General features: G+C 37.9%; 4 protein-coding genes across 13 annotated transcripts; 2 read left to right on the forward strand and 2 right to left on the reverse strand.

Annotated features, from left to right (window-relative positions):
• Positions 1-16514: 16514 nt before the first annotated feature.
• On the forward strand, positions 16515-35148 carry RPF1 (ribosome production factor 1 homolog). Its single transcript, XM_063624220.1, has 9 exons — positions 16515-17007; positions 18500-18556; positions 20464-20544; positions 27151-27246; positions 27837-27990; positions 32860-32942; positions 33365-33546; positions 33718-33844; positions 34900-35148. The coding sequence occupies exons 1-9, from the start codon at positions 16780-16782 to the stop codon at positions 34939-34941; spliced, it is 1050 nt and encodes a 349-aa protein (XP_063480290.1). The 5' UTR covers positions 16515-16779; the 3' UTR covers positions 34942-35148.
• A 643-nt stretch (positions 35149-35791) lies between these two features.
• GNG5 (G protein subunit gamma 5) lies at positions 35792-42672 on the reverse strand. 2 transcript variants are annotated; one of them, XM_063624222.1, is made up of 3 exons: positions 42043-42174; positions 37829-37973; positions 35792-36015 (listed from the first exon to the last, which is right to left on the reverse strand). In XM_063624222.1, the coding sequence occupies exons 1-2, from the start codon at positions 42121-42123 to the stop codon at positions 37848-37850; spliced, it is 207 nt and encodes a 68-aa protein (XP_063480292.1). In that variant the 5' UTR covers positions 42124-42174; the 3' UTR covers positions 35792-36015; positions 37829-37847. The 2 variants fall into 2 exon arrangements, with proteins under 2 accessions (XP_063480292.1, XP_063480291.1); XM_063624221.1 differs by having other exon boundaries at positions 35792-37973; positions 42043-42672.
• Positions 42315-111962, forward strand: SPATA1 (spermatogenesis associated 1). Of its 5 annotated transcripts, none has more exons than XR_010117323.1 (15): positions 42315-42450; positions 54314-54462; positions 59448-59554; positions 61268-61385; positions 64620-64673; positions 64769-65000; positions 71838-71949; positions 72691-72748; positions 83173-83275; positions 84589-84711; positions 87729-87907; positions 89393-89491; positions 91972-92060; positions 94872-94941; positions 110117-111962. XR_010117323.1 is itself a non-coding variant. In XM_063624203.1 (14 exons), exons 2-13 carry the CDS (start codon positions 54385-54387, stop codon positions 92035-92037), a joined length of 1329 nt encoding a protein of 442 aa, XP_063480273.1. In that variant the 5' UTR covers positions 42315-42450; positions 54314-54384; the 3' UTR covers positions 92038-92060; positions 104450-107552. The 5 variants fall into 5 exon arrangements, 2 of the variants coding, with proteins under 2 accessions (XP_063480273.1, XP_063480272.1); XR_010117322.1 differs by lacking the exon at positions 110117-111962 and adding an exon at positions 104450-107552; XR_010117324.1 differs by lacking the exons at positions 84589-84711; positions 110117-111962 and adding an exon at positions 104450-107552.
• CTBS (chitobiase) lies at positions 93511-113066 on the reverse strand. Of its 5 annotated transcripts, none has more exons than XR_010117326.1 (8): positions 112815-113039; positions 109154-109292; positions 108509-108717; positions 104430-104601; positions 102330-102427; positions 101855-102016; positions 98971-99061; positions 94051-94171 (listed from the first exon to the last, which is right to left on the reverse strand). XR_010117326.1 is itself a non-coding variant. In XM_063624218.1 (7 exons), the coding sequence occupies exons 1-7, from the start codon at positions 112980-112982 to the stop codon at positions 93971-93973; spliced, it is 1149 nt and encodes a 382-aa protein (XP_063480288.1). In that variant the 5' UTR covers positions 112983-113066; the 3' UTR covers positions 93511-93970. The 5 variants fall into 5 exon arrangements, 2 of the variants coding, with proteins under 2 accessions (XP_063480288.1, XP_063480287.1); XR_010117327.1 differs by lacking the exon at positions 94051-94171 and adding an exon at positions 99742-99882 and having other exon boundaries at positions 98970-99061; XR_010117325.1 differs by lacking the exon at positions 94051-94171 and adding an exon at positions 99742-99882 and having other exon boundaries at positions 98970-99061; positions 101843-102016.
• Between the last annotated feature and the right edge of the window lie 31113 nt (positions 113067-144179).

Below are 144179 nucleotides of genomic sequence, written 5' to 3' on the forward strand. Positions count from 1 at the left end.
CTAACTTCCATTTCCACTTGCCTGAACTGACTGTCACTAAGATGGCCACATGGTCTCCAGGTTGTTAAATCTGATGGATATTTAGTCCTCAGCTTACCTGACCTTTCAGCACCTTCCTTGTTTACCTTCTACCATTCTTTCTTAGTTTCTTTTGCCAACTTTTCCTCTTCTCTTCAGCCTTTAATTGTTGGAATTCCTTAATACTAGACCTACTGTTCTTCTTACTCTATGCCCTCCTTAGGGAGTTATATGCCTATTGATGCCCTTGATTATTATCTATACACCAGTAACTCCTACAGTTATACCTCTAGCTCAGACTTCTTGGAGCTCCAGGCTACATGGCCAAGTGCCTATTTATAATTTTAGTTATATGTTCAAAAGGTACCTCACACTTGAAATGTACAAAATCAAATTCAGGGCTTGCCTTCTATCCTAACAACTTCATCCTCTTGACTTTTCCCTATCTCACCATCCTTCCATCTTCTCGGTCAGAAATGGGAAATCATCATTGACTCTCTTCTCCCACATTTAATAATTCAGTATAGTAAACTGTTCTCTTCCCATGTTTTCAGAATTGCCATCAATGCTCCAAAGCTGAAGACAATATACATCAAGGAACCCCCATCATTTAAAGAGAACCAGTGGGCTACTGAGAGGCAACAGAACTGGCATTCCTCCTCCAAGCATCAGTCTCCCATCCTTTCCTCCTTCCTACTGCGTTATCTACATATTATGTGTTGCACGTAGACTAGAGGAACATATGGGAGTCACTGGTGACAAGTAATGTGGCTCTTCCTTTCCCTCAAAGCCAAGTTAAAGAACCCAGTAAAATTACTTGTAAGGACTAGATATACCCATAAGAAGGAGACAAAAGCATCTTATTGTTGGGTTGAACATCTGTGTAGGCAGTGGAGTTGCTAATCGGCTCTCAGCACTAACTCAAACAGGAGAAAAACAAGTATTGGAGAACACTTGGATTGGAGCAAGATGCTTGGATTTTCTAGAAGACACTGAAGAAGAAAGCCAAGCTTGAAGTTAATTGCTGGTACCTGCCCAAGGGGGCTGTGCACCAAGTGATGGGACCCCAACACCAAGAGGCTAGGGAGCACATTGCTAAGGAAGGTACCAGAAGAGGTGGCCTGTCCCGCATAAGGGAACTGTGCAGAGGCCCTTGTACGGCTTCCTGAAGAATGCCTCATCAGAGGCAGCATGGGGATGCCTACCAAACCAAGTATATCAACAGCAGCTCACATTAAGTGGGAGACATTTGTGACTTGTCCCCAGTCCTCCACTCAGCTCCACAGGCCAGGGAACAAAGCAAAACCTATTTATAATAGAGAAAAGTAAAAGCACAGACCATCTGCCAACTCCACTTCCAAGGATGTCCCTCAGTCCTTGACACATGATTGGACTGGAAGGACACTGAGAGAAGGGAAAGGTTTAAATTGGACATATAAGATTGGACTAGGTCAGACTGGACTTTTAATAACAGAAAGTAATATGGAAGCTACGATAATCTGCTGAAGATTTTAAGGAATTTGAAGGGAAATATTATCAGCACATTTGAAGATTGTGGTCAGCAACAAAAGCTGTTTAAACTCCACTGAGTTCAGTCCCTTCAATCACTTGGTTACACAGTCAATCACAGAAACACCTCTCTAATAGTACTATTGGTCCTCCCCATACTACAGCTAGAGTGCTCTTTCAGACACAGATCTGACCATGTCATGCCCCTACTTAAACTCTTTAAATGGTATACCATTTACGTACCTAGGATAAAGATCTCAATCCTTCCACTACCCCAAAGCTCTGCTTACAGACTCGTGGATCTGCCTCCACTCTCTCTGTACTCCATCCACATTGATTTCTCAGGGCCTCAGGCATACCAAATTGAGCCTTCATATATGCTGTTCCACCTGCCAAAACATCCTTGCCTATCCTCCCATCCTATCCAGTCCATTCGATTTCAGCTCACATATCACTTTCTCAGGAAAGTCTTCCCTGAACTAAGCAGGTGCTTCCTTATAATAGACTCTGAAGACACAGCATTCTCCTTCATAATACCAATTATAATAATGATACATCTTTATATAATCATTTTTCAGATGTCTGTCTTTTCCAGTAGTCTGAAGTAAGACTCCAAGTGTTTTTACTTACCTTTGTATTCCTGGTAAATAGCACATGAGCCATCAATGAGAATGCACACAGTAAATATTTGATGAATAAATATATAAATGAAATTACATGCATTTACTCAAAGTTATGAGTAGGTCTCCAACTGAGGCATCACTGATCTTCTCTTATCCTGAGTATCAGCAACAAATGAGGTAGGGCTTGCCCTACACTAAATACATTGGAGGTATTTAGTGAGAGCATATGAGTGCTAGATAGATTATGCTAAGAGCGTTTCTGTGCATTGTTGATCTCCTCTATTCATCACAACGACCCCATAGGCTAGGTGATTTCATTATCTACATTTTTACAGAAGAAAGAAACAGGGGCCTAGAGAAGTTAAGGGATTTGCCCAAGATCACACAGCTACTGAGGATGATCTGGGACTGGAACCCAGATCTGGCTGACTCTAAAACCTATGTTCTTAACCATTATAAAACACAGCTTCCAAAACACAGGGGGATCTCTCTTTACTTAAGATCACAGCACTTACTCAGCATTTACTGGTAGAGACAATTTTCTGACTCCCACAGCACTGTTCTTTTCCAATGCCATTCAATGCCTGGACTGAGATTGAAGATTTAATGTTTGTATATTTTGGTTCTTCATTAGATGTTAAGTTCTTTGCAGAAAGGGGTCTTTACTGTGCTGTGCATCTTTGGTTTCCTTATAAGGTCCATTTCTGGTTTGAGTGCTCAGAAATATTTGTAGTATGAATCAATATATGAGTACCAGAACAATCTCACTTAATAGTTTATATGGATGAAATATGCTATATTCATTAAACACAATTCCAGGTTTAGGGAGATTTCCATTTTTAATGAAGATGCCTGTGGATCAATACCGTGACTCCTATTTTAATATGAAATATAATAATACAATGTGCCCCTGGAAATGATTACACACTATATCTCCTTATCTAGAACAACAAACCTTATGACCTCTTTATGTTAAATGTTGATTTCACAACAAATGCAGAAATGTTCACGTTAGATTTGAGACAGAATATAAAATAGATGGTATATTTTATCAGATATGTAAAGTATGTTAGGTTACATCTTCACTTTGTAGAACGCTAGAAGGCACAGTTTTCTGGCAGTTCAATGTAACTCAAATGGTAACCTCCTTTTATCAGCTCAAATATTAAACCTTCCTGTGAGTGATTTGAATGTATAATCTTACTCAAGTATTTGAAAACTATTTTATTCCTGAGAAGGAAACCTGGAAGAAAAATCAATAATTTTTCTGGCCTCTGACCAAAAATATTGTAATTGTGTCAACCAAATAATTTCTAATTTATTAATTCCCCAGAGGAAATCAAAGATAATTTTCCCACTTTTTATAATTGGAAACCCCTGAGGTAAATCTCCCTAGTTTAATTACAGAAATAGGAAATGATAGATCAAATATATAATCTTTTTCTTAAATTCATTTTGCCAAAACTATATCAAGCTCTACTGTCTCTACAATAAAAAATCAAAATCATTAAATGAAAAACAAATATTGCTCTTATGTTCACTGCTCCAAACTTCATGCACCTGTCTCTTTTAAAGGATCCATATGGCACAGAGCTCAGCTTTCTTCCTTAACAGAGTTAAGAAAATGAGTTATATGCACATGTATGGGGTTGTATTCATTTAATAATTTAAGTAATACGGATCTAAAGACATGCCACATCATTAGTTTAAAAAGTAATGAGTAAAAATTACAATTTGTAGTTTAATATGGGTACTATTTTTAATCTCTTTGAATTTCCATTTTCCCACTGGAAAATGATGATAATTCCTGCCTTGCATCTATTTTATAGGAATTTTAGAACGATTGAGATGATATATTAGAAACACTTTGAGAATCTGTAATGTTAGATGTATCAAATTCTTGGTATCTTTTCTATTTTTATTTTTCTGTTTTACACAGAACTCAGTCCCAATTCTGGATATCTTTATAGAGCTTTGGCTTTAGTTCACATAATACTACAGAGGAAGATAAGAGAGATACATGGTCCTTTCTATTACAGCTCTTTGCAGAATTTCTCAAGACAGGGCAACAACCACAGCAAGATATATTTATGATTCTTGATTATCATAAAAAACAAAATGAAATAAAATAAAAAGCATGAAAGAAGTAAGACTGGTGACTTTGTGTTTAGCCCAAAATTTATTCTAGAAATGTTAACTTCACCACGAACTATTCACCTTCAGTCTTGAGTGTATTTCACAAGCATGATTTAAATTTTTTATATTCTGGTTTCCACTGACAAACTCTGCATTTTGACAAGTTTTGATGAAGCCTATTCATTCTAGACAATTTATGCACACCTAACTTGAATAGTTGATTTTGACTTTATCCCCTTGAGTTCCTAGACCTGCCCTGATTAAATTTTAAAATATAATTACAGGTAGCACATTGAGTCAGTCAGTTAGTCAGAGAGATCTGAGCTCTGTGAATACCTACTTCCTGCAGCACACTGCATTAAGTGCTCTGGAGGAGGACGGGGGTGGATGGGAACAGTCACCCATAAAATGATTTAAGGATTATTATTAAAACAACATATCACCAAGAACAAAGTATTTCAGTAGAAACTCTATACATGAAAGTACAAGGAATGAAGGGTAAAGAAAGCACCAACCCTGCTTTAATTGCCAGCCCTATATATTTAGCAAATGTGTTTTGTGATTGTTAATAGGTTGGCAAGCACTCCAACAAAACAAATTAAACAACTGTTGGTCTACCTACAAATAGGCAGCCTGAGTTGATGTAAGGCAGTTCTTTAACTTCTTTTACCTGGTAATGTGTCAAGGGCTTTGTTAAGCGAAGAATCAGGAAGAGACTTTTTTAAATAATTTCTTTATTTTGGAATAATTTTACATTTACAGAAAAGTTGCAAAAATAATACAAAGAGTTCCTATACACTCTCACTCATTTCCCTCTAATGCCAACATCTTATATGGCCAAAGTACATTTTTCAACACCAAGAATCAACATTGGTACATTACTATTAGATAAACTTTGGACTTTATTCTGATTTCATCCATTTTCTACTACTGTTTTTTTTTTTTTTTTTTTTTTCTGTTCCAGGATTCAATCTAGGATACCACATTGCATTTGGGAGGAAAAGACTCTAATGTCTTTTTGCTAAGATTTAAAAATCAGCTATTTCTGGACAATGCAGCTAATCAGTGTTAGATATTAATATGAGCAGGAATAAATTTGAATAACAGTCCAAGAGCCACCTAGGCATACCATAGTGTCAGATTTTTAACTAACTTCAGGGAAAATTAACATGATTTTGTAATCAGTCATTAATGTCTACTTTATTTAGTTAAAGGTGCTGATTATATCAAGCTCTACCACCATTGTTAGAGTAGTGTGAACCAGTGTGAAACACCTAGATTTTCCTGCATAAATACATGAAAAGAGGCTGATTTGGTTCTGAAATCTGCCCATTAGGAAAGCTTACCACACACACTACAGAAACAAAGCCCTAAATGGTCAGCTTATGGATATCGGAAGATAATAATGGATCGAGACCATTAAGCATGCATCAAGATCACCTGGAGGCCTTACTAAAATCCAGATTTATAAGTCCCATCCCCAAAGCCTCTGATTCCATAGAGCCCAGGCATCTGCACTTCTAGCAAATTCCCAGGTGATGCGGATGCTGCTGATCCAAGGACTACACTTTGAGGATCACTATTCTAGAACTTCCCTAAGTTAACCTTCATGGACAATTGACTGAAAGAAAAATAAAGCCATTTTTCTTACAAGGTATAATCATAGGTCCATGAATTGAAATGTTGCCTACCAGTTAGATAAGGGATCTGTTAAATCTCATTCCAAATCTGTGCAAGGAGTAAATGAGAAAACAAAACAAATATATTAGCTTCTCACAATAGTTTTACCAGTCTGTCTTCCTTTTAGGTAATGCAATCATATTTAAAATAATAATATACCATTTTTAACAACAATAAAATAACTGTAGTTTAAAATCAATCACAAATGTTTGGACCAAAACAAGGCTTCTGATTGATAAACAGTAATTAGTGGGGACAAGGGATGTAAGACACATCTTCCTCAATAATGCTTCTCAAACTTTAATGTGTTTACGAACCACCTGGGGATCTTTCAGTTGGTCTGGGGGTGAGCCCCAAGATTTTGCATTTCTACTAAAATTCCAGATGATGCCATTACTGTTCCTCCACGGATCATACTTAAAACAGCTCTATACAGCTTTGGCAAGATTTTAGCAAGTGCAAGATCTTCTAGCACCTAGTGATGTCTGGAACTTTCTACCATGTCTCAGTTATGGGTATCATTTAATGCCTTTCACCAAGGCAGATTTTGGGATATGCTGGTCTCTATCTTGAACTCTAGGCTTTAGAATAAAAAAGGAATAATTTTAGGGAAACTAAATCAACAAAATCTTCCTGGAGTGTACTGGAATATAATAGAAACTTCTAGAACCTAATCACTTACTGAGAAGTCCTTTATATAATCCCTACTTCTTCACTCTAGTATCAGTCTAATAACAGTAACATAGGGAAAAAAATAGAGTCATCCAATTCTGTATTCTGACGGTATCACTACTGTTAATGCTGATCCCATAAACATCTTCAGTTCCTTAGACTGCTCTTCCTCTCCTTACCTTTCCCTTTGCCAAGGAAGCCCTCTTGGCTCTTGTGATGGGAATTCCAAGAAAGCTATTAAATTTCATTATTCCCCTTAAATGAAGCTTAACTTTTTTCCAAATTTTTTGTGGAGTCAAAGATCCACATTGTATAGGACCTTATCACTATTAGAGTATAAAGAGATAAGGGATGAGGAGCCTTTTTACTTTATTTCATCTGTTTGCCTTACAGGAAAAAAAAAACTTCAGAAAAAAATGAAAAAGTTTATTGATTGCCTCAAGGATAAGAGGACAGACCTTGAGAAAACACTCTTTTCTATAGTGGGTCAGGAAAAAAGAAAAACTTTGGCCAGAAGCAACAAACAGTATATAAACTTTGACTCTCCCAAGATGCTGCCCTAGGATCCATCATACAGTGAGATGGTGGCTTCCATCCTGCACAACTGAGTAGAGTGGAAGGACCGCCACAAAGCACTCCTCAGACTGCCTTCCTGAACAATCTCCCAGAATATATTAAGGTTTTATGTAAGGTTGCTCTTGTTAACTAATGGGTAGTAATGGAAAAGTAAGTATCCCAATTTTCAGGGATAGATAATTGAGAGATGGCCTAGCCTGAAAAATAGCCCTGGAAAGTTTACATCAACAAGAGGCCCTTACCACCCCAAACTCCTCAGTCCCTTAGATTCCTACCTCCACACCCTGCATTGCAGAGAACCACTATCAGTGACCTGGAGCCAAGAAAGCCCTTATTCAAGTGAAAATCTCTAAGCAACCTAGGAATTAAAGTAAGAAAAACTGTATCCATCACTGTGAGCTTGAAAATTTACCAGCACTTCCAGACTTCCCTGATAAAATTAGTAGTAATTTTTTAATGTGATTTCTTGAAACTATATAATGAATGTGCCAACTTTTAGAAGATATGTAAAACTCTGCGAACCAATATTTTCCAAATAACCAATGAATGCATATTTTTTTTTTTTTGAGACAGAGTCTCGCTGTCGCCCAGGCTGGAGTGCAGTGGCGCGATCTTGGCTCACTGCAGGCTCCGTCCCCCGGGGTTCAGGCCATTCTCCTGCCTCAGCCTCCCGAGTAGCTGGGACTACAGGCGCCCGCCACCACGCCCGGCTAATTTTTTTTGTATTTTTAGTAGAGACGGGGTTTCACCGTGTTAGCCAGGATGGTCTCGATCTCCTGACTTCGTGATCCGCCCGCCTTGGCCTCCCAAAGTGCTGGGATTACAGGCGTGAGCCACCACGCCCTGCCAAATGCATGTTGTTATAAAACTATACATGGGTAAAATGTCCATTCAAAATGCAAGATAGATCAACAGATTTTAATGTAATAGAACAGGAAAAGCTCATTGACATTATTTCATATTCCACATTACAACTCACATCTAAGAAACTTACCATTTCTCACATTTTGATGCAGTATCAAAGAAGAATATTCACAACTATCTGAAAAAGCTCTTAAATACTCCTCCTTTGTCCTACCACATACTTGTTTGACGTCAGAGTTTCTTCATATACTTCAACCAAAATGGTATATCACAACAGATTAAATGCTGACACAGATATAAATCCAGCTATCTTCTATTAATTATAAAAGAGACTTGAGATATTTTTAATGCTATTTTTCTCATTTTTTTACTTTGGAAAATATAGTCATTTTCACTGTTTACAGAGGGCAGAACAAATTGAAAAAGAAAATACAGTAATTTTCACAAAGTATATAAGTTTTATAATGGTTTTATTTGATTATATTTAAATAAATGCATATTTAATTTTTTCTCAGTTTTAAGTTCTACATGGCAAATATTAACAGATATAACCCACACAAACAAAAGCTCTTTGGGGGTCCTCAATAATTTTTAATAATGTGCAGAGGTTACAAGACAAAAATTTGAGGACTACTAGACTAAGCTAAGGACTATGCTTTATTACCTTGTGTTTTAAATATTTGTGTCTCTGGACTGGATGATCTAATCACTACACACAGGTGAATTTCTATGGAAAATATACAACTGAACTACCAAAAAGGAACTTACAAATATACCTACTCTGGCTCTTTGAAGAAGGCACTAGAAGGTTGTAATTCTAAATTTGTTCTTGATTATACAACAAGATGGCAGTTAAATAACCTCTTTTTTGCACTTGCTAGTGTACTGGAGTTCCTTGGGGGCAGGGAGTGGTGCCTTTTTGACCGCTATACCCAGAGAACAAGAATGACTGAAATATTTGTTTAATGAATAAGTCAACAAAATAAATACTTAGACACCAAAAAGCCATTCCAGGCTGATATTTAAATTATATTTATGGTTGGTCTATAGTCGTATAGTCAGAAACACCAGCCAGAGGCACCACATACATTCCAAAGATATAAATAGAAGCTCCTTTGATGGACTTATACAACCAGAAATTCTTTTAAGAGATGATATTTTAGTGAAACTGCAGTTTGATTGTTGCCCTGCTCTTTCTCTGCTCAGAAATTTGGATCACCTGAAAAGACTCATGTGGAACTATGCACTTTCTGGAAATACTAACAGGCATAAAAAATCCCATTTATCTAAATGGCTCACCTTATTGGTAGCAATCAAGCTACCTGGAAAATATTTGCAGGATTGTCCTTGCATCCTTTACCATCATGGCCAAGTTTAGGGTCTCCTGAAAAAAGTAAAACGCCTGAAGGAAATGATTGGAAAGTATACCAAAGACATAATCTGAAGACCTGTTGGTTTGCCAATATTATTTTGGTTTCTAAAAAGCCAGCACATGTATTATGTCTGTTTCATAGCATGGAGTATATAGAGATAACTGTATTCAGGATACAATTATTCCCCAGGTTTTCAGTATCTGAATAGCACTCCAATTCAGCTTTAGGTGGGAGGTTGTGTGGCTCCAATGCCTCCTCATAAAACTGTATTAATTCTACTATTGTTGACTTCACTTTTTTTGTTTGTTTGTTTTTTTGAGACAGAATCTCACTCTATCAGCCAGGCTGGAGTGCAAAGGCGCAATCTAGGCTCACTGCAACCTCTGCCTCCTGGGTTCAAGCGATTCTGGTGCCTCAGACTCCCGATTAGCTGGGATCACAGCCATGTGCCACCATGCCTGGCTAATTTTTGTATTTTTAGTAAAGATGGGGTTTCACCATGATGGCAAAGCATGAACCACCATGCCCAGCCAACTTTAACTTTTTAAATTGTATATATTGAAGGTTATATATACACCTTGATGATTTAATATACATATATAGTGAAATAACCATCATAATGAAGCTAATTAACATATCCATCACCTCACACAGCTACTTTTTTATCCCTCTACATTAAGAATGCTTCTACCTTCTTGGCCAGGCTGGTGACTCACACCTGTAATCCCAGCACTTAGGGAGGCCCAGGCAGGAGGATCATGTGGTCAGGAGTTCGAGACCAGCCTGGCCAATGTGATGAAACCCCATTTCTACTAAAAAAATACAAAAATGAGCTGGATATGGTGGCGTATGCCTGTAATCTCACCTACTAGGGAGGCTGAGGCAGGAGAATCACTTGAACCTGGGAGGTGGAGGTTGTGGTGAGCCAAGATTGAGCCACTGCACTCCAGCCTGGGTGACACAGCGAGACTCCATCTCAAAAAAAAAAAAAAAAAAAGGAATGCTTCTATCTTCTTAGCCAATTACAAGTTTACAGTACAGCATTTTTACCTATAGTCATCATGCTATAATTAGATCCCTGGAACTTACTCATCTCATAACGGAGAATCCATATCCTTGCTCAAAATATCCCTATTTTTCTCTCACCTCAACCTATGAGTTTGATTTTTTGAGTCCATACAGAAGTAAAATCATACAACATTTGTCTTTCTGTATCTGGCTTATTTTACTCAGCATAATGTGCTCCAGGTCCATCCGTGTTATCCCAAAGGGCAGGGTCTCCTTATTTTTAAGGCTGAATAATATTCCATTGAATGTATATACCACATTTTGTTTGTCAATTCATCCATTGATGAACATTTAGGTTGTTCCGAAATCTTGGCTATTGTGAATAATGCTGCAATAAACGAGAGTGTGGTTATCTCTTTAAGATCCAGATTTCAGTTCCTTTGGATAAATACCCAGAAGTAGAATTACTGGATAATATGGTAGTTTCATTTTTAATTTTTTGAAAAACCTCCATACTGTTTTCCATACTGGCTATACCAGTTTTCTTCCCACCAACAGTGTACCAGTGTTCCCTTTTCTCCACATCCTCGCCAATATTTGTTACCTTTTGTTTTAATAATAGCCATCCGTAACAGGTGTAAGGTGATATCTCATTGTGGTTTTGATTGCATTTCCTTAATGATTAGTGATGCTGAGCACCTTTTCATGTGCCTGGTGGCCATCTGTATGTCTGTTTTGGGAAAATATCTTTTCAGGTAGTTTTCCTGCTTTTTAGACAGATTATAACAATCCCCTCTTACCTGAGGGGGATACCTTCCAAGACTTCCACTTGATAGCTGAAACTGCAGATGGTATCCAACCCTATGTACACTATGCCAGTCCATTTAATAACCGAAATGGCTATTTCATCAGGCAGGGCAGGATGGCACGATATTTCATCATACTACTCAAAATGGTGCAAAATTTAAAACATAAATTGTTTATGGCTGGGCGCGGTGGCTCGTGCCTGTAATCCCAGCACTTTGGGAGGCCAAGGCGGGTGGATCACGAAGTCAGGAGTTCGAGACCAGCCTGGCCAACATGGTGAAACCCTATCTCTACTAAAAATACAAAAATTAGCCAGGTGTGGTGGCACACGCCTGTAATCCCAGCTACTTGGGAGGCTGAGGCAGGAGAATCGCTTGAACCTGCAAGGCAGAGCTTGCAGTGAGCTGAGATCAGGCCACTGCACTCCAGCCTGGGTGAAAGAGAGAGACTCTGTTTTAAAAAATAGTTTATTTCCAGAATTTTCCATTTAATATTTTCAACTGTAGTTGACTGAGGGCAACTTAAGGAAACCGTGGCTAACAGGGGACTACTGTATTTGGTTTTTGCTATTGAATTGTATGAGTTCCTTATATATTTTGGATATTTACCCCTTATCAGATAATATGATTTACAAATATTTTCTCCCATCCCATTGGTTGCTTTTTTTGTTGATAGTTTTCCTTCGCTGTGCAGAAGTTTTTGGTTTGAAATAGTCCCATTTAGTTATTTTTGCTTTTATTACCTGTGTTTTTGGCATCATATCCAGAAAACTATTGTCAAGATCAACGTCAAGGAGCTTTTTCTCTAGGTTTTCTTCTGGAACCTTTGTAGTTTCAGGTCTTATGTTTAATTCTGTAATCCATTTTGAGTTGGTTTTTGTGTATTGTGTAAGAAAAAGGTCCAATTTCATTCTTTTGCATGTGGATTTCAGTTTTCCCAACACGGTTTATTGAAGAGACTATCTTTTCTCCATTGCATATTCTTGGCACCCTTGTTGAAGATTAGTTGACCCTAGGGTTTCTTTCTAGGCTCTCTATTCTGTTTTATCAGTCTATGTGTCTATTTCAAAGGAGAGCTGACATTGTGAGAATCTAACTGACACTATGAATCCCTGTAATAACATTTCAACATACTTCCTGGGTCAGTAAACCCTGAGAAACAAACCTTGTTAGTCATTAAGATAACTTAAATAATACAATAAACAAAAAAAGAACTCTCAGAACTTCTTAGGGTAAGTGGTTTAAATGCCAACAACAGCTCTTGGGTACTAGTGAAGCATGCACAGATCAGAGGTTAGTTCTATAATAGTTCTGTTATTCCCGCCAGAAGAGTGTAGGGCATAATTCAATTCATCCATTGATGAACATTTAGGTTGTTCCGAAATCTTGGCTATTGTGAATAATGCTGCAATAAATAAGAGTGTGTTTATCTCTTTAAGATCCAGATTTCAGTTCCTTTGGATAAATACCCAAAGTAAAATACTTTAATTTACTTTATGTTTGTCAAAGGTGTATACAACATTGTAAATAAAAAATTTGCCAACCGCCAAACTGGTTATTCCTTATTCTGATGCAATGGATTCATATTTTGTGCCTTTGGAATGGTTTCCGTGATGTAAAAAGCTTAAGTCATACTGTAAAATAACAGGTCACATTTTCTGAAGAGAATCTTGATTTGGATCACTGAACTCACCTGGTGCCTAAGAGTTGTATTCCAGCGTGCCCCAAATGTCAGAATCAAAACAAATAGGCAAAAATTTTATTAAGTATTAAAAATAAGTGCTTTATTTTAAAATAACATATACTCTATTGGAAGTGGGCCTGGAAAATAATGGGCAATGAAAGAATTGGTGAGAGAAAGCAAATGGCTGAAATGAACCTTGTAAAGCACTCTACAGTGACCTCTATTCTTGTGTTTCATCTTCTTCTAAAATTGTACACTACTTAATGGCAAACACGATGCCTTTTTCTTCCACACTAGTTAGAACAGTCTCTGACACCAACAAATTGTAAAAATAGCTAGCTAGCATTTATTGAGTGTGTCTGGTTCTTTAATATACATTATCTTTACTCCTCTGTATACATCCTATGTGGCAGTATAATTAGCCCCAGTTTACAGATAAATTGAGACCCACAGACATTTTATGATTTAACAGATTTTATAGCATCTAAGTGATTGAGCCAAGATCCGAACACAACCCACCCTATTCATTTACAGAGTAGCATTTAATACATATTTGTTGAATTACTCAATGTTTTTGTGACTTAAGAATAAGGACTTATTCTGATTATAGAAATCCTTTCATTCAACTCATACAGTTGTTATTATAAATTGGCATGAAGAAAAAAAGGAAGTCTAAGTTAAGGAGTTAATGATCTCATTTGTATGGTGCTTCTAAATAAATTTAACACTTATCTAAATCTATTTCAGAATTATTTTGTATTCTTATGAGAAAAGGAAATATTATATGTAGGGAGATAAAATGTTACGGTTAGAAGAGACTTTCAAAATATTTTTTCAGTCTGTGTTTCCAGGATGGAGATTTACTTATTCCCTTCCTTCTTCTTCTCCCCCTCCTCTTGTTCTCTTATTTATTTATTTATTTTCAAGACAGGGTCCTTCTGTCGCCCAGGCTGGAGTGCCGTGATGCAATCACCGCTCACTGCGATCTTGAACTCCTAGGCTTAAGCTATACTCCCACCTTGGCCTATCAAAGTGTTGGGATTACAGCCATGAGACACAGCCCCAAGCCTCCTCTTCCTTTTTGACTTGATTATCCCCCTTTAAATAAACTGTATATGAAATTTTATGGTTTTTTTTTTGTTGTTGTTGTTGTTGTTTTGTTTTTGAGATGGAGTCTCACTCTGTCACCCAGGCTGGAGTGCAATGGCACCATCTCGGCTCACTACAACCTCCACCTTCTAGGTTCAAGCAATTCTCCTGTCTCAGCCTCCTGAGTAGTTGGGATTACAGGCAACCATCACCACACCCAGCTAATTTTTCTATTTTTAGTAGAGATGGGGTTTCACCATGTTGGCCAGGCTGGTCTCGAACTCCTGACCTCAAGTGATCTACCCACTTCAGCCTCCCAAAGTGCTGGGATTACAGGCGTGAGCCACCATGTCCAGCAAAATTTTATGATTTACTGCAGCCAAATCTATATGTCAGTGATTTTAAAACTCAACGCTATTTTTTTCTTTTTTTTGTATTATATAACTTAAATCCAATTTTGGATCTAAACATAATGATTTTAAGTTTTTTAACAACAATTTTCAATTTGTGGTCTAATAGCAGGTTTGGATGGGGCTTGTGTTCTGGAAGACATGGTTTTGATGCTTTTAATATCCTGCTACTGTTAAATAGAACTTGAATGGGTGAAAAATGAAATATGGACAAAAACATATTGGATTCTCAAAACACTAAATATAGACATTGGTACATAAAATTTGAAATTAAGGCAGATTCTGGAAAACTGACTCCTAACAGTAAATCAAAAGGGACTTTTTGTTGCTATTTGGAAAGCATTTTCATAAAATTAAAATGAAGAATACAGCAAATTTAACCACTAGGAAAACATTTTCTTCACTTGCCTTCCACAACATTCTACTCTCTTGATTTTCTCTTCTCCTTCTCCTTTGCTGGGTCCTCCTTTTCCTTCCATCTCTTCATGCAGGACTTCTCCAGGGTTCAGTCCTTGATCTTCTTTTTTCAATTTTCTATCTACACTCATTCTAATAGTTTGAAATACTATCTATATGCCAATTACTTCCAAAGTTTGATCTTTAGCCCACACCTCTCTGTCCTGCTGCAGAATCATACATCCCAACTGACTAGTTGACAACACCAATCAGATCACTAAAAAGTATCTCAAACTTAACATTTCCAAAACTGAAATCTTGATCTTACCCCTCAGATTTGTTCCATCTGAACTTTCCTGCATTTCACCTGATGGTAACTCCATCCTTTGAATCACTCAGGTCAAAAGTCTTGGAGTCATCCTTGACTCTTTCATGTCCTCCATTCAGTTCCATCAGTAACTTCACCTTCCAGAAGAATCACTTCTCAACCACCTACACAAGACTTACCCTGATTCAGGCCACTATCATTTCTTCCCTTCTTCCACACACCCCACCCCTGCATAGGCTCTTCTCAAAAGAAGATTCTGAATGATGCTTTTACTTTATTTTTATTTATTTTTTTGAGAGGGTCTCACCAGCATAACCATGGTCGTCTTTAGGATGCAACCAGTTAGGCAAAACAAAACACAACGGAAACCATCACATTTTGTACTTTAATTAATTTGAGGCTTTATGGAAAAAGATTAAGCTACTCATTGCAACCTAGCCTTCCAAGCTCAATGAATCCTACTGCCTCAGCCTCCTGAGTAGCTGGGACCACAGATGTACACCATTCCCAAATATATATTTATATATATATTTTTTTACTTTTTGTAGATATGGGGTCTCACAGTGTTGCCCAAGCTGGTCTTGAACTCCTGGGTTCAAGCAATCCTCCTGCCTTGGCCTCCCAAAGTGCTAAAGGAGGCCATTGCACCAGCCTGGTACTTTCAAGATGTTAAGATCATACCATTCTTTTCCTCAAAATTCTATAAGAGATCTGCATCTCATATAAAATAAAAGCCAAAGTCCTTACAAAACTCTACACCACCTGTCCAATCTCAACACTTCTTGCCTTTCCTGGCTTGCTACTGACTAGGAGCATTGGAGCTGGCTGTTTGCTTTGCCAGGAGAGCTTTTCTCCTTGATAACCAGCTTTTCTCAGATTAACAGCTCTTCCCTCAGATAACTAGTTTATCCCATTACCGCCTTCAAATCTTGGCTCAATGTAACGTTTTCAACAACGAAGCCTACTCTGAGAAACCTATTTAAAATTGCAACGTACTTTGGGAGTCCAGGGCAGACAGATCACCTGAAATGAAGAGTACAAGACCAGCCTGGCCAACATGGTGAAACTCCATCTCTGCAAAAATACAAAAATTAGCCGGGCATGGTGGCACGTGTTTGTAGTCCCAGCTACTCAGGAGGAGTTGTTTGCAGTGATCAGAGATCACACCACTGCACTCCAGCCTAGGCATTAAAGCAAGGCTCCGTCTCAAAAAGATGAATGTCTCTTCATCTTCTTTTATCCTGTTCTATTTTTTTTCCATACCATGTGTTACTCTGTAGCTCACCATAATTTATTTGTGTGCTCATTTTAGGTTTCCCTCAAGTAAAACGTAAACTAATCCAGGCACGGTTTTTGTTGTTGTTGTTCCATTATTTTGAGGTTAGGGCACAAGGAGTGCCCAAACTCATCATCTCACTTTTTATACAGCTGGGCAAACTGCCTAAAGTTTCCTCAAGCCTCAGCTTTACTATTTTCTTAAATGGCTAAAACTCACAAAAGACATCCAGTTTTAAAAACTTTGCGGCCCCGGAAGTAAAAGGTTAAGGAAGGGGGTTCACAGGAGAAGGCTATTTCCGTTTCCGTACGGAAGCAAAGGAGCCGACAGCATGGCGAAAGCCGGGGATAAGAGCAGCGGCAGCGCTAAAAAAAGTCTAAAACGGAAAGCCCCTGCCGAAGAACTTCAGGAGGCTGCAGGCGCTGGGGATGTGGCGACGGAAAGCGGGGTCCAACCCCCGAAAGCGGCTGCCTTTCCGCCAGGCTTTAGCATTTCGGAGATTAAAAACAAACAGCGGCGACACTTAATGTTCACGCGGTGGAAACAACAGCAGCGGAAGGTACGCGAGGGGCGGGGGCTGCCGGGCGCTTGCGCGGTGTTCCTGACGCGTAGGGCGGTCGCGGGGCGCACATCTGTGGTTGTCAGCTGGTCTAAAAGTGTTCTCTGTGGCTCAGTGGGAAGGGTGGCCCCGCGGCCCACGTGTTCTAGTCCCCTCGCCCTAGTTTGGAGACTCTAGGTTCAGCCTTTTGCCTGAGCGTCAAGGTGGAAGATTTTCTTGATAGGCTCTTTCTTAGGACGCTGGATTCACAAGGAAAGCTGGAAGGCTAGTTGGCTTAGTGAAAACTACGCCTTCCTGGCCCAGAAGGCAAAAGTCTCAGGCCTTTGGTTCCTCTAGGTAGCGTTGGTTAATTTGCAGAATCCGAAATGGAGGCAATACGTAATAAATCCAAAATACTGCTTCTCTGATTCCTGCAGCAGCTCCTTACCGAAATTAGTACTGTAAAGTTTCTGGTAATTGCATTTGTTCTTTACAGCCTTATCCTTATACGTTTCTGGTAGGCAAACAAACTGAAACTTAAAGAGGTTTAAACGACTTGCCAAGGTCGCAGTGTCCATTTCTGGTTAAATTGCAATTGGAAGAAAAGGTTTGCTTATTCTTGCACATCGCAGAAGTTCACACAATATTATTATTATGTGTCTGTCTCCTCTTACTGGCCATTCTGAGGCCTGGGAACTGGTTCTTACTCATGTTCAGTGTCAAGGTGCTCTTTGAGTACATACAAGGGGCGTTTAACTCATTCTGGTATGCACGTATTGGGGAGGGATGTCCTAGAAGACTTATCGGAGCTGTGATTTCTAATCTGAAACCTGGTGGATTGAGGATCAGTAGGTGCTGGGGAAAAAAGAATATTTTTTATTTTGTCAAGCATTCTATCTAGAAATCTCCAGAAGAATATATAGATCGACAGTACAAATACAGATAATCTTAATCCACCTTGCAAGCTCTTACTAAATTTTAAAAGTATATTTTTAATCCACCTTGCAAGCTCTTACTAAATTTTAAAAGTATATTTTGATTATAAAATATGTGAGTAACTGGTGATGGTTTTATGGAAAACAACCTGAAAACTCATCTCCCATTCCTATTGTCAGTGCTTTTCAAGAGAAGCAAGCAGCATAACCATGGTCGTCTTTAGGATGCAACCAGTTAGGCAAAACAAAACACAACGGAAACCATCACATTTTGTACTTTAATTAATTTGAGGCTTTATGGAAAAAGATTAAGCTACTCAAATTTTAAATGTTCAAACTTGCCAGTTTAGATTTTTTTAAAGGAGCAAGTCTTTGTTAAAGAAATCTTATTGATTGTCCAGCTCATTTGGCTTACAGTAATTTAGTTGGAAAAATCCATGTCCAGATGCTTATTTCAGTAGATTACAAAGATCGCCCAGTGCGAGTATTCATAGCATTAGTAATTTGTAGTTTCAGTACGTGTTTGTGATATAACTGGTTGTTTCTCAATATTGTTCTCTTTTTTCTTAACCCTTTAGGAAAAGTTGGCAGCTAAGAAAAAACTTAAAAAAGAGAGAGAGGCTCTTGGTGATAAGGTAAATACAATTTTTAGCTGTTTGCTTTCTATCTTATATTAGGGAATCCTTCCTAATATTTAAGTTGAATTACTTTCTTTTAAAACTTATTATTACATATTTCAGATGTATGAAGAAATACAAAAGTAATATAATAAACCTCTTTTGTATCATTTAACCACAGCTTAAGAAATAATGCATTAGCAAAGAATGTTGGAAGCCCCTTGTCTGCTTCTTCATAATTGCTTTTCCCTCCAAAGATAACCACTTGTGAAATTTTTGACTATTTTTTCCATGCACTTCTTGTATCTTTACTATGTATGTTTGTGTACCTATACAGTAACACAGTGGTGGTGTTTTGCATATAACTTTGTGTTTCAGAGGTCAACACCTCTCCCTGACTTTGGAAATGGGGAAGCTCCCCAGGTTAGGCCTGGAGCTTGGCTCTTGTGATGTGAAGCAAAGGTTTTTGGTCAGGCAAGGCTGGGGAAAGGCAGGACAGAGCCTCTTCTGGAGTAGGGTGATAAGAGTGTGTTAAGCTTTAGAGCTGGTACAGAGGATATGAACCTGTGAAAAGTGAGAATGGGGAGTGGGAGGAGGGTGAGGATTATGGCAAAGAAAAGAGCAGATAATGCATCAAGAAAGAATTTGGCTGTATTTGTGGTACTCATAAGAAGTGAAATCTTTATTGAAAAAAATTTTTTAACTATTAAATACTCGTACATTATTGCATAGCTAAGTTATTTTTATTTTCAGTGTATTTATAGTTACTCCTAGGTTATGATTTATTTTTGCAAAATTTTGAAAACATTCATATCTCCCCCTCCCATTTCTTAAGATATCAAGTAAGTTACCAAATAAGGGTGTTTGAGGAAGGGAAAAAAATGTAAAGACTGTATACAAACTAAACACTCTACTATTTCATGCATTCTTTGAATAGTATTAGGTTAAACCATAGAAAATTGTCAATAGTAGACTGTTTTGACCTGCAGTATCCTAGTATGTCAAGCATGTTAGTCTCTTTTTAACTCTTCGTAATCAGTCTATTACAGCAAATTAATGTTATGATCACCATTTGAAAATACACCATTCTTGTTTTTTGAGATGAAAGTTGACTTCTTAAAACTGCCTCCTTTAAAAAATGCTTAAAATGTAGTATTTGTTTCATAGAGTAATAAATGCTAGTTTCAGTTTATATTTTCTTCATAGCTCTGCTAGTGTACATATATTTTGAATTAGTTTTAATGTACTCTTAGAATTCTGTATTCTACTTCTTACCAATTCATTTACACCATTTCTTGGTCTAAGCTGAGTATGCATGATTGCTGATCCTAACAGTATCCCATAATGTTGATGTACCATAGTATGTTTAGTCATTACCTTGTTGAACATTTGCCCTGTTTGCTGTTTATTTTCATTATAAATAGGGATACTACGTATTTCTTTGTACACATTTCTCCCCCATTTACATTCCTGAACATAAATACCCCAAAGTAAAATTACTAGCTCAATGGATAACAACTAGACTTTTGTTAAATATTTCTGAGTAGCTTCCCGAAAGTATTGGAACAAAGTCATGTACAGATGTTGCTTTATTTTTTTCTTGTATTTTTCTCCTGTTTGGTATGTTTCCCCCGGTAGATAATTATCTTGATCCCCATTTCTTCTCCTTGTTACTTTTGCACAGTTTTAAGCCTTTTCATTCAGTGTTGACCATTCTTCTAGTGTGTCTCTGCCCAGATTGTTAAAAAAAAAAAAAAAAGCCTCTTATTCAATATTGTTATTAGGATTGATGTAGCAATAGAAGTGGATTGGTATGAGGAACAGATTGAGTTTGGAGTTATTTGTAGCTTTCTGTTATATTTCTCCAACCATAATATAATTGATGTAAAATCCTTCTAAAATATAATACCTTCTCTTTTACTTAGGCTCCACCAAAGCCTGTACCGAAGACCATTGACAACCAGCGAGTGTATGATGAAACCACAGTAGACCCTAATGATGAAGAGGTAATGTTAGAAGTCTTAAATTAGTTTGAATGATAGCATATAATTGATAAATTATATGTTTTTATGTTGATATGTAAAGTGCTGGCTGGCAAAGTTGTATAATGGACTGATTCAGCTAAAATGTTGGCATATTATCTTATTATTTGGTGTAGATTATTTCAAAATTGAATTTCCCAATAATGCTATAGAAAAATTCTATAATCTATTTTATGTCTAGGTAAACTTTTACATTTGTCATATAATCCCTGAATGGTATTTTGGAGGGGTTTTTTTGTTTTTGTTTTTGATTTTGTTGAGACAGAGTCTTGCTGTGTCACCCATGCTGGAGTGCAGTGGTGTGATTTTGGCCCAGTGCACCCTCTGCCTCCCAGGTTCAAGCAATTCTTCTGCCTCAGCCTCCTGAGTAGATGGGATTACAGGCACCTGCCACCACGCCTGGCTGATTTTTGTATTTTTCGTAGAGATGGGGTTTCACCATGTTGGCCAGGCTGGTCTCGAACTCCTGACCACAGGTGATCTGCCCGCCTTGGCCTCCAAAAGTGCTGGGATTACAGGCGTGAGCCACCATGCCTGGCCTGGTGGTTTTAAAAGAATTCCTCATACTATAGACTTTTGTAGTATTTGTTAGACATTTTGATACCTAAGAATAACTTTGATGGTATTTTTTGTATTCTCATAAATCTTAGTTTCAAGATAATCTTTCACTTTGCACATTCTCCTTAGATAGTTTGCAACAGTGCAGTAAAAGAAGCAAGATTTTAAAACTATATTTTTAAAAGTTTTATAAAGGAAACTTGGTTTTGAATGTCTGTTTGCTTTGAAACAGTGCTGCTGTCAACATTCTTTCATGTATCTCCTGGTATAGTCATTCACTGATTTCTGTCATTCTTTCAGCAGATGTTTATGGATTTGCCTGCACCATACTGGGATCCGTTTTAGGGATTTGAGATCCATCAGTACACAGAATACTCACACACACATACACACACACAACTTCTGCCCACCCAGAGCTTATTACATTCTAGGAAGGGAGACAAACAGTAAACATAATGAAATAAATAAATTAGACATTTAGCCAGTGATAGGTTACTAAGGGAAAATAGTAGGATAAAGGAGATTCGGGACTACCTGGAGTAGAGAGGGTTTGCAATTTTATGTAAGTAAGATGTGTGTGTGTGTATGCATTTTAATTTATTTTGACATTATTTCAGACTTAATAGAAAAGTAGGAATTTGTACATACCCTTCACCCAGACTTCCTAAATATTCCCTCTTAAATGAGAGTAAGTGGCAGACATGGTGCCCCTTTATTCCTATATATCTCATTTTGTTATGAGCACAGTTAGCAAAATCAGACATTGACATTGGTATTCAATGTTATCTATTCTATAGATCTTACCCAGATGTCACTAGCTGTTCCAATAATGTCCTTTTTAGCAAAAGAAAAGTCCCAGGTCATACATTCCATTGTAATTGCTCTTTAACTTCCTTAAATTTAGAACAATTCCTCAGTCATTTGCTTTTTGTGACATTGAGATTTTTTGAATAGTACAGACCAGATATTCTGTAGAATGTACCTTAATATGAGTTCGCCTGGGGTTTCCTCTGATTGTATTCAGTTTATGTACTTTCAACAGAAATACACGATGAATGTCCCTTGCCTGAAATGCTTGGGACCAGAAGTCTTTTTTGTTTTTTGTTTTTTTCTCTGAGATGGAGACTTGCTCTGTTACCCAGGCTGGAGTGCAGTGGCACGATCCGGCTCATTGCAACCTCTGCCTCCCAGGTTCAAGCGATTCTCCTGCCTCAGCCTCTCAAGTAGCTAGGATTACAGGCACCCAGCTAATTTTTGTATTTTAGTAGAGACAGGGTTTCACCATGTTAGCCAGGTTGGTCTCAAACTCCTGACCTCGTGATCCACCCGCCTCAGGCTCCCAAAGTGCTGGGATTACAGGTATGAGCCACCACACTCAGCCGGAGCAGAAGTGTTTTTGGATTTCAGATTTTGGAATATTTTTGATAGATAATGAGGTATCTTGATGATTGGACCCAAGTCTGAACACAGCATTTATTTATGTTTCATATACATCTTATACACATAGCCTAAAGGTAACTTTTTTATTTTTGGAGATGGAGTCTCGCTGTGTTGCCCAGGCTGGAGTGCAGTGGCACAATCTCTGCTCACTGCAACCTCCACTTCCCTGGTTCAAGCAATTCTGCCTCTGGAATAGCTGGGGCTACAGGCTCGCGCCGCCACACCCAGCTAATTTTTTGTATTTTAGTAGAGACGGGGTTTCACCATGTTGCCCAGGCTGGTCTTGAACCCCTGAGCTCAGGCAATCCTCCCACCTTGGCCTCCCAAACTGTTTGGATTACAGGCATGAGCCACCCCACCTGACCTAAAGATAACTTTTATACAATATTTTTAATGATTTTGTGCATGAAACAAACTTTTGACTGTGACCACATCACATCAGGTCAGATGTGGAATTCCCCACTTGTGGTGCCATGTTGTGCTTTATCAAAAAGTTTTGAATTTTGGAATATTTCAGGTTTTGGGTTTTTGGATTAGGGAGGCTAACCTGTGCCATGAATGATATGTTAAGTCCTTTTTCAGTACTTGTTATCAAGAGTCACCTGATGATTTTCTCATACTGGTTATGTTTACCTTGATCACTTGGTTAAAGTGGTGCCTGCCAGGTTTCTTGACTCTGAATTTACTGTTTTTCCCTTTGTATGATAATTAGTAAGTATTTGGGGAGGAGATACTTGAATGTTACTCCTCAACTTACACTCACTGTAAATCATTTTTTCCAGTTTGATAAGTGAGAAATTGTATATCACTGTAGTTTTAATTTGCAGTTCTCATTTCGAATGAGGTTGAACATCTTTTCATATTTTTTTCCCCTTGATCAATTGATTGTGTCTCTTGCCCATTTTTCTGCGGGTAGTGATTTTATATAGGAAAGTCAGGGTAGGCTTTATTGAGAAATTGACCATTTAGCAAAGACTTGAAGGATGTGAGGAAATTAGCCATCTTTGGGCAAAAAGAGCCCCAGAATGAGAGAACACCCAGTGTACAAGCTCCAAGGCAGGAGTGTATCGTATATGCTTTTTAAGAATAACAAGGAGGCCATTGTGACTGAAATCAAGCAAGGGAGAGGATTGTAGGAGAGTTCCTAGGAAAGTATGATGAAGAGGAAAGACCAGATCAGTGACTTTGTTGGCCAGTATGAGGACTTCGGTTTCATACTTAGTGAAATGAAGAGCCATTGGGTGGGTTAGAATAGAAGAATGATTTGCTGGGCACGGTGGCTCACGCCTGTAATCCCAGCACTTTGGGAGGCCAAGACGGGCGGATCACGAGGTCAGGAGATCAAGACCATCCTGGCTAACACGGTGAAATCCCGTCTCTACTAAAAATACAAAAAAATTAGCCAGGCGGGGTGGCGGGCACCTATAGTCCCAGCTACTCCAGAGGCTGAGGCAGGAAAATGGCATGAACCCAGGAGGCGGAGTTTGCAGTGAACCGAGATTGCGCCACTGCACTCCAGCCTGGGCGACAGAGCGAGACACCGTCTCAAAAAAAAAAAAAAAAAAAAAGAATAGAAGAATGTTGTGATCAGACTTGATTTTTAAAAGTACTTGGCTGCTTTACTGAGAATATAACTGCAGAGGTAAGTAGACAAAGGAAGCTACTAAACAAATCCAGGAAAGAAATGATGGGCTTTCATCATGACCTGAGCCAGGGTAGTTACAATGAAAGTGGTGAGAATTGATCTGATTCTAAATATTTTTTCCCCTGGGTATATTTTGAAATCAGAGCTGCTTCAATTTCCTGACAAATTGGATGTGGAATATGAGATAAATAGAGGATTCAGAGATGGTATTAAGGTTTTAGACTGAGCAAATTAGAAGGATGAAATGGTCATTGACTAGATGTGGAAGACTGAGTGAAGGAGATTTAAGGAGCAATCAAGAGTTCAGTTTTGCATATGTTATGTTTGAGATGATTCAAGAGTTTTTAGAAGAGATGTCAAGCAGGTAGTTGGGATGTGAGCTTGGAATTCAGGGAAGAGGTCTTGACTGGAGATAAATTTGGGGGTAACAGGCATATCGAGGGTATGTGTACATAAAGGTTTCCCTAGAATGTTTACCTACAGTAGGATAATTTTGAGTCATGGGATGTGTAAATGTTTAACTTTACATGATTGTACCAAAATATTTTTCAAAGTAGTGGTTGTATCATTTTGTACTTTTGTGGTACAAGAGTAGTGTTCCTGCTCATCCACATTCTAACCAACTCCTGGTATGTTCAGACTAATGATAAAAGGCTGTCTCATTGTGGTTCGAATTTGTATTTCCTTGTTTTCTAATGTTGAGCATCATTTAATATAAGTTGTTTTCTTTAGAGATGAGCCAGTTCATGTCTTTTGCCCAGTTTTCTATCATGTAGTATATTTTACGCATTTGTGGAACTTCTCTATATACTTTGGATACCAATCCTTCATACGTATTAAAGGAATCTTCCAATTCGTGGATTCTCTTTTTATTTTCTATGGTGTCTTTTGAGGACTAGGACCAGAAGTTCTTGATGTAGTTGAGTTTTTGAAAAATTAGCATTTAAAGCTTTTTATGTCATATTTAAGAAACTTTTCTCTTTGCTGTGATCATAAGTTCTTCTTTCTAAAATAATTAAAGAGTTCCCTCTCATTTATTTACTTAATTGTCAGGAATTGTTTTCTGTTTGGTGTGAGAACGAAAACCTGTTACTTTCCTTCCTGTCTCCCACTCCAACCTGTCCTTTTGCATATATGTATTTTGAATTAGGTTTAATGTACTCTTACAGTTCTGTGTTTTACTTCTTAACAGTTCATTTATATATAACCAGTTTATCCAGTACCATTTTTGGAGTAGTGCAGCCTTTCCCCACAATGAATTGTAATGCCATGATATATATCAAATATCTATATATGCTTGGTCTTTTTCTGGGCTGTTTGCTTGGTCAGTTTGTCACTGCATCATTACTTTCTTAATTATTTAGCTTCATAATAAGTCTTTATATCTATAAGGGCAAAATGCTTCTTTCACTCCTGCCGCTAAATCCCCTCTCTTCAGATGTGTTTTGGCTTTTCCTAGGCCTTTGCTCCTCCATATAAATTATAAATGGCACTAAATCAGATCAATTTGGGGATACGTATGTATGTATATAATATATATTTCTTTACTTAGGTCTCCTTTAAGTAGTGAAATGTATTTCATGTATTTTGTAATTCTCTTCATGCAAGTTGACACATAAATCTTGTTAGAGCTATTCCTGGCTATCTTACGGTTTTTGTTGGTGTAAACTGCATGTCTTTGAAAATTGTTTTGTTTGCCAATTTATAAAAATGCAATGGATTTTTGAATAGTGATGTTCTAACCAGTAGCCTACCTAAATTCATTCCTAATTTGTTGGGATTTGTTTTCATTTTTCTGTTTAGATAATCATTTCTGCAAATGACAGTTTTCTTATTTTGACCTATTTTTCTCCCACTTTTGTGCCTTCTAGAACTTCTAGCCTAATGTCAAATAAATAGAAAAATCAATAGTGCCATCTTTGCCATGTTCCTGATTTTCAAAAGAATACTTCCAATGAGTCATCATTAATATTTGTGTCACTAGAGATAGATTATTATGAGTTAAGGGTTAAGTAAATTTTACTTATTATGCTATTTTTTTGTTTTGTTTGTCGTGAATGAATGTAGAATGTTATTAGATGTTCTCTTTGAAAATGTTGAGGTGATTATGTGGCTTTTCTCTTACTGCATTAAACATCATAACCAAATTGGGTTTATTAATTCTTTGCTTAGAATTAATTATATCTGTGTTCATGAGTGAGACTACAGTGATGTCCACCTTTCATTCCTCATATTATTTTATTTTGGCTTTTTCTCTTTTTTAAATCAGTTTTTACCAAGGTATCTATTCTCTTAGTCTTTTCTGAGTACTTTCTTCTTTGATCCCATTGAATCTTTGTTTTCTAATTCATTTATATCTCCTTTTATCTTTATTATTTTCTTCTGCTTCCTTTGAGTTTATTCTGTATTTATTGATTTGCTCTATATATATATTTTCTAATATGAGCAGGTATAGCCATAAAACTCTTTCAGACTACCACTTTTGGTATATTCCACAAATTTTAAAAGATACTACTTTCATTAATGTTTAAATCTGAGTGTCTCTCAACGGAAGATTTGTCTTCTCGTAATTTCATTAGTTTTTTTTGCTTCTTTTTTTGTTTGTTTTGTTTTTTTGTTTTGTCGTTGTTTTTACTAACCAAGTTGATGAGGGAAATGAAAGTAGTTCAAGAGTAAACATATCTCAGTTTCTGCCCTGAAGTGATTTCTGACAATTTTATTCAGTTTTGTACTTGTATTTTACACAGGAGAAATCCACTCATCCATCCTCTTCATGTGTCCATTAATGTCAGCCCTTCCTAGTCTGTCTTTAAATCCCCTATCAGCTAGGTACTCAGTGTCCAACAGTCCTGCTGATGCTACTTTTAGAATTCTGGCCTGGTAGAGTATTTGTTTGATGTAAAATTATCCCTCTTCTCTGTTCTCAGGTTGCTTATGATGAAGCTACAGATGAATTTGCTTCTTACTTCAACAAACAGACTTCTCCCAAGATTCTCATCACAACATCAGATAGACCTCATGGGGTAAACACATTGATTAATTTAGTTCTTGAATTCTTATTTTTCTTATTACTTCTATTTAAAGTACTCTGTTCAGAAGAGTTAAACCATTAGTTAATTGCCTTAAAGAATGCCTGTGACTAAGTAAATAAAACGTAGCACTGGTAATATGATGTAGGTTTACTAAACATGATTCTTCAAGATAGGATTTCTCAGCCTCAACATTGTTGACATTTTAGCTGGAGAATTCTTTGTTATGGCGAGGTATCCTGTTCATTATAGGATGTTTAGAAGCTTCCCTGGCCTCTATGCTTTAGGTGCCAGTAGCAACCACACACCACTACCACTACCATCAGTCATAACCATCAAAAATGTCTCCAGACATTGCCAAATGTGTTCTCTGATGGAGCAGAATCGCGCCGAATTGAGAACCACTGCTTTAGGATGATCAGCCTTTGATAAAAGAGGACACACTGTTCGAGTTTCATGCTTTCTTCAATGTTGCTTTCTATTAATCATAATAATCATTATTTCTTTCCTTATGAATATGTACCACATAAGATTTTTATTCTTTTTTGAAAACTATTCAAAATTTGTGTTATTTTGTTCTGCAGAGAACAGTACGACTCTGTGAACAGCTCTCCACAGTTATACCAAACTCACATGTTTATTACAGAAGAGGACTGGCTCTGAAAAAAATTATTCCACAGTGCATCGCAAGAGATTTCACAGACCTCATTGTTATTAATGAAGATCGTAAAACCCCAAGTATCCTTTTTTTTTTTTTTAAGGAGGTTTTCCTGTCCTCTCCCTCATCCCGCTTAAAAATATATTTAAAAGAATAAGGAAATATTGCCTATAACTTTCAGAAAAGAATTTTTTTATCAGAAAATTATATCCTTTCCAAGAGTCTATAAACTGATTTTTCGTTTGCATTCACCATTTATCAGGCACATGCTACAGCCAAGAGATTGTTTTAACTCTTAGTAAAAGATGCAGAGATAAAACAAGCTTCAGGAAATTCATAAATGGAGTAAATGGATATGTAAACTGACAAAATATAGTGTGGATGGTACAACTAAATAGAGAAATGCAGAATATAGTGGGGACCCTGTGACTGGTAAAAAGTCTGCCCTGGGAGGAAGGACTTCCCATAGAAAGAGATGCTGAAGCTGGATCTAGATGGATGAGGGGAGGGGAATAAGGCAGAGAAAAGCGCTCAGTGCAGGGGGACTACCATTTGGAAAGAGAGGAAGGAAAGGGCTGACCTGGTTGGGGATCTGCATATGGTTTGTTATGGCTAGATTTTATATTGCCAGAGGTGGTATCACAGGATTAAGTTTTTGAGGTGGAGACTTGGGCCCATATTATATGTGTGTTCCAGTCTAAAACTTTGTCTGTGAGTCTCAGATCTGAGATGAATGTGTCACCTGAACCCAAGGTATTTCTTCCTGTTGAGATAAGAGATTTGATAAAGGATATCTAGGTTTGTTACTATTGTTGCTGTTGTTTTATTTATTTATTGAATGATGGCTGTGAGTTCAGTAACTTTAAAGATAACCAATTGAATGAGTCATCTTTATGATTTTTAATTTCATTAAAATAAAATTATAAAGAATTTACCAAAAAAATAGGGACAAGACTGTGCTGCCAGAATAACATTTTATTTCTAATATCAGTGAACACTCTTCTTTTTAAATTAGTGGTTTAAAAGGCTGTTTTTTAAAAATCTATAAACTTTTATGACTTTGTTTTCAATATAACTTACTGTATCCACTTGTACTAGTAGCTTTCCAGAAACTACTATAACAAGCTTTGTAATGTGTTTTGTTGGCCATATTATAATTTGGCTTAACTGGATTAATGTACCAAAATATCTAAAATCTCTTGAATACTTAACTACTCCAGAAAAAAATTATTTTTTAAGGTAGTTGCTGCCTCTTTTTCTTTTTTTAAACTGCCTCCACAAAGTGGCAAGGTCTGTTTTCCTCTTTTTATTTTTGGCAGTTAAAAAACAACTGTCATCACTTTGAGGCTGCTAGTAACTCTGCTAAGAAGCAGGCATTCATCAATTCAGTAAATGTTCTATCCTTATTTTATCCAGGGTGTTTTATATAGTCACACAAATTTCACTTACACCATCTATTGCCTTTAAAAAGTTTACATTTTCTGGCCGGGTGCAGTGGCTCACACCTGTAGTCCCAGCACTTTGGGAGGCCTAGGCCAGCAGATTGCTTGAGGTCAGGAGTTTGAGACCAGCCTGGCCAACATGGCAAAATCCCATCTCTACTAAAAATACAAAAATTGTTGGGCGTGGTGGTGCATGCCTGTAATCCCACCTACTTGGGAGGCTGAGGCACTAGAATTACTTGAACCTGGGAGGCCAAGGGTGCCACTGCACTCCAGCCTGGGTGACAGGGCAAGACTGTCAAAAAAAAAAAAAAAAAGTGGTGATTCCTAGAGACTTAGCGTGGGTTCAGGAATAAAAATCAGAACTCCTAATGATGACACATGGGGGAAAAGTTGAAAAAACAGGATTTAGCCTGTGGGAAAGTAGATTCTAGGAACATGGCATCTTTCTAAAGACATTGGAGGGGCTACTGTGTGGAAGAGTAGTGCTGAATGGTGAAACTTAAAGGGATATACTTTTTTGACTTATTCTAAAATAGAACTTCATCAGCTATCTATAAACTGTAGAAACCTAGTAGTGGCTTTGAGGCAGGGTAGCTGTGATATCAAATACAGATTCCATTATTTTCTAGTTCTGTGATTTTAGTCAAGTTTCTTAGCCACTCAGTTTCCTCATTTTTTAAATGTAGGAAATAATACCTATCTTTAGAGTTCCTACAAAGATCACATTAAATGTATTATGTTTATAAAGCCTAGTGTCTGGCACATGGTAGGCATTTTAGTAAACGTGGTATAGTGAGAAGCATGTAAACTTTATCTGTACAGACCTACACCCTCTATTCATTATTTCTAAATGGGGAACTACTGGCATTTGAGGTAGGGTAATTATTTGTGCTACACTCTTGGCAGCTTCTAAGATGGTTTGCATTCCTGGCCTTTGGATTCTAAATGCCAGTAACACCTCAGTCATACTGACAAACAAAATGCCTGTGTACATTTCCAAATGTGAGCAGCTGTCAGCCAAGGGCTTAAGCTAGGTGCATTCCCACCCTGGTTGAGATCCACAGTTGCCTTGGTCTGATTTACTTAGGCTAATTTACTTGACCCTCTTCAGCCTCTTTTCCTCATCACTGAAATAGGCATGATGACTCCTGTTTTATGTGAGTTGTGTTAGGGATTAGCAGTAATGTAAATAAAGCCTCTTGCACAATGCAGGTACATGGGAAAAGTTATTTAGAAACTGGTAAGTTTTGGTTTTGTACTTTGCTTTTGACACAGACCACAATTTAGTGGGAATGTTCTAGAAAGGATTTAAGCCTTGATTCGGGTGTTGGAAGAAATGACTTTTATATCTCCTAGACCCCTTAATAAATACTTTTGGCTGTATTTCATGAAGTTTAGCCTGTGGTGAATCTTTTAAAATGATAGAATTCAAACGTTTGCTGGTAATCTGATACATGGTAGGCACTACTATCAAAAAAAAAAAAAAAAAAAAAAAGATCTGCCTGCAGTCCCGGCACTTTGGGAGGCTAAGGCAGGTGGATTGCTTGAGACCAGCCTGGGCAACATGGCAAAACCCTGTCTCTACAAAAATTAGCTGGGCATGATGCCTGTAGTCCCATTTACTTGGGAGGTTGAGGTGGGAGGATTGCTTGAGCCTGAGAGGTTGAGGCTGCAGTGACCCATGGTCGTGCCATTGTGCTTCAGCCTGGGCTGCAGAGTGAGACCATCTCAAAGAAAAAAATTCCTATCCCTACGTAAGTGTTAACAGATTAGTTGGGAAGAAAGGTGTTTTCCTGATTGTAACTTAAATAAGTGATGAGTGCTGTGGTAACAGAACTGAGAAGATTTAGATCTTAATTCTGACTACATAAAAAGGTGACATTTAAAGTAGACCATAATAGATGAGTAAAACATTGCAGGTATTCAAAATAGCAAAAGCAAAAAATGCATGCTAGGATTCACATATATAGTACATAAGACTGTGAGTGCCTACCAGTTAGGAAACAGGCTTGGTATGGGCATAGGGTAAATAGGTTGAAAAGGTAATTTGTGGCCACATTATGAGTCTGATACTAATGTCTTTTTTCTGTAGATGAGTCTGTGATGAGAGTAGTGTGAAATTAGCTACAGCTGTCAAGACTGTGAAGGTATCTAGTTTGTTTTTCACTAAGCACGTGAGAAACTATGGTACAGATGTAATCAAACAGCTAAGTCCCATAGCTGGTTACTTACAGAACCAAGGCCTAAGTCCAGACTTGATTTTACAATCTGCATTAGCAGATGTATGTGAGATGGTGAGAAAAAGGTCAGACCAACCACAATACTACTTTAATAATCTAGGTGGAAAATCTCGAGGACCTCACTAAGACAGTAAGGGTAAAGAGGATGCTAAGTGATAATTATTGAAGGTAAAAGCAGTTAAGATTTGGTGGGAGAGGGAGAAGTTGAGGATACCATAGCTTCTAATCTGGAGGAATGAGTGTTGATGCCATTGTAAAAAGATGGCAACATCTGCTTTGAAAGATACATATTATATGCAGATAGACTTGAAACCATCTGATTCTGGCCTATTTATGTTGTTGAATCAGATGAAATGTGTTTGAAAATTTCTCCTAAACTAGAAAAGCATAATAGAAAGTGAAAGCCCTGTCCATTGCCATTAATATGCCTGCTTGTAATGCCATTAAGCAATAGCCAAGAATTACTCATGAAAAGTAAAGGTGTTTCAAGTGAAGGTCAGATTGTGCCACAAAAACTTGAAGAATATTATATAGGTAGCAACCTTAGTTTGCAGCACCCAGGACTTCTAGAGTCCTTGGGCTGCTATTCCTGCTGGTTGTAGGTAGGTGATCTTACATTTCATTTGTACTTTAGCGTGTCTAGCATAATTCTCAGTTCATGGGAAATGACAGTCAGTGAATGGCTATTAATTGGTTCGTTGATTATAATTTGTGGTACAGTAATCCTAAGTAAGGGGTGATCTCTTGCAAAATACTAATAACCTTAATTTCATAGAAGAAAGTTTAGGAGTCTGGTCTCATGGGATGTTATTCAAAGTTGACAGCATATCCTGACCATACAAATATATAAAAGTGACATTTTGGGGTTATACATATTCAGAACATGGAGGTAAACTCATACTCTATTTGCAGTATTACATGATTGTAGAATTCCATCCTATTTTACTCCTAAGAGTAGTGGTCAATTACATAGCCTTTTTTCACCTACTTTAGGGTACCTTAAGATACCCTATTGAGGGTGATGATTAACTATTATATTGTAAAAAGAGAAAAAAAGGACTACTCTAGGTTAGTCTATTTTCTTGAAAGATTTTGACTGATTTTGAGCTTTTGATATGGTAGGAAAATGTCACGTCAGAGGAATATGTACATCTGCCTATTCACTTGGGTACAGATTTTAGGGGCCTTTGGATGTAGAGGGCCAGTTAAACAATTAGATTTAGATTACAGAGTTCAATGTGTTTTTCTTAACTTTTATGAACAGATGGACTTATTTTGAGTCACTTGCCAAATGGCCCAACTGCTCATTTTAAAATGAGCAGTGTTCGTCTTCGTAAAGAAATTAAGGTAAGTTTTATACATTTCCTTGATTGGTATTGATCTCTTCACAGTATTTATTTGATTAATAGATGCTATATCTTATAGCTCTAATTTATTTTAATAATGGCATTTATTCTCCTGATTAGAGCAGTTTTTATCAGTTTTCTTGGGAGACTGTGGTTAAGTTACAGCTGGCAGGCAACAGTCTTCATTACTATGAAGCACGTTGATTTTCTAATAGGATTTTTTTTGTTGCATTCAGTGCATATTAAAATAATTTTAGATACATCTTATGTCATGGGTTTAATAAGCCATCTGTGGTAGTTTGTCACTAAAATATGATAAATTCTGCAAATTTGTCATGTAAATTTTGATACTTGAAATTGCATTGGGAGGTATTGCCAATTAGCTTAGCTCATTGTGATATTTATTTTTCATTATTTTTCTAGAGAAGAGGCAAGGACCCCACAGAACACATACCTGAAATAATTCTGAATAATTTTACAACACGGCTGGGTCATTCAATTGGACGTATGTTTGCATCTCTCTTTCCTCATAATCCTCAATTTATCGGAAGGCAGGTTGCCACATTCCACAATCAACGGGATTATATATTCTTCAGATTTCACAGGTAAGGAAGGTAAACTCGTTGAACTTTGATTTCAATGATGAAATATATTTTCAACATGAACTAATTGTCCAACATATTGTAGCAAGCATCATACAAGATAAAATGAATTATCTTTTGAAGCCTGTAAACAATAGCTCATTCAGACTAATTTAACTCTTTTTGTCTTTGAAGATACATATTCAGGAGTGAAAAGAAAGTGGGAATTCAGGAACTTGGACCACGTTTTACCTTAAAATTAAGGTCTCTTCAGAAAGGAACCTTTGATTCTAAATATGGAGAGTATGAATGGGTCCATAAGGTATGTGCTTATTTAAAAAAACTAATTTTTAAAGTATGGGATAAGAGGGTGGGAGGAGAGACAGCATCAGGAATAGCTAGCTAGTGGATGCTGGGCTTAATACCCAGGTGATGAAATGAACTGTGCAGCAAACCACTATAGCACATGTTTACCTATGTAACAAACCTGCACATCCTGCACATATACCCCTGAACTAAAAAAAAAAAAAAAAGATACAATATCTGGGTCTGGTGATTAACCTTGGTTCATCTGAAGTATAAACATCAGTGGTTCTCAAAGTGGGACCAGCACCGTTACCTAGGAACCTGTTAGGAATGAAAATTCTTTGGCCCACAGACCTACTCAATCAGCAACTTCGGAGATGGGACCCAGCAGCAATCTGCTTATAAGCCTGTGTTATATGTGACTCTACTACATGTTTCTTGAGAACTATTGATAGTTTTCTTAGAAGGTTGGAGATCATCTTAAATCATAAATGAAAACAATGAAAACTTTCAATGTTTTTTTGTTTTTTTTTGAGACGAGTCTCAGCTCTGTTGCCCAGGCTGGAGTGCAGGGACGCCATCTCGACCCACTGCAACCTCCACCTCCTGGGTTCAAGCTATTCTCCTGCTGCGGCCTCCCGAGTAGCTAGGATTACAAGTGTGCACCACCACACTGGCTAATGATCTTTTGTATTTTTAGTAGAGATGGGGTTTCCCCATGTTAGCCGGGATGGTCTTGATCTCCTGACCTCATGATCCGCCTGCCTTGGCCTCCCAAAGTGCTGGGATTACAGGTGTGAGCCACCGCGTGCAGCCTAAAACATCCTTTTCTGTCTAGTATAAGCAGTACTTCACTTAGTAACACTTTATCTTAAAATCACACACAGAGTAACTGCCAACATCTTTTATATTAGACTGAAGACTGACTATTCAGGGTCTCACACAAACCCAGTTTTTCAGCGCTAGTGTTACCTGTAAAGATCTAGGGATGTTGTTAACTTTTACTATCTTCCCTGAATTGTTAATTATATTTTTGTTTTCTTCCTCCACTCCCCTGCTTTCCACTTTCAGCCCCGGGAAATGGATACAAGTAGAAGAAAATTCCATTTATAAAGTACTGAGAGAATAATACTTGATTTTGCTGAACAGGCCTATCTTGAACTTTGGTAAATTATTTTTGACAATACTTTTCAAAATGGCATTTGCTGATTTCATAAACCTTTCACGTCTGGACGAATTACCAAATGCCATGAATTGCCACTGTGTGTTTATGTAGAAAATACAAATAAAAGTTATTTTGATGGCTTAGGTTTCCTTAAACTACGTTCTCTTGTTTTTGGGTAACTGTGAATAATTAAGTTGGAATTAAATAGGAAAGATTAACTTTCCTATTTGCATAGAACACATGAGAGGAATAAAATGGTTGGTAAATATTGGCTAACCCTTGATTTTTATACTAGATTAACCTTGGATTCCCAGTGTCTGGCACAGTTTTAATAGCTTAAATGGAGGCCAGGTTTCTGGATGTTTTAACATTCTCTTAAGCCTTCAGAAGGGTAAAAAATTTAAAGCAAAATTATCTACCAGGGTTTAAAGCAAAGTTGCAAATTACTGAAGCTAATCTTTGCTTCCTGATTTTGAGGTTTTCGGTTTTGTGTGGCTAGGTTGGGGGGAGCTCTTTTTTACCTCATTACATGGTGCTGTAGTACTCCATTCAGGCACTGAAACAGTTAACCCTGTAAGTAACTCATGGATGGAAACCTGTAGAACTTAACAGCCTCCTCCTGACCTTAAAAGAATAAAGGTTCACAGTTTACCTTTAATTGCCTAGCATTCTTGCCAGATGTATTGCATAAAGTCATGTGAGAAGAGTAGGTGGAACAAACTGTACAAACTTAACCCCTTCAGGTGTTCAGAACAGATTAATATACTATGTATTTAATACCAATAATAATGCAAAATAAAAGTTTCATACTAAGTTTTATTGTATGCTGCTGCCAGTGTATATAAAACAATTACCCTTGTGAAATAGAAATTCATGAAAATTCAGAGAGGTAGATGTTAAGGACTGACAAAAGTAGAAGTTTGTATATTATGGCACATGTGTTACAGGGATAAGCTTTTGTACAGGCTTCAAATGTAGCTCTCTTGAATATTCACTGGATCATAAGGAGTCATTTGGGAAACCTAAGATGAAAAAAAAAAAGGTGAGTTAGGGTAAAGTATCAAAGAACATAGTTTTTAAAAGCTATATTTATATACAGAAATCCAATGTAGATTCTTTACATTCATGCCACTCAGTGTAGGTCTAGTACTATCAGCGTCAGTTTAAGTGGGCAGTTGTAAGAAATGCAAGTTCTAGGGACTCGCCTCTGACCTTCTGAATTAGAATTTGCATTTTAACAAAGTGATTTGCATATATTCAAGCTTGAGAAGCAATGCTTTGATGCCCAATTATTCTTCTCCTAGCCCAAACTGCTTCAAATCTTAATATCCACAAAGCTGTTTTCTTATACTGCTGGGATTAATAGACATTATTTTACCTTCTGGGTTCTTACCCCAGCCGTATTTTTAAACTTGAGCAATTCATTTAAACACTTATCTGTAGATTCCTAGGAAGTAAAACTATTAACAGCTGCCCAGTATTTTATTCAAATGAAAATAAACCACTGTAAAGTGAATACAAGAACTGAGGTTAAAAAAAACATTAATAAACCATAAAAATATGAAACTTCCAAAAACTACCATGAAGAATTAAATGAATAGTGGCAGAAACAAAGGATATTATAATAAACTGTTAAATATGAAAATGAATTACTTCTTCATGTGCATTTTTGTGCACATGACACCTGTTTTCAAAGGGCTTTTTTTCCCCCTGGTATTTCAAAAAACTTAAACATCTTAACCAATCATTGTATTTACTGGAAACATGTACTTATACAGACTTCCTGAACACTCCCAGGTGTACAAAGCTTAATTAAGGAGGGCACAACTATGTAACAAGGTATTTTAGGAAGCAGCTTCCTGGACTTTAGAGAGTCAGAATGTTAGTAAGGGGTGTGTGCCATATACAACATCTTTTTTAAAAAAGTACTATTTGTTTAAGTTTGCTTCTCATAGGTCAATACTAATGAGTACATTCCCTAACTAAAGTACTAAGAATTTATAAAAGGCAGCACCCTTCAGTTACATTTTAAATGATCCAAAACGTTTTTGGTCACATCTCTTAGACTAACATACATTTTGTACACATAACATTTGATCTGGAAGGCACTAATGTACTGAAGCATGCTTTAATAAAGCCAACAGCGTCTTTAGTTTTTAATTCTCTGAAATTCAGTCCACTGTTTGCCACCAAGAACTTATATACTGCATTTCCTTCATGTTTTATCTTTAATCCAACAAACGAGAACAAAACATAAAGTCTGTTCTACCTCAGTCCAAACGCCTTTACCACACTGGCTTACTCAATTACATCTGACTTTCTCTTGCACTTCCAATTCCCAATCTTTGCTATACTGCTCTACAGCTGGGTTCAGTTAGAGCAATAACATCAAGAGTTAATCCAAATCAGTTGGTAGTACTTTAAGTTATCCCCATAAACATTGCAGATTTTTAAAAAACTGTCTAAATATTTGCCAGGTACACAAAACAAAACTAGTACTTGGGGACTCCCAAGATACATATGCCATTAGGCCAGTGCGCTAAAAAGTGACACATGGCTTGTTACAGCAGTGGGATTTTGTAGTAACTCTCCTATACCCTCTTTATGGTTATTAAATCCTCTACTTAACCTTTATGGTAAAATAGAAACGATTAGCCTTCATGGCTACTAAGTCAGCAAGTTTCATGAATCCTCACTTTCCTTGCAAAACAGAAAAATACTGGAAATGGAGGGCCAAAGGAAAGGGCATGGGATGATCTTTTAAGTGCTGCAAAGAAAGAGAAGACTTGTTATTCCTACAATGTGGGTTTTTGTTTTTAATTTAAGGAAACTTACCTTTGAAAGATTCATTTTTCTACAAAAAGGAACAGACTTTCTGGGGTCTGAAGGGATTTGTACTTGAAGATACTCCAGTCAGCAGAGGGTCATGTTGAGCATTTTGCAGACAGAATTGTTTCAAGTCTGCAGCTGCCTGGGAAACCTATACGTAACAAAGAGGAGGGGAAGTGCCAGATGGTGAGAACATTTTAATGAAGGTTTTCTCAATCTTTGGAAATATTGTACTTACAATAAAACTACTACTCTTGCTTCAAAAGAAAATATTATATAATAATTGAAGACTTAAGTCATATAGTGAGCTCTTTTTTTTTTTTTTTTTTTTTTGAGACTGAGTCTCACTCTGTTGCCACGCTGGAGTACAGTGGTGCGATCTCAGCTCACTGCAACCTCTGCCTCCTGGGTTCAAGCGATTCTCCTGCCTCAGCCTCCTGAGTAGCTAGGACTACAGGCGGGCATCACCACACCCAGCTAATTTTTGTATTTTTAGTACAGACGGGGTTTTCCCCATGTTGGCCAGGATGGTCTCGATCTCTTGACCTCGTGATCTGCCCGCCTCGGCCTCCCAAAGTGCTGAGATTACAGACGTGAGCCACCGTGCCCAGCCTAGTGAGCTCTTAATACTTAAAACCAATGCTTGTAAATAAGACTGATTTAAAGTATGTTTTCTTTTGCTTGGTTACTAGAAGCATCAGATGACTGAGTTCAAACAGTAGAATTATGTTTATTTTTGCAACGCATAGCACATCTTGCTTATTAATAACAGGCTGTTAAAAGTGCAAACCTGAGAGTACTTAACATCTTGTTTCTTATTAAAAACATTAAAGGTTAAACAAAAAGCAATAACATTCTAGCAAACTATTATTTTGTCTTGAAACGAGTATTACTGGAAAAATGCTACTGTGAATGAACATAATGTGGCATAACTAGCACATAATTTAGAAAAGCAAACACTGTAAGAATGCATTCAGTATACTGATCCTCAAATTTATCAGACCCTTATACTGTCTTGCATTTAAACTAAAAAGAGGCATGCATTCATTCACTTAGACATCTACTATTTCTATATATTCTGCTAAGGTGATGTAGGATATAAACAAAATAACCATAAAGCCATAGAAGTTCCTTAAGTCCTGTTTGGGTGGCTCTGTATATGTATATTAACACTTAAACCATATTTAAGGCAATAGTTTCTTAAAGGCAGGCTGCTCAGAAAAACTGTTAAATTGAAGTTTGCTATCAGCCTTTCAGTCACATGACACTGGGCAGAAATCTGTCACTGTCTAGTTTAATAACATTAAAATAGTTGATGGTACACGAATACCAAAACAATGAACTGAACCGTTCAGACGTGGAACATGAATGACTAAAACATGCCCCAAATGCATCTAATATCTGAAGTCTTGAACTGAGATTTAACTGGGAGAAATACTCATTTATTTTATTCTCAGTCTTTATCCGCAAGGAGGCTGGGAGCAGGTGTCCAGTCCATCCAGCTGGATATGTGGCCTTAGAGAATTAATAGCATCACAAATGCTCTCTATACCAAGAACCCCTGCAAATTACAGCTGTACCTCCAACCATAATTCATCATCCTAAGATGACTCTAAACGCTTATCGAATCGATTTGTGTGTGTGGCTTATACAACAGTCCAGGGTAATGAGTTCCATAAGTTTATTAGCTCCTATGTAAAAGAAGTATTTTTACAAATGACTACACCCCCTCATCCCCTGCCTTCCAAAAGAAGTGTAGCTAAAGTAGGGGAACAGTGGTGTCATTTTTCACCAAATATTGTAACAGTGTTTAGTGTTTTCATTCATATTAACCAGCAGGGAGCATAAAGAGTACCTGTTAATTTTCTATTTAAAGTGTAGGTGGGGTCCAGTGTAACTCCCTTTCACAATTTTCAAGCACCACTATGTGCCACATATACTTACAGGCACTAAGAATACGTAAGAACAGCCAGAGCCCTGTTGTTATGGAGCTGACAGTTCAGAGAAAATGACAGACAAGGTGCCCTGTAGTAAAATGAGTAATCTTTTAGATGGTGACTGGGTGCCCACCTAAGGGAAGGTGTCTGAGGTGACACTGAAGCTGAGATCTCAATGACAAGAGATCCAGCCAAATCACCATCAGTGAGAAACAGCATTCCAAACAATGAGGAAAGCTGAGACAAAGACTCTGAAACTGGAACAAGCTGCTAGCCCTCAAGGCACTGTAACAATCACCATCCAGGAGGTCAACTGAAACCCTGTAATCCTGGCCTAATTATTAGTGCCCCTTCTCACTCTCAAAAATGTCCTGACCTACCTATGACAGTTTGTCAAGCACTTATGGTAAGTTCTATCAATTGTACTCACATAAAGGTTAAAAGTAAGATTGTGCTAGTTTAAAAATCTCACAAAAAATCACCTAGCCCAGTCATTGATAAAACAGATACACAATGTTAAACCACATTTAGCAACATGTCTAAAGAAAAGCTCATTAAAAACTACCAAAAGGGATGCTCCCCTCCTTGCTACAGCCTTAACATCTGGCAGTAACTCCAAAACCAAATCATGTCTGGTGCCTTTAATGATCCCGACCAGAACCAGAAGTCATACTGAAGATTTAGGTAGGATCAGTTTGAGGGGGTTGGGGGAGCAGCAGTTAGGGTTTTCAAAGTAAAGCTCTTGGAGTATTTTAGTCTGAGGACCTCATGTCATTTTCTTTGAAGACTATGTACAATTTATTGCTTTCACTATCCCGCCCCCATTTTTTTCTTTCTTGGTCCATCCTAGCTATGATAAAGGCACACCTGAATGATATATAATGGTTAAGAAATAAATGATTTCGAATTTCAGAGCCAAATCCAGCCAAGACTGACTAGAAACCACTGTAATGAGGTAACAATTGGGAGAGTAGAGAAATGGATTCCAAACTGCAGTGAGGTCTACAGCACTTCAAGGACTGGATGTGAGGGGGATCCCACACCAAGACGAATGAGAATTTCCCTTCCCTTCTGAGTTGACCACAACTGAGCAAGCTAGGTCCCTGACATTTCTAGTTAACAAAGCTAAATGGGAGACTCTCTCTCAGGAGGATCCCACACCAAGACGCATGAGAATTTCCCTTCCCTTCTGAGGTGACCACAACTGAGTAAGCTAGGTCTCTGACACTTCTAGTTAAGAAAGCTTAGAGACCCTCTCTCTCAGTCCACAAAACATTTCGGGAAGTAATAAAGACTAGCCTGATGAGTATAAAATCAAATCATCTTAGGAACTGGCTGCTTTTAACAGGGCACATGATTTACATTCTTGTTTCTTTTTTTAACTGCAGAAGTGTTTCACATGTAGCCTGACCTATTGTACCAGAAAGAAGCCAATCCATTTAGGACTGTAAAAATCAGGAAATACTCAGAATAGCACTTGAATGTCAAGTTGTTCTATCAGCACAGACAAAAGGCTTTTTCTCCCAAAGTACCCCAAGACAAGGCCAATACTAACCAGACGCCAAAATGAGACCAATAATTACCCACAATAATCATTTTCTCCGGCATGCGGACCAGTCGATATCCCCAAGGTCAACTACGAGCAAATTGTGCCATAGGTATGAAATGTACGCTTTGTTCGAGGTTGTACGAGGCACTGACCGGAACTTTACATTCCAGGATCGTTTCGAAAAATGCTTATTTAATCCACAGTTATGCAATAATTCGCTTAAAAGTATGTGTTCAACGGACAAGTTGAAGGTAAGAATTTAATACTAAAGGAAGTAGGTTTGGGAAAGATAAAATGGAGGAGAAAAGTCTGCTCTGAATCAAAAGTCGGAAAATGCCCTGTCCGATGAGAAACAGGAGGCTGGCAAAGTGGGAAAGGAAGGGTGCGGACGGCGCGTGGAGGCGCAGCCGTTGGCGAGACCAGCCGAGAAGGCTGCCAAGGGAGGTAGAGACGGAGGAGGACCGGAATGCCGGCCACGGTCCAACCAAGGGGCCAGCCCGCCTCAGAAAGTCCTGGGGCGGAAGGGCGAACTAATCGTCCCCCTAAAACACAGCGTAGACCCACGCGGCGCCTTTTCTAAAGCTGGCCGCTCCCGGATCACCGCCGCCGAGCGCGCGTCCTCTACAGGGAAAGCGAGGGCCGGCGCGTGTCCCGCCCGCCCCCGCCAGCTGGGCCGCCGGATCCCACCCGCCCCCGCCGCCTTCCTCCCGCCTCGGCCGCCCGCCCCCGCTCACTTTTACGCGGTTGAGTCCGGCCTCCAGCCGGAGCTGCTGAACCACTTTCTTCATAGCGGCGACGCTGGAGGAGCCAGACATGGTGCAAGCGACTGCCGGGCCGATTCGTGGGTCGGTGGGTCGTGGGCCGTAGGTCGGCTGGGCCAGACAACTGAGCGGCGCGCGGCGGGGGCGGGGCTCCGAACTTTGTCTCTAAGTTTCCGGTTCTGTGCTCAGCGGCTCCACCCTCGGTGCGCATGCGCGCCTTGCCAGCCCTCTGTTCCAGCTCCACGCTAGGCCCGGAGCGCGAGCCTGGAGGAGGCGGAAGAGAAGGGGCGGAGCAGTCGGTGGACGCGGCGGCTGCGGGAGGCTAGCGCGACCCGACTGTTAAGTTCTCCTTTCCTCTCCAGAGGGGCCGATAAGGGAGAGGTAAGGAGAGAGCTTACCTTTAGCCGCGAAGAACTAAGAGGGGTTTTGAAGAGGACCAGTGAGGGAAGGCAGAGCTTGTGGGAGTTTCTAAAACGCCCGGCGGCGGGTGACCAGGAGGTCTCAGTTTTCCTCCCAGAGTTTGTGGGAAGGGTTGAGGGAAGTGAGGGGAGATACCCGCTGAAGCGTAGGAGCTACTGTGCACCCGGCGTGAGTCACCCGCACACCCCCCGCCCCGTACAGGCGTGTCTCTCTGTGACCCGAGTTTGGCCAACAGGCATTCTCAGTTCCACCCCCAACCCCCAGCCCCGCTGACCGGAGGCGGAGACAAGGCGCGGAGGTCGCTGTCGGCCTACCCAGCGGAGCCGGGCGGGCGGGGAGCAGGGGCGCTGATTCGCTGGAGAAAGAATGTTCTCGAGGTTTGACTTTACTGGCTTCTTAGCTCTTGAATCGGTTTTTCTGAAGGAGATTGTGAAGAAGCCAAGGTGCTGGCTGAAGATTACACCTGTCTACTATGTTACCCATTTACTCTGAAGAATTAATGCTTATTGTACTTATTTTTGTGTTTCCGGAAAGTTTGCTCTTTAGTATTTCCGTTGTAATTTATTACATCCTGCTTGAAATTGAGTACCAAAGGAGTTTTTAGGAGAGCGGGTAGGATCTAACCAAACAAAATAGGCTCAGCCAGTACGTCTTTCTTTCATCCATGGAAATATGTGTGTTTATGTCACAGCACTAAGGGCAGATGTTTCCTATTTCTTTTCAGGTAGTCAATCTCCGAATGCGCTGATGTTTTCCATTAATGTGAATAATTTTATCATTAATGGATTTCAAATTTTTTATTAGGGAACCATGTGTAATTGCACTGGTCAACAAAATCTAATTTATTTACTCAACAGTTTATATCAGTTCGCAAAAATGTATATCGTAAGTTTAGCATTTTACTTAATTCATACGGACGTAATGATTGGGGTTAAAACCAGGGTTTGAATTCTGGCTCTGCTACTTATCACGGTATTTTTGGGCAAGCCACTTAAATTACTGAGGCTTTATTTCCAAATAAGTTACATAGCTTCGTAAAGCTGTTTTTCAGAATGAAATGACATTATATGTAAAAAGAATGTGAAAGCTATCTCAATAAGTACTGTCTTTTCCCAAAAGGTATTGTAATTATTTCACCTTTGGTGCTTTGTTGACTGTATAATGCTAAAACGTCATTCATACTTTACAGATTTGTAAGATTAAACACAAGTATCTATTCAAAGAATGATCTATTTTACAGTAGTTGTAAAATATATCGCTGAACTCTTAGAACCGTGGAATGTTAATGCTGGAAGAGATTTTAGGGAATGTATGGTCCAATAATTACTTCTGTGAGGGAGACTGTTGAGGAATAAGCAGTGTTTTAGGACGAAACAGTTTCATAAAAAAAAAAATTGTTGCTTTTTTATTAATTGCTGCATTGGGAAACCACAGACTGGAGTGCTGTCTCAAACACCAGGCATTATTTTTTGTAGCGTGTGTTTAAAGATTCTATTTAGGATACAAAAGAAAAAAAAAAACATTGAGGCCGGGTATGGTGGCTCACACCTGTAATCCCAGCACTTTAGCAGGCTGAGGCGGGCAGATCACGAGGTCAAGAGATCGAGACCATCCTGCCCAACATGGTGAAACCTCGTCTCTACTAAAAAATACAAAAATTAGCTGGGCGTTGTGGTGCGCGCCACCCAGGAGGCTTGATGCAGGAGATTCGCTTGAACCTAGGAGGCGGAGGTTGCAGTGAGCCGAGATGGCGCCACTGCACTCCAGCCTGGCAACAGAGCGAGACTCCGTCTCAAAAAAAAAAAAAAAAAAAAACCATTGAGATAACTTTAAGTTCAGTTGCATGTGAAGTGATTACCGGTAAATATAGTTTATGAACTATCTGTATCTCTTAAACTTTTGTTTAGGAGATGTTCTTTGACCTTCCACAATGATCTAAAACATTTCAAACATGTTACCGACTGTACATAGATGCTCACCGTTCAGTTGGTTGAAGACTGGCCTGTCGTAAAAACAATTTGTCACCAAGAGGATTCTTTTAGCAATAAATGGCAAGAAAAGACCACCAAGTAATCTGTCACTTTATGTTTTGTCAGCAGAGCACTGTCAATTTAAATTTATCTGAGATCTTCACCTTATTCAATTAATTAGTACCCTAAGTTCTTTAGTTCACTAGGTCTAAATTCAGAATTTGAAAAAATAAGATTCACATGCCGTACTTTGTAGTTTAACTAAAAGCTGAATCTCTTCAAAGGGGGATTTCACAATTCTGACTTCTTTCTCAAAGAATGAGCTTATTCTGTTTTTATAATGGCTAAGGAAATTGAGGTTTGGAGCAAATAATACATACAATAGCTACAAATAAAATACTTAGGAATTAACCAAGGAAGTTAAAGATCTCTACAATGAAAACCATAAAACACTGATGCAAGAAATAGAAGAGGACACAAAAAAATGGGAAGATACTCCATGTTCATGTATTGGAAGATTCAATATAGTTAAAATGTCTCTAATACCCAAAGCAATCTACAGATTCAATGCAATCTCTATCAAAATACCAATGACATTCTTCACAGAAGTATTAAAAACAATCCTAAAACTTACACAGAACCATAAAAGACCCAGAGTCACCAAAGTTACCCTGAGCCAAAAGAATAAAAATGCAGCAATCATGTTACCTGACCTCAAATTATACAACAGAGCTATAGTAACCAAAACAGCATGCTACTGGCATAAAAACAGACACGTAGACCAGTACAACAGAATAGAGAACCCAGAAACAAATTCATTCACCTACAAGAACTCATTTTTTACAAAGGTGCCAAGAACATACATTGGAGAAAGGACAGTCCCTTCAATAAATGATGCTGGGAAAACTGAATATCCATATTAGAAGAATGAAACTAGATCTCTCTGTCTCCTATACCAAAATCAAATCAAAATGGGTTAAAGACTTAAATCTAAGACCTCAAACTATGAAACGTCTATAAGAAAATATTGGAGGTGGGGCATGGTGGCTCACACCTGTAATCCCAGCACTTTGGGAGGCCGAGGCAGGTGGATCACCTGAGATCAGGAGTTTCAGGCCAGCCTGGCCAACATATAGTGAAACCCTGTCTTTACTAAGAATACAAAAATTAGCTGGGCGTAGTGGCACATGCCTGTAGTTGCAGCTACTTGGGAAGCTGAGGCAGGAGAATCACTTGAATCCAGGAGGCAGTGATTGCAGTAAGCTGAGATCACGCCATTGCAATCCAGCCTGGGCGACAGAGTGAGACCCATCTCTCAAAAAAACAAAACATTGGAGAAACTTTCCAGGACATTGGATTGGGTAAAGATTTTTTGAATAATGCCCTACAAGCACAGGCAACCAAAGCAAAAATGAACAAATGGAATTACATCAAGTTAAAAACCTGCACAGGGCCAGGCATGGTGCTTACACTTGTAATCCCAGCACTTTGGGAGGCTGAAGCAGGTGGATTTCTTGAACCCAGGAGTTGTATAACAGCCTGGGCAATATGACAAAGCCAAAACCCCATCTTGACAAAAATACAAAAAGTAGCTAGGCATGGTGGCATGTACCTGTGGTCCCAGCTACTTGGGAACCTGCAGAGGTCAAGGCTGCAGTGAGCTGTGATCATGCCACTGCACTCCAGCGTGGGCAACAGAGACGCCCTGTCTCAAAAAATAAAAATAAAAACCTTCTGCATTACAAAGGAAATAATCAGCAAAGTGAAGAGACGACTCACAGAATGGGAAGAAATATTTGCAAGCTATCCATCTGATAAAGGATTGATAACCAGAATATATAAGGAGCTCAACTATATAGGAAAAAAATCTAATAATCCACTTTAAAAATGAGCAAAAAAGCTGAATAAACATTTTTCAAAAGAAGACTTGCAAATGGCAAACAGGTATATGAAAAGGTGTTCAACATCACTGATCATCAGGAGAAATGCAAATCAAAACTACGATGAGATATCATCTCTCCCCAATTAAAGTGGTTTTTATGCAAAAGATAGACAATAACAAATGCTGGTGAGGATGTGGAGAAAAGGGAACCCTTGTACACTGTTGGTGAGAATGTAAATTAGTACCACCACTAGGGAGACCAACTTGGAGGTTCCTCAAAAAAAACTAAAAATAGAGCTTCAGTATGTCCCAGGAATCCCACTGCTAGCTATAGACCCAAAAGAAACCAGTATATCAAGGTATCAGCACTCCCTTGTTTACTGCAGCACTATTCACCATAGCCAAGATTTAAAAGCAACCTAAGTGTCTATCAACAGATGAATGAATGAGTAAAGAAAATGTGGTACAAATAAACAATGGAGTACCATTCCGCCATAAAAAAGAATGAGACATCTCATTTGCAACAACATGGATAGAACTGGAGGTCATTATGTTAAGTGAAAAAGCCAGGCACAGAACCAGAAACTTCACATGTTCTCACTTATTTGGCAGTAAAAATTGAAACAAACTCATGGAGATAGTAGAATCATGGTTACCAGAGGCTGGGAAGGGTAGTGGGGTGGGGACTGGGGATGGTTAATGGGTACAGAAATATAAGTTAGATAAAGTGAATAAAACCTAGTATTTGATAGCACAAAAGGGTGATTATAGTCAACAATAATTTATTATACATTTTAAAATAAGAGTATAATTGGATTTTTTGTAACACAAAGAAATGATAAATGCTTGAGGTCATGGATACCCTATTTACCCTGATGTGACTTTCACATGTTGTATGCCTGTATCAAAGTATTTCATGTACCCATAAATATATACACCTACTACATGCCCACAAAAATTACAAAGTAAAAGAAGCCTAACTCTATAATTCCTTTTCCAACATAGATTCTAATTCTGTATCATTCTGTTACTCTCTGGGAGACCCTCCCCCTCCCTAAAATGTCCTTATATATCCTGAGAAGGTTTCAAATCAAGACAAGTATGCCATTTTGTCTACACTAGGACATGTCTAGAAAACAAACCTCATTCCTCAATTGGTTTTAGAATTCTAACTACTATAAATGCTTGTGGATTCTGGAGTGCCCTCAGGCATTTCAGGCTTTTTTTTTTTTTTTTTTTTTTGAGACAGAGTTTTGCTCTTGTTGCCCAGGCTAGAGTGCAATGGCGCGATCTCGGCTCACTGCAACCTCTGCCTCCTGGGTTCAAGCAAGTCTCCTGCCTCAGCCTCCCTAGTAGCTGGGATTATAGGCACGCGCCACCACGCCCGGCCAATTTTGTATTTTTACCAGAGATGGGGTTTCACCATAGTTGGGCAGGCTGGTCTCAAACTCCCGACCTCAGGTGATCCACCTGCCTTGGCCTCCCAAAGTGCTGGGATTATAGGTGTGAGCCAGCGCGCCCGGCCTCATTTCAGGCATTTTAATCTATTTACCTAAGACAGGCTACCCTTTAAATTGATTAGAATTTTATTTACAGCTTAACCAGGAACTAGATAAAGCAGAACTCCCAGGACATATATGTAACCTGAATTTATCCTGATCAGATAGACTTCATACCTTGGTGACTTAAGAATCAGGAATTATGTCAAAAAATACTCCCATCATCTGTCATAAAGTTAACTGTATTCTCATTTTTTTATTCCAGAGTTTAAGTTTCCCTTTCACTTGTTGCATTCCTTGAGCAATCAAGTAATCAAAACATTTTAGAGCTGCAAAGGATCTTGAAGAGTTCAAGTCACTTACCACTAAGAAACGCACACTCAGACCAATGAATGGTTTTATAGGTTATAAGGGACTAGAAATCTGCTTTTCTGGCTCCCAATCAATGTGATTACCTTGTGTGAGATTCTACTTTATTGGTATATTTAAACATAGCCCATGTCAGCATTTAGGATTTTCTTTTTTTTTTTTTTTTTTTTTTTTATTATACTTTAGGTTTTAGGGTACATGTGCACAATGTGCAGGTTTGTTACATATGTATCCATGTGCCATGTTGATTTCCTGCACCCATTAACTCGTCATTTAGCATTAGGTATATCTCCTAATGCTGTCCCTCCCCCCTCCCCCAACCCCACAACAGTCCCCGGAATGTGATGTTCCCCTTCCTGTGTCCATGAGTTCTCATTGTTCAATTCCCACCTATGAGTGAGAACATGTGGTGTTTGGTTTTTTGTCCTTGCTATAGTTTACTGAGAATGGTGTTTTCCAGTTTCATCCATGTCCCTACAAAGGACATGAACTCATCATTTTTTATGGCTGCATAGTGTTCCATGGTGTATATGTGCCACATTTTCTTAATCCAGTCTATCGTTGTTGGACATTTGGGTTGGTTCCAAGTCTTTGCTATTGTGAATAGTGCCACAATAAACATACGTGTGCATGTGTCTTTATAGCAGCATGATTTATAGTCCTTTGGGTATATACCCAGTAATGGGATGGCTGGGTCAAATGGTATTTCTAGTTCTAGATCCCTGAGGAATCACCACACTGACTTCCACAATGGTTGAACTAGTTTACAGTCCCACCAACAGTGTAAAAGTGTTCCTATTTCTCCACATTCTCTCCAGCACCTGTTGTTTCCTGATTTTTTAATGATGGCCATTCTAACTGGTGTGAGATGGTATCTCACTGTGGTTTTGATTTGCATTTCTGTGATGGCCAGTGATGATGAGCATTTCTTCATGTGTTTTTTGGCTGCATAAATGTCTTCTTTTGAGAAGTATCTGTTCATGTCCTTTGCCCACTTTTTGATGGGGTTGTTTGTTTTTTTCTTGTAAATTTGTTTGAGTTCATTGTAGATTCTGGATATTAGCCCTTTGTCAGATGAGTAGGTTGCAAAAATTTTCTCCCATTCTGTAGGTTGTCTGTTCACTCTGATGGTAGTTTCTTTTGCTGTGCAGAAGCTCTTTAGTTTAATTAGATCCCATATGTCAATTTTGGCTTTTGTTGCCATTGCTTTTGGTGTTTTAGACATGAAGTCCTTGCCCATGCCTATGTCCTGAATGGTATTGCCTAGGTTTTCTTGTAGGATTTTAATGGTTTTAGGTCTAACATTTAAGTCTTTAATCCATCTTGAATTAATTTTTGTATAAAGTGTAAGGAAGGGATCCAGTTTCAGCTTTCTACATACGGCTAGCCAGTTTTCCCAGCACCATTTATTAAATAGGGAATCCTTTCCCCATTTCTTGTTTTTGTCAGGTTTGTCAAAGATAAGATAGTTGTAGCTATGCGGCATCATTTCTGAGGGCTCTGTTCTGTTCCATTGATCTATGTCTCTGTTGTGGTACCAGTACCATGCTGTTTTGGTTACTGTAGCCTTGTAGTATAGTTTGAAGTCAGGTAGCGTGATGCCTCCAGCTTTGTTCTTTTGGCTTAGGATTGACTTGGCGATGCGGGCTCTTTTTTGGTTCCATATGAACTTTAAAGTAGTTTTTTCCAATTCTGTGAAGAAAGTCATTGGTAGCTTGATGGGGATGGCATTGAATCTATAAATTACCTTGGGCAGTATGGCCATTTTCACGATATTGATTCTTCCAACCCATGAGCATGGAATGTTCTTCCATTTGTTTGTATCCTCTTTTATTTCATTGAGCAGTGGTTTGTAGTTCTCCTTGAAGAGGTCCTTCACATCCCTTGTAAGTTGGATTCCTAGGTATTTTATTCTCTTTGAAGCAATTGTGAATGGGAGTTCACTCATGATTTGGCTCTCTGTTGTCTGTGATTGGTGTACAAGAATGCTTGTGATTTTTGTACATTGATTTTGTATCCTGAGACTTTGCTGAAGTTGCTAATCAGCTTAAGGAGATTTGGGGCTGAGACAATGGGGTTTTCTAGATATACAATCATGTCATCTGCAAACAGGGACAATTTGACTTCCTCTTTTCCTAATTGAATACCCTTTATTTCCTTCTCCTGCCTGATTGCTCTGGCCAGAACTTCCAGCACTATGTTGAATAGGAGTGGTGAGAGAGGGCATCCCTGTCTTGTGCCAGTTTTCAGAGGGAATGCTTCCAGTTTTTGCCCATTCAGTATGATATTGGCTGTGGGTTTGTTGTAGATAGCTCTTATTATTTTGAGATACGTCCCATCAGTACCTAATTTTGAGCAATCTTTGTATGCCATATCAAATCAGACAGGAAATAAAAATTACTAGAATCCTTATTTCTAGACACTGAATAAGTATCAGAATTTCTTAAGCTTGATTTTCAGCTCTGCTACTGACACTGAAAATCATTTTGGAAAAGTGCGGAGAAAACATGATGGGTAGCTATTTTGAAAGGAAAGACCAGATCAGAGATGGCAGATAGGTGATACATCTACCAACAGTTACTCCTTCTCAAACCCATAGTTGACTGTGATAATTCAGTTCTGTACTATTTCCTACTGAGATGTAGCCTTGGGACCCTACTTAGTAATTCACTTTTAGATAGTCAGTACCAGTTGATGGGAATTGGCATGCAAGATAAAATTGATTTTCCATTCCTGGCAGTAGAGTTGTGAAGCAAAATTATGCAGTAAATGAAAGATTAGACAGGAACTTCATAGTCACTTTATTTTTGGTTATTTAGATATCAGTCTCCTTTCATTTGAATTGTTGGCATCATTTTGTTCATTAGCTAATTAGTAATAGGTGAAAAATGTGAAAATCCCACATGTTATATGTTAGGATTTAGTATATGACTTGGTTAGGATCAACTATAAATTCTAAGCATGCCTAAAGTTTTTTTTGTTTTGTTTTGTTTTGTTTTGTTTTTTTGTTACAGAGTTCTGCTCTTGTTGCCCAGGTTAGAGTGCAATGGCACAATCTTGGCTCGGCGCAATCTCGGCTCTCTGTAACCTCCGTCTCTTGGGTTCAACCGATTCTTCTGCCTCAGTTTCCGGAGTAGCTGGGATTACAGGCATGTGCCACCACGCCCAGCTAATTTTATATTTTTAGTAGAGACGGGGTATCTCCATGTTGGTCAGGCTGGTCTCGAACTCCCAACCACAGGTGATCTGCCTGCCTCGGCCTCCCAAAGTGTTGGGATTACAGGCGTGAGCCACCGCACCAGCCAACCATGCCTAAAGTTTTAATTAGCCTCTCATGGTTTCAATAGCAAAGGCTTACTCAAGTTAGCACAAGCAATGAGGAGATTATTGTAAAGATCAACATAGAGCAGCAGTGGAGGCACATATCCCTTGTAAATCCCAAAACAGAAACTGTCACAATAATAGGCCAAACTGGAAGTAGATCCAAGGCTAGAGACTTCAGCCCCAAGAATTCTTGATTCCTCTGTAGTGCTTAGTTATAAACATGAATCAGCTATGTTACTTCCTCAGTTTGCTTCTCACTACCAGTTAACTTAGTCATTTTCTCCATTCTTTATCTTTTTCTATCTCTTTATAAATAAGTGTAGCTTTCCCATAACATGGGCTTGCCTCATGGCTATGATACTACCTCATGACTTCTCTTTTATATATATATATAAATTTTTTTTTTTTTTTGAGACGGAGTCTCAGTCTGTCGCCCAGGCTGGAGTACAATGGCACGATCTTGGCTCACCACAACCTCCACCTCCCTGGTTCAAGCAATTCCCCTGCCTCAGCCTCTCGAGTAGCTGGGATTACAGGTGCATGCCACCACACCTGGCTAATTTTTTTTGTATTTTTTTTAATAGAGACGGGGTTTCACCATGTTGGCCAGACTGGTCTCAAACTCCTGACCTCAGGCAATCTGCCCCTCTCGGCCTCCCAAAGTGCTGGGATTATAGGCATGAGCCACCGTGCCTAGCTCTCTTTTCTATATTCTTATTAGTAATGTCTACTAATGCTTGAATCTTGAGCTCTTTTCCCAGGTCTAATTCCCAAAGGCTCATCTTTTTACATTAGAACATTTTGTTTGTTTCTGGCCAGCCCAGGATTTGGTCTCCAGCATTGGTCGCATCAGAAATGATAAAGGGAGTTCTTAAAATCCCAAACATGGCTTCTTTGCCATTACTTTAGAAGGGATACTGTAGGTTAAGTATTCCTTATCCATAACGTTTGGGGTCAGAAATGTTTCAGATTTCAGATTTTTTCAAATTTTGGGATATTTGCATTATATCGGTTAAACAATCCTAATCCAAATCCAAAATGCTCCAATGAGCATTTCTTTGGAGCATCATGTCAGCATTCAAATAGTTTCAGATTTTTGAGCATTCCAGATTTCAGATTTTAAAATTATGGATACTCAACCTGTATAGTGGGGTCCTGTATAGGTTTACCTCAGGACAACAATAAAGCAGGTCTTGACTGATCTATTTTGAGTTTGTTTAATTAAAAATTTGTTCTGGGACGGGCACAGTGATGGCTCATACCTGTAATCCCAGCACTTTGGGAGGCCGAGACGGGCGAATCACTTGAGGTCAGGGGTTTGAGACCAGCCTGGCCAACGTGGTGGAAACCTGTCTGTATTAAAAATATAAAAATTAACTGGAAGTGGTGGCATACGCCTGTAATCTCAGCTACTTGGGAGGCTGAGGCAGGAGAATCGCTTGAACCTGAGAGGCAGAGGCTGCAGTGAGCCAAGACTGAGCCACTGCACTCCAGCCTGGGCGACACAGGGAGAATCTGTCTTAAAAAAAAAGAAAAAAAATTGTTCTGAATTAAAATATCAAATTTTAATATGTAACAAATTAAAACTTTCAGCCTACTAATTTGCCTACCAGTGAATCAATGAATGTCCATATGCTGTAATTATTATAGATTATTAACTAATTCTTATCTAATAGTGAAGTGACCATATATGTATCTGAGTCATCTTTCACTTAGGTTCATAATAGAGGCTAATATTAATACAATGGCATACAGAGTTTTTGGATAGATATATAAATACTTGAAATTCTAATGTGTACTTAAAATAGCATTTGACATGGTCAAAATGGCAAATCACATTCTAAGTTTTAATTATTGTAAGAAATATGGAAAGTAATATGTAAAACTAATTTAAGGAGATTGTATATTTCAGGAAATAATCTTTTAATTTTGATACTATTAAAACAATTAGTGGTACTTGTTAGGGTTTTGTAGAGCTATAATCAGTACCAGATCAGAGGAATTTTAAGTTTTGTTGGATTTAAATCCTTATTTTAACATAAATCAAGGAAGAGCAATGCTTTGAAATCTAGAAAAGCTTTAGCTCTTGTGTTGGTATGATTAGTATATCCTTAAGAATTATCCTGCTTTGATAATTCCTGTTAGAGTAATAATTCAGCTACCTTATTTTTTAGTTTTTCTTATATACATTGTATATTTTTAATTGTATCATACATTCTTGTAAACTACCATAAATCCTGAGGAAAAACACAGGACATAATACACAAATGAAGCCTGATATATTTAAAGACTGGCATTTTCACCTGGAATGATTGTTCACATTTTTTATTATTGAGGCATCAAAGCCCAGGAAGAAATGTATATGGTAAAACAGTTTTCATCATTCTATAGCCATTTTAACTAGCCAAAAGGCTAACTAAAACTTTAGGCATGCTTAGAGTTTGTAGTTGATACTAACCAAGTATCATAAATTCTGCCTTTCTACTTCCAAACGTGTATTTCTACTTCATGTAAAATGCTATATATTTAACCTTAATTTTCGACCAAGAAAAGATGAATTATTTAGAATAGTAAAATATGTCCTGGTCACAAGTCCATTATAATGTAATTTGTCACATTACTTAGTTGTATAGATTTATGCTCACTTCATTACACAGCCTTATTTACTAGTAATATGTCCTTTTGAGTTAGAATAATAAAGATTGTATATATGTCTAAGTTTTCATTTTTAGTTTATTTAATGCTTTTGTGTTTTTCTTTTTATTTCTTGAACAAATCAGAGACCAGAAATGAGTGGAATGCCACCTTAAGCCAAAAAAAACTATTATAATTTTTATTTAGTACTACTTAAATGAAGAAAGATAAAAAAAGAAACAAAATTCCAGCTGATAATATGTCACTCAATCCAAGTCGACCTTCCTCATCAGAGGTAAGAAAATCTTTTCATACTAAAATATAAGAAAGACCTGCTTATCACTGTTTTTGAAAAGTTTCATAAAAGCAAAAACATAAATTATGTAAAGTATTAGATATTGATTCCACCATGATCCCAACTTCGTGTATCCCATTGCCTAATAACACTTCTCGTGTCTCTAGCTCACTTCCTCTACCCCAACCATATTGGGATCCCCAATGCATTGATCCTATCACCTTTTTCACTATTTCTCAATCATATGATTGAAGGTGGTACCCTCCATATCTAGCTTAAGTTCCATAGAGCAGTCATGATCACTCCTTTGCACATACTTTTGACTCCTTGCCCCTCTCTCACTTCATTGTGCTGCTTGGCAAAACAACAAACATGGTTAATGCATTTCTCCACCTATTCTGTACCTACACCTGAGCAGCTGAACATGGCTAGAGAAAAAAATGTATACCATCATAAGTACCATTCTCACTTTAAATTCATGACCATGAATTTCAAGTGGAATCTTTTTCTGGTGGGCAATCTTACTATCTGCCACCCATTAATTCACTCTTTCACTCTTCTAAACAAGTATGTCATACCATCTCAGACCCCCGATACCTTCTATTTTCTCTTAAACCAACTGCAGTCAAGATTTCACCTCCATTATTCCACCAAAACTATTCTCATTAAATTCACCTTTTCATTACTAAATCTGTTGGTTGATTCTTATCCTAAACATTCTTGATCTATGTGTGCAAAACAGTTGACACCATTAATCACTTTCTCTTCCTTGATGTAGGCTTCACTAGGCTTCTAGCATACATATTATGTTTGTTTTCTTCTTACCTCCCTGGTTGTTCATTCTCAGTCATCTTTACTGGGCCTTCATCTTCCTCCTGACCTCTTAATTTTGGAATACATCAGGGTTCAGCTCTTTTATGTTTGTTTTCTTCTTACCTCCCTGGTTGTTCATTCTCAGTCATCTTTACTGGGCCTTCATCTTCCTCCTGACCTCTTAATTTTGGAATACATCAGGGTTCAGCTCTTTGTTCTCTTCTCTACCTGCGCTCATTCCTTGGTGATCTCATCTAGTCTAATAGATTTAAATACCAACTTTATGTCAAGGATTTCCAAATTTATAGCCCAAATTCCAGATTCACGTAGGCCTATATTCAACTGACTAACTGACATCGCCACTTGGATGGCCAATAGATATCTCATCTTAATATGTCTGAAACTGGATTTTTTTTCCCTTCCCTAAAACTTGCACCACCATGACTTTTGACATCTTAGGTGATGTCAAATCTATCCTTTCAGTATCTGAGGCCAAATGCCTTGGAGTTATACTTGATTCTTCTTGCATACTTGAGTCTTCTACTTGACTCTCTTTCAAACTCCACTTCCAATAGATTGACTCTGACTTTTCTACCTGACTCTTAAACTCCACTTCCAATGGATTGACTCTAACTTTTAAACATATACAAAATCTGACTACTTTTTAATAACCTTTACTGCTAGCACATGAGTCACCATTGTCTCAGACTGTAATTATTCTAGTAGCTTCATAACAAGTTCTCTTTTCTTGCCTCTTATAGTCTGTTCTAGCTATGATTCCCATCACTCAACTAATTAAGTAAAGCGTTATGTATATCCTGATATAATGAGATATAAAATACAGGACACCACTTATAAAATATTATTTCCCCAAGTAGTAACCTGCGTCACTTGAAGGCTGTATAGTTAACTGTTTACAGGAGATAAGAGAGGTTGGAGAAACAAGTTAAATGACACCTTAGAGATAATGAAGTACATTCAGAATGTAGAACATCTATAAGACAACTGGCTCAATATCTTTTAAAAAGTCAATGCCATGTTAAAAATAAAAAGCAAAAAAATAGGTTTGGGAACTCTTCAAGATGAAAGTTTTAAAAGACGTAACAACCAAATGCATTGTGTGATCCTTGTTTGAATTCCAGATTAAGAAAATATTTTGAGGACAATTGGGAAAATTTAAATATTAACTGGACATTAATTGACATTAGGGAATGTTAATTTTTTTAGATGTGAAAATGAAATTGTGATTATGTTACAGAGGTCTTTATTTTTAGAATATGGATGCCAAATAATTTAGGGATATAGTGTCATGGTGTCTGATTTACTTTGAATGTTTTATTCGGAGAGAGAGAATTACTGTATTTATATGTATGTTTAAAATTTTTCATATTAAATAAAAATATATGTCAGATCTTAATGTTTCTCTTAAAACCATGCATTAGCTTCCCGTTTTGTAGGTGAAAATGGCCCAGAAAGTGCTATATGTTTCCCCTCTACCTTCTTATTTTTCTGAACTTATCTTCTACTCTCTCCCCTACTCTCTCTGCTTCAATCGTACTGGCATGCTCTTACCTTAATACCTTTATTTTATCTCTTTCTGGAACTCCTTCCCTCTAGATCTTCACTTGGCTAATTCCTTCTTTTCCCTTAGGTCTTTACTCAGATCTCACCTTTTCCATGAGACCTACCCTGACTATTTAAAACTGAAAACTTCTCCGTCCCATATCTTCCCATTCTTCTTTACACTGCCCTACTTATTATTTTTTCCTAGTAATTACCACTTTATAACATACTATATTACCTATTAGTGTTTTATGTTTTTTTAATTTTTAAAAAATTTTAAAAATTTTACTTCTTAGAAGTCAGTATTTATTGTTTATTGGCAATATTTCTCACAGAGCCAGGACTAGTCTGAGGCAAATGAGGTACTTGCCATAGATGAAAAATTTAAGGGGTTACCAAAAAAATTTTTTACTAAAATTAATGCAAAAAAAATCCATGATGAACAAGGTATCAATATTTTAAATAGAGACAGGATCCAACAGTGCCATCTCTAATCATTTTGAAACCTGGGGCAAAAGAAAAAGTATGTGCCATACCTTGTAATGTATTTTTAAAATAGCTAATGGTTTTAATGAAAATGTTATTGATGAGTAGCTTCCATTAAAGTCAGGAAAGTAAGATTATAATAAATTAGGGTTTGAGTGTAAATAGAATATTTAACCTTAAAATAATATTGTCGGATTTAATATGTACTTTAAAATTTTTCAATATTTTTTCAACTACTTTGTTGTTCTGGAAAAAAAACCATTAAAATATCTTTTTTAAGAAGCTTGTATATAAATACTTAGTTCAAGAAATAGTTTCCTCCTTTAAAATATTAATAAATTTATATAAAGATAAGATCATATTTACTTCAAATTTCTTAAGGTTTTGCAAATATTTAATAGTATAGCTGGGGATAATCTTGTAAGTGCTCTAGTGTTCAAAATGCAACATATAGAAAACTTCACTATCAGATCTATACAAACATTTTAAATTGTTAGTTAATAATCATCATCGAAAGCATAGAAGTAATTTTCTTGATTTATAAAAACAACTTGAAGAAAACCTTATGCTTAAGAACCATTTTTATCTCCTATGAAATTACTAATATTAACAGTAAGTCATATTCAAATTTTTAAAGGTTTCTCAGATATTTAATATTACATTCGAGAATATTCATTTAAATGTTTTGACAATATGCAGGGAGTATCAGACTTAATTTGACTAAAATATAAGACTATATTTGCAATCATTGTTTCTGTTTTGGTTATATAAATATTCTTTTAAGTGGAAGGATTCTAATCAAGGTCATAACAAAACATCAATGGAAAATTGGATAGTTACGTAGAAGCACAGACACACTTACAGACATGCCCAATGTAAGAACAATCATTTCTTTCTCATTGGTCAGGAATAGGTTCTTCCTGGAATTCTGGGGAATAAGTACATTCCCCAAACCACATTATTAAACCTTTTGCAGGTGCTGAGGGCTAGCAATCATCAGAACTGTAATAGGGAGAAAATATACAAAGGATAAAGATTCCACAAGTTCACCCCAGTAGAACTGAGTAGGTGGGGAGTGAGGTGAGGTAAAGGTTGATGTTAAGAAAACTAGTCTTGGTGCCCTAGGATTCTTACTGCAAGCCACAGAAAAAACACCATATGCCAAAGATGTTAAGCTAATCTCATAGCCACATCTATAACATTGTTGCCAAGGGAAAATGTACTCCAAGTGCCAAGTGGCCAACTTAAGAACAAATTTTTAGTTCATTTTGTTGTTTGTTCAGAGGGATGTATGTATTCCATGTTTTTTTCTATTGTGTTTATTAATTTTTTTTTTTTTTTTTTGAGACGGAGTCTCGCTCTGTTGCCCAGGCTGGAGTGCAGTGGCGCAATCTCGGCTCACTGCAAGCTCCGCCTCCCGGGTTCACACCATTCTCCTGCCTCAGCCTCTCCGAGTAGCTGGGATTACAGGCGCCCTCCACCACGCCCAGCTAATTTTTTGTATTTTTAGTAGAGACGGGGTTTCACCGTGGTCTCGATCTCCTGACCTCGTGATCCGCCCGCCTCGGCCTCCCAAAGTGCTGGGACTACAAGCGTGAGCCACCGCGCCCGGCCGTGTTTATTAAACTTAATTCTATAGGACATCAACTGATTTTTTTTCACTTTAAAAATATTTTTCCAACAATGATAGACTGGATTAAGAAAATGTGGCACATATACACCATGGAATACTATGCAGCCATAAAAAATGATGAGTTCATGTCCTTTGTAGGGACATGGATGAAGCTGGAAACCATCATTCTCAGCAAACTATCGCAAGGACAAAAAAACAAACACTGCATGTTCTCACTCATAGGTAGGAATTAAACAATGAGAACACATGGACACAGGAAGGGGAACATCACACACTGGGGACTGTTGTGGAGTCGGGGGAGAGGGGAGGGATAGCATTAGGAGATATACCTAATGCTAAATGATGAGTTTATGGGTGCAGCACACCAACATGGCACACGTATACATATGTAACTAACCTGCACGTTGTGCACATGGACCCTAAAACTTAAAGTATAATAATAATAATAATAATAAAATATTTTAATCGATGTTCTTCTCGATTTATTCAGTTGGTGGAACTTCATGTTTTTTATGTCCCTGAAGGATCATGGAACTATAAGCTAAATACCATTTCAACAGAAGTTGTTAACAAATTCATTTCAGCTGGATTTCTAAGGCAAGTGTTGTGTAGTCATGTAACAATATGCCTGAAAGAAGAGTCTCTTTTCTTCAGAGAAAAATGCTTTTCGGAAATTTAAAAACTATAAGTGAAAAATATTTTGTCCATGTGATAGATCCATTTCCTAACTTAATGAATACTATCAATATGTAGTGCTATGTAACAATTAAATCAGTTCTGTAGGAATAGCTCACTTGGCCATAACACTACCACCCACAAAACAGTATATAACCTATGTATTATTATGGTCATACACAAAGTGAATTAAGAGAGAAGTTACCTAAAATTAAAAATCTGCTAAACTACTCAGGAGGCTAAGGTGGGAGGATTGCTTTGAGGCCCAGAAGTCAAGGCTGCAGTGAGCCATGATTGCAGCACTGCACTCCAGTCTGGGCAACAGAGTGAGACTCTGCCAAAAAAAAAAAAAAGAGAGAGAGAAAGAGGGAAAAAGAAAGAGGGAGAGAGAAAAAGGAAGGAAAGGAAGGAAGGAAAGGAAGGGAGGGAGGGAGGGAAAACTGCTGAAGATCTGAGAATAGTAGTTAAAGCAATATATCTACAATGCCTATTTCTCTGAACTGTTTAAAAATATAAACAAAGAACATGTGTTTATATGTACGTAGATGTGTATTTTCACATTCACAAAAAGACACATAACACTATGTGATCTGACTGCCTGTTGTTACCTCTTACGCACACCTCTCTTCCTAATCTTCATCATCACTTTCTTCAACCACATCAGCCTTCTTTCTTTTCTGGAACACATAGCCCTACCTCAGGACCCTTGTACTTTCTGTTCCTTTTGTCTAGAATGAGTTTTCTGCCCTAACCATATGCTCTCCCATCTCCTTCAGGTATTTACTCACATATTACCTTTTTGTGTGGATATTCTCTAATCACTGTATTTTAAATCATTCGTACAGTCCCTTTCTCCCTTCCCTGCCTTTTTTTTCTCTGTGATAGTGTCTTATGAATTACATTTTTTAAATTTATGAATTAGTAGTGTCTTATGAATTACATTTTTTTACTTATTTACTTCATTAATTTTTCTATCCCACCACTAGATTATAAAGTCCATGAGGGCAGAGATTTTTATTTTGTTGACTGCCATATTCCCATCCCTTGGAACAATGTCTGACACATAGTAGATGCTCAATAAATACGTGTTGATTGAATGAATTATCTAATATTTCTCATAAGGTCCTAGAAAAACAAGAACTCAGATGATAGCGTAAGTGATGGCTTTAAATTTTAGATATTCAGGAGCAAAGTATACCTAATAAGCAAAGATGTGGCCTCTGACAATGTTAGATTATTTAAAAAATTTTTTAAGCACTAGCTACTCCTGCCAAACTTCCAAAATAAATATCTGTGGCTAAATTATTCATTGATATATGTATAAAAGTACATCTGTTCTGCAGCAAATTTTAACAATAAAATTTGGAAGTAGATTAGCAAAGAGGCAGTTATTTTCCTTTTCAGTACAAAACATTTATAAACAGTGTTTATTTGCATAATTTTAAAGGCAGACTTTTAATTATTAAGAGATATTTATGGAAGACCTACAAAATGCCGGCAATGTAGAAACATAATCTGTTAAGCTATATCTGACACATTAAATCAACCTTTGTATTTGAGATAGCTGACTAAAGTTATTGAATCATTAGTATATCCAAAATCTATTTCATTTTATAAGGCAATTTTATATTTCAGAGTATCTCCTCAACTTACTTTACGAGCCCTGAGGGAGCATCTTGGTGAGTTCCTGGGTGAAGATGCTATTGCAGAAAAATTTTTATTTCTGAAATGCATTGGAAATAATTTAGCTGTGGTAAGTTTTCTTTTTTTTTCTTTCTGATTGAGAAAGACCATACCTTCTCAAATTATATTTCTTAAATGCTTATCAACTCAGCTCCTTAAGATATTATTAGATATGTAATCTCAATCAAAATGAAATGGAAATATCATTAAACATACAGATCAACAAAGATAGGTTGCATAGGCATGTTATTGGGCATGAAAATGATGGGGTTTGTGTGTGAATTTCCTTGCAAAGTAAAGAAATACCAATTTAAAATGTGATCATATAAGTTCTTAAATTTAAATGAAAGTTTTTAAATGTTTTAAACAAGTACTTGAATTCTGGGGAAAAAAATGGGGTTCTCATTGCTTGTGCCACAACTAGACTCATTTGATGTGAAAATGATATGGCTCCAACATATTTTTTTGGTGTCAACTTTTTTTTTTTCTTTTTTTTTTCAAGATGGAGTCTTGCTCTGTCGCCCTCACTAGAGTGCTGTGGTGTGATCTTGGCTCATTGCAACCTCCACCTCCCAGGTTCAAGCAATTCTCCTGCCTCCTGAGTAGCTGGGATTACAGGTGTGCAACACCACGCCTGGCTAAGTTTTGTATTTTTAGCAGAGACAGAGTTTCACCATGTTGGCCAGGCTGGTCTCAAACTCCTGACTTCAGGTGATCTCCCTGCCTCAGCCTCCCAAAGTGCGCTGGGATTACAAGCGTGAGCCACCATGCCTGACTGGTGTCAACTATCATTTACTGAACACTCCTATTTGTAGTTTCTATGACTTAGTGGGCAGGATACTCTAAGAAGAGAGTATTCCTAGCTTAAGTTTCAAATCTAACAAGCCATCAGATCTCAAAGTTTCTGGTCTCTCATATCTACATAAATTTTATTTCCTTAATCAAGATTTTCTATATTTAAACCCTTTAAAATGCAGCATATTCTTATTTCACTCTCATTAACAGATTGTATCATTATTATGTGTTTATGTGAATATTTGCTTAACATCTAACTCTACCATTAGATTATATTTCCTTGTGGGGAGGGACTTCATTTTATTCATCATTGTATTTATAACCAGTGCCTCACAAGGTGCTTTGCACTAGAGGTATTTAAATATTCACTGAACAAATTAGATCATGAATGATAATGGAAAAAATAGGCATTTTCTTCCAAAGTACTACTATAATTTGCTGTTAAGATTCTTGGGATCAGCAGCTAAATTTGAAGAGGTTTTGGTCATCAGAGTTCTATTTAGTATGACTTTTGGCATATTAAAATTAATTTACTGATCATTAAGTAGCTTTCCTCAAACGGAAGAAAATGAACAACTCTCATAATTTTTTGTTCTTTTTCATGATATGTAAATGTACAAAATGTCAATCATAGAATCCCAGCTTGGAAGGGACTTTCTAAGTAATTTAGGTCAATTTCTAAAATCCTTCTAATATTTTATTATTTTAAACAAATATTTATTAATGTTTTTCTATATACAAAACTAGAAAAAGAACTAGATACAGATCTTGCCTTCGAAGAGTGCTTAGTGTAGTGATGAAGATTAAAATATATAAAATAAATAAATAAAATACCATATTTTATATATTCAAAAGAAAAGGAGATTACTTCCAGCAGGGGAAGAGGGGAAGTACAAAACTTTGAGAAAGAAGCAATATTTCAATTTGGATCCTAAAAGAAAAATATTTGTTCTTGCAAAGATGAAGGGTGAGAAAAGCTTTCTGAGCAGAGAAAATAGGTTAAGCACAGAAGTAGAAATGCAGACAACTCAGAAATAATAAATAGTACTTTTTTTAATGGAGCATTGAAAGGAAATAGTGGGGAGCAAGTTATAAAGTCGTTTGTTGAAGGTCTTGAATGCCAGATTAGTAGTTTGGATTTTTTCTTGAAACCATGGAGTTTTTGACGAAGAGTGACATGATCAGAGCCTTCAGTAAAATTAATTGGGCCTCACTGAGAAGGATGGATTGAAGTGAGGAGGCAGGAATTTCAGTAAGAAAGTTTTACAGTGGTTCCGGCAAGAGATAATAAGGGCCTAAGGAACAAGCTGCCTCTCATATTTCATCTATGACCATTTTCTCCTTGGTTTCATACTTCAGCTAAAAAAATCTTCCTTTGGTTCTCAAATATGGCAGACTCATTTCTGATTTTTGGTCCTTGCACTTGTCTAGAAATCACTTCTCCCTGATTTTCACATAGCTGGCTGTTTCTTTTCATAATTCAGGACTTAGCTCAAGTATTATCTTTACTAAAAGGCCTTCCCTGACCAACTAGTTTTTAGACATTCTTTCTTCAAGTTACTCTTTATTACATCACTCTGTTTTCATAAAACATGTATCACCATCCTAAATTGGGTTTATTTATTTATTTAATATCTGCTTTCCCAAGTAGAATGTAACTTCCATGAAAGCAGAAATTTTGCCTTATTTATCATTGTATCCATACCATGTAGAACACTGCCTTGACAGATAGTATGCCTTCAGTATTTGTGTTTTGTTTTGTGTTTTGTTTTGTTTTGTTTTGTTTTGTTTTGTTTTGTTTTGTTTTTGAGACAGAGTCTCCCTCTGTTGCCCAGGCTGGAGTGCAGTGGTGCACTCTCAGCTCACTGCAGCCTCCACCTTCCAGGTTCAAGTGATTCTGCTGCCTCAGCCTCCCGAGTAGCTGGGGGAGCCACCACACCTGGCTAGTTTTTGTATTTTTAGTAGAGATGGGGTTTCACCATGTTGGCCAGGCTGGCCTCGAACTCCTGACCTCAAGTAATCTGCCTGCCTTGGCCTCCCAAAATGCTGGGATTACAGGCGTGAGCCACCACGCCCAGTCCCCCAATATTTGTTAAATAAATAAATAACAAATGAACTCTATGGGTTGAATATGTAGGAAATAAAATAAAGTTTACTAAGTGGGACTCTGGGGTCAGATGACCTGGTTTTGAATCCCAACTTGGAAATTTCCTAGGTATACAATCTTTACTAAGTGTAAAGCACTTAAAATAGTGCCAGGGACATAGTAAGTCCATGTAAGTGACAGGCATAGTTATTATTAATAAATGAATACAATTTCTATTATGTTTGATACAGTGAATAAAAGTAACATATTCTACATTTCTAGAATCTAGCCATAGTTACTAGCTTTTAAATTTGATTTTTATATTTGCCACAAATACATGCCTTCTGCAAAAAAAGTAGAGGTAAAAAATAATTGAAAAAAATGTAGCAAAAGCTTTAATTTTTTCTCATTACTTATTTCTAGGTGAAGGAAAAGCAAGAATCAGAACTGAAACTCAAATCATTTGCTCCTCCATATGTATGTAATGTGACATTTTAAACTTATGCTAGTTGTTAACTTAGAGCACTGCTTTTAATTACAAACTAACTTTTAAATTTTCCTATATGTTTTAGGCTCTTCAACCAGAATTATATTTGCTTCCTGTAATAGACCATTTAGGAAATGTTTATTCACCATCATCAACAGTTATTTTAGATGAGCGGCAGACTAATAATGGTATTAATGAAGCTGATGGAACAATCCACAGACCAATTAGTGTAACTTTGTTCAAGGAGGAACCTGGAAGAGATCGCAGTTTGTTAGAAAACACTTTGAAAGAGCTTCCTAACAAGAATCAGGAAGAAGGTGATTTTAAACTGGAATGGGAAAAAGAAAGAGGCTATTATAGTACATTTTAGCAGTCAAGTCTGTAAGCAAACCCTGAGCAAACCTAGCCTTACAAATACAGGCAGTATAAAAAGAAAGCTACAATTCCACTTGGGGATTTCTAAAAAAATATTTTTGCCAGATGGGAGGAAAAGAAAACAATTTAAGTACTATGTTAAAATAAAAACAAAATCAAAATAGTTACAGCACTTAAATGAACATTACCACCTTTACTTCTTTTTTAATAAAACTGTTTTAGATAAAAGTAAAGCTACAGGGGAAGGGAAAGGAAAGATGACTGCATAAAACATTGGTATTACTCAGAGACCAGAAGGATCAGGAAAACAGTATCAAACCAAGACAACAACAAAAAAAAACTTTAATGTTGGGGAACATACGTATTTCAGAGAATTTTAAAATTTTTATCTGATTACACCTATCAATTTACTAATAATTACTAATAACTCAATTCTTCAAAAGTGATAGGGGCCAGGAGTGGTGGCTTATACCTGTAATAAGCACTTTAAGAGGCCAAGGTGGGTGGATCACTTGAGCCCAGGAGTTTGAGACCAGCTTGGGCAACATGGCAAGACCCTGTCTCTACGAAAAAACACAAAAGTTAGCCAGGTGTGGTGGCACACGCCTGTAGTCCCAGCTACTCAGGAGACTGAGGTGGGAGGATTGCTTTAGCCAGGGACGGGGAGGTTGCAGTGAGCTGAGATCGCACCATCACCCTTCAGTCTGGGTGACAGAGCAAGACCTTGTCTCAAAAAAAAAAAAAAGATAGGTAATTTAAAATGTTTAAATAAAAATTAAACTCATAAATACATAATAAAGCTGACTACAGTCTAAGAATCAATAGAAAAAAAGGTAATTTAAAATGTTTAAATAAAAATTAAACTCACTGAGCATCTAACTGATGTCAAGTAATAAACAGTAAATATTAAATGCACCTAAGATGAAAGCAGGTACTAACTTTGGAGAATTGTTGAGTTTAGAATAAATTTAGAATACAAGAAATGTAACTGATTAAGAACTACTATATTCTACAGCTTTAATAGATGTCTTTAGTCAACATCTGGGGGATGCATTTCATTTGTAAATGTTTAGTATATCTGCTTTTACTTCACAGTTTATTTTTTAATGTAATATGGTAAAAAAGTTAAAAGTTTAACTAATTTTTTTCCTATTGATTCTTAGACTTTAGTCAGCTTTATTTATATGCTTTAAATGAGAGGCCAGTGTGTGCTCATTTTTAAAAGTTCTAGAAACATCAGTAAGTATTAGGAAGAAAATAAGTATAAAGTATACTTTTACTAATAAATGTAAAGAAGAAAATAAAGACTGACAATAATTTTACTACTCAGAGATTACTACTACTTAGAATTCTGATGTATATTCTTCCAGTTATTATTTTTTAGTTCTTATATATAAAATATATTTTTACTTTTCAGAAATGAAGACACATACAGACTCTTAAAGCCTCTTTTATATTAAAATATAAACATTTCATATCAAAAAGTATAGATCTATGTCATTATAGAATTCCCTGTGTCATAATTTACTTCCCCAACCCTTTATTAATGTTTTTGCTATCATGTATAGTGCAATGAGCAACATTTTTTTTTTTCTTTTTGAGATGGAGTCTCGCTCTGTTGCCCAGGCTGGAGTGCAGTGGCACAATCTCGGCTTACTGCAACCTCTGTCTCCCAGGTTCAAGCAAATCTCCTGCCTCAGCCTCCCTAGTACCTGGGACTACAGGTGCGCACCATCATGTCCAGCTAATTTTTATATTTTTAGTAGAGGCGGGGTTTCACCATGTTGGCTAGGGTGGTCTCGAACTCCTGACCTCAGGTAATCCACCCACCTTGGCCTCTCAAAGTGCTAGGATTAGAGGCGTGAGCCACCGCTCCAGGCCAGAGCAACATTTTTCTAAATGCAGTTTCATGCATTTGTCCTACTACTATTTTTAGAAGTTTAACTGCTGTTTCTAAGGTAACAACCTTATAAACCTTGTATGTTTTTCTCTGGTCACGCTTCTTCTCCAGTAGAGATAACTACTACTTTGATATTTGTGGTAATTGTTTTCTTGCTTTACTTTTGCTTTCTGTATTTTGAAGCTCTGTTATTAGGTGCATGCATATTTAGGATTATTATGTCTTCTTGATAAACTGACCCCTCTATCATGTCATGTTTCTCTTTATTGCTGGTAGTAGTACTTATTTTGAATTATTTTCTTAACTGTAATTTGCGGTTTGTCTTTTTACTCTATGATTCTTTTGATCATAGGAATTCCTTATAGTATTACAACTGATATATATATATATATATATCCCTTGATAATATAGTTTAGTTATGTCTGTTTTGAATTTTATTTATGTATATCATTTTGGACTTGCTTCTCTTACTCAACATTGTAAGAGTCAACCATACCTATTTATTTTCATTGTTGTGCTATTCCATTTTATACTCATACAATTTATTTACATTACAATTTATTTGTCTATTCTATGGCTGATGGACATTTGGCTTGTTTGCAGCTTGGGACTATTACAAATATCCTGTTATGTACATTTTTGTACACAAGTCCTAAATGTGCATGTGCAAGAGAATTGGCATTGTGCATTGTTCGTGTTCATGTACATGTTCAACTTCACTAAACAACATCCATGTGTTTTCCAAAGCGATAGTACCCAGCAGCAATGTCTAAAAGTTCCTGTTGAACGATAATCTTGCTATTATGTCATATATTTTCTGTCTCCTTGTTTCTGTGCTCCACATTCTGGAAAAAATAAAGAATGAGGTAGTATAGATTTCTTCCAAATGCATTTCCAGTTATCCCAAAATATCATTCATTCTCTCCCCACTGATTTCAAATGGCACCTTTACCACACTATATATATATATATATATATATATATTCATATATATGTTCTTATACATACATGACCACTTTCTATTTATCCATTTTCTGAACTAGTACTGACATTAATATTTTTTATATATCTGGCAGGGTGATTTCCCATTCAGTATTATTATTCTTTATTGTGAGGTTCGAAATTGGATATCATATGTGAAACTGCTTTGTATCTGTAAATCACCACACCAACAAATATAAGTAATTCTTTTTGATAGTTTTGGTTTGAACTTTTATTTCCTCTGTGGTTTGTCATTTTGTTGGAAAGAAGTCCAGTTTTTAAAATTTTTTATAAATATTATAAACTCTTTGAGGACAAGGATTTATTGCTGCTTACTCAGAGTCAAATACAGTGCCTAGACCACAGTCCTGAATAAATATTTGTTGAAAATTAATAACTGTCTTAACATATCAATGAGTAAATAATATGTAATCAATTACTGTGTTCTTAGTAACTGTAATGGTACAAAAATGATAACAGATGCTATCCCTTCTGAAATGTGACATTTTAGAGAATAAATTTATAATAAATAATAAAGTTTGGGGAGAATGCTGGTAATGTTTTTTTGTTTTTTTTTTGTTTTTTTTTGAGACGGAGTCTCGCTCTGTTGCCAGGCTGCAGTGCAGTGATGCGATCTTGGCTCACTGCAACCTCCGCCTCCCGGGTTCCAGCAATTCTCCTGCCTCAGCCTCACGATAGCTGGGATTACAGGTGCCTGCCACCACACCCAGCTAATTTTTGTATGTTTAGTAGAGACGGGGCTTCTCCATGTTGGCTAGGCTGATCTCAAACTCCTGACCTCAGGTGATCCACCCGCCTCGGCCTCCCAAAGTGTTGGGATTACAGGCGTGAGCGACTGCGCCCGGCTGAAGCCTAAACTCCTTTTTTTTTTTTTTTTTAATTTTTTTTGGAGACTGAGTCTCGCTCTGTCAGCTAGGCTGGAGTGCAGTGGCACAATCTCGCCTCACCGCAACTTCCACCTCCTGGGTTCAAGCAATTCTCCTGCCTCAGCCTCCCGAGTAGCTGGGACTACAGGCACACACTGCCACACCCGGCTAATTTTTTTGTGTTTTAGCAGAGATAGGGTTTTACCGTGTTGCCCAGGCCGGTCTCAAACTCCTGAGCTCGGTCAATCCGCCCGCCTGGGACAGGCAGTCCACCCACCACGGCCTCCCAAAGTGCTAGGATTACAGGCATGAGCCACCGCGCCTGGCCAAGCCTAAGCTTCTTAAGATGGCATAGAGAACTCTTCAAATCCAGGGCTACAGTGTATGGCCATGCAGGTTGTTTACTGCCTATCTCCAGAAGGCCTCCTTCTCATAGATCGTGATATGAATGAAGCTTTCAGGATTTACTTAATATTGGGGTTAGTTCAGTAATTTTTATCTATTATTAGTAGTAGTAATACTACTATTTAATAGTATGAGGTTAGGAAAGGGAGGGAGAGAAGTACTATAAACTGGTACTTCTGGAGAGGTAGGTAGCGACTTGAACTACAAGAGCCTTGCTTACAAAGCTGAAGAGTTTAGTAGGTAATGGGAAGCAATCTGAAGTTTTTAACTTGGCATGATTGGATTTTAGTTCTAGAAAAACAGCCTAGGTGACAAGATGGAAAATAGACTTAGGGACTAGGAAAATGGCAATGGGATATAAATCAGAACTTAAAGTCAAGAAACTTCTCAGGATTGGACAGTGTGCAAGGTGCTTTACATGCATTATGCAATTTTAGAGATAAGGAAAGAGAAGTTAGAGAAATAACTTACCTAAAGTCATACATGTTATGGCCATGCCAGGACTTGAGCTCTTTTGTGTTTGACTAAAGCCCATGCTTTATAACACTGTGCTAGAGTCATACTGAACCTTTCATTATGGATAAAAATGCTCCACACATTATTAGTATTCTGCTCCTTGCACATACCGTATTCTTTGCTTAAATTCTTCCTACTCCCTTCTTTGCCACCAAACAGCTCATAGTTCAAAACTTAATTTCACAGTTATCACTCCCTTTTCTGTGACTATCATATTTTAAACATATATTTGTTGGAGTTCTCAAAACACTGAGTTCTACATTATTGTTTCTTTTTATGGGTGGGTAGGGAGAGTTGTAGTTTACTATTAGCTTTTACACAGCTGGTACATCCATTTTTTATTCATTTTGCATTATATAGATCTTTTAGACAATCTGTTTGTTTTTTTGTTTTGTTTTGTTTTGTTTGAGACAGGGTCTGTCTCCAGCCCAGGCTGGAGAGCAGTGGCACAACCTTGGCTCACTGAAGTGTCTGCCTCCTGGATTCAAGCTATTTTCCTGCCTCAGCCTCCCAAGTAGCTGGGATTACTGGTGTGCGCCACCACACCTGGCTAATTTTTGTATTTTTAGTAGAGACAACGTTTTACCATGTTGGCCAGGCTGATCTCAAACTCCTGACCTCAAATGATCCACCTGCCTCGGCCTCCCAAAGACCTGGGATTACAGATGTGAGCCGCCATACCGAGCCTCTGTTTGTTGTTCTTAAATGACAATTTCAATGCCAGGTGGGAAATAAATTGTAGCAGCCAAACAAAAACCAATATGGGCTCCAGGTTGCACAATATTTTGGCAGTATTTTTTTTTTTTTTTGAGACAGGGTCTTGCTCTGATGCCCAGGCTGGAGAGCAGTGGTGTGATCATGGCTCACTACAGCTTTGACCTTCCAGGATCAAGACATCCTCCCACCCCAGTCTCCCAAGTAGCTGGGAACACAGGCATGCACCACCATGCCTGGCTAATTTATTTTATTTTTGTAGAGATGCTGCCCAGGCTGGTCTTGAACAACTGGGCTCAAGATATCGTCCTGCCCAGCCTCCCACAGTGCTGGGTTTACAGGCATGAGCCACCATGCACAGCAACAACTCTTGTAAAATGACTTTTCAAATATCAATTTGGCTCACTTATTCTTTTCTGAATTAAAAAAATTGATTTCTCCAAGGGAAAAAAATCTGCATTAATACTGCCAGGTTCATGGATCTTTTGTTTATACAGACCATGTAGAACATTAGTGTTAATATTTCAAAGATAGACTGTGTAGTTTTCCTATATTGAGAAATTCTGTTAAAATGAAGGGAGATTTTATCAATGAAAATGTATGTGAAATAAAAATTGACATTTTATGTTCTGTATTCATACCAGCATTTTCCAGAGAAGGTTCCTCAGAGCACGGTTTCAAAAACTGCTTTGGCAAACAGTTTGTAAAGACAATTAAGGCCAACGCAGTGGCTTATGCCTGTAATTTCAGTACTTTGGGAGGCCAAGGCGGGCATATCACCTGAGGTCAGGCGTTCAAGACGAGCCTTGCCAACCTGGTGAAACCCTGTCTATACTAAAAATACAAAAATTCACTGGGCGTGGTGGCACATGCCTGTAATCCCAGCTACTTGGGAGGCTGAGGCAGGAGAATCGCTTGAACCTGGGAGGTGGAGGCTGCAGTGAACCGAGATTGCACCACTGCACTCCAGCCTGGGCAACAGAGCAAGTCTCTATCTCAAAAAAAAAAAAAAAAAGACAATTAAATTTCAGGAAACCCCCAACTTACCTACCCCCTCTTGCAGATTTAGTTGTACATGGAGACAGACAAACCCTTTAATAGGAGTGAATAGTGAATGTGTGTGTAGGGGATTGTGTTGCTGTTTAATGTTGCTTAATTCAACATTTTCCAAGCTGAATTAACCAAATAATTTTCTTTTCACATTAATATTTCATTAAATTCACTTTGGAAACTGTTGACATATCTATATAGGAAAGTTCATGGGGATTCTGAAATCTAGAATAAGATTATAGTGTATATATATAAAAACAAAAGTGTATTTTACTATTTTCTTAACATTCTGAACTTTATTTGCCATGGATGACTGTCAACATCAGCTGGGGGAAAAGCCACTGCAGAAAAAAGCCAAATTGCAAAAAATCAAATTGGAAGTTCTGAGTTGCCAAGATCATTGGAAGATTCAAATGATTGCTTTGGCACCAAAAAAAGGTAATTAGTATAGATGCTGATTCCACATGCCATAATCTAAACAATAAGAAAAAGAGTAAGATATTCAGAGTACTGTTATAAAGACTTCTACTTAAAGATATGAGTGAAATTAGTGATATTTTAATTAAAATTACCTTGATTCAGATCTTTACTGTTTTTTGCTAACATTCCTCTCCAAGATAATGAGGGATAATTCATAACTTACATTTATTTCTATTGTAGTACTTTTATCATTGGGACAACTTGATGACAGAAAAATTTCTGTCTTTGTTTCCCTTCATTAGAACTAATTATCCTGCCTCTCTTAAGTTCTTGGTTATAGGTAAACTAATCAATATGCTTGATTTTCACACTGGTATCATTTCATTCAAAATTATAGTACTTAGACAAGAGTTTTACACAGTCTTTTGAAATTAAGATAAGGGTTTTTATAAACAGTTATTCACAAAAGAACAATAAACAAATATGTTTCTAAAATTTCAAGTAATTTTATCTTGCTGTAGATATTGAACCAGAATTTAGCTATAATATAATAAAATATGATTTTATTACTCATACTAAATGTAGCTTTACACGGATTACTAATGAGTCTGAAAGAACATATGATAATGGTCTCAGGCTGACTTTGAAAATTTTCAATATTTGTGTTTACAGAGCATCAAATAAAATACATAAAATATGAAAAGTTAATATTCATGGGATCATGTTTTAATGACTTTCAAACCTGTCATTTCCTTTAAGTCAGTGTCTTTGGGAAAATGAAGATGATACAGCTATCAGTAGAAGACAGGACAATCAGGTACTATTTTAAATTTTTTGTTTAAACATAGTATTGCAACATTATAATATTTTTACTAAGATTAAACTGAAACTGCAGATTAAAATGTCTAAGTTTTCCAGAAACATACTTCTAATATCAATATAATCAATAGTAGTCCAATTTTTCTGTTTTTATAAATAAGGTAACAATATGCCCAAATGAGAAGGGGGAAAAGTTATCCACCGACACCTTTTTGGATTATCTTCTCAAAATTTATTACTCGTTTTAAAGGTACATCAAACTACACTTAACTAGCAGCTTTCATAGCTAATTTGTAATTTATTATATTAATACCTGTACTTGATTAACTTATCTCTTTAGAACAGAATTATATAGTGTGTTAAGAAGCAGTATAGTAGTAAATTGCTTATGTTATAGTTACTAGCTGTGTGACCTTGGATATGTTACCTAATTTGAATTGCACTGGTTTAAACGAGTTAATGAACACTATTCACGTTAATGAACACTATTCACGTCACCAGTTTATTCTCAAGAAATGATGGAAAGACTAGGAGAATTTTGCACATATTTGCAGGACGAATTTAGGACAGTCTTAAGAATGATAACAATACTAATTTTAATAATAGCTATCAATGAGTATCAACTACCAGGCACCATTCTGAGTATTTTACACATACTGACTCATTTAATCCCCATAAAGGAAACTCCATGAGGTAGGTTATGGTTATCATCTGTTTTACAGATGAGGAAACTGAGGCACAGAGAGGTTCCATGTCTTTCCTAGGTCATACATATAGTTAGTAAGTACTAGAGCTGGGCTTAGATCCTAAATAATGTAGACTGGCTTCAGAATTCATAGTCTTAACCATTTTAATAACTACCTACCTAAATAATACTACTAATAACATAGCAACAACCAATTAGATAGCATTTATTGAGCAAATCACTGTTCTAAATGCTTTATGTATGTTAATTCATTTAATTCAACAACTATTTGTGGAGGTACTATTATCCTTATTTTCAGATGAGAAAACTAAAACACAGAAAGTTACATTAATTTTTCCACGGTTATGTCTTTCATACTCATTGGACAAAATTCCAACCATAGTTAATAAACCACAAACTTCAAATGAGTGTTTAATTCTGCCAACAAATATACATTTTCTTGGTCCATTACTATTCTTCTAGACCACTGTGTCATACCTTCTCAAACAATCAAGACCTCCTTTCTCTTGTACTCTCAGTAATAATTTTTGTTAAACAGAGGTAATTTGAAGAGAACCACGAATCTCAAAATTTTATGTACAGAATGAGGTTGTGGTTGTGGTTCAGTTGAGATCCTCAGATACCCACCTCCTACACCATTTGTTAACACTTTATTTTTCCTGTTGCATTATTCAAAAGTCAGTTGACTCTGTAAGATCTGGGACAACTTCTAACCTCCCTTTCTGCTCAATGATTTTTTTTATCCTTATGCCAATACCACATTATCTTCATTACTGAGGGTTTATAGTAGTTATTGTTATCAGATAGCGTAAGATTTCCAAGTCAATTTTTCTTCAAGATCATTTTGGTGATTCTAGATTCTTTGTGTTTTAATATAAATTTTAGAATCAGCTTGTCAATTTCTTACCAAAAGACTACTGGAATTTTGAGTGAAATCACCGTGAATCTGTCAATCAATTTGGGAGGAAAACTTATATCCTAACTATACTGAATCTTCTAATCTATGAACACAGTATATTTCTCTATTTATGTCACTAGTTTCTTTCAGCAGTGTCTGTGCTTTTAGTGTATTGCTCTTATATCTTTTAATATTACATTTATTTTTAGATATTTGGTATTTTTGAAGCTTCTATAGAATGGTATTTTAAAATTTTTATTTTTGAATTGTTGCTAGTTTATAGAAATGTAATTGATTTCTATACATTGAACTCATCTATTGAGATTTTGCTAAATTCAATTAGTTCTATCAGGTTTTTTTTGCAGATTCTTCAGGACTTTCTACATACATATTCATGTCATCTGTGAAAAACAATAGTTTTACTCTTTCTTTCTATTTTTGTTATGAATTAAGTGTTTTTTCCTCCAGCTTCCTGAGTGTGAGAAGCTGTAATGGCAATAATAATGATGGCTTCTTGCTTTCAGCGTAGTTCTGGTGATGGCCTCAACAATGATAACTTCACTAATGGAAACATCATTTTAGGAGACCAGATCTAGAACCTGCTCCTCCAGTCTTTCTGATACACTTAATTTCCTTTATTACATTTCTTCATGCTTAAACCTGCACTGAACTGATTCAGTATTTGGTACAGAAAGTGTGATATGGGCCAACAACTTTTACAAATGAGAATCTCAGACTGGTTATTGCAAAAGGACTGCAATATTTTGTTAATTTGTGCTAGTAGAAACTTAGAAAAATATTATTGGGAATAGATTCAGAGCAGGAATGAAAGAATATAACTTTAAATTGGCTCAAGTTTAATAATATAGATACACTTATCAGAGATTCTGGATTTAATGTGCTAGCGCCAGCACTGTGAGTGGTAAAAAACATTTTGCTAAATTGAGTGAGGCTGACAGAAACCTGGACAATATGGTGGTTCATACTGAGTAAATTTAGAATGCCAAGAATTTCTTGTTTAAAAGTAGAGCAAGAAATCCAAAGACTTTGGGATATAAAAATGTTAAGAGAAGATTTATATCCACTTTTTTTTTTTTTGAGATGGAGTCTCGCTGTCTCACCCAGGCTGGAGTGCACTGGCGCGATGTCTGCTCACTGCAAGCTCTGCCTCCCGAGTTCACGCCATTCTCCTGCCTCAGCCTCCCGAGTAGTTGGGACTACAGGTGCCCGCCACCACGCCCGGCTAATTTTTTTGTATTTTTAGTAGAGACGGAGTTTCACTGTGTTAGCCAGGATGGTCTTGATCTCCTGACCTCGTGATCCGCCCGCCTCGGCCTCCCAAAGTGCTAGGATTACAGGCGTGAGTCACCGCGCCCGGCCCACTTAATTCTTTAACAAGACATTGGGGAAATATATTGGAAAGGCAACCCCAGAATTCTTTCAAAAAACCTTATAGTGGCTGTTTTGTGTCACATGGAATGAAGATGGAACTATACTTGATTTCTCTTTTTTTTTTTGAGACAGAGTCTCACTTTGTTGCCCAGGCTGGAGTGCAGTGATGCCATCTCAGCTCACTGCAACCTCTGCCGCCCAGGTTCAAGCGATTCTCCTGCCTCAGCCTCCCGAGTAGCTGGGATTATAGGCACCTGCCACCGTGCCCAGCTAATTTTTGTAGTTTTAGTAGAGACAGAGTTTCGCCATCTTGGCCAGGCTGGTCTTGGACTCCTGACCTCGTGATCCGCCTGCATCGGCCTCCCAAAGTGCTGAAATTATAGGCGTGAGCCACCACGCCCGGCCTACTTGATTTCCTTAGAGATGACAGTATCCCTGAAGAAGCCAATTTACAGCATTTTACTATATAAGAGAAAACAGTACCAGAGTGATCATAAGGATGTATGATTAAGAAATCCTTGACAACAGTTAATTGCCAAGGTGTCCCTAAGACTAATCACGATGTTCCTGAGACTGAAGTGGATAAGCATACCAGTAAGCTATTAGTCTGTATAACCAAAAATTATTTTTCGTCTTCACAAATAGACGTCTACCTTGAATAACCACATGAAGATTCACATCCCCTTATTAAATTACCAGACCTTAGCCAGTTTACATACCCAGTACTTATTGAGTGAAGGGGAGGCCAGGTATCCTTGAGGAAAAACCCTGTCACTCAGCCACAAGTATGGACTAAATTTCCTTACCTTCCTAAATTTCCTTTACCTTCCTTAAGGGGATGAGAGGTTGTTTACCCAGATGACTACAATGGAGAAAGGGAGGTACCCATACTTTTCAGGATTCATGGCAATGACTTTGATGTGATTCTGATCATGGGGGACCTGAATAACTCCATGTTCCACTAATAGGGTGGAGGTTTAGAGGGGTCAGATAATAAGTGAAGTTTTGGCTAAATCAGTCTTCTGGTGTGCTGAATGGCTTTGCAAATTCTCCCTGTAGTCATTCCCTTAATTCATGAATGCATACTTTGAAGGACTCACTCAGCAAATGGCAGAATCCTCATACTGCCTCTCTGATGCTTGCAGCATGGGCAGTAAGGAAAGTTATAGTAGAGAGGGCCAAGTGAAATATGATGGAATGGCCTATTCATTACCAAAACAGTAAACCAAAGCATTACCAACCTCCTGGAGGAATTGCGGGTTTTGTGCCATGATCAAAACTTGAAAATGGCAGAAAAGGTTATTCCTATCATAGCCACATTCAACTCACCTAGTTGGTCTGTGCAGAAGATTAATGGGCCTTGGTGTCAAGTGGTGACAATTGTAGCTGCTACTCCTTACATCATCTCTTTATTAGAACAAATTATTACAGCCTGATGCTCCTATTATGCCATTCTTAGTCTGGAAAATGCTTTTTTCTTCATCCCAATTTGCAGAGAAAACCAAAAGTAGCAAATAGGAATAGCAGTAGACCTTCACTGTTTTGCCTAACAGCTGTGTCAATTTTGGCTCCTTGTCATAATCTAGTTTATAGGCAACTTGACCATATCATGATCCCCTTGGACCTGATAAACAGGAAATACCAAATAATCTAGATACCTTAGGTAAGACATATGTTTCTTAGGGGGTAGGAGATAAGCTGCAAGAAAATTTAGGAGTCTATCAATTCAGAGAAATTTCAGGGAGCTCCATGGTCTGCAACATGTTGAGGTATCCCCTTGCCCCAGCTACCATTGAGAATGAGACAAAGCACTTTGTGGACCTTTTTTGGAATTTGTAGAGAGATTTACTGCATTAGGATGTGCTGCTCTATTTTTTATTTAAACCAAGTGAATCAGAAGCCAACTTTGAGTGGGACTTAAACAAGAGAAGGCTTGTAAGGTGATCCCAGAGGGATTGCAAGCAATGCTGCCACTTGTGGGGTTTTTGGTTTTGGTTTTGGTTTTGATTTGAGACAGGGTCTCATTCTGTTGCCCAGGCTGGAATGCAGTGGAGTGCTCACAGCTCACTGCAGCTTTGACCTCCCAGACTCAATCCATCCTCCCACCTTAGCCTCCTGAGTACCTGAGACTACAGACAAATGCCACCACAACCAGCTAATTTTTGTATTTTTTGTAGAGTTGGGGTTTCTCCGTGTTGCCCAGGCTGGTCTCCAACTCCTGGACTCAAGCAATCGGCCCTCCTCAGCCTCCCAAACTGTTGGGATTATAGGCATGAGCCACTGCACCCAGCCCACTAGTGTTTTAATGTCTGTGCAGATTATCCAGTGATGCTTGATGTATAGTAGATTGGAATGCTGAATGGAGTCTGTACAAGCCCTGGTAGGAGAATCACAGCTCTAAGCCCTTGGGTTTGGGAGCAAAGGCATACCATCTTCAGCAAATAATTGTTGTTATATTGTTGCTGGATACTTTTATTGTTTCCAAATTTTACCTATTATAAACAGCACACACAAACAAGAGAGGAATATATACTTATGTGTAGAATTGCTGGAAAATGCCTACCTATAACTTAAATAATGCCAAAATGTATTCCAAAATGATTATACAAATTTACGTTCCCACTAGGAATCCAAGACATTTCCTGTTACTCTACATTCTCAATAATACATACTGTCTTCACACTTTAAGATGTTTTGCACTCTGGTGGATGCTTAATGCTATTTAACTGTGGTTTGAATTTTTTAATTTCCCTGGTTACCCTTATATTTTATGGATCCCATTTTGATAACCATTTTGTCGGGGGGATTACCTGTTTAAGTATTTCTATTGGGTTGGCTGCCCTTTATTTCTGGTTAGTAGGAGTTTTTAATATGCTCTGGAAGATAGTCCTTTGGTGTTTATGTGTGTTGCAAATATCTTCCTCTACTTCGTGGCTTGTCTATGGTTTACCTTGCTGAATACATTAAGTATTCCATATTCTTAATTTTTTCCACATTCTCTATGTCTCAGACTGAGAATGGTATGTTAGAATCTCCTTTTATTACTGTGTTACTATTTATGCTTACACCTCCTGTGGTTTCTGCTTTATGTGTTTCTATGTTATTTGGCACAAAGTTGTTCTTATGTGAATATTATTACTTTTGCATTATGAAGCATCTTTCTTCGGCTCATTTAATGCCTTTTTGGCCTGAATTCTTCCTTACTGCATGTCAAAATACTCTGCTTTCTTTTTGTTTGCATTTATTTGATATATTCCCATTCTCGACTCCCCTCCTTTTTAACTGCCTTTCTGAGTCACTTTGTTTTAGATGTATCTCTTATGTACAGCCTAGAGTTGGGTTTTGCTTTGTAAGCTAGTCTGAAAGTCTTTTTTATTTAGTTAGATGAGTTATGTCCATTTATACAATTGATATGACTGATATGTTTAGTCTCAGATTTGTCATTTTATTTTATATTTACTGTGTGTCTTCTATTTATTTGGGTTTTTTTCATCTCGGTATTTAGAAAGATTTGTATTTTTGTTCTAATATTTATCTTTATAGTAATACACTTAAGCTAGTATTTTTGGCCCCTCTTTTTTCCTTTTTTAAAAATTTATGCTTCTGCTTTTGATTTGCTACCTCTAAAATTATGCTCTGACTCCTCCTTGTTATATTTGAGGCAATCAGAAAACTTGTTCTACTTTCACTTTTTTCCCTCCCTTTTTTTCTCGTTTATTTTCAGTTGTGTTATTTCTACTTTGTCAAACGATATAACATTTTTTGGAATTTGTAGAGAGATTTACAATTTTTTTTGTACTGTTCACTTAGTCTTATCCCCTCACTTTTGTTTTAGTCTCAGAACTATAATTAAATATGTTCAACACTTAACTGCCTGTTATTTTGCAGAAGATTTTTCAGTGATTTCTTGGTTGGATGAAGCTCAACCTATACTAGGAAAAGATCCTGAGCCCAGCATTCCCTTAGTTCTTGCACATTTAAAACTTTCTCTAGAGCAAGGATGGGTAGACTAAGGTCTGTATCATGCTTAGTAAGGCCTGTGAGCTAGGAATGTGTTTTATGTTTTTAAAGAGTTGAAAAAAAGAGGAATATATGACAGAAACTATATGTGGCCCACACATATTTATTTACTCTCTGGCCCTTTACAGAAAAACTGTGCTAATTCCCGCTCTAGAGCCTTCATACTTTACTACTTGAAGGATAGCGTGACTGGCTATAAAATCCTTGGCTTATTTCCCTTGAGTTTCTTGTAAACGTTGAACCACTGATGTCTTGCTTTATATGTTACTATTTAGAAGTGTGATGCCAGCCGGATTTTCTTTTCTTTGTAAACTGACTTGAGTATTTTTGCCTGGAAGGTCAGAGAATTCCTTTAATGTGTAATAGTTTTAGCAGGCTATATCTCAGTTGAGAATTGTAGGTCAGATTTTTCTAGGTACACAGATTTTTCTAGGTACACAGTGGGCCCTTTCAATATGAAAATCAAAAATCAGAAATTGTTTTATTTCAAATGTTTTCTAAAATTATAATTTTAAATAGATCTGTTTCATTGTTTTGTTTTGTTTTGTTTTCTTTCAGGGGCAACAATTAGTCTTATCTTAGATCTTCTTTACCTTTATTTATATGTGCCACTTTCATTCTGATCCATTTTACTCTTTTCATTATGTTTCACTTTCTTGGCTCCTTTTATTTCTATTCTATGTTTTTCTTACTATATTTTTGGTCATATATGTTCCATCTTGGAACACCTGCTAATTTATTCATTTCTGAAACAATTTCTTTTTCTTTATTTCTTGAGTTTGACCAATTTTCATTTCACACCTTCCTATTGTTCTCCATTTTTATTACAAATTTTAAAATTTCTGTTTTATAGTGTTCATTAATATCTGCAAATGCTTAATTATATTTAATCTATGTTGGGAGCATTGTGAAGTTTTTCTTTGCTTCATGGCATGTTCGTTTTGATTTTACTCCTCAGTTTTGAGGTTTTCTTCATAAGTAACTGCGTGAGTGCTAGATTATTTTATAGATGTTCATGTTTATTTGCGTTGGATTTTTCCATTATCAGTAATAACAGGTGTTCTTACAGAGGAACAGGGAGTGTTGTTTTGGTGGCTTACTGTGTTTCTTAAATCAGGAGCACCCTCTTCTGCTGCTGTAATGAAATGCAGTTTTTTGTCTTTTGGTTTTTTTAATTTTAATTTTAATTTTTTTTGAGATGGAGTCTCGCTCTCTCACCCAGGCTAGACTGCAATGGCACAATCACAGCTCCCTGCAACCTCCGCCTCCCAGGTTCAAGCAATTCTTCTGCCTCCCGAGTAGCTGGGATTACAGGCATGTGACACCACACCCGGCTAAGTTTTTAGTAGAGACGGGGTTTCACCATGTTGGCCAGGCTGGTCTTGAACTCCCGACCTCAGGTGATCTGCCTGCCTTGGCCTCCCAAGAAATGCAGTTATATATGTTTCTTTTGTTAAGTAAATGGGGTCTTTTGGGGGAAATGGGTATGTTTTCTTTGGATTCTTTCCCACTAGCTTAGTTCAGCGGAGCTCTTATCTTGGCCATTTTCTTCTTTTTTCTTACCAAACTGGCTCCCAAGGAATCTCTCCCTTCCAAAGCATTTTCTTCTCTCCCAGAAGCTATGTCTTCCCATGATTACTGCCTCTGACTCCCTGTGTTTTTCAAATCCTTTCTTTTGAATTCCTCATAGAATCTACCAGGTTTTTTTTCTTTGCTCTATTTTTCCACTTCAGGTAGAGCCCTCTCTTTCCAGGCTAACTCGTGATTGGTGTTTCCTATTATTTATGTACAGTGCTGACACATAGTCCATATCTGACTCTCTGCTCAGATGTGGGCTCCTGACCACACTCTGATCTAGTAGTCTTTATTTCCTCACTTATATGTAAAGGATTCTGTGCCCAAATTATGTTGTGGGCATAAATTTGGGTGGTTTTATTTGGCTTTTTTTATGGTAGTCTGGAAGATTTGTGGAGCAATTCTAATTTAGGTGGCTGCCATTATCCTGTGGGAACTCAACTTTATAACATAACAAAATAAATAAGCTAGAAAAATAATACAGTACTCTGCCCTTTATCTATCGTTCCAAGACCCCCCGTGGATGCCTGAAAACACAGACAGAACTCAACCCTATATATACTATATATACTGTGTTTTTTTCTGTACGTATATACCTATGACAAAGTTTACTTTAGAAAGTAGGCACAGTAAACAACAAAAACAATAACTAATAATAAAATAGAACAATTATAACAATATACTATAATAAAAGTTATGTGAATGTGGCCTCTCTCTCTCTAAAAATATCTTATTGTATTGTACCGTGGGTAACTGAAAGCACAGAAAGTGAAACTACAGATAACGGGGACTAACTGTAAGACAAACAAAATAGAAGTGAGAGCTTGATGAAGATAAAAGTGAAAACTAGTGAGGTACCGAAGCATAATTGAAAACAATTCAAGATCGATAAAGTGATAGTAGGAGAAACATCAACATAGTAAGGCTTGAGGTAATTTATCAGAAAAGGGTAGATATTAGTCTGTTCTCACACTGCTATAAAAAAATACCTGAGACTGGGTAATTTATAAAGAAAAGAGGTTTAATTGGCTCATGGTTCTGCAGGCTGTACAGGAAGCATGGCATCATCTGCTTCTGGGGAGGCCTCAGGGAGCTTTCAATCACGGTGGAAGGCAAAGGGGGAGCAAGGCTGGAGCAGGAGGAAGGGGTGGGGGAGGTGCCACACACTTTTTAAATGATCAGATCTCACAAGAACAAACTCATTATCAGGAGAACAGTATCAATGGGGAAATCTGCCCCCATGATACAATCACCTCCCACCAGGCCCCACTTCCAACACTTGGGGATTACAATTTGACATAATATTTGGATGGGGACACAGATCCAAATCATATCAGGTAGAAACACAAAAATTAGGAAAGATGAAGGCAATAGGAACACAAACACAGAGGAGATAAGATATGGTAGAATAAAATGTAAAATTATCTGCTAAAATTTTGACATGTGACAGAACTACCAATTTTCTAAGCAAATATAATCAAAATTGACTCAAGATGAAAAAAATATTAATAGGCATCTTAGAAAATATTTAAAGTTATCATAACAGGCAACTGAGACCAGAAATCTTGGAAGGAAATCATGTTTAGAAAGAAAAATAACAGATTTTTTTTTTTTATTTTAAGTTTGAAGTACTTGTATATAATGTCCAAGTAATAGAATACAGAGACCGGAATATGGGAGAGAATCTGCAGCTATAAATACAAAATTTGGAGTTCATCACCACTAAGTAAAAAGAATGCATTTCTGGTTTGCATTATCAAATACCTATGGGCAAGTGAAAAAAGAATGTGACAGTCTAGCCGATCTTACTCATTTTCATGTTTGCTTACAGATAGGTGAAAAAGAGTACATCACCCTACCAGATTACCCTTCACTTCCTTGTCAACCTGTTCTTTCTTCAGGAATAACTGATATATCTTTATTACAAACCGAAAGTAAGTATAGCGCAATCGTAAGTACAGATGATTCTGTGAGGTAAAGTAAATAATGTTAATGGGGAGTTACTGTTTAATCGGTATAGAGTTTCAGTTTGAGAAGATAAATAAGTTCTGGAGATGGGTGGTGGTGATGGTTTCACAACAATGTGAATGTTGTGCCACTGAACTGTACATTTAAAAATAGTTTAAATGTTACATTTTGTTATATAATATGTTCTACTACAATAAAAAAGTTAAATTATAGGAATTTCATTTTTATTTTTTTTAGACAGTCTGACTCTGTTGCCCAGGCTAGAGTGCAGTGGCACTCACTGCACTCTCAGCTCACTGCAACCTCCGCCTCTCGAGTTAAAGCGATTCTCCAGCCTCAGCCTCCCAAGTAGCTGGGATTACAGGCGTACACCACCATGCCTGGCTAATTTTTGCATTTTTAGTAGAGACGGGATTTCACCATGTTGGCCAGGGTGGTCTCAAACTCCTGGCCTCAAGTGATCCACCCACCTCAGCCTCCCAAAGTGCTGGGATTACAGACGTGAGCCACAGCACCTAGCCCAGGAATTTTATATTTATTACTACATATGTTTAGTCACCAACATTATTTCATTTTAAAATATATATTCTGGCCAAGCATGGTGGCTCACGCCTGTAATCCGACACTTTGGGAGGCTGAGGTGGGTGGATCACAAGGTCAGGAGTTCAAGACCAGCCTGGCCAACATGGTGAAACCCCATCTCTACTAAAAATACAAAAAAAAATTAGGCGTGTTGGCAGGTGCCTATAGTCCTAGCTGCTTAGAAGGCTGAGGCAGGAGAATCGCTTGAACCCAGGAGGTGGAGGTTGGAGTGAGCCAGTATCACGCCACTACGCTCCAGCCTGGGCAACAGAGTAAGACTCCATCTCAAAAAAATATATGTTTTATATTTTAGAATATATATGTATATATATATTCTAAAATATACATTTTCTATGTAAGATTTAAGTACAATAATTTTGAATCCCAGATAAATTTACCAAAAGAGTTAAACCAAAGAATATCAGAATAACTGCTTGAGCTTTACCTAGTTTCTACACATATATGAAATGCAGAAAAACACTATTTTATAAATCCCCTTATATATCACTCTTGGAAACTGAAATGACTCCTTTGCATTTTCCACATGGTAAATGCTATACTGTAGCAAGAAAAACAGTTTGGGATAAAATTTATTCTTGCTGCTTTAGACATTTTTAAGTTTTACACTCCATATTTTAGGATATGAGCCATCTTTCAGCTTTGAGACATTGACGAATATGAGTTATAATCTCTTTAGGAGAGAAGATTATCAAACAAATGAAACAAGTAAAGGAAGAAAGAAGGTATCTGGAAAGAAATAGAGAAGAACTAGTAAAAACAGTTGAAAAGCTATTTGAACAAAGCAAATTAAAACAATATGGTAAAGTTTATTACATACCTTTTATCACTATAAAGAAAACTTAAGTTTTACAGAATTAATCCTTTTAGAATAAATAATAAAGTTATAATTAATATTTACTGTTTTACTATTTTAGTTTAAGTGGTACATGATTAAGTTCAATATAGAAAACATGAAATTATTATTCAACTCTATAGAATAAATGCTTTACATAGGGTTTTAAAATTAAAACTCAAATATTTTCATAACTGAAACTCACTAACTTGTTTATTAATTCTTCTATTCATTTATCAAATGCCTATTGAATCTGGCCACTATTCTAGGGGCTTAGGAGACACTATTAAGACAGACACAATCTCGTCCCTGCCCACATAGATCTTACAGTCCAGAGGGGAAATGATAAGCAAGCTAAGCATTAATGATACATCATTGCCGGGGCAGTGGCTCATGCCTGTAATCCCAGAACCTGGGAGGAGGCCAAGGCAGGCGGATCATTTGAGGTCAGAAGTTTGAGACCAGCCTGGCCAATATGGCGAAACTCCCATCTCTACTAAAAATACAAAAATTAGCCTAGCCGGGTGTGGTGGTGGGCACCTGTAGTCCCAGTGACTGCAGAGGCTAAGGCAGGAGAATGGCTTGAACCCAGAGGCGGAAGTTGCAGTGAGCTGAGATTGTGCCACTGCACTCCAGCATGGGTGACAAAGCAAGACTCTGCCTCAAAAAAAAAAAAACAAAAAAACAAACAAAAAAAAAAAAAAACGATGAAAACTATGATAAAAGAATTACAAAGTTCTATGGATAGGAATACAAAGGAAGAACACCTAAATTAGATGGAAGAGATCAAGAGAGGCTTCCAGGAAAAGTGTTGGATATGCTAGGATCTGAAGTATGCTTCTTCGGTCTACATCTTTGGGCATGCTTTTCCCTCTGCCATCTACTTCTCTTACCTTGAGGTACCCTCTTCCCAGTTTACCTGCCTATTTCCTATTAGTCATTCAAGATCACCTTATATATCACTTACTGTAGAAGCCTACTTTGAGTCCCTAGGACTCTTCTGTACTTAACTTTTTGATATGTGTGTGTGTGTGCCTTGCTTTTAAAAGTGAATGAATGAGGGAAGTTAAGTAAGTTTTTTTGCAGTACAATTAGAAACAGTGTTGTTAGGACTGGTGGACTGATGAGGCAGGATGAAGACAGTACATGATGGTGACTTGAGAGTTGCTAAATGATTTGAGAGGCCTCCGTTTTGGGTTGTGTTTGAGGATTATAAGGATAAGAGATATCTATGGAATTAAGTGGTTTTAGGATTCTCAATTTACAGCAAAATTGTTTCAGCACTAGAACTCACTGAAGATTATAGACAATGTCAGGAGATATTTCTCAAGATTCTGCCTTACAATGTGTTATTCTGAAAGTGGTGGCAATGAGTCAGCCTTGTTGTAGTGTTAAAAAAGCAATTTTATCAGACAGATTTGAACAATGGACTGAAAATCACAGGACCAGGATTGTAACACCAGATCTATCTTTTACTTAGACAAGTTACTTCCCCTCTTTGTGCCTCACCCTTTCTGTTTATGAAATGGAAATGATCCATCACTTCCTATTTCAACAGGAATATTTCAAGATAAGAGGTATGTATTGGCCATAAAATATTTATTGAGCCTACTATGTGCTGGGCACTGTTTTAAATGCTGAGGATACAGCAGTGAACAAGACAGACATGGCCATGCCCATAAGGAGCTTGCTTCCCTATGGGAAGAGACAGAAAATAAACAAGTAAGACAATATCAGCTTTGATCAGAGCTGAGAATTCAATTAAAAAGAGCATAGTAAAGAGTGATGAGGCAGGGAAGAGATGCTTTAGGTAGTATTTTCAGAGAAAGTATCTCTGAGAAGATTAAGATTTGATTAATAGGGAGGCAGGCACAAAGGGAACACTAAATATCAAGGTCAAGAAATAAGAATGACCTTGTGGTATTAAGGGCCTGAAATAAGACCAGTGCTGCTGAAACACTATGTAAGGAGGAATGTAGAGGGTGATAAAATCAGAAAGGTCAGCAAGGAATAGATGGACCAAATCAGAGATTTTGGATTTTTTCTAAGCAAGGTAGGAAGCCACTAGAGGATTTTGAGCTAGGGATTTATATGATTTTTAAAAATATTTTAGAAAGATCAGAATGGCTGCTGTATAGAATACCCTGTACAGGGGCAAGAATGAAAGCAGACAGACCAATTAGAGAATGCAGACTGCTTGGTAAAAGATGATATTGACCAAGGACATAGCATTGAAGAAGGTGGAATGTGCTAGATGCTAGAAGTATTTTGGCAGTAATACCGGTAGAAGTTGCTAAGGGATTAGATAATAGAGCATGAGATAAATAGCCAAAATCTTGAGCTAAAGTTCCATATACCTATATAATTTTAATTAAATCACCTTATAAAGTAGAATTTTTAAATTTGAGATTTTTGTTTCTATGACAATCTAAAAGAAAGAAACTAAACAGATTCTGGTATACTGGCATATAGTTTGTGTTCCTATTAAGTTTGTATTTAGAATCTCATTGGTGTCAATGCAATTTGTTAAACTGGTAGTGTTTAATTTCTAATGATTAATTTTGGATTAGTTTTCCATAATAATGGGAAAAAGTAACATATATATATTACTTTTATAGTTATATATAAGTATATATGTTATATTGTTTTATATGTCATAGATTACTATATATAACAAGTATATATATTGCTTTTATAATATATATTACTATTAAATGTATTACTTTTAGATATATTACTTTTATAGTAATGTATATTACTATAAAATATATATATATATTGCTATATTTCTACACAAGTTCTCTTATTGTCCAAAAAACATTTCTTCCTCAGGTCTAATGACCTCAGTATATAAAAAAAGGAGAAGAGGAGAGAAAGAGGAAAATGGTTTAAATTGACATTAGCCCTAGGGTCCTTTCCAGGATGAAAAGTTGAATCCTTTAATACTCAAATGAAAGCCTTTGCTTTTTTTTTTTTTTTAATAGCCTATGATGGTTGGAAGAAAAAATACTTGGAAACAAAGAAAGTCACAGCATCAATGGAGGAGGTTTTAACAAAACTTCGAGAAGATTTGGAACTCTGCTATAAAAAACTGCTCATGCAGCTTGAAGCCAGGGAGATCAAGATGAGACCAAAGAATCTGGCAAACATCACAGACTCCAAGGTATTACTAAATGTGTCCCCCATCCATTAGAGAAGTTCTGTTCAAAACACATGCTTTATAAGTGCTAGTAGTATCACAAGATGCATTGGGCTAACTTTGACTTAAACTTGCTTAAAACAATAAAAAAACTCATGACCTTATGTAATAGGAGGAGGATTGCTGAGGAGATACAGTCAACAGCTTAATGTTGTTGCCTTTAAGGGGGTCTGATATTTCCTTCTGTTATTTTCAGTGTTAATTTCATTGTAAGACTGCTTTTTCTAATGGTAGCAATAGAGTGGTCAATGGCAAGTAGGGCTTTATATCCCCAAACAGGGAGAAACCTCTCTCTGAATCATGGAATATATAAATCTTTCCCTTTATCCTAGGTAAGGGATCAACTAGGCCTACCCCTGGATGAGAAATAGTTGCCAAGGAATGCTATATGCTGACTGACTTAGACTAATTAGGATTTACCTCTGTACCTGGGACAGGGTCCATTTCCTGACTCTTTGGGAAAGAGGCAAATACCTGATGAAGTAGGGCAGGGGACAAACAGTGTCTGCTATAGTCCTGTTATTTGGTGATGGTGGTGGGAGGGCTTATAACACCCAGGAATTTAAAGAAATTATGAAATTTTGATCAGTTCTTTTTTTTGAGACAGCCTTGAATCAGAGACATGAAGTTTATTTTATTATTAATTCCACCATATAATTAAATAACAGACAAAAAAATTCAAGAGAGCATTTAACAATTGAATTTGGGTTGGATCAATCCCACTTATCCAAAAGTGACTTTAAAATATGTTAACTATGATTAAAAGTAAGGATTTAACTTTAGACAAGATGAAATATTAAAAGTTTACTATTTTAAATAAATTTAATATAAAATCCAAATAGGCTCAAGTAATGGTTTGTCCACAGTAGTTGGTAATTTTTTTTAGCATAGCTTATACTTTATCTTACTGTTTAATCAGTTCAGTATAAGAATTTTTTCACAAAGCCAGTTTAAAACTCTTAAATAACTTCTTTAGAGAGGACCACTATAACTCATAAACTTTTCTGGACAAAACCAAGAAGTCTTCTTATTTTAAATAGGTTTTCTTGTATTAAATGAGTTTTTGCATATAAAATATAGTATCATATAATATTAAGTATTTTAAAATAATTCTAATCTGATTCAGCTGCTAAAGCATTATGCCATTTTCCAAAGTCTTGCTAATAACTAAGGTATTATTCCTTTCATAGTATTCCTTTCATAGTAATAGTTGTTGGTTTTTATGGTGCTAATTTAATGGTAACTTTAGAGAAAGTGTTCCCTAAAATGCAAGAAATCAACAGAAACAAATAGTAATTTCTCCAAAGCAATTTAGTTTCCTTTATGGAATAGGTTATTTTCATGATTTACTCTTTTGATATTTATCATTTCATAGTTTATGTTCACAAGGCAGTTAAAAATAAAAATGTTTATATGTTATACTAAATAAATGTCTATCCATCCACACAGAATTACCTGATAATCCAGATCACTGAGGTACAGCATGCAATTGACCAGCTTAAGAGAAAACTGAATACTGACAAAATGAAACTCATAGTAGAAGTTAAGGTAATTTACATTTTTCCTAATCATATTATTATAACATTTATCTTGAAATAAAATATTTTGGTGTTTTAACTTTGGGTGTCAATAATATAAGGGTAGCCAGGATTGATTGTATTAAAATTGTTACCTTAACAATAAAGAGCATGGGTGAAAAAAAAATGCAAGAAGAAAAACTAAACCTGTGAAAAGATGGATGATATAATAAAGCCAAAGTAAAATTTAGTAAAATTAAAGGAAAAGGAACCTGTGAGTCAATATATTCTCAAAAAAAAATTTTAGGTAGTTTTCCTGTATTAGAATTATTAAGTCTGATAAACCACTGACCTCTTCTCTGAACCGACATTTAATCTTTCATGGGTAATCATTTCATTTTTTCTGGTTATTTTCATATGTATTCTATTATTTAAATATGAATAATGTGTCTTCTACTAGATGTTAAGTTTCCTTCCGGGCAGAGACTATGCCTCAGTTAACTTTGTTTCTCCCATGGGACCTTTTTATAGCAGATGCTTAGTAGAGGCTTCTGGGCATGCTCTATTTGGTGAGAACTGTGTACAACTAATTACATCATAGAAATTATCTGTGAAGTACAGATGTATTAAAAAGCTTTTTTGTTGAACAGAAAACAGAAGAAGATTATACATTTTCACACAAGTACCCATAGCAAGGCAGGAAAATGAGAACGATAATTATATGAATGCTCTCATTTCTTTATCAGAAACAGCTTTATGACACAGAATAATGACTCCATTCTAGAATTAGCTCTTTTTAAAAATTTTTAAGAAGAAAAAAGAAAATAAGTACTGTCCTGGATTTCAGATAAAAATAAAAATAAATAAAATTTTAAAATAAAAAAATAGAATTAGTACTGTCCAATAGAACTTATGTGATGATAGAAACGTTCTATGCCTGCACTGTCAGATTGGTAGCCACTAGCCACCTATTGATATTGAGCACTTGAAATGTAGTTTGTGTGACTGAGGAACTGAATTTTAAATTTTATTTAATTTTAGTTAATTTAAGTTTAGTAGTTACATATGGCAACTGGCTTCTACTATACTGGACAGTGCAGTTCTATATTCTTTTTACAAGCAGCATTCTCGAGGCTAAATAAGCCCTGGTTTGGCACTAAGAAGCTTAAAACTTAAAATAGAAAAGGAAAAGAGCAGAGGTTAATTTTTAACAAAATATCAGTTAAATATGCACTCAAAAAATAATTTGTTCAATGAAGGAAAACTGTGTCTATTCAATATATGGAGATAAAGCCAATATGTAAACTTGCACACTTAATAATTGGATAGGTAGGAAGGAGTAATAAAAATGCCCCCAGAGGCTTGGATTATGACTCCCCTCATGCTGTTTTCTTCTGGAAAGCATGCGTATTACTTATAATCTTTGTATATTTTAACATTACAAATGTCACTCATGGTTTGAACCCAAATTAGAATTGTTCATACAGAAACGGTAAGGACAAGTGGAATAAGAGGAAAAAAAGAGAACAAAGTTTTCAGCTTATAGGCTGGGGGGAAAAAATCCTATATTTAACCATAGTGCCTGATTGACATGTAACAGACATTATATAAGAAGTTTTATTGATTTCTGAATGATCTCCCCAAAACAGCACTACCTATAAGATTCAGAACTAAGGGACAAAAAAAACCTAGCCTGAGTCTCTTGCAACCATATTTATTCAAGATAGTATAGCATAAGTAGTGCTTCTCAAAGTTTAATATGATATCATCTGAGGATCCTGTTTAAAAATGCAGGATCTGACTCAGTAGGTCTGGGTGCAGCCTGAGATTCTTCCTATCTAACAAGCTCCCAACTGATGCTAATGCTGCTGTCCACAGACAACACTTGGAATAGTAAGGGCTCTGGTACCAGGTAGTCTGAGTTTGAATCCTGTCTGTACCCACTGCACTTACTAGTTTTTTATCTTGAGCCTCTAAAGGTCTCCATTTCAACTGTAAAATGGGGATAAATACTAGTATCTGATTCTGTAAAATTTTTGAAAAAAAAAATAAGAGACTAATACACTTAGAAGAGTGCTTGCCACAGAGTAAACACTGTATTTCTGAAATATCTATTCAGTTCCTAAGGGCTAGGAATTAAGGGTTTTTTTGTATTTTGTTTTCTTGTTGTTTTCACTATTTTCTTTACACATTGAGAACAACAGGTTTTGAAGTTTAAGCAAAACATAAAATTCTTTCTCACTCTAGTTTTTAGTACAGTTCAATTGTATTGTCCCTATCTACTCACAAACAAGGTTATCTTATAGCATATCTCGCCAGTAGATAACCATGCTTATTAAACGGCATTCATAATCTACACATTTATTGTAGTAATCCAGTGGGAGTGAAAGCACTGAAGCCAAATGAGAGAAGAGTTAAAGCGGTTACAAAAACCCTGTTTACATGACAATTATGATGTACTGTTAGAAGGGTATGATGAAGTTCATCTTTGAAAAGTAATTCTTTTTACAGGTGAGAAAACAAGCAGTTTCAGATTTACGAACATTGAAAACTGAACTGGCACAGAAAAAAAAATAATACATCTCTACAATCTCAATTAGGTATGTTAATTTAAAACTTTTATTTGTAAAAAAATTTAAATATGTATTTGAACAGATTTGTTTAACCATTATTCTCCTTGGCAATGTTTTATATAAAGCACAAGGTTTCTCTTTCTGCACTCTCCATGTGGGTATTACAAAATGTTTCAGGAAATATTAGAAGTAATATAAAGCAAAATGATGACTGGTTATTTTTAACATTCCAAGTCTTTTACATATTATTTTACAGTGCTAATTTTATAATTTTCATTTTTAATAATTTAATAATAATCTAATAAAATAATTCAATAATTTAATAATTGATTTAATAATTAATTTAATAATTTAAGAGCTAATATAACTATGAAATCTATTTGCAAAGAATAAATGTGTATTAATGAATACTAATATATTTGCATGAAAATACAGACTTCATTTAACTTAATTTGTTCATTATATCTTAATTAAAAGAAATCTGGAAATATAAAAGAATAGGGGGTATTGAACTTGCATTCTGAGCTATGATAGAGATAAGCATCTAAGAATTTAAATTTTTTAATTCATTTACTTTAGAAATATGAAGACAACAGTGATCCAACATATATTATGAAAATGGTGGATTTTACTCTGTCACAAACAATTGTGTAAATAGGAAATGTAATATTCTCATAACAGATGGTTCAATCATCATGTATTCCAATTTAGAGGGGCAAAATGTGCAGGGAAGCCAGGATTTATGTAAATCTAGAGTTCAAAGATACAGATTTTTAATCTGCAATTAGGAACTAATAAGGGCAGCACAATGTTGTTCTTAATTCCCTGGAGAAAGAAAACAGATTTTATTACATTTATAAAAATTATTTGTATAAAATTGATCTTTTAGAAAGAGAATTAGTTGAGAAGCTAATCAGTGTCTTTAGATCATTAAAAGTACAATGCAGCTCATGCCTGTAATCCCAGCTCTTTGGGAAGCCAAGGCAGGAGGAATGCTTGAGCCCAGGAGTTGGAGACCCATCTAGACAACATAGCAAGACCCTGTCTCTACAAAAAATAAAAATAAAAAAGATACATTGCGATGTAGAAAGAAAAATTTAACCATGTAAAGCAAGTTAGCCAAGAAATAAATTATATATGTCCATAAATGAAGAAATATGAATAATTAGAAGTGTGACAGTGAACAGAATCAAGTTCAATTGCAAGTTATTCCTATTATTAAAAATTTTACAAATGAACCTCATAAAAATAATGTAGTTGGAAAATATTAGGTAGTTCTAACTTACCAATTCAAAATGTTACAGTTACATTCTTGTATTTTGTGAATACATTTAATCTTCTGGATTCTTTTTAATTCTCACTCACTGTCCAAAGGTTTAGTTCAAGTACCTCAGAGAACATAAACACTCTATGGAGTCAGGAAGCAGAAAAATTATTTTCATCAGTTTGATGAACCTAAAGAGGAGACTGTGCACTGTAGGTTTTAAATTTAACATTTATTGAAGGGTTGCGGGAAAAGTATAGCACAAACTGCTTTTCAAAGACTAGGTTTTTAAAAACTCTAAGCAAACAATTTCCACTTCAGATTATACATATTTTAAAAATCAGCATTGATTCGTAAGCATATATTTTACTATAATGAAGGGAAATATGGCATAATAAAATTCTGAAAGCAATTTTTCCCAATTAAATTATAGTGTTGAAACATCTAATAGAGGAATATTTAATAGGTAAGTTGACTTGCTTCTTGTCTTTATGTTCCTGGATACTGAGGACATTCATGTGTATTTTTCAAGTTCAAACAATCAAAACATTTATTTATTCTTTTTTTTTTAGTATACCAATAAGAAAAGTATATAGCAACATAACAAAAATGCAAGAAACCAGATGTTTATACAGATCATTTTTCTAAATCTTAATGGTTTGACAAAAGATGTTCATCTCTGTAACAGCTTTGGCTTTAAGACTTCCCACATTTCTTCAGTTTGCTGTTTGGGTACAGCATCTCCAGAGTAGTCAAGACAGTTTGCATTCCACATGCCAATGCCCCGCAAGCCATAGTTTTGTATATATGTTGCCTTTAAAGAAATACTCTGAGGGTTATCATACCATACTTGATGAAAGTGGCCAGCAGGATCCTATATAAATAAATTAAAATGGAGATTTTAAAGTACTTAGTACAATTCAGCACCATAGAAGAAGTATACAGTATAATAAGAGGGAAAAAAGTTTCCTAAATCTAATTATTCAAAAAGGATACAATGAAATAAAAATTTTAGGGCGTAACACTTTCCTATTCTAAATTCCATAGTTCTATATTTGATACAAATGGTCCCCAACTTAACAATGGTTCAACTTATAATTTTTAGACTTTACGATGGATTTATCAGGGTATTTCGTTCATTTTCAACTTATCATATGTTTATGGGTTTATTAGGACACAATACAATCATAAAAATGATCAAAGGACATCTGTATTTTCTAGGTATTATTGCTTATGGCACTTTTAACAATGGCAAAGATTACAAAAACGAGCCTCCTAATAGATTCTACTTGAGCTCCTTTTCATGTCCTAAGATTCTTTCCTTGCCCTTAGCCAGTGATTATTAGCCAAGATGTACATCTGAATCACTTGTGGAGCTTTTAAAATACAGATTCCTGGGTCCCACACCACATGAAACCTATTGAATCCAAATTCTCCAGGGTTATTGCTAGGGCATATATTTGTTTTGTGTTTTAATGTTTCATTAGCTAATGCTGGTATGCAACCAAAGTTAAGGAGAATCAATGCTCTGGTCCTCTAAAACCAGCTTATGTGCTTTTTTGTATTCTCTGTAGTTGCTGGAAGTGTGCCTAGCTAGGAGCTCTACAGAAGATTTTGTTTATGATGAATCGGCCAAATCAAAAGGTAATGGCAATGGAGGAGAAAAGTACATCCTTTTCTAGGTCTTACAGATTCATTCTCAGAGTCTATTAGGTCTGCACTTCATTGGTGACTTAACACACACCTGATTATGAGCCATAAATTAGATTCTGGTCTTATGCTCACCTTCCACCCTAAAAAGTCCTTCTACCTAGAATCAACTACCTCTATCTAGTACTACCACAGTCTCTCTCAGGAGGCACATGAGCTATTGGATAAGAGACAAAAGAAAAGGGAAGGGAGCAGATCTAAGACAAAGTACAAGATAGGAGATAAAAAATAGAACTGTGACTAAAAATAATTTACTTATTTTTATATACATCTAGGAAACTCCTTAAAGGCATTTCTGAATTAATGCCAGTAATATTTACAGCAGCACTCCAGGAATTAGAATAGTCTCTTAAGATGACCACTTTGGGGCCGGGCGCAGTGGCTTATGCCTGTAATACCAACACTTTGGGAGGCCGAGGCAGGCAGATCATGAGGTTGAGAGATCAAGAGCATCCTGGCCAACATGTGATGAAACTCCATCTCTACTAAAAATACAAAAAAATTAGCAGGGCTTGGTGGTGCATGCCTGTGGTCACAGCTACTCTGGAGGCTGAGGCAGGAGAATTGCTTGAACCCGGGAGATGGAGGTTGCAGTGAGCTGAGATCACGCCACTGCACTCCAGCCTGGAGACACAGCAAGACTCTGGCTCAAAAAAAAAAAAAAAAAAAGACCATTGTGAAAATTATTTGAAAATAATTCACCTGGTAAATGAATACACTGTGGCATATTTAAATGTAGTAGACTAATTGTAATCAAGCATATCTCAGTCTATATCTTATATTCCATTCTTTAACATTTTTAGAACTAGACAAAGCCATGCATGCTCTAGTAATAGTTGTGATTCATTATTAAAAGACAACTTGTAGAACTTGTACTTAAATATGACAGATTATTGAAGATTCAGGGGCAAACCCAGACATATACCTTTGAATTTTGCCATCATTCTAGCTAGTACTTTGAGCCTTTTTGATATTATTAAGAAATTCAAATGTCTCAAAATTGTAAAGGATCAAAGGACAAAACTAAGCACATGTAAGACTAATTTATGCATGGTTAAGGCATATTTGCTTTCTAGAATATTGAGTCCAAGATGAGCTGCTATTGCTGAAACAGCCCAATAGAGTGATTCTCTTCAAACAAAACAGAAACTTGATTCATGTTGCTATAGAATTTTGCAATTAATAAAAAAGAGGGGGCCAGGTGCGGTGGCTTATGCCTGTAATCCCAGCACTTTGGGAGGCCAAGATGGGTGAATCACCTGAGGTCAGGAGTTTGAGACCAGCCTGGCCAACATGGTGAAACCCCGTCTCTACTACAAATACAAAAATAAGCTGGGTGTGGTGTCGTATGCCTGTAATCCCAGCTACTCAGGAGGCTGAGGCAGGAGAATTGCTTGAACCCAGGAGGCAGAGGGTACAGTGAGCCGAGATCGTGCCACTGTACTCCAGCCTGGGTGAAAAGAACAAAACTCCATCTCAAAAAAAAAAAAGAGGAAGGAGGCCAGGCGCAGTGGTTCACACCTGTAATCCCAGCCCTTTGGGAGGCTGAGGTGGGCAGATCATGAGGTCAGGAGATCGAGACTATCCTGGCTAACACGGTGAAACTCCGTCTCTATTAAAAAAAATACAAAAGAATTAGCCAGGCATGGTGGCGGGCGCCTGTAGTCCCAGCTACTTGGGAGGCTGAGGCAGGAGAATGGCGTGAACCCGGGAGGCGGAGCTTGTAGTGAGCCAAGATCACGCCACTGCACACCAGCCTGGGTGACATAGCAAGACTCCATCTCAAAAAAAAAAAAAAAAAAGAGAAAGGAAACAGTTATAACTAGATTTTTTTCTAAAGTGGCATGAAATGGCCTTCAATGCTCACCAAAATGTTTCCTGAATTCTAAGACCTTAAAGAATGTGTTTCTTCATAGAAACAGAGTAAAAAGGTGGTTACCAGAGGCTGGGGGTGGGAAGAATAGATGTTTCAAAGGACACAAATTTTCAATTAGACAGGAACAATAAATACAAGAAATCTACTGTATCCCGTGGTGACTATAGTTAATAACAATGTATTATGTTGAAAATTCCTAAGAGAATGGATTTTAAGTGTTCTTACCATTTAAAAAATGGTATGTGAGGTAATACATATGTTAAATAACTTGATTTAGCCATTTCACAACGTATAGATATATCAAAACATCATCTTCTACACCATAAATACAGATAATTTTTACCTGCCATTAAACTTTTTTTTAATTAAAAAAAAAAAAGAGGCCAAGTACAGTGGCACACACCTGTAATCCCAGCATTTTGGGAGGCCAAAGTGGGAGAATCACTTAAGGCCAGGAGTTCAAGACCAGCCTGGGCAATATAGAAAGACCCCGTCTCTACAAAAAGTAAAAAAATCAGCCAGGCATGATGGCACATGCCTATGGTCCTAGCTACTTGGTAGGCTGAGGCAGGAGGATTGCTTGAGCCCAGGAGGTCAAGGCTGCAGTGAGCAAGATTGTGTCACTGCACTCCATCCTGGGTGACAGAGCAAAACCTCGCCTAAAAAAAAAGAAGAATGTGTTCCTGCATTTTCACATTCATTAAGGAAAAAACAACAGATTACTAAAGTCGGGATTACAAAGAAACAGTATATGGTAGTATATACTGTCCTAAGATTCTATGTTATATATTTTTAAATTACAGGCATACCTCATTTTATTGCACTTTGCTTTATTGTGCTTTGCAGATATTAAATATTTTGCAAATTGAAGGTTTATGGCAACTCTGTTGAACAAGTCTATTGGTGCCATTTTTCCAACAGCAAGTGCTCATTTTGTGTCTCTGTGTCACATTTTGGCAATTCTTACAATATTCCAAACTTTTTCATTATTATTATATCTGTTATGGTGATCTGCAATCAGTGGTCTTTGATGCTACTATTGTGATTGTTTGTGGGCACCATGAACTGCCCATATAAGACTTAATAACAATATTTGGCTGGGTGCAGTAGCTCACACCTGTAATGCCAACACTTCGGAAGGCCGAGGTGGGAGGATCACTTGAAGTCAGGAGTTTCAGACCAGCCTGGCCAACATGGTGAAACTCCATCTCTACTAAAAATACAAAAAATTAGCCAGGCGTGGTAGGGCATCCCTGTAATCCCAGCTACTTGGGAGGCTAAGGCACAAGACTCGCTTACACCCGGGAGGCAGAGGTTGCAGTGAGCGGAGGTTGCAGTGAGCTGAGATTATGCCACTGCACTCCAGCCTGGGTCACGGAGTGATACTCCATCTCAAAAAAAAAAAAAAAGACTTAATAACGATATTGAAATTAGACAATAACCTTACAATGGGAATTTTGCAATGAATAAAAAAGAGGAAGAAAACAGTTATAATTAGATTGTTTTCTAAAGTGACATTAAATAGCCTTCAAGGCTCACCAAAATGTTTCCTGGATTCTAAGACCTTAAACAATGTGTTGGCAGGGTGCGGTGGCCCATGCGTGTAATCGCAGGCCTTTGGGAGGCCAAGGCAGATGGATCATTTGAGGTCAGGAGTTTGAGACCAGCCTGGCCTACATAGTGAAACCCCATCTCTACTAAAAATATAAAAATTAGCCTGGCTTAATAGTGGGCACCTGTAATCCCAGCTATGTGGGAAGCTGAGGAGTAGAACTGCTTGAACCCAGGAGGCAGAGGGTGCCACTGCACTAAAGCCTGGGCGACAGAGCAAGATTGTCCAAAAAAAAAAAAAAAAAAAAAAAGAATCCCTCTTCCCTAAAATGGGTCATAGAAACCAGAGCCTCTTTTCCCCAAAACCAGCCATAAAGTCTAAAAATGTTACTCTAACCTTTCCCACCACCACCACCTTTCTGTGTAATAGCTGGCCATAAAGATATTAAGACTCTCATTCCAGAGAGGTCCTACCCCATACCCATGAGAAGAAATCCTTCCCAGAGAGAGGCCAAGAAAAATCCGAACAAACAGACCTTGCTGAGTTTTCCCACTCGGTCCATCTGCATTAGCTCATGCCCTTTATTCTGATCACAGTTCTACATAGCTGTCCATACTTCGTTCAACCTAAGCACAAAAATGGACAGTTTTTCCTGTATCTTTGGGTTTTCATTCTGAAACCTCCCATGTCGGGTAAAATTATAATCAAACACATTTTAAAAGGCAGAGATCCCTTTCTTCAAATAAATCTTATACTGGAAGAAGATGATGCTATTTAAGACTTTGCTAGCTAAACAGGAGAAGTCAATACCTGGCTTTAAAGCTCAAAGTACAGGCTGATTCTCTTGTTAGGGACTAATGAGGGTGGTAACTTTAAGTTGAAGCCAGTGTTCATTTACCATTCCAAAAGTCCTAGGGCACTTAAGAATTATGCTAAATTGACTCTGCCTGTGATCTATAAATGGAATAACAAAGCCTGGCTCACAGCACATCTGTTTACTGAATATCTTAAGCCCATTGTTGAGATGTACTACTCAGAAAAAAAAAAGAGATTTCTTTTAAAATATTACTGCTCATTGACAATGCACTTGGTCACCCAAGAGCTCTGATGGAGAACACAAGATGAGTGTTATTTTCATGCCTGCTAACACAACATCCATTTTGCAGCCCAAGGAACAAGGAGTAATTTCAACTTTTAACTCTTATTAATTAAGAAATAGATTTTGTAAGGCTGTAACTGCCAAAGACAGTAACTCCCTTCATGGATCTGGACAAAGTAAACTGAAAGCTTTCAGGAAAGGACTCACCATTCTAGATGCCATTAAGAACATTCATGATTCATGTATGGGAAGAGGTCAAAATATCAACATTAACAGGAGTTTGGAAGAAGTGGGTTATAACCCTCATGGATGACACTGAGGGGTTTAAGGCTTCAGTGAAGGAAGTAACTGCAGAGGTAGTGGAAACAGCAAGAGAATTAGAATTGGAGGTGAATCCTAAATATGTGACTAAATTGCTACAATCTCATGATAAAATTTGAATAGATGAGGAGCTACTTCTTATGAATACGCAAAGAAAGTGGTTTCTTGAGAATGGAATCTATTCCTGGTAAAATGCTATGAACATTGTTCAAATAACAGCAAAGGATTTAGAATATTCTATAAACTTATTAATAAAGCAGCAGCAGGGTTTGATAGGATTGACTCCAATTTTGAAAGTTCTACTCTGGGTAAAATGCAATCAAATAGCATCACATTTTACACAGAAATCTTTCGTGAAAGGAAGAGTCAATTGATGTGGCAAACTTCACTGTTGTCTTATTTTAAGAAATTGCCATAGCCACCCCAACCTTCAGCAACCACCACCCTGATCAGTCAGCAGCCATCAATGTGAAGGCAAGACACTCTTCCAGCAAGCAGGTTATAACTTGCTAAAGGCTCAGGTGATCGTTATCATTTTTTTAGCAACAAAGTATTTTTAAATTAAGGTATGTACTTTTTTTAGACATAATGCTATTACACACTTAACAGACTACACTATAGTATAAACATAACTTTTATATGCATGGGGAAACAAAAAATTCATGTCACTTGCTTTATTGCTATATTTACTTTATTGTGGTGGTCTAGAACTGACCCTGCAATATCTCCAAGGTATGCCTGTATATGTAATTGGTTACCATAACTTTTAACAAACTATATCCATGAAACACTATTTCTAAGAACTGCATGTTTCTAAGAATGCTGTGAAACAAGATTCTATGTCAAACAATTAAACTGCCTTATGTATTATGGCACTTCTCAAACCCATTAATATAATCGTTGTTATAAATCTCCAAGAGGGGCGTACAGTATATAGTGTTTTTCTAAATATATTTGGCCATGGCACACGTGTGTATATTTTGCACACATGTGCATCTGTATGTGTAATATTAACAGTTCCCAGGACAGACTAATATAAATACTGTTTAGGAAAGATAAGATTACAGTACACTCTAGTTTCACTAATAGGTATATACTTTCAGTTCCAAAGTTTAGAAAGCGCTACACTAAAGCTCTCTGTGGAAGCATACACATGTATATCAATTATAATTTATGACATGTAATGTGTTTGCAGTCATCTTTTTATAAATGGGTACCAGACCATTAATTAAGAATATAAATTCTTGCTGAAATTCACTTATATCATTTTAGTACTCCTTTTAAAGTAACATAATCTGAAATAAATTCAAAGAGGATTTGTAATTAGATTTTTCAGCTGTGGAAGAGCCTTTATAATGCTAAAGGTAAATTATGAAAACTATAACTTTTCTTTGCCATTTTGGTATAGCAATTCCTATTAAACACTACTTGACAGAACTGCTAATCATTTAGAGTATTTCTTCAGGTTTCCTTTATGCAATATTTTTGTAAGTTTTGACATTGCTTTACAATTTAATTATAAAATAAATTGAAAATGATAGTTTTTCCACTGTAAAGTCGATTATGACACCTCTTCTGTTCTCAGCCTCATTCCTCCCTATGTAAGAGTCTCATCAGGATCTGTAGGCCACTTTGAAATGGAAGCTTTCAGAGATAGTAACCTATTTTGGCCCAAAACCCGTTCACAATCAACAGTCATCTTAACATAATTGTCAACTGTTACAGAAATCCTGTTTGTGATATGCACCTTTTTATGGTATCATCTAAATGACAAGTGGCCCAAGCAGAGTAGATTCACTATTAGCAAAACTCCAATTGCTCGCCAGGGAACTGAAGTTCCTGATTACAGATTCAAAGACAAGTTTACTCATGTAAATAGCAGTCTGCATGTTATGCCCTAAAAGAAAACTGATAGAAATTCTTGATATCAAACATCTAATTATGAAAATAATTATGAAAACTAATAGAATAAATGCTCATTACTTACGAAAAGTCTTACTTTATAGTTATAATAAGGAGACTGTTGATCTTTATCCCATAGGTTTCCAGAAATAGAACTATTTATTTGCTTCATGATCGTTTTGTAGGGCACCTGACGTCCTGCAGCGTCACTACAAGGAGCCCCCCGGAAAGGGACTTTTGCAATGGTACAAACATGATCCTAGAAATGCCAAAGTGCTCATGTTACAGATTATCAATTATGCAATTCTTAAAAGCCAAACCAAAAATATATAAATTATTTAGAAATAAAACATATACCATAGATAACCTGACTATACAGAATAAAGGTTAAAATAAATTTCATTATTAAATGAAAATGTATGATAATAAGCTTTCACAGAATTAAGTAAAAATAAATAATTTTTATCTCAAACTATATTTCAGAAATTCTAAAGTTTATATATTTCTAATGAAAACAGACTCTAAAAAATATAATAGAGAATAAAAATTATGTAACAAATGACTGTTCCTACCTCAGACAGATTCAGGCAGGTATAATCATAACCATACCAAGGAACACCCATTACAAGTTTCTTAGGATTAATGCTCATCTTGATGTAGTCATTATATCCTAGCCAAGCAGGGAGAGAAAAAGCATATTTGTTTCTCTTCATATGTCAATATGTTCATACAAGCTATGCAACCGTTCAGAATCTGTTTGTAAAAACAAGTACTTTATAAAAAGCACTAATAGTGTTTAATATGATGTTATAAAACATCCCTTAAGAACCATAAATTCTATATCTTGCTTTCTAAGCCATTTATCTTTGAATAAGAGAAAACATTCAAAACAATTAAGATCATATTGAAATAAAATATTCACAAAATCTAACTCTAGGAAGAATGACACATTTCAGGAAAGTATGCTAATTGTATCTATTCTAAGACATGATATACTTGATACTCTAGATTCTAAAGTTTCAAAAAAGTTTTACAAATCTTAACTTTCTAGCAGTGATGGTCTCAGAGTTTCTTAGAAAGTACAAGTGTTCCATGTTTTGCAAATATTCTGTAAGTAAGCTGGGGATAAGAAATGTGTCATCTATAGTTGGAGGAAACAAAGAGAAAAATGAACAAATCCCTGGAACTATCAGTCCTTTTCTTGCCCAATGCTGCAAAGCATGTTTTTCCACCAAGACATATTCACAGATTACCTAGAATGTTCAGCTAAATAACTTTATTACTTTTTAGAGCCTTTAATGTTATTGTGTACTATTAAATAACCAAAAATGGGGTGGGTTATGCATCAGTTCCGAAACATGTTGGTTTAGTTTGTTTTTTTATTTATTTATGATACAAAGTATCACTATGTTGCTCAGTCTGGCCTGAACTCCTGGCCTCAAGTGATCTTCCCACCTCAGCCTCCCAAGGCTTAAACCTTTTATTGATAGAACATAATTATAATGTCTTTCCTGAAACACAGTTTGGGAACCCTCAATTAATAATTACTTTGTAATTTTAACAGAATAAGTTATTTTTCAACTTTAAATAGGTATGTGGCTAGGCACAATGGCTCATGCCTGTAATTGAAGCTCGTTGGGAGGCTGAGGTGGGAGGGTCACTTGAGGCCAGTCTGAGCAACATAGTATGACTCCATTTCCTTAAAAAAAAAAAATCTTTTTTAAATTAGCTGGGCATGGTGGTGCATGCCTGTATACCCAGCTACTCAGGGGGCTGAGGTTGGGGGATCACTTAAGCCCAGGAGGTCGAGGTTACAGTGGGCCATCATAGTGCCACTGCACTCCAGCCTGGGCAACAAAGCAAGACTCTGTCTCAAAAAAAGCAAAAAATGAAAATATTAGCTGGGCATGGTGGCATGCACCCGTAGTCCCAGCTACTCAGGAGGCTAAGGCTGAGCTTGTGAGGTTGAGGCTGCAGTGAGCCCTGATCATGCCACTGCACTCCAGCCTGGGTGATGGAGTGAGACCCTGCTCAAAAAAATAAAAATAAAAAAAACAAAAGAGCAAACAATCTTTTATTTAGTTGACTGATGGAATACAAACCAATCCAAACTTTGAAGAGGATAATGCAAAGACTACATCATATGAATGACAGGTCAAAAGTACTCAAATTCTAATAAGAATATAATTTTTAATTTATCACAGATACTAAAAGAAGCTAATGCCTATCCTGTTAATCATGCAGTGAAGGTGCCCAACCATAACTATCTTTGCTATTATTTAACACTGCTTATTTCAACAAAAATATCCTGTCAAATTCTAAATAAGCATGTGATTTCATGACAAGAATATCGGGCCAGAAATGAGAATACCTGATTAAGCACCAACTGTATAATACTTAATAGTTGTGCAATCATGAGCACTTAATTCTTTTTATCTCATCTAGAAATATACCTATACCACAAGATTGTTGGAAGAATTAAGTGAAAATCAAAACTTTAAAACTTTTTGTAAACTTTAAAGCTTTCAATTAAGTGATTTTTACATGTTTGAAGCAAGCCTTACAATTGAAAAACGTATACAAATAACTTAGAAATACTAAAAACATCTTAATATTTTAATTTATAGAATATTATTAATATTATTAATAAATGATCACGTTTAGAGTCTTACCAGTTAATGTCTGATTATAGGGAGCATTGGCTGCTGCAATACATTCTGACCAGATCTGACTTTGTTCATCATAAGACATCACAAAGAGGAAGTCACAAGCATCTGCGATTCCAGTATAATTATAGCATCTTCTGTCTATGTTCTTTGGAGACCAAGCTACGTCAAAGGTTACCTGTGGAAAAAAATCTTACTATTTTATGTAACATGATCAAGTATGCATATTATGTCAGATTTTTAAAATTATATATATTTTTTACCTTATACTACACAAGGAAAAGGAACTGCTTACAGTATATGAATGTAGGGTTTGACACACATAGAACTTGAACCATTCTAAGAAATATTTTTTGCTTACACTTGACTGAGTCAGACATATATTTGGACATACAATGACCAGGAGCAAGACACTATATAGAAGATGGCCTTCAAACTCAAAATGTCTTCAAACGCTAGGCTGGCACCTCAGCTGATTAAAAGAAGCAGGTATAATGACAACAGGGTATGGTGATGCCCCTGAGCAACTAGAGCGTAAAGGCACACTAAAAGAATTCAAATACAAAAGTTTTTAAAATATTGTGCAGGTTAAATATGTCACCTGTTGGCACAACCTGACTGGGTTGCGAGTTTCAGCCCCTGATTCACAATCACCTTATATGGTAGATTTGGCCCAATATTACAGTTAGACAATAGTGGTGTCTTATGGTCCACGGGTATAGATTAATCAAGTCAAAATGTTGAATAAATCATTTAAATGATCTTATTTTATGGAAATATTCAAATAAATGTTGAGTATTATTTTTCTTTTTTGGGGGGGATGGAGTCTCACTCTGTCACCCAAGGTGGAGTGCAGTGGCGCAATCTCAGCTCACTGCAACCTCTGCCTCCTGGGTTCAAGTGATTCTCCTGCCTCAGCCTCCCACATAGCTGGGATTACAGGCATGCGCCACCACGCCCAGCTAATTTTTTTGTATTTTTAGTAGAGACAGGGTTCGCCATGTTGCCCAGGCTGGTCTTGAACTCCTGACCTCAGCTGATCTGCCGGCCTCAGCCTCCCAAAGTGCTTACAGGCGTGAGCCACCACACCCAGCCTTATCTTTCATTTTGAATAGTGAGCCAGCCTTCAACAAGAGTGTGTCTCTTTGTGTTTATTGCCTTAACCAAATATTAATTAGCCTTATTTTATATGTGTACAAATGTTCTAAAACTTCATTAAAGGTTGTTTTCCCCCCTTAATTAGGCACTCAATAAACGCTGTTTATTTTAAAAACTGAGATACTTTAGGTAACATTTTTATACTTTGAACAATTTATTCTAGCAAAACTCTTTTTAGGACTTCTTCAAAGTTCTCTTTATAATTCCCTGAGTATTAGCACTTTACAGTTACAAGCTTTGCTCAGTAGTTTTCCAACAAAATAAGTTATGAAGTAAAATTATTACATATTTGTTCCTATTTTGTCACTGCCTCCTATTATAAAATGAGAGGTATATTATAGTAATAGAGAAAAATAAATGACTACATCTACGCAAGTAAATTTCAAATCCATTTTGTAAGAGTATTTTCACCAAGATTTTCTCTCACAGTTAATCTCATATTTTTGAGATGGTACTATTATTATATTAGACAAGAAAGCAAAAGATTTGGGTGCTAGTGTCAGCTGTCTTATAATTAGGTCTGTATCACTGCTGTCAATTAAAGCATCTGAATTTTTCTCACCTATAAAAATGAGAGTGTAGAAAGAACTCTTCAAGGCATTTATTTGTAGCTCTTTAATTCTGTGACCACAATTCTGTAAACTAAAGTTATTATCTTATCCCCAAAACTCATTCCCCCCTCTAGATTATCTAGTCATTTTTTGTTGGTTACCAGTTTAAAAACTTTGGGGCCATTTTCTGATTCTTTCTTCCCTTACTTCCAAAATGTAACCTCATGTCTCCCTTTGGGTGGCATCTCACAGTTGTTCTGCTCCTTCCTTTCCATTAATTAATTCATTTAATATGTATTTATTGTACACCTGCTGATTTAGGATTATGTCATCATCCAAATCCAAACTAAATCCCTTGATACTGTATTGTTCAGTTAGTAGTCCTTACTGATCTTCCTTTCTCTTCTAGTTTTAGATACTCCTACAGAATAGTTTCCCCAAACACTATTTTACACACATAACCCATTACACACAGAATAAAATGCACAGTCCTCAGCCTGACATTCTGGATCTTCCACAATCTGGCCTACCTTTGCAACTGTCCCTCCCACTAATTCAACCTAACATGAACTTGACATGTAGCCCAAATTGTTCTCCTCACCTCTCAAGAGATAGAGATATTCCTACTGCAAGGATTTTGCTCAATGTCTTCCTCTCTGCTCTTTCACTGCAGCTTAATCAGGATTGTCAAATAGGTTGTTTCCCATATATTCCACACATCAATTCTAACCTATTAGTAATGACCATAGAGGATGAAGGAAAAGTTTCTGAGGCCAAAATGTGTGAGGAGAAGAAGGGGTATTGTGGCCTGTATGCCAGGTATTTGCTATTCTTAATCTACATTGTACTCTCCTGACAAGTTGAATTCCATACTGACAGATCTTCCCTATTTGCATAAAACCACAGAAATGTCAGTCTTCATATTGCTTATTATTTTACCAATAATTCTCAAATTATTTTACCTGTAATTTTCAAATTCATGACGACCAACTCTACCAGAATCACCTAGAACACTTGGCAAAAATACAGTTCTCTAAGCTCTATCCCAGACCTACTGAGTCAGTCTCAGTGATATGATTTGGATCTGTGTCCCCGCCCAAATCTCATGTTGAATAGTAATCCCCAATGTTGAAGGCAGGGCCTGGTAGGAGGTAACTGGATTACAGGGGCAGATTTCCCCCTCCAGTGCTGTTCTCGTGATAGAGTCCTCACGAGATCTGATTGTTTCAAAGTGTGTGGCACCTCCCCACTCTCTCTCTCTCTCCTTCTCCGGCTGTTTGAAGTGCTGATCCCGCTTTGCCTTCCACCATGACTGTAAGTTTTCCTGAGGCCTCCCAGAAGCCAAGCAGATGTCAGCATTATGCTTCCTGTATAGCCTGCAGAACTGTGAGCCAATTAAACCTATTGTCTCTATAAATTACCCAGTCTCAGGTATTTCTTTATAGCAATGTGAGAACAAACTAATACACTCAGGATATTTTAAACAAGCACTCTCAGGTAATTCTGAGACAGGTTTAGGAATCAGTGGTTTATAATACTCATAATGCTCTATACGGGAATACATTTTTAAGCATTCTGTTAGATATCAAGGAGCTGCACCCTGTCTTCAAAAAAACTCATTGTCTAGCCTATTACTTCTTAACTATAATCACCAATGAAACTTTTTTAAAATTGTGGGCTCTGGGATTACCCAAAACCTTTTGAAAAATCATTTCTGGGAGTGAGTTCACAGTGTGCATGTGTGTGTAAAAGTAAACACATATTTACTTTTTCTTAAGACCTATGGTTATCTTGATATGTGGCCAGGTTTGAGGATCACTGATCTGGGTTCACATTATCCTCTGTTACCCATCTGTTGTCTGGCAAGATTGCTTGTGTTGTTACCTTCTGCTCTAATCATGTTCATTATGGCAGTGAGGAAGCACATGCCTATTGTCATAGCTGTCACAGTTCTGTGTAGTTAGTCCTTTAAGTTTTACTGGGCCTTGGGTGCAAGTAATTCAGAGACTGTGGAGCAAGTGATACACTTCCCCAGAACTACCTCTACTCCTGGGTTGTTTCTGTCCTGCATTGGTAAAAGCTGGTTAGGCCCCCCTTGATTTTTATTCTACCATTGCCTAACACTTCTAACTGTGCTACAAGGCAAGTAGTGGGGTAATCCCAGTGTTGTATTTTGATGTGAATAGAGAATAGATTTAGTGCTTTAAAATTCCTTAAATAAGAACATCAAAGGCTCCAGAAAAATTTTTTAGGAAATAAGTGCTGAAACTCTTTCCCATTGCATTACTATAAAACTAAGATTATATTAGTTATACCCTCATGAGTATATTCTGATATGGAAAATACGAGGTTTCCAAAAAATAAATGAGTTTTTACCTGTGATCCCTCAATTTCACGATGGAAAGAGTCTGTAGTTTCTTTGACTAAAGCAGTTAATGCATCATATTCAGGTGATAAACAATTAACTTCTTGCTCTATATCTATATTAATTCCATCCATATATTGTGTCTTGGCCAAATTAAGTTTTTGAGCTATCCAGGATGCTCTGAAAGCAGGATCAATGATATCCTTTAAGGATACATCTCCTGTGGAAGAAGTATATATCTTTTGAACATGTATGCAAAAACATTTCATTATTTTGGAAGACTAAGCCCTTAACTGAAGTTTTCCAAATGGAGAAAGAATATACCAAAGTAACAGAAAGCCATTACTCATGAATCTCCAAAATAACCATTATAAATCATTAGTAAAATTGTTCTGAAGTTAGAAGCAGAAATTGTGAACTATGATTAAGTAAAGGTCATCAGGCTAATTTGGCAGTAACAATTTGCTCAAAACCATACAGTGGTTTAATTCTTTTAAAAAGATCTGTGTTTGTGAAATGAATTATACAGTATCTAAGATGAATTATAGGATCCTAACAAAAACAGATAAAAGGAATTTTTTGGAAAGTCAGGACTATAGCAAGTGATACAGATAAATTTCCCAATTGCTGGACACATAGAACTGAAAACAACATACCTTTAAGTACTACTCTGGCTCCTTTTGAATGAGCGTAGCACATAAGTTCTGAGTCATATTTTCCAAATGTTGCCACAGTTGTAATCTGTGACCAATCATAAGATTTCCAAGTTTTCTGTCCAACATCAAACACAAAGACCTGCCAGAACAAGGATAAGCACCATCATTTAAACCAAGAATATTATGCTGACTGTCCAAAATACTGTTCATCAAACATCACCATACACCAAACACTATGGTGGCAGTGAGAGCACAAGTGAATAAGACATAGGGGTCCCAATATAATTGGTGGCAGGGGTAATTAGCCAGGCTGGGAAAGAGGGGAAGGATGGGCCAGGAAGGAAGAGTGGCAAGTGCCAAGGCCTGGAGGCAGAGACAACATAGTGGTTGCGTAACTAAATATTTAGTATGGCCGACGTCTAGAATTTGGGGAGAGAGCATTAGTGAAGGACCAGAGAGTGGTAGGCATGGATTAAATCATGAAAGGCCTCATAAGCTCTGTTGAGAAGTTAGTACTACCTTGTTCATCCTGAGGTAAAGGGAGAGAATAAAAGCATTTTTAAAAGGAGAACGTATGCATTTTAGAAAAATATTTTCAGCTGCAGTGGGAAAAGGATTAAAGAGAGACCAAAAGTGGAGGCAAAATACAGAAACTATTGGAAGAATCCAAGTAAGAGATGATGGTGACCTCAACTAAAATTGTGGAGCAGTGGAGTTAAGTGAACAGATCTGGAAGACCCTAAGGAGGCAAAATTGACAGGACTTTATGACTAATCGAAGGAGTAAGCAAAGGAGAGAAGTTTGATAATACTCAAGTTTCTGGCTACTGCAGATGGAGCCATAAATACTACATTTACTGTTTTTTGTTTGTTTGTTTGTTTGGTGAAGCTAGCTTCTTAGAATAGTACCTAGGTCAAATTCTAAGGCACCTGATGATGTGTTTCTCTGATATTTTCTTCCCAGTTAATTCAAGAAGCACGGAAGCCTCACTGATTATTTTTATTTTATTCCAAGGCATTAATTCATTGATTTGGCAAATATTTATTGAATTTCCAATAAGGTACAAGGAGACTATTTTGCTAGGCTCTAAGAAGATAAAGATTAATGAGAGAGACCAGGTCCAGTAAGGAGTTAATTACTTAATTACAACGGTATTAAGGACTGTAGGGGTTACAGGTGGCCATGCCAGCAAATAAAGGGGACCTGCTAGCCAGATGGAGCAGGAAAACTTTTCTGAGGACTACACACTTTCGGAGAGGGCTGAAATCAGCGGAATGATGGAAGAGATGTACCTACGGACAAACGATTGCATTCTCAACTGAGGGAAGGGAAAGCCCAAAGATCGCTGCACCTCAGCAGAATTCTGAGATTCTGGAACTGAAAAAGGTCAATGTAGGTAGAGCACAGAAATCCTGCAAGTATGTGGAACTGGATAAAACCCTTAAGGTCGGGAATGGAAAGATGAAGTAGGACTTCCAAGACCACTGAAGATGTTGTATTTTATCTTGGGATCAGTGGGAATCAATTAGAGTTTTAATTCAGGGGATTTGCATTACAAAAGAGATCACTGGGTCCTTGTGAGGGGAATGAATGAGGGAGAGGCAGTGGAGACAGTAGCTGTAAAAGTTAAACCAGGCATTTCTTAATTTTTTTCATCTCTTTTTTTAACTTTTCAGAATTAATTACGCATAACTCATTTTTTCTGCTAAGCAATTGCCCACTGGAAATAATAAAAATTCATAATGTGAAATTAAGTGGCCCATTGTTTTCAGACTCATATTTCTATCAAAACTTCTATTTTAGTTCTGATAATTAAGATTCTATTCTATTTGTTTAAAAAATACTAAGAGCCTGTGATATAACAGATATCCTTAAAAAAAAAAAAAAGCTGGGTGAACTAATTGAAAATATAAGGGGAAAATGCCATGTAGTCTAGTTTTTGTGTTTGAAAAACAGAAAACGCCAGTAAAGACCATTTACCATGAACACACAAATAAGCATAATTTTGCTTCTTTGAATAGTTGCTTTACAAAGTGCCCACAGATATTGCTTAACCCACTAAGTATTGGATACTACAATAAATCTTTCAGATTTTTTTTTTTTTTCTTTTTCGAGACATAGTGTTGCTCTGTCGCCCAGGCTGGAGTGCAGTGGCGTGATCTTGGCTAACTGCAACCTTCCACCTCCCGCTCCGCCTCCCAGGTTCAAGTGATTCTCCTGCCTCAGCCTCCCAAGTAGCTCAGATTACATGTGCCTGCCACCATGCCCAGCTAATTTTTGTATTTTTAGTAGTGACGGGGTTTCACCATGTTGGCCAGGCTGTTCTCGAATTCCTGACCTCAGGTGATCCACCCACCTTGGCCTCACAAAGTGCTTCTCAATCTCAAAAAGAGATTGAGAAAATTAAGAAATGTCTAGTTTAACTTTTACAGCTACTGTCCCCCACTGCCTCTACCACCGCGCTGGGCCTCAGATTGTATAAAACATTTTAATTGGGAGGCCATTATGCTGAAACAGCTCCAGCTGCCTTGGATTTCCTGCTTAAGCAAACTCCAGCCCAAGGTCAACAGTGAATGGAAACTTAAGCTTAACCTATCAGAAACTGCCAACTAACCTCTAACTAGGAATTTTCCAAAGTCATAGCTAAATAAGGCAAACAGTCATAGCCAACCAAGTAATTATTTTCCTTTGCTTCCCTGTTCAGCTTGTAAAAGCCCATGCTACTAAAGCAGACCTCCCTGAACCCCTTCTGGTTTAAATACTGCCGATTCATAAGTTGTTCTTTGCTCAAATAAAAAAGGTTATCCTACTTTGTCTGAAATCTTTCTTTTAATAAGATGTTAGGTTTCCACACTAGGCAGGTTCTCCATAAACTTTCACCATTTTTATTTCTTCTAAGTCATGTACATATACTTTTTTACTGGCATGTAAGTGTTCTGCCTCAGATTAATGTACTAGATTAAGAACTAGGAATCATGCCTATTTCTACAAAAGAATCGTTCTTTGGATTAAGCCTTTAGACCTTCCTGATGTCATCCAATTCCTGCTTTCAGTCATCGAAGTGGGCAGTCAGGTGGTTTTAATATTGCTCCAGGAGGTGTTTGATTAAAGTTGCCAGAAGCCTTACAAATGGTTATGTAGATAGAAGGAAAATGTACTGAAAGCTATTTTTTTTACCACTCTTCATGGGTGGTTTTGAGGTACTTTAAAGGAAAGGGCTAGCAGGTATAGAAAACTAAAGGTAAGCAAAATACTCTGCATTCTAATGTACTGTTGGAGTGCTGAGATTCTTTCAAACGAAATCCTCGTTCTCTTGGAAACCGAGAAATGGATTATCCTACCTTGTTTGCTTTTTACACCCAGAGTGCTTCCGCAGAGGCACAGCAGGGGAATGAAAGGAGCTTGCCTTAGCAGGCAGATCTGGTTTGAACACTCGCCTGCCTACGCAGGCACTTACAGGCTGTGAGGTCTGAGGAGTTACTCAACTTCTCTGAGCCCGAGCTTCCTCATCTATAAACTGAAGCATCCGTAAACAGGAAGGCCCTCATCGAGTGGTCAAAGCTGGTTTCGGCGCCCACGGCACCTCTCCTTAGGGCTCGGTTCTCTAACTTCTCTTCGTGCCCTGAGGCCCAGACCTAGAGGAGCAGAGGAAGGCGCTGACCTCGAAATCTGGATGGTGGCGAATCGGGCGGCAAAGCTCAGGCTCCGGGCATGGGCAGTCGGTCCCGGCCGCGAGCCGCAGCGCAAGCAGCGCCAGCAGCGCTAGACCCGGGACGCCGCGCGGCGGGCTAGAGAGGAGGCCCCAGCGTCGAAGCTGCGGCCGGGACATGGCAGCCGGTCGAAGGGGCGGGAGTGGGTTCCTACCGCCTGGGTGGGCGGGGCCTGCTGCGCGTCGGGGCAGGAAGGGGCGGGGAGGGGTCGGGAGTGGCGGGGAGGGGCGGGGCTCCGGGGCGGGCGTGGGAGGTCGGGCTTCGAGCGTCTCCGGGCGCTGCGGGTGGGTGAAGTTAAGTGGCTGCTGGAGAGTCTGGGGGACAGCCAGTGTCTGCGGCGCCGAGAGGGCAGTTCGTGGACTGAAATGGGTATCACCCTTACCGTTTATAGTCCTCCCAATAGTCTGCATCTCGTTTTGTCGTGGCTGGTCGGGTACTCCTTGTGGAGTCTGAAGGTACAAAGGGATCCCCCAAATGGAAAAGTGGGTGTCTTTGGCAGGGCCTATTGAGTAACATGGTTGGAGTGGCCAAAGGCTTTTAGTTTTTCTTTTGCTACTCAAAAGAAAGCTGGAATACCAAAAACTTTTACTTACGGATATCAGGTCTTAGTTAAGATGGTGGTTTGAATTCAAGCATCTAATTTTGCTTACTCTCCTGTTAAAAATCAAGTAACAACCTAAACACAAGGACAAAGACATAACAGCGACAAAATGTTGGAAGCTGGAGAGCACAAGTATGAGTATGAGAGGTAAATCGGAAAAGGGGGAGATTAGTGGAAGGCTGCTCAAAGACTCTGATCGCTAGATGCTTTTTCCGGCTTCATGTCTCTGGGCAGCTGCCCCTCTTTCCCACCCACGGGCTCCCACCCCGGCTGAATTCCCTGGAGGGGATAAATTCTCTGCTGAGTGGGTACTCCACCTAAAACGGAGAATAAGTGGCTTTATGCCTACTGAAAACTGAAACCCCTTGCTATCTGATTAACCTAAGAGGCTGAGCAAAGATATTGACATCGGGTTTTCTGGACAAATCATACACCCAGATCACCCTACAGTGAAATTCAAAGTTAAAAGCACCAGCTATCTACTTGGAGCTTCCTCTCTTTGTACTTTTTAATTTTTACTTTTAATCATGGACAGCAACAAAAAAAATCCAATAATGTAGAAAGAAGGGACCCAAACAACAGACAAAGGAATATGGAGGAAGCAGATGCTGCAGGGAGAACACTTAAAAATTCTCATAATAGCCCCAGAAAAATAAGAGAAGATGAAGCCACAACAGGGTGCAATAAAAGGGGTAGGGGATTTTTAAAAGTTATTGGAAATAAGAAAGAAGTGAAAAAACTATTAGTAGAAGATAACATTGAGGAATGTAGAGCAAAAACTCTGAAAGATAAGAAAATTGGAAAACGCAGTACAGAGGGGATGAAATAAATAATTCTTAAGGGTGCTTGAGAAGAAGCGTAGTACAAATAAGAAGAAATAAGTAATTTGGGCTGGGCACAGTGGTTCATGCCTGTAATCCCAGCACTTTGGAGGCCGAGGTGGGCAGATCACTTGAGGTCAGGAGTTCGAGACCAGCCTGGCCAACATTGTGAAACCCCATCTCTACTAAAAATACAAAAATTATCTGGGCATGGTGGCAGACACCTGTTATCCCAGCTACTCGGAAGGCTGAGGCAGGAGAATCGCTTGAGCCTGGGAAGTGGAGGTTGCAGAGATCATACCACTGCACTCCAGCCTCAGCAACAGAGTAAGACTCTGTCTCAAAAAAAAAAAAAAAGAAAAGAAAAGAAATAAGTAATTATCAAGGCTCCAAGACTGAAGAATACACGTTTTCAGAATGAAAAGCTGGGCCAGGCACTGTGGCTCACACCTGCAATCACATAACTTTGGCAGGCCAAGGCAGGAGGATTACTTGAGGGCAGGAGTTTGAGACCAGCCTGGGGAACATAGACCCTGTCTCTACAAAAAATAAAAAGCAAAAAATTAGCCCTGTGTGCCAGTGTGGTGGTAAAAGCTTGTAGTCCCAGCTGCTCGGGAGGCTGAGATGAGAGGATTGCTTGAAGCCAGGAGGTTGAGGCTGAAGTGAACTATGATCATGCCACTGCACTCCAGCCTGGGTGACAAAACAAGATCCTGTCTCAAAAAAAAAAGTACAATTGAACCTCCATAACCAGAGGTTCCACATCCATGGTTTTAACTAATGTCAGATAACAGTATTTAAAAATAACAAATAATACAGCAATTTAAAAATGCAAATTAAAAATACAGCAAGAGCACTGTCAACATAGCATTACATCGTATTATTACAATTAATCTAGAGATTATTTAAAGTACAAGAGGATGTGCATAGATTATGCCATTTTATATAAGGGACTTGAGCACCCATGGATTTTGGTATCTGGGAGTCCTGAAACCAATCCCTCATGATACTGAAATATAACTGTATGTTTTTAACATGCATGGTTGCACTGAATCGAGTTTTCAAGGAAAAGAGCCTTCTGACTCATAGAATCAGACTGTATTCTGTGACACAGAAGAAAACACATATCTACCTGTGTTGGGGATCCCTAAGATCACCTCCAGGTTCAGTGATACACTAAAAGAACTCATAGGACTCAGTTGTACTCACAGTTAAGATTTATTACAGCAGAAGAATATGAAGCAAAAGCAGCAAAGAGAAAAAGTGCACAGGAAAAAGGAGGAAGCCAAGCACAAGCATCATGTTGTAACAACATGTGTGAAGGGTTGTCTGCCATGGAAGCTCATTAGAGACTCAGGGAACAGCAGGAACACTCCCAAATCCACCTACAGGCCAACCTTTAGGAAGCAGGCCTTTCTAAAGATAGCAGTCTTAGGCCTGTTACGGTAACTCTTTTCTGCATACTAACCAAATGAGGAATTCCTACATATTTGTATTGAATTCTATATTGGTGCTGTACATTCTATGGGTTTTGACAAATGTATAATGATGTGTATCCAGCATTATAGTATCACACAGAATAGTTTCACTGCTCTCAAAATTATCTGTGCTCTACTTATTCATTCCTCTCTCCTTGCTAACCACTGGCATCCACAGATTTTTACACTGTCTCCATAGTTTTGCCTTTTCCAGAATGTACATAGTTGGAATCTTAGAGTATATAGCTTTTCAGATTGGCTTCCTTCACTTAGTAATATGCATTTATGGTTCCTCCATGTCCCTTCATGGCTTGATTGTTCATTTCTTTTTAGCACTGAATAATACTTCATTGTTTGGACGTACTACAGTTAATCCAATCCTGCAACATCTGCTTCCTCCATATTCCTTTGTCCTGTTGTTTGGGTCCCTTCCTTCTACATTATTGGATCTTCTTGGTTGCTGTCCATGATTAAAAGTAAAAATTGAAAAGTACAAAGAGAGGAAGCTCCAAGTAGATAGCTGGTGCTTTTAACTTTGAATTTCACTGTAGGGTGATCTGGGTATATGATTTGTCCAGAAAACCCCTGATGTCAGTATCTGTTCACCTACTGAATGGATTTTGTGTCATCACTTTTTTGAATTTCACTGTAGGGTGATCTGGGTGTATGATTTGTCCAGAAAAACCCCTGATGTCAATATCCATTCACCTACTGAAGGACATCTTGGTTGCTTTCAAGTTTTGAAAATTATCAATAAAGCTGCTATAAACATTCATGTGCAAGTTTTGTGTTATCACTTTTTTTTACCAGACAGGGTCTCTGTCACCCAGGCTAGAGTGCAGTGACTTGATCAAGCTCACAGCAGCCTCCATCTCCTGGGGTCCAGTAATCCTCGCGCCTCAGCCTCCTGAGTAGCTAGGACTACAGGCACATGCCACCATGCCTAGCATTTATTTATTTATTTATTTATTTATTTATTTTAGTAGAGGCAAGGTTTTGCTATGTTGCTCAGGCTGGTCTGGAACTCCTGTGCTCAAGAAGTCCTTCCGTCTTGGCCTTCCAAAGTGCTGGGATTACAGGCATGAGCCGCTGCGCCCAACCCTGTGTTATAACATTTTTAAGCAAAGCAGAAATGTCTGTTTTTGACAACTTAACCATATCTAATTAAATGTTTTATTAAAACCATTCACGTGGGCCAGGCGTGGTGGCTCACGCCTGTAATCTCAGCACTTTGGGAGGCAGAGGCGGGTGGATCACAAGGTCAGGAGTTCATGACCAGCCTGGCCAATATGGGGAAACCCAGTCTCTACTAAAAATACAAAAATTAGCTGGGTGTGGTGGTGAATGCCTGTAATCCCAGCTGCTCAGGAGACTGACGCAGGAGAATTGCTTGAACCTGGGAGGCAGAGGTTGCTGTGAGCTGAGATCGCGCCACTGCACTCCAGCCTGGGTGACAAAGCGAGACTCTGTCAAAAAAAAAAAAAAAAAATTCACAGTTCTAACACTGTATGTCCTTCTAGTTGATCCATTGATTCATGGTAGCATGCCATCGAGCAAATAACAAATTTACAATAGCTACATAAAATATAAAAAATTTAGGAATAAATATAATGTGCAAGAATGCAAGACCTCTACATAGAAAAGTATATGTTTAATAAAGTATAAAACATTATTGAAATGTTAGAAGATGTAAGCAAATAAAACATGAAATATTTGTTGGGGGAGGAGTGTTGTTGTTTTGTTTCATTTTTCTTTTTTCTGCTTAGTTTTGGTGGAATTTGACAAGCTGATTCTAAAATGTATAAGAAAATATAAAAATAGTTGTGACATTGCTCAAGAACAAGGTGGGAAGTCTTCTACATGTTCTCAAGACTTAAAAAGATTAAGTAATAAATTCCACTGACTATTGGTGCAAGGATAAACAAATGAACCAATGTCACAGAGTAGAGAACTCACAACAGATCCATGTGTATACACTTGATTAATGACAAAGGAATCACTGCAGAGCAGCAGAAAAAAGATAATGTTGTGACAACTGGATATTAATATGGAAAAAACCTGAAACTTGACCTCTACCTCACACCATATACAAACAACTCTAGGTGATTTCTAGACTTAAATGTAAAAGGCAAAACAACAAAGTTATTAGAAAATAATATAGAGAATATTTTCATGATCTCTAGAGAATAAACCCTTAAATGAAGCCCGAAAACTATTAACTACAAAGGGAAAAAATCAATACATTTGGCTACTCAATCTTTAAGAACTGTTTATCAAAAAACACAAGAGAGTAAAAAGCCACAGTATGGAACAAGGTATTATTCATAAAATATATAACCAACAATGGACTGGTGTGAAGAATATATAAAGAACTCATACAAATTAAAAGAAAAAGGTAAACAATCTAGAGGAAAATGGCTAGGAAATCAGAACACTTTACAAAAGAGGATATCTGTATGTTCAATAAACATATTAAAAGATGCTTAATCTTGGTAACTAGGGAAATGTGAACTAAAACCACAATTAGATACCACTACATACTCATTGGAATGGCTAAAATTAAAAAGACTGGTAATACCAGCTATTGACAAGGATGTGAAACAACAGAAACTTTATACATGGCTGATGGTAGAGTATAAAATAATCATTTTGAAAAATAGTTTGGCATTATTTACTGAACTTTAAGATACACATCCTCTATGAACCAGCAGCTCTGCTTCATGGAAATGAATGAATGTATGTGCTACACATAGAAACATGGTATCCCTTAAATGCAGAAAAGGCATTAGATAAAATTCAGTATTGGTTCACCAAAAAAATTCTTAGTAAATTGAGAATAGAAGGAACAATAGAAAAAGAACCCAAATCATTTTGTAAACATCATACTCAATGGGGATATCATAATAGCATTCCCCTTAAAATCAAGAACAAGTAAAGGTGCTCATTATCACCACTTCTGATCAGTATTGTACTTACCAGCGAACACAAGTGAAAGAAAGAAAAGGCATAAACATTGAAAAGAAAGAAACAGTCATTATTCACCAAAGATAAAAATAACTATATAGAAAACCTAAAAGATAAAAGAATCCTTAATAAATTACTAGATGTAAGAGTTTAGCAAGGTCGCTGTATATTAAGTCAACTTAAATCAATTGCACTACAAACAGAAATAAAATTAATATTAAAAAGATACTCTTTATAATAGCTAAATATATGTGGAACATTTCTGCTGAATGAAATTGCTACATGGGGACATGAGTGCAAAGTGTAGAGGTGTCAGTGTGGTCTAAGAGTGAGCTCTATAAGATAAGAAAAAACAAGCAAGAATCAAGCCCTTTATATATAGTCTAAATAGGACCAAGATCTCAGATGACCATCCCAGTAGGAGTGGGGTAGAAAGTGGAATTTTTGTTTTGTTCTGTAGAGATGGAGGTCTCACTGTGTTTCCCAGGCTGGTCTCAAATTCCTCCTGGCCTCAAGCAATCCTCCATCCTCATCCTCCCAAAGCACTAGATGTGAGCTACTGCAGCTGGCCAATTAGTGGCATTTGACCAAGGAAAAGTTTGAGGATGAAAAGCACTGGGACCTCAGACAGGAGCTGTGAGAGATTCAGTCCCTTGGGACAGTGGGTTACAGGGGTCAGGAAGCCCAACTCCTGAGGAACAATTCAGAAAATTAATTTCAGAAATAATGGCTTAAGTAATGGAAAATAGTACCAGGAATGCTAACCAAGCCGGTCAGAGTGAAAAAAAGTGGCAATGCTGACCTGATAATGGAGGAGCAACAGTGGCTGAATCCTATGCCTAAGTGTTCATGACATCAAGACCTTCTTATGCACCTTGCCTAGGAAGGATTCGTTCCACTGCCTAGGACAGAACTGAGCATAACGCATGAGAGTTAAAGAAGCCCAGCTGCTGGGGTAGAGGCTCAGGGAGTGAGGAAAGCCAGGTGGCCTTTTCACCTATCATCCTAGCACAGAGGATGACTGCCCAAGAAGCAAGTGACCGCAGTGGTGAAGCTGGGCCCCCACCCTGCCATCTGGCTGGCTTCAAGGCCTGCACAGGCTCTTATAGCCGCATCCTGCTTGCTGCCTCCAAGCTTTCCTGACTGCAGCCTTTTCTCCAGTCGCTTTTGACAGAGGAGTTAAGAAGAAATTACTTAGGCAGACAGTGAGGGTATGGAAGTCCTCAGTAAGGTTTTCCTTTTAATGAAAAGCAGCCCCAAATCATTTTCCTTTCTAACAAAGAGCAGCCTGTAAAATCAAGCTGCAGACATAGGTGCCAGCAGTTGTGCCAATCATGTTCAGAATGGTGGCTCCCTTCTCCCTTCTCTGCCAGCCGTATGTACAGTAAGGAGCAGACAAGATGGCGAGGGCCAAGGGGAAAGTTCATTTGCATAATAAGATTAGGGTGGGGCCCACCAGCCTTCCCGTGCACTATGTAAACATCACACCTGACTGAACCAATCTGTGAGCCCTATGTAAATCAGACAATGCCTTCTCAAGCCTGACTATAAAATCCTGCAAGTCTGTATTTGATGATGAACCTCCTTTGCTTCCCAAATCTTTCCTTTCCTAGGCTACATAAATCAATTTCCATCTGTTGTTCCTGATACAATTTCCTTTTCACCATCCCATCCTCAACCATCCCACCCACATCCCTTTTAGATGATCTCAAAGGATCCAGTGGAAAGATAATCTGTACAGTGCAGGTCAGGCATGATCTGGTCAATGCAGCATACAGCAGAATTGCTGCCTTGTATTAGCTGACATGCTTTAATGCTTTCTGGGCACTAATGATTTCTTAGCTTTCTGGGCAGCCATTATAAATTCATGATCAATGAAGCCTCTTGCTATGTCTAGTTGACAAGAAGTATTGTTCAACTAGATCTCTTTCAATTTACCTTGTTTAAGAAATGACTGTACATTCATCCCTTGAAATTATGTCTTATTTGAACCAGTCCATCCTGAATGCAAAGACTCAGAGACGATGTGTCTTTGTGTACTCCAATTAGAGACATTTAGAAAACAAGCTAACAACCTGTAAACATAACACTTCGAAATGGCTTTTGTTGGCATGGATGACCACAGAAAATGTGTCCACTTAGCAGCTGCCAAATAATGGAAACTAACACAGACTGAGACTGCCCTGGCAGCCAGGCCTTCTTGTTGATATGCCAGGATTGGCTGAAGTGAGAAGCCACTGGAATCCTCTTGACAGGCTATATGTAGCTCATCTTTATGACTTTTTGCCACAGGTCACACACTGGGAGGATAGTCACAATATTTCATTTGGTGTCTATATTAGTTTACTAGGACTGCCACAACAAAGTACTATAAACTGGGTGTCTTATAAAACAAAAATGTATTGTCTCACAGTTTTGGAGGCCAGAAATCCAAAATCAAGGTGTTGGCAGAGTTGGTTCCTTCTGAGGGCTATGAGAGAAGGATCCATTCCATGCCTCTTCTCTTTGGCTTGTAGGCGGTCATCGTCATGTTCAGTTGGTACCTTCCCTGTCTACGTGTCTGTCTCCAAATTTTCCTTCTATAAGGATACCAGTCACATTGGAATAGAGCCCACCCTAATGACTTCATTTTAATTTGATAAAGAGCATATCTCCAGCTGGGCGCAGTGGCTCACGCCTGTAATCCCAGCACTTTGGGAGGCCAAGGCAGGCGGATCATGAGGTCAGGAGTTCAAGACCAGCTTGGCCAACATGGTGAAATCCTGTCTCTACTAAAAATACAAAAATTAGCTGGGCGTGGTGGCGCGTGTCTGTAATCCCAGCTACTCAAGAGGCTGAGTCAGGAGAATTGCTTGAACCTGAGGTGAAGGTTGCAGTGAGCCAAGATTGCGCCATTCCATTCCAGCCTGGGCAACAAGAGCAAGACTCTGTCTCAAAGAAAAAAAAAATACCGTATCTCCAAATAAGGTGACATTCTCAGGTACTAGGGGTTAGGACTTCAAGATATGAATTTGGAGGGGGACAGGGGACACACAATTCAACCCATAAGAGTATCCATGCACCAGCCACCTTGGAATGTCAGTTTCTTCCACAGGGCTCAAGACTCTGGGGAGTCAGGAACAGGACTGTCCTGTATTCTGGTTGATTTTAAAATATTAGAATTTTGCTTTAATTGCCATATAGACTATGATGATAGTGAAGTTGATGGTGATGCTAACTGTGGTGAGGACAGTCATGGTAGTAGCAATTAAGAACTGCATTTCAGTACTGTGCACAATAGTATAATGATGGCCTAAAAGAACTGCCAGGCTTCAATGTGCTCCACATGTTTCCGCAGCCAGAAACATATATCCCTATAAGGCAGGGGTTAGGTCAATTAATCAGACTTAATTTTACAGAGAGCTAACATGTCTGCAAATAACATTTCTGGTTCTTAGTGTATTGATCTTTATCGTCCTACAATTCCATTGGTATTGGTACTGCACTTTCAGTACCTTTAATTTTGGACAGAATCAAAATACTTGAATTATACTCCAAGTCAAGTCTTTAACAGCTATATGGCCCTAGGAAAATTACCTTACCTCACTGGTTATTGAAAAGAGGAAAGATAGAAATTGGTGTTCTAGATTATGCATTCATTTCTGAATTCAGTTTGCATAAGTCAGTCCTTCCGAGGCTCACAACTTGGGGTAACTGAGGAAGTCAAGGTAATGCGAGGTCAGGTCCAGGGCAGTAGTCATTGCTATCTTGCCCACTGTGCCCCTACCTGACATTGCACCTAAGTCTCAAGTGGGATTTTTATAGATTGCAAAATCTAAGACAACTTACACACCCATTTCACTACAGGGAGCCCACAGATGTATCTGTTTCCTGTAAACTAGTGGCACACATTCTTCCCTGAACTATTCAGGAGAAATCTTGTCAGCACATGAAATGTGTTGTATAAATTCATTGATAAACTGGTGAAGGACCCTGCTATATTCACAAAAAGAATGTTGCTCAGGAAAATTAACTTGCTCTGTTAGCATAAAAGTACGCATTTGAGATATTGGCAACTCAAGGAACAAGAGTGACATTCCCTTCATACCTGTTGCTATTAATGATATAATAATGATCACAAACAATATTATTAACAATTAAAAATGTCATTTTTTTCATCCATACCAAAGAGATTTTTTGTCATTTGGTTCTCATTAATTAGATACATAATTTAAATGGGCCCTATTTCCCATCCTCTTAAATCTGTGAATAACCACCATATGGTAAGGTACTTACCTTGCAAGGATGAACAGCTGGGCTTTATCAAATAAACCTGGGCCAAATGATGCAAATCATGCTGTATATGGTTCCAATACTGGGTTTTGCTCAATTCCTCTGCTTTCCAAAAGGAGTCTACCTGCCTTCAGAGTCCTTCATGTGATCATTATACTGGAAAAACCCAGGCAGCTGGGGTCTGGAGTGGACCCTCAGCAAACCACAGCAGCCCTACAGAAGTGGCCAGACTGTTAAAAGATAAACAAACGGAAAACAACAACAACAAAACCCCACAAAAACCTCATCCAAAGGTCATCAATCTCAAAGATTGAAGGTAGATAAGCCCACAAATTTGAAAAAGAATCGATGCAAAAATACCGAAAACTCAAAAAGCCAGAGTGCCCCTTTTCCTCCAAATGACCACAACACCTCTCCAGCAAGGGCTCAGAACTAGGCTGAGGCTGAGATGAATGAAATGACAGAAGAAAGCTTCAGAAGGTGGGTAACAACAAACTTCACTGAGCTAAAGAGGCGTGTTGTAACCCAATGCAAAGAAGGTAAGAATCATGGTAATACATGAATTGAGAGCCAAAATAGCCAGTTTAGAGAGGAATATAACTGAACTGTTAGAGCTGAAAAAGACACTAACTTCATAATGCAATCTAATGTATTCATAGCAGAATAGACTAAGCAGGTGAAAGAATCTCAGAGCTTGAAGCCTATCTTTCTGAAATAAGACAGGTAGACAATAATAGCAAAAAAAGAATGAAAAGGAATGAACAAAACCTTTTAGAAATATGAAATTATGTAAAGAGACTGAATCTATGATTGATTGGGGTACCTGAAAGACATGGGGAGAATAACCAAGTTGGAATACTTAAGGATATTATCCAGGAGAACTTCCTCAACCTACCAAGACAGGCCAACATTCAAATTCAGGAAATTCACAGAACCCCAGTAAGATATTCCACAAGAAGATCATTCCTAACACACATAATTACCAGATTCTCCAAAGTCAAAATGAAAGAAAAAAATGTTTAAGGTAGCCAGAGAGAAAGACCAGGTCACCTACTAAGGGAACCCCAGCAGACTAACAGTGGACCTCTCAGCAGAAACTCTACAAGCCAGAAGAAGTAGGGAGAGAATATTCAACATTTTTAAAGAAAAGAATTTCCAACCCAGAATTTCATATCTGGCCCAACTAAGCTTCACAAGCAAAGGAGAATGCTGAGGGTATTTGTTACCACCAGGCCTGCCTTGCAAGAGCTCCTGAAGAAAGCAGTAAATATGGAAAGGAAAAACTATTACAGCCACTACAAAAACACACTGAAGTACACAGACCAGTGACACTATGAAGCAACCACATAAACAAGTCTGCCGAATAGCTAGCATCATGATGATAGAATCAAATCCACACATAGCAATACTAATCTTAAGTGTAAATGGGCTAAATGCCCCAATTAAAAGAGCGTGGCAAGTTGGATAAAGAACCAAGACCCATTGGTATGCTACCCTCAAGAGACCTATCTCACATGCAAAGACACATATGGGCTCAAAATAAAGAGCTGGAGGAAAGTTTACCACACAAATGGAAAACAGAAGAAGCAGGGGTTGCAATCCTAGTTTCTGACAAAGAGATTTTAAACCAACAAAGATCAAAAAAGACAAAGAAGAGCATCACATAATGGCGAAGAGTTCAATGTAACAAGAAGAGCTAATTATCCTAAATATATATGCACCCAATACAGGAGCACCCAGATTCATAAAGCAGGTTCTTAGAGACCTTCAAAGAGACTTGGATTCCCACACAATAATAGTGGGAAACTTTAACACCCTACTGACAATATTAGACAGACCACTGAGACAGAAAATTAACAAAGACATTCAGGACTTGAACCCAGCTCTGGATCAAGTGGACCTGGTATATATCTATAGCACTCTCCACCCAGAAACAACGGAATATAAATTCTTCTCATTGCCACACAGCACTTACTCTAAAATTGATCACATAATCAGAAGTAAAACACTCCTCAGCAAATGCAAAACAACTGAAATCATAACAGTCTCTCTGGTCTGAGAGACTGAGTTCTCACAATCAAATGCGAACTCATGGAAACTGAACAACCTGCTTCTGAATGACTCTTGGGTAAATAATGAAATTAAGGCAGAAATCAAGACATTCTTTGAAACTAATGAGAACAAAGATACAACATAGCAGAATCTGTGGGATGCAGCTAAAGCAGGGTAAAGAGAAATTTATTGCACTAAATGCCCATATCAAAAAGCTAGACAGATTTCGGCCAGGCTTGGTGGCTCACGCCTGTAATCCCAGCACTTTGGGAGGCCGAGGCAGGCAGATCACAAGGTCAGGAGTTCGAGACCAACCTGGCCATTATGGTGAAACCCTGTCTCTACTGAAAATACAAAAATTAGCCAGGCATGGTGGCAGGCACCTGCAGTCCCAGCTACTCGGGAGGCTGAGGCAGGAGAAAAGCTTGAACCCAGGAGGCGGAGGTTGCAGTGAGCTGAGATTGTGCCACTGCACTCCAGCCTGAGTGACACAGCAGGACTTTCTCAAAAAAATGCTAGACAGATTTTAAGTTAACAACCTAATATCACAACTAAAAGAACAAGAGAACCAAGAGCGAACAAACCCCAAAGCTAGCAGAAGACAAGAAAGAACAAAGATTAGAAGTGAACTGAAGGAGATAGAGACATGAAAAGCCCTTCAAAAAAATACATGAATCCATTAATTTTTGAAAAAAAATTAATGAACTACATAGACCACTAGCTAGACTACTAAATAAGACAAGACAGGAGATTCAAATCGACACAATCAGAAATGATAAAGGAGATATCACCACTGACCCTACAAAAATACAGCCATCAGAGTTGTTTTTATAAACACTTCTATGCACATAAACTAGAAAATCTAGAAGAAATTAATAAATTGCTGGAGACGTACACCCTCCCAAGACTGAATCATGAAGAAATCAAATCCCCGGATAGACCAATAATGAGTTCTGAAATTGAGGCAGTAATAAATAGCCTATCAGCCCCCAGAAAAGCCCAGGACCAGATGGATTTATACCTGAATTCTACCAGAGGTACAAAGAAGAGCTGGTGCCATTTCTACTGAAACTATTCCAAAAAATAGAAAACAAGGGACTCCTCCCTAACTCGTTCTATGAGGCCAGCATCATCCTGATACCAAAACCTGGCAGAGATACAACAAAAAAGAAAACTTCAGGCCAATAACCTTGAAGAACATTGATGCAATAGTCTTCAACAAAATACTGACTAATCAAATCCAGCAGCACATCAAAAAGCTTAAGCAGGCCAGGTGTGGTGGCTCATACCTGTAATCCTAGCATTTTGGGAAGCCAAATCAGGTGGATCATTTGAGGCCAGGAGTTTGAGACCAGTCTGGCCAACACAGCAAAATGCTGTCTCTACTAAAAATACAAAAAAAAAAAAAAAAAATAGCTGAGTGTGGTGGCATGTGCCTGTAGTCCCAGCTAATCAGAAGGTGAGGCATGAGAATCATTTGCTCCTGGAAGGCAGAGTAGCAGTGAGCCTAGATTGTGCCACTGAACTCCAGCCTGGGGGACAGAGTGAGACACTGTCCCAGTGGTGGCACACTCCTGTAATCCCAGCTGCTCAAGAGGCTGAGACAGGATAATCATTTGAACCCAGGAGGCAGAGGTTACAGTGAGCCAAGATTGCGCCATTGCACTCCAGCCTGGGTGATAGAGTGAGACTCTGTCTTTAAAAAAAAAAAAAAAAAAAAAGGTTATCCACCATAATCAAGGAGCTTTCATCCTCAGGATGCAAGGTTGGTTCAACATATGCAAATCAATAAATGTGATTTATCACATAAATAGACCTAAAGACAAAACTCACATGAATATCTCAATAGATGCAGAAAAGGACTTTGATAAAATTCAACATCCCTTCATGTTAGCAACTCTCAATAAACTCAGTATTGAAAAAATATACCTCAAAATAATAAGAGCTGTATATGAGAAACCCACAGCCAATATCATACTGAATGGGCAAAAGCTAGAAGTATTCTCCTTGCAAACTGACAGAAGACACAGATGACCTCTCTCACCACTGTTATTCAACATAGTATTGGAAGTTCTGGCCAGGGCAATAAGGCAAGAGAAAGAAAGAAAGAAAGAAAGAAAGAAAGAAAGAAAGAAAGAAAGAAAGAAAGAAAGAAAGAAAGAAAGAAAGAAAGAAAGAAAGAAAGAAAGAAAGAAAGAAAGAAAGAAAGAAAGAAAGAAAGAAAGAAAGAAAGAAAGAAAGAAAGAAAGAAAGAAAGAAAGAAAGAAAGAAAGAGAAAGGGAAGGAAGGAAGGAAGGAAGGAAGGAAGGAAGGAAGGAAGGAAGAGGAGAGTGAGAGAGAGAGAGAGAGAAAGAAAGGAAAGAAAGAAAGAAAGAAAGAAAGAAAGAAAGAAAGAAAGAAAGAGAAAGAAAGAAAGGCTATTCAAATAAGGAGAGAGGAAGCCAAACTATCTTTGTTTACAAATGACATGGTCTTAGATCTAGAAATCCCCATTTTCTCAGCCCCAAAACTTCTTAAGCTGATAAGCAACTTCAGCAAAGTCTCAGGATGCAAAATCAATGTGCAAAAATTGCTAGCATTACTATATGCAAACAACAGGCAAGTGGAGAACCAAATCATGAATGAACTCCCATTCACAATTGCCACAGAAAGAATAAAATACCTAGGAATACAGCTAACGAGGGAAGTAAAGGACCCCTTCAGGGAGAACTACAAACCACTGCTCAAAGAAATCAGAGATGATACAAACAAATGGAAAAACATTCCATGCTCACGGATAGGAAAAATCAATATTATGAAAATGCCCATATACTGCCCAAAGCAATTTATATATTCAATGCTTTAATAAAACTACCATTGACATTCTTCACAGAATTAGAAACAGCTATTTAAAAATTTATATGGAACCAAAAAAGAACCCTAATAGCCAAGACAATCCTAAGCAAAAAGAACAAAGCTGGAGGCATCATTGCCCAACTTCAAACTATACTACAAAGTCTACAGTAGCCAAAACAGCATGGCACTGGTACAAAGATAGACATATAGACCAGTGGAACAGAATAAAGAATCCAGAAATAAGGTCACACACCTAGAACCATCTAATTTTCAACAAACTTGACAAAAACAAGCAATGGGGAAAGGATTCCCTATTTAATAAATGGTGCTGGAAGAACTGGGTAGCCATATGCAGAAAATTGAAACTGGACCTCTTCTTTACACCATACACAAAAATAAACTCAAGATGGATTAAAGACTTACATGTAAAACCCCAAACTATAAAAATCTTAGAACAACCCTAGAACAAAATCTAGGCAATACCATTCAGGACATAGGCATGGGCAAAGATTTCATCACGAAGACTCCACAAGCAACTGCAACAAAAGCAAAAATTGACAAATGGGATCCAGTTAAACTAAAGAGCTTCTGCACAGCAAAAGAAACTACCATCAGAGTGAACAGACAACCTACAAAATGGGAGAGAATTTTTGCAATTTATCCATCTGACAAAGGTATACAAGGAACTTAAATAAATTAACAACAGCAAAAAAAAACATTAAAAAGTGGGCAAAGGACATGAACAGACGCTTCTCAAAAGACATACATGTGCCCAACAAACACATGAAAAGAAGCTCAACATCACTGATCATTGCAGAAATGCAAATCCAAACCACAGTGAGATACCATCTCATACCAGTCAGAATGGCTATTATTAAAAAGTCAAAAAACAACAGATGCTGGCAAGGTTGTGGAAAAAAAGAAATGCTTTTACACTGTTGGTGGGAGTGTAAATTAGTTCAACCATTGTAGAAGACAGTGTGGCAATTCCTCAAAGACCTAGAGGCAGAAATACCATTTGACCCAGCAATCCCATTACTGGGTATATACCCAAAGGAATATAAATCATTCTATTATAAAGACACATGCATGCATATGTTCATTGCAGCACTATTCACAAACAGCAAAGAAATGGAATCAACCTAAATGCCCATCAATGATAGACTAGATAAAGAAAATATGGTACATATATACACAATGGAATACTATGCAGCCATAAAAAAAGAGATTATGTCCTTTGCATGGACATGGATAGAGCTGGAAGCCATTATCCTCAGCAAACTAATGCAGGGACAGAAAGCCAAATACCACATGTTCTCACTTATAAGTAAGAGCTGAATGATGAGAACACATGGATACATTGTGGGAAAAAAATCACACACTGGGGTCCGTTGGAGGGTGGAGAAGATAAAAGGGAGAATATCAGAGAGAATAGTTAACGACTGCTCGGCTTGATAGCTAGGTGATGGGATGATCCGTGCAGCAACCCACCATGGCACACGTTTACCTATGTAATAAACCTGCACATCCTGCACATGTACCCCTGAACTTAAAATCTAAAAAAAAAACAGCAACAAAAAACCTTTCCCAAAGATTTGATCTTATATCAAGTAAACCCCAATTATTTTTGAGGAGTGCGTCTTCCTTCAAAATAAGAGATTCTATTCTCAAGCTTTAAAAATAAAACACCCACACTCGTACACACAAACTGTGTCAGAGAAACATTTCCAGACTGTTAGTGGCACTTCTGTAAATTCTGTGAAAAGATTTTGTGTCCTATTATATTCTTGAAAATTATTTTGGTTTTTTAGGATTCAAAAAATGAAAGGTTTCAAAAGCAACGACAGTAGCAAAAGCAACAGCAGGTCAGTGACACCTCGAGCTCTGACACAGCAGCAGCAGCTGCCACCTCAACAGCAGCCTCCATGGCCACGAACTTGTATTATGCGAAACGTAATTTTCCATATAAATTATATTTAATATTTAAAAATAATAGAAACATGATAGGGAATATTAGAATCCAATTTTTCTAGTTGAATTTTTCTTTTTCATTATCGAGCCCCATGTTCTGGTTGAGCATGAGAAAAATGGTTTCATATTAACAGCCCCTGATCACAGCATTGAACTTTATGATGAAAAACCATGCAAGGTCCTCCTTCCTGTACTACTTTAGTCCAAATAACCATCACCTGTCTTTGGGCTGGCTGTAATAGCCTCCTATTTGAACCTCTTATTCCCTCAAAGCAGCCAGAAGTATCTTTCAAAATCATAAATCAAATCTTACCGCTTTCCAGGTGGGTGTGGTTGTGCACCCCTGTAGTCTCAGCTACTGAGGAGTCTGAGGCAGGAGAATCATTTGAACCTTGGAGTTCTAGTCCAGCCTGGGCAACACAGAGAGACCTCATTTCAAAAAATTGAAACAAATAACAAAAACAAAAACAAAAAATGAAAAAAAAAAAATCATACCACTTTCCACCACATTCCAAATTAAACACAAAGTACTTACCGTGGCCTCTAATGCTCTGGAACTCTGGCAGGTCTGGTGTCTGGTGAGGGTCCAGTTTCTGCTCCCAAATGGCACCTTTGTGCCACATCCTCACATGGCAGAAGGCTGAAGGGCAAAGAGGGTTCAAACCATATATGAAGGCTCTTCTTTAAGAGCTTTAATCCCACCCATGAGGGAGGAGTCCTCATGACAAGATCACCTCCTAAAGGCCCCACCTCTTAATAGGATTGCTTTGGAGATTAAGTTTCAACATGAATCTTGGAGAGGACACTTTCCAATCGTAATAAGGAGGAACAATGAATACTTTAGTAACAATTTCTTTGGGCCACAGACACAAATAAACCGATTTGACCACGTTTTTCCAATGAAATGACAACCTTAAATTGATCATTTGTGATGTCAGGTAGACATTTTGGGATATTTATTTCTTGCAATAACCTTTTGATGGAGTTATTATGACTCCCATTTTACAGACGATACAACTGAGACCTAAAGAGGCAAAATGACTTTTCCATAGTCACACAGCTAATAGCGGTAGAGCTGAAAATGAAAATCTCCTGATCCTTGATGTTCTACCATCCTGGGTCCTACTTTAATTGGGAAATGGCAACCTCATTCAGCTCAGTGAATGCTGGGTCACTTGCTAGGTTACAACTTCAGTGATCAGGGCACTTCAGTGGCTCTTCAGAGTTCATTTGTATATAAGTGAAGCTCTCCCTTTTGTAGACTTCTCTCTGTGTAAGTACAAACCAACCAGAGGCATGGCCATTGCTTTCCTGTCACTTAGGAATGAAATTAATGACTCCTTTATGTCCCATGCCTCTGGCAATCATCTCAATAGTTTACGCAAGCTTAGCTTATCTACACAATATCAAACAGGCAATCACAGGTCTCCCATGATACCAGGCAAAACAGAACTTTGTTTCTCCTACATAAAAGAGCTCAAAATCACAGGTTTAAAACCTCTCACCCTCAGTTTCATCTCACTATTATTGTGTTAAACATGCCTAATGAAAAATCTGGGCTGGGTTCTTTTCTGTTTTCCCACAATGAAAGTCACAGGAATGGAAACTCGGTTCCAAATGTTTCCATGTGGAAACGAAGTTGAGAAAAAGCAGTCTCATAAGTATGTGTTAAGTGCCTGTGGAAGCAGAGTCTCATGTTAGACGCAGTGACATTCAGGAACAAATCAAAACACATATTCTTGGCCTCCCGAGCTATCATTGTTGTTTGAAGAATGGAGCATTTACCATCTAACAAAAAAGTGAAAGCCTAACACACAAAATCAGTTTTAAGACAAAGACCAGGACTTCTCAATTTAGAAGAGGAGATACTTGAATTTTTCTCACACATCATCCCTCACCGGGGCTCTTGAGTAGAACATCTCAGACAACGTAGGACATAATTTAAAAACTACGGATCAAATCAGTACAGCACTGATTAAAGAGTAGGCACTGAGTGCCATGCCCATTGGCTGTTGATCCAGGGAAGAAGCTGGGAGCCCTAGTCTTGCAACCCACCTGAGGATAGCCTAGAATGTCATTCATGTACATAGTCTTCAACCTTTTTCTGCAAGGGCTGAGGTCCCTGGTCTTGTTCACAATCATCCTGCTGTACTTTTGGTCTTCTTGGATGGCATATCTGGTGGGCAAACTCCAAAATTGCCAACTGCAAACAAGGAGAGAGAACAATCCCTCTGTCATCTGGCCATCCTCCCCCGCAGCTGAGGGGAGTGTCAGCAAACCTGGAGCACCTCCTGCAGTTCGCAGACTAGTTATGTTTTCTTGACGGTCACATGCAGCATGTGGAGGATACTACAGAATATGTTGATGATGGTTTTCAACATCTTTTCAGAAGCATAAAATTTCCAACCTTCCATGGTATGTTTAAACTTCACAGGGTCAGAGAGGTGGGCTGCCATCATAGCAGTTTGGAGGCCAGAAACATTTGTATTTGAGGAGATCAAATCTAGAAGCAAGATTATGGGAAATGCTAACATTTTTCAAACAAAAGTATTTGAAAGAAAATATGAGAAAACATCCTTAGTGTTTAAGAATTGTTTTTTTTAGTTTGCTCTAGCACTCTGTTTATTCTTTCATCCTATAAATATGTAGCAAGTATCTGCCTTGTGTTAAGTCCTGTAATGTGCTAAACCTTGGGATCACTTTCAAAGAGCTGGATGAGGTTGCCATGATGTCATACCACCCTGAAGATTTTCCAGGCCATTTAAGGCCTTCACTTACTGTAATTTCTCCCCAATTCCCCTCCATTCCATTTCTGAAAAAATACAAGCCTTTGGGAAATCCACCAGACCTGGGGAGAAGACTAATTACCCTTTTGGAGACTCCCCAGGGGCTCCAGTGGTCCTCATTGTTTTGATCTCAGCTTCCTGACCTGGTTTAGAAGCAAATCTGGTGTTGCATGGGGTAGCATTTTATCATCTGCAGGTAGAGATCTGGCTAGTTCCTTGCATATGAGAAAAAGAGAACTGAGAAAGCCAATTTCAAATTGAGTTGGCAGAAAGCAGTGTGCAGGAAGAACTATTCTGGCAGTTTTTAAATGACTTCCAAAGTATTTTGCATTTGAGAGGGCAACTAAACTGGTAAAATAAACACTTAGATTGCACGGAATTGACTCAAGTGTAAAATAATGTGGCTAATTTTCTCTTTTGATTTAGGATGATTGATGGAGCTGTGTGGAGGAGTGTGGGCAGAGAGAGCCTCTTCCTCTCCTTTCTCTGCCCTCCCACCAGTTCCACCTTACCAGACCTCTCTGGGCTCCCTTTAGGAATGCTATATAGACAGCTCTCCCTGCAAACTTGGGGGTGAGTTTCCTCCAGTGTTAACTCTGAAAAATTCAGGAGGAGAGCATGAGCATTTTAAGACTCAGTGCTCTGTGACTCAGATCTGTGTTTAAAAGAGGATTTACTCACTTTAAAAAGAAGTCCACAACCCTAGAATATTCTGATCATCATAGAAGAAGAATTTGCACTGTTCTCACTGAGTAGACATGGAAAATCATTAGTTTCGCTTCTAGGGAAGAATTTAAACAATTGAGAAAGCTATGGATTTTGCAGTCACAGCAGGGAGAAAGTGGAGGAAAAACATTTAAACAAGCAAAATTATTGATGAGAAATGGGCCCCTGTCTGGTTTCTATAACTTAGTTCTTATGACTCATAGATGTTATAAAAAGCACCCTGCCTGAGTCAGAAATTTATTTTGGAGATATTACAGCTGCTCCGTTACTGTTGAAAGGCACTTGTGAAAAAACTGTATATGACTAAAGACTTATATCAGCATTAGAAATGGTCGAGGCCAAGTGTACCCGTTATACTAGCACTTTGGGAGACTAAGGTGGATCACTTGAGGCCAGGAGTTCAAGACCAGCATGGGCAACATGGCAAAACCTTGTCTCTACAAACAAACACCCCCAAAAATAAAAATTAGCCAGGCATGGTAGCACACACCTGTAGTCTCAGCTGCTCAAGAGTCTAAGGTGAGAAATTCACTTGAGCCTGGGAGGTCAAGGCTGCAGTGAGCCATGATTGTGCCACTGGGCAACCGAGTAAGACCCTGTCAAAAAAAAAAAAGAAAGAAAGAAAGGAAGGAAAGAAGGAAGGAAGGAAGGTAGGAAAGGAAGGAAGGAAGGAAGGTAGGAAAGGAAGGAAGGAAGGAAGGTATGAAAGGAAGGAAGGAAGAAAGGAAGGAAGGAAGGTAGGAAAGGAAGGAAGGAAGGAAGGAAGGTATGAAAGGAAGGAAGGAAGAAAGGAAGGAAGGAAGGTAGGAAAGGAAGGAAGGAAGGAAGGAAGGTAGGGAAGGAAGGAAGGAAGGGAAGAAAGAGAGAAATGGTCCAGAAGAAAGTTGAAAGTACAAAACAGAAGTGTGGGCCCTCTGGCTATTATCAATACTCAGAAAACTGCCTACTCAAGAATTAGGCCAATTCCTGTTATATATCCAAGAGCTTGAACTATAGTCAATGGATGTTCTATATTTGTTTAGAATGACTGGTTGAGTGAGGAATTTTTTAAGAATAAGAAGATTTGTTTATGCTCCCAGCGCTTGACAAGCCCCATTTTTATCTCAGGTCTCTAAACAAATTTTAAATGAAGACACAAACAATGGACAATTCATTATAGTATGCTCCATTATAGTACTTGATACAAAGGTAGATAAATCCTGTTCTAAGGAGCAGACAAATGGACCAGGAAAGTTAAAACATACAGCTCTAGGAATTGTACTTTACTTAAGCCTCAAATGAGACAAATTAGACTATGTTAGTTAGGAACAATAATATATTCTCATCACATATGAATCTTCTGTAAGCTGTTTTGAAATAGAAGGTTAATAAAAGCTTAGAGGCCTAAGCATTCAATTCTGTTCTGGTATTTTCAACACATATTAACTATTTTTACTGGAGCCCTTCATATGGGATTTTCTTAAGACATTTTGGTGGTAGTAGAGGTGGTGAAATTTAAGGCAAAAAAGAAAAACAAGTTGCTATTTCATCATAGGCGTGGGGACAGAACGAGACTGAAGGGGTAGGGACCAGGGGTGAGGAAATGGGGCAGGCAATGACCAGTCGTTGAGAACATTTTGGTTAAAAAAATACCAATAATAGCACACAAATGGAGTAGCTGGGTAGTGTGACTCAGGGAACTCTGTGTGTTGAAGGTTTGACTTAAAACTGCCCAACAGGAAGAGCATGGGGCTGGGGCAGGGTTGGGGGGTGGGAAGCAGAGGCGTTGTGGGGAAACACTGAAGGCTGAAGATGTCTGGAAGAGGGTGACTCCCGAGGAAATGAAGTCATGAGATGCAGGGCACGGGTGGAAGCTTTAATCCTGTGATCAGGAAAAAGGAGCAGCTTGTGGGGAAAGGCTTGGTCTTAGAGGCTGGGAACCCAGCACAGGCCTGCGCTGTGTGCCCAACAGACCACCCAAAACGCACTTGGACTCAAGTCAAGTGTCTTCCCTTCTGAAGCTCTGTGCCCTTAGAATCCAGTTTGGACCAGGTACGGCAGCTCACACCTATAATCCTAGCACTTTGGGAGGCAGAGGCAGGTAGATTGCTTGAGCCCTGGAGTTCAAGACCAGCCTGGGCAACATGGCGAAACCCCATCTCTACAAAAAATACTAAAAATTAGCCAGTTGTGCTGTCATGTAGTCCCAGCTACTCAGGAGGCTGAAGTGGGAGGATCACCTGAGTCTGGGGTGGTTGAGGCAGCAGTGAGCCATGATCATGCCACTGCACTTCAGCCTGGGTGACAGAGCGAGACCCTATCTCAAAAAGAAGTCAATTTATGCCACACAGATCTGATCATAAGCTTTTCTCCTTAAGCACTTCATTGCTGTTGTTTGTTTGTTTTGAGATGGAATCTCACTCTGTCGCCAGGCTGGAGTGCAGTGGCACAATATCAGCTCACTGCAGCCTCCACCTCCCGGGTTCAAGCAATTCGCCTGCCTCAGCCTCCCAAGTAACTGGGACTACAGGCGCATGTCACCACGCCCAGCTAATTTTTGTATTTTTAGTAGAGATGGGGTTTCACCGTGTTGGCCAGGATGGTCTCGATCTCCTGACCTCAGGATCCACCCGCCTCGGCCTCCCAGAGTGCTGGGATTATAGGTGTGAGCCACCGTGCCCAGCCCATTGTTTTTAAATTATAAAATCTAAACCTGCGAGCTAGCATATGAAGCCCAGTTCTGTTTCTCACCATTTTCCTCTAACCAATCCCACTCACTATGCTCTGGCCTCCCAGTGGTTTCAGAGTGTGGTCCCTGGACTAGCAACATGAGTATCACCTGAGAACTTGTTTAAAATGCAAAGTTTCAGGCCCTACTTTAGATTTAATGAATCAGACACTCTGGAGAGGGATCCAGCAATCTGCTTCTTAACAAGGCTTCCAGGGCCTTCAGGTGCAGGCTGAAGTTTGAGAACCACTGGGCAGATTCTGCTGAACTACTGGCTCTTCCCTGCGCTCCACTGTAGGACATCTCCATGCCTTTGCGCATGCTGTTCTCTCTGACCAAAAGTCTTTTCTCCCTTCCACTCCTTTTTTTAAAAGTTAAATCAAGGATTATTCCCTCTATAATTCATTTCCTGTTCAGCTCTTTCTTTCCTGATTATGGTGACTGCCGCTGTCACCCTTGCATCCACAGAAACCAGTGAAAATGTCTATCATTCATATGCCATGCTTTGTTGTCCTCATGGTTTATGTGTCTGCTTCCTCAAAAGACAGCAAGCTCCCCAAGGTAGTGACCATATTTGTCCTGGCACAGTGCTGGAGCTCAGAAAATGTTTGTTGAGTTGACGTGTTACTGAAAAGCAAAGTGCAGAGAGGGGAGGGAAGAAAAGGGAAAATGAAGAGTGTGCAAACGATCAACGACTACCACAATTAGAAAAGCTGGCACTGATTGAGTTCTATCTGTGTGCTAGGTTCTGTGCTAATGCTTCACAGGGACTGTGTCATTTAATCTTCCCAACAATTCTGTAGGTTTGATTATCCTCAATTAACAAGAGATGGAAATTAAGGCATAGAGAAGTTATAGAATGTACCCAGGTTGCCCCTCAGTGTACACAGTAGAGCCAAGATTCACACACACGGTTTTCCTCCAGGGTCTATGCTTTTTCTGTTTTTGTTTTGTTTTGTTTTTTTGTTTTTTTTTCGCTTTTTGAGGCAGGGTCTCACTCTGTAGCGCAGGCTAGAGTGCATTGGCATGATCATGGTTCACTGCAGCCTTAACCTCCTGAGCTCAAGTGATCCTCTTGCCACAGTTTCCCAAGCAGGTAGGACCACAGGTGCCACCACACCTGGCTAATCTTTAAATTATTTGCAGAGAAGGGGTCTCACTTTGTTGCCCAGGCTGATCTCAAACTCCTGGCCTCAAGTGATCCTCCTGCCTCTGTCTCCCAAAGTGGTGGTGTTATATGAGATAGAAAGAAATTATTTAGGTAGACAGTTAGGGTAAAGTGAGTCCCAGCAGAAAACTTTCCTTCTAACAAAAAGCAGCTCAGAAATAGCTCCCTTTCTAACCTCACGCAGTTCAAAGAAATCACTTCTAACAAAGAACAGCCTGAAAGATCAGGCTGTAAAAACACAGATAAACAACTCAGGCTCAGAAGGAAATGGGGAGTCTCCTAGGTAATCACCAAACATCACACTTATACAATGGACCCCAATAAAAACAGTGGGCCTTAATAAGCACATTCCTTTCCTTTTAGGCATCCTAAGATAGGGAAGCTAAAAGTGGACTGGGGGCAGATGCCTGCAGCTGCAGGAAGATGTCTGGGAACAGACACAGAAATTCTCCCACCCAGATAAGCAAAACAAAGCAGCACAAAGCAACACAGACTGAGTCTGCCTACATGATCAAGGAGTGAGGTGAGAGCTGATAGAAAACTCTGCTCTATGTACATAGCACACCTGGTTCCAACTAAATCTTTGGGCCTCAGTAAGATAAGACACCCCCTCCTCACTAGCCCATTTATAAAAACCCTGACATTTTTACTACAACTTGGCAACCCACTCAGGATCCCTCTCTGTGACAGAGAGCTGTTCTTTCCTTTTGCCTATTAAACTCCTGCTCCAATCTCCATCTGTGTGTGTGTCTGCGACTTCAATTTCCTTGGCCATGAGACCAAGAACCTTGGTATTTGCCCCAGACAATGAGGCTGCTTCATTTGGGGGGACCGTCCGGGATTTGAAGGTGAAATCATTGGAATGGTGAGTAAAGGAATGGACTCTCTGCTTTCATTTCTGAGGCTTCTCGTCCCCAGTTTTTATAATCCCAGTTTTTATAATAGAACTATAAAAAAAATCGGGCATCTGTCAGCTAATTAATGAGTCACAGAGGCTAGCCGCCAGTCTTAAAGACACAGATGTGAAGCTTGCTGGGGAGGACTTAGTCAATCCTCCACTGCCCTCAGGGTGCTGGGAATGTTGGCCCTGTCCAAACCAGTTTCCTCTCACGGAGAACTTTGCCATCACATGGGGCTGGAATAGGTCCTGGGGCAACTGAGGATTTCTGGCTAGGGCTACACCCTGGTGTTGTCCAAAGGCTCCTGGACTGACACCAGCCTCCGACTGCCTGACTGGGTGTCGGCCACAAGATTGCCAAGCTTTCCTATTGCAAATCTTATTTTCCTCCTTTCCTTTCCGAGGTCACCATGTCTCCCATCCCCTCTCTGTACGCAATGCTGCGGGAATTTTTACAGCCTAGGGAAATAATTCAGTTAGGCAGGCTTAGCAACCACCTTAGCAACCACCTTAGCAACCAGGAATGCAGGTCAAGGGGATTGCTGTTTTTGTGACTTTCTACCGATGGGGATTTCATGATCCAGATCTGAAAGACTATTTAACTCCTAATGATAGCACTTCCTGGGGTTGGGTAGAAGGTTATCTCCCCACCAATGAACATCCCTCTCTCCACCTAGGCCCTTTCTTTTCCCATGTGAAGAACCAGCACTACCCAGCCAGACTGGATAGTCCCTCTATGAGGCGAATTAACTCTCTCCTGCTAGGAGGCATGCTGTAGGAATGGCCTGCCACATGTCAGACTTCCCTCTCCGTCCGTGTGGAGGTTAAGTTACTGCCTGGTATTTCAAAGCTTGCAACGCCACCTAGTGGAATAGGAATCTTCTCCATCTGCAACCTCCTTTGCCCTTTGCCAAAAGCCTCTAGCTTTCCACTTTTTCTCTTTTACATCCCTCTAAAAGAGATCAAACCTTATGTCCCTCTGAGAGCGGGAGAACTCTGCTTTCAGCAGTGAGGAAAAAATGTCCTCCAAAACCAAATTTTAGTCTCAAGACTCTTTCCATTAGCAGGAAGACTGCCATTTGACACTCATATTCTCTTGAGACATCTGTTCTGCTTGCAACTAGTATTTCATCTAAATAGAAAGGAGATTTTATGTTTGGAAGTTAACTGGAACCACCATCTAAAAATAAATTCTCTAGTCCGGTCCATAACAGCAGACTATAAAGCTCAGCCCAGTACACTCCCTCCATTAAGGGGCCTTGCTTAAATTCAACTGTTACATAATCTCTCTCGATACTCATCCATCAAGGAGCCATACAGATCACACAAGTCTGAGAGGTCAAAGGGCAATTATCAGGCAGAGGACTAAGGTCACATAGGTAAGCGTGACTATCCCCATTACTTAGCTCCTCTGGGACCATGGTTTGAGGGTCATGCCTGCAACCATGGGGAGGCACCCACTGTGCTGGGACCCAGGGATCGAGGAGAGAGAACAGTCAGGGGGACACTCCCACTGTCGTCCCCTCCACCCTGGGTCACACCAAAAAGAACAAGGAGACTGAGGGATGCCTCTCCTCTTGTCTCTTTTCCAGGATGGGTAACAAGCCATTTTGGCTTGCACTCTGCTGGAGTACATTTTGAATTCCTTTGACACCCAAACTCTGAAGAAAAAGCAGCTCATTTTCTGTTGCACAAGGGTGTGGCCTTCTTACCCCCTCAGGAGTGAACAGACCTGGCCAGCTAAAGGGAACCTTAACTTTAATCTTATCCAGCAATTAGATCTCTTCTGTAGACGGAAGGGCAAATGGTCCAAGATTCTCTATGTGCAGGTTTCCTTTGTCCTGCGAGACAACCCAGACCTTTGCAAGCATTGCACAACCGACTCAGCCCTTTTAGCAATCATATCAGACAGGTCTGTGGAGAGTAGTTCCCCTAAGTCAGAAGAGCAAGTTTTGGAGGAGCCATTAGAGGCCACTTCTAAGTGCCCCAGTCCTTCCAGTCCCCTTTATCCAGGGCCCCCTCTAACTGCACCATCAGCTCCTCCAGCTCCACCATCTCCAAAGCTCCCCACTGCCCCGGCTTCACTCCTACCCCTACAAGAAATGCCAGATGGAAGGGGCACCATTAAGGTACTTATTCCCTTCTCATTGCAGAACCTTAGGCAGATAAATGGGCTGATTTCTTGATAACCTTAATAGATACATAGAGGCCTTCCAAAATTTAACTGAAGTGTTTGACCTCACATGGAGGGATGTTGTGCTGTTTCTCAGCCAAACCCTTACTGCAGCTGAAAAGCAGACAGCTCTGCAAGCAGCAGAAAAGTTCGGAGATAAACATGTTCCCTATAGTAGACCAAAAAGGAGAAGGGGAGATAAGGAAGGTGAGGAAATAACAGAAAAACCATTCTCAATAGGGAGAGAGGCTATACCTCTTGACAATCCTGACTGGAATCCCTGTGACCCCATAGATGAATGGAAAAGGAAATACTTTTTAATGTGCATATCAGAGGGTCTAAGAAGGACTAGGACCAAACCTTTTAATTACTCTAATCTGTCCTTATTGAATCAGAAACCAGATAAAAATCTCCCTACCTTTTTGGAAAGGCTGAGAGAAGCTTTAATAAAACACACCTCCCTGTCTTCCAATTCAACAAAAAACAGGTTCATCACTCAGGTAGCCCCTGATATCAAAAGGACGTTGCTGAAACAGACCATGTCTAAAAATCTTTCTAGTTTTTCTCACTCTCAAGTTGAAACTTTGCAGTATGTAAATGACATTCTCCTCTGTTCCCCAATCAAGGAAGTCTCAGGAAGGCACTAAGACTCTCCTCAATTTCTTAGCTAAAAGGGAGTATAGAATCTCAAAATCTAAAGCTCAGCTCTGTCAAACTTCAGCAAAGTACCTAGGCCTAATCTTATCAGAAGTGTGGGGCGTCGGTCAGAGTGGTGAAAAAACTATAGGGAAAGGACGCAAAACTTCTGAAAGGTCAGAAGTTTCTGCAGAGCCCCAGGGGAGAATGGCTGAAGGCAGCTGTTCTATAACCCTGAGGCAGAGGGCAAGGAGTAGGTACAAGCGAGTGTGGGGGAATTTATCTTAAACTGGTTTGTTTACTTACATTGACCAGGAACTCACCTTGGATCATCCCCATGTAACATTCCCTGAAAGGGGAACAATAAATATTAATTACCTGCAGGTTGTGTTGGCTCCAGGTTTTTGGCATTGTGCCTGCACTGAATAAAAGCAAGCAGCTGCAGCTTCTCGGGGCTGCTGTCTGGCCACTGGAGCCAGGCAGTCACCTAGCTGCTCTTACACTGCATACCTGTGTCTGAGTACTCATTTCATCCATCGGCCAGGGTCTGTGGGACAGACACGGCACAGAAGGAACCAGAGTACCAGATGAGGAAAGGATTAACCCCGTTTCCTTTAACAGTTAAGAAAATTATTGGGCATTACTGAATTTTGCAAAATGTCGGCACCAGGGTATGGTGAAATCGCTCATCCTTTGTACCAACTCATAAAAGAAACTCAAGCAGCTCCCTAACTTGGGAACCTAAAACACAAAAGCCTTAAACCAGCTAAAGCAAGCCTTGCTTAAAGCACCAGTTGTCAGCCTTCCCATAGGGAAGGCATTTAATCTTTATGTATATTAGAAAGGAAGAAAATAGCCCTGGGAGTTTTGACTAAGACTGGAGGTCCAGCTCTACAGCCAATGGGTTAACAATGGGGAAAAACTTAACTGTTTAACTCCACACAATATAACAAGACTACTGTCCTCTAAGGAAAGTCTCCAGCTAACAGACAATTGCCTCCTCAAATATCAAGCTTTGATGCTAAAGGGATCTGCAGCCCAGTTGAAAACCTGTCCCTTCCTGAGCCCAGCTACTTTCTCCCAGAGAAAACTAGAGAACCTAAACATGATTGTGAACAAGTAGTGGTGCAAACTGGGGGAAAAATGTTTATCACTGTTTATCTTCACTGTAAAGTTTTATTTGTGGAAAAGGATTTTCCTAAAGAGCACTCAGCTTAATTCAAAGTGGATATCAAACCTATGGGTATATTTAAAAGGCCTTTATGTTTTTCCCTTTATAGATCTTGTTTTCCTGGAAAAGGTCTTTTTTTTTCTCAGTCAACTGAATTCCTTTTTTCACTGTGTCTTACCACTCTTGGTGCATGCATGAAAGACCCTAGAATGACTTCTGGTGGCCTGGGACTCCTTGGGAAAACAGAAAAGGTGCCACAAATCCCATTTTGGGAAAAATCTGTTTTCCTCATGGAACCCCTGGAATTAAAGGTGAATAAGTAGTTCTCAAAATCTATCTTTGTCTTCCAGCTTTGCTTGTTTATTAGGCCCTGGAAACTGTATTCTTAGCTCTGTTCTTACAGGGTCTCATCAGGAGGCCAATAATACAATTGAGAAATTAGCAAATGAAAAATTTTATAACCACTGGATATTTTTCTGTTTGTCTGTGTGGTTATATATGTGTTATGTGTGTAATGTCTGTTTGAAAAGAGCTCTAATTAATTGGCCTAAGAAAAATAAGCACTTAAATAAAATATTTTTAAAGAAAAAGTAAAAGCTGTGGTACCTTTCAGTTCATACAACTTTAATCTTCAAAAATAAAAACAGTCTTAGAAACTATTGGTAAAATACAAATGTCTTCAGGGTGTAAAAATGTGATCTAAATTATGCAGGTCAGATACTACGTTTGATAAATGTTTTAATGTTGTAACTGCTTTTTTAGCCTTTAAAAATTGTCAACTTGCCTGCTTCACAATTGGTAAGGCCTGGGAACATACCTAAGTAACCATGCCCCTAACGATGCTGAATGCAGTCAAATTTTATCTGCATCTAGCACATAATTAAAACAACCTACCAGGTTTTACATCAAAGTTAAAAATTGCTAAGTGTTACCATTATGACATGTAATGAGACTACTGAACATGGATTTGCATGCAAGGTGTATAAAAAAAATAGTAAAAGCTGTTTTTAATTAAAGATAAGAAGGCATGGAAATGTACATTTTGCCTAGCAATAAAGGATTGTCTTAAATAAAATAAAGCAGAAGGTTTAAGCAAATTGTAAAAAGATTGTAAAAACTAATCTTGCAAAGGAAACTATGTGTATGAACATATTAACTAATTTCAAAGGGGTATTATATAGTTTTATAAATTAAGGATTAAAATACAAGCACAAGATTTTCTTAAAATGCTGATCTACTCTTTAGCAAAATTTGTAGAGGGTCATAAAAGGTTTGTGTAAATCTCACCTCATGGTCAAACTGGTTAAGATTGAATAGGATTGTCTATAAAGTTTCATTAAAAATCAGGGTTAACATTAATAGCAAACAAATGCAAGGGTGAAATTTAACATTCTCTCTTGAATAGGATTTTCATGTAATAGAAAGGGCTGATGAATGGTTTTTGCTTTTTCAAATTTTTGACTCATAATTTTGGCAAAACAAAAAACTTATGGTAATCTAATATCAAGTGTTTTAAATTTTGGATATATTTAACAGGCTTCCCAAAATCAAACTTTAGTTTCAAGGTTGTCTTTCCTAGCCCCTAGCTTTTGGTTCTGCACAGGGCCCCTGGAATATCCAGAAGAGAGGTAAATAGGACTATTTAACTTGTTTAGGTACACGGAATTGCCAAAATGATGTCTAATACTTTTCAGGTTATATTTTAGGGAATAATATTAACATATGTTCCAAAACTGTATGGAATGTCTAAGGTTCTAGTGTCTGAATAATACATGCTATTAATCACAATTAAGGTTGTTATGTTAGGTTATTGTAAGCCACAGAAATAACCAAATTTGTCAATCATGTTCTTGACTGTAACCACCCTGGACATTTTGTCATTTACAAACAATTGTTGTCTTGTTTGAATCTTTTTCTTAAAAAAAAAAAATAGTTTCTAGTGGCAGGGCGCAGTGGCTCACGCTTGTAATCCCCGCACTTTGGGAGGCTGAGGCGGGTGGATCACGAGGTCAGGAGATCGAGACCATGGTGAAACCCCGTCTCTACTAAAAATACAA

Source organism: Symphalangus syndactylus, chromosome 12 (genome assembly GCF_028878055.3).
Source record: "Symphalangus syndactylus isolate Jambi chromosome 12, NHGRI_mSymSyn1-v2.1_pri, whole genome shotgun sequence".
In the NCBI taxonomy this organism is placed as follows: Eukaryota; Metazoa; Chordata; class Mammalia; order Primates; family Hylobatidae; genus Symphalangus; species Symphalangus syndactylus.

What these genes read in the sequence shown, in the direction of transcription:
- RPF1 (XM_063624220.1), top strand. Translation starts at nt 16,780, where the DNA reads ATGGCGAAAGCCGGGGATAAGAGCAGCGGCAGCGCTAAAAAAAGTCTA. An exon ending in GGAAACAACAGCAGCGGAAG is followed by an intron (nt 17,008 to 18,499) that starts GTACGCGAGGGG and finishes TTAACCCTTTAG; the next exon opens with GAAAAGTTGGCAGCTAAGAA. An exon ending in CATCAGATAGACCTCATGGG is followed by an intron (nt 27,247 to 27,836) that starts GTAAACACATTG and finishes TTTGTTCTGCAG; the next exon opens with AGAACAGTACGACTCTGTGA.
- GNG5 (XM_063624221.1), bottom strand. Translation starts at nt 42,280, where the DNA reads ATGCGCACCGAGGGTGGAGCCGCTGAGCACAGAACCGGAAACTTAGAG. An exon ending in CCGGACTCAACCGCGTAAAA is followed by an intron (nt 37,974 to 42,042) that starts GTGAGCGGGGGC and finishes TGTTACGTATAG; the next exon opens with GTTTCCCAGGCAGCTGCAGA.
- SPATA1 (XM_063624202.1), top strand. Translation starts at nt 54,385, where the DNA reads ATGAAGAAAGATAAAAAAAGAAACAAAATTCCAGCTGATAATATGTCA. An exon ending in TTGGAAATAATTTAGCTGTG is followed by an intron (nt 61,386 to 64,619) that starts GTAAGTTTTCTT and finishes ACTTATTTCTAG; the next exon opens with GTGAAGGAAAAGCAAGAATC. An exon ending in AATCATTTGCTCCTCCATAT is followed by an intron (nt 64,674 to 64,768) that starts GTATGTAATGTG and finishes TATATGTTTTAG; the next exon opens with GCTCTTCAACCAGAATTATA.
- CTBS (XM_063624217.1), bottom strand. Translation starts at nt 112,982, where the DNA reads ATGTCCCGGCCGCAGCTTCGACGCTGGGGCCTCCTCTCTAGCCCGCCG. An exon ending in CCTGCCTGAATCTGTCTGAG is followed by an intron (nt 102,017 to 102,329) that starts GTAGGAACAGTC and finishes TGGCATTTCTAG; the next exon opens with GATCATGTTTGTACCATTGC. An exon ending in ACTATAAAGTAAGACTTTTC is followed by an intron (nt 94,172 to 101,842) that starts GTAAGTAATGAG and finishes TTATTTATATAG; the next exon opens with GATCCTGCTGGCCACTTTCA.